This window comes from Callorhinus ursinus, unplaced genomic scaffold (genome assembly GCF_003265705.2).
Source record: "Callorhinus ursinus isolate GAN/ISIS: 27379988/994484 unplaced genomic scaffold, GSC_fseal_2.0 scaffold7, whole genome shotgun sequence".
Lineage (NCBI taxonomy): Eukaryota > Metazoa > Chordata > Mammalia > Carnivora > Otariidae > Callorhinus > Callorhinus ursinus.
Window position 1 is genome coordinate 61,139,369 of NW_027397069.1, and position 113,399 is coordinate 61,252,767.

Below are 113,399 nucleotides of genomic sequence, written 5' to 3' on the forward strand. Positions count from 1 at the left end.
AGAATATTATCATCACATTAGTCTTCAACATATTGTACTTACCAGGAGTTTTATTTTACACCGAGTCATTCTATTGAGCTTAACATGAGCTGGGAGCAAAGGTAATATCACCAGTGATAACCTAAATCAGTTCATTTTATGTGGACAGAATTTCTCTGCCTTTACATTTATAAATATTAAAATTAGAATAGAATTGAAGCTGAATTCTGTCCCATTCTAGAAATAAATGATAATCATCTAGAAATATATGAATTGGAAAAAAGTCCCTGTCACCTCTTCAAGATATATTTCCAATAAATATGTACTTCTTGTTCAATAAATATTTATCCAAACATAAAATACATATAAATACAAATAATTATAATAATCACTCTACCCAGGAGTTATTTTTCAAACTGCTTTAAATATAATACATATACCATGAAGTTCACTCATTTTAAATGTACAATTCAATGAATTTTATGTTTACAGAATTATAAAACCATCATCACAATCTAATATTAGAACATTTCTATCACCCTAAAAAAAACAAACCCATGCCCATTTACAGTCAATTCCAATTACCAACCACAGCCACAGGCAACTACCACTCCACTTTCTATTTGCCATTAAAAAAATTTACAAAAATAGAATCATATAATATATGTTCATGTCTGGATTCTTTCACTGAGGTTTATCCATGTTGCAGTATTTTGGGGACCAAATAATACCAACTATATGGATTTATCACATTTTAAGAAATCCATTCATCAGTTGATTGATCCTTGTTGTTTGGGTTATTTTTACTTCTTGGCCTTTTAAAATGCTATGAACATTTCTGTCAAGTATACCTGGACACTTTGTATATGTGTACCAGTATTTGTACTGTTTGTATTATATGTATTATAGGTGTTCTATTTCCAGAATAAGGCAGGATTCAGCACCAATTCTATCTCAATTTTAACATTTATCGATGAGAAAGCTGAGAAACTCTATTCATCTAAACTAAATAAAGAGAAGTGGAAGGAATTTTCTAACAGCAGCATCACTTGATTTTTTTGAACCAAGAGATGAAAACATGTACACAACTTCACCTCTGATGGGAATGGCAGGTCATAAAGTAAGTCTACATATAACTTTTTAAGGAACAAATTGATTACCAAAATATGGCTGCATCATTTTACATTGTACCAGTAATACATGAGGGTTTGAATTTCTCCACATCCTTGTCAACACTTGTTAGTATCTATCTTTTTTTATTACAGATATTCTAGTGGGCAAATTATGACATATTGTGTTTATTTCCATTTTTCTAAAGACTAATTACATTGGACATATTTTCATATGCTTTCTGGCCATTTGTATATCTTTGGAGAAATGTCTATTCAAATCCTTTGCCCATTTTTAAATTATACTACATACCTTTTTAGTTACTAAGTTATAATAGTTCTTTATATATTCTAAATACAAGTCAGATATATTAATTTGCAAATTATTTCTCATAGTCTGTGGGTTTTATTTTCAATTTCTTTTTTTAAAAGATTTTATTTATTTATTTGACAGAGAGAGAGAGAGAATGAGAGCAGGAATACAAGCAGGGGGAGTGGGAGAGGGAGAAGCAGGCTTCCTGTGGAGCATGGAGCCCGATGTGGGGCTCGATCCCAGGACCCTGGGATCATGACCTGAGCCGAAGGCAGATGCTTAACGACTGAGCCACCCAGGTGCCCTTTATTTTCAATTTCTTGATGGTGTCTTTTGAAGAGCAAAAGGTTTTAATTTTGATGATGTACAATTTACCAATTTTTCTTTTATTGCCTATATTTTGGGGGTGGTAACTAAGAAATCATTGCTTCACCCAAGTTTATGAAGATTTACTCATGTTTTCTTCTAAGGGTTTTATAGTTTTAGTTCTTACAGTTAAGTCTTTGATCCATTTTGTGTTCATTTTTTAGTATGGTATGAGATAAGGGTCCAAATTCACCTTTTTTGAATGAATTTCCAATTGTTCCATTTGTTGAAAAGAATATTTCTTTCCCATCAGATTTTCTTGGCACTTTTGTTGAAAACTAGTTCACTGTAAATGGGCTTATTTATGGGTTCTTAATTCTGTTCCATTGTTCAATTCTATCCTACGCATGTTTGTCCTTATGCTAGTACCAAACTGAACTGATTACTGAAGCTCTGTAGTAAATTTTGATATCATAAAGTGTGGGGGGAGCTAAGATGGTGGTGGGAAGACCCTAGGCTTACCTCGTCCCTCAAACACAGCTAGATAACTATCAAATCATTCTGAATACCCAAGAAATTGACCTGCAGATTGACAAACTGCACAACTAGAGGGAAAGAAGAGGCTACATTGAGGAAGGTAGGAAGTGTGGAGATGGGCTTTAGGGGAGAAAAGGATCATGGGTGCTGCAGAGGGGAGGGAGCCCTGGTTGCGGAAACAGGCAAGACAGAGTGGAGCACACAGGGATATACACAAGGGGAACACTTCCTCAAAGCCATTGGCTGGGTAAACAAGAGGGATTGATTTTCTTGAGTTTTTGCAACCAGTGGGGCTCAAAAACTGGAGTTTTAGAGGTCCACAGGCTTGGCTGGGATAGAGTCCTGACGGCACTCCCCTACTCCAGGAGAGAAGGCATGCAAGCAATCCTGGGGTGGATGGCACAATCTGAGCATCACCAAAGGCTCATGGGGAGAGACTGTTCACTCTTCTTAGAGTGCACCTGTGAGAAGAGACATTTGCAGAGTTGCCCCTCAGGTGACAAAAGATCCAGTGGACACCATTTCCCTCCCCCACCCCTCAGGATAGGCACAGAGATACCTGCTGAGGGTGGCTAACCCAAATACTGGAGCTTTAGCCTGCTTTGCTCCAAATTCCACACCCCTGTGTTCTAGTGTGATTGCCCTTCTCAGTCAGACTTGCATCAGTCCCAGCATGGTGAGATCTTCCCCTGGAAGACCAGTGCAGGTTCCCACCTCACCAGGTCCTTAAAGTTTGGAGTTTTTAAAAGTCAGCAGATTTGGCTGGGATAGAGCCCAAAGTGCAATGCACTGCTCCAGGCAGGCAAGCACCCTGGAGACAGACAGCATGAAAACAACAATCTGAAAAATGCCTGGGATGCACTAGGAGAAATTATTCGCTCTTCTGGGAGTGCTCTCTAAGAGCAGCAAGCATTGAGTCCTCTCTCTGGGGACAAAGAAACTGGCTGGTGTCATTTCCCTTCCCCACCCCTCAGCAGAAACCAACTTCACTAAACAGCACAGTGCCAACGCTGGCTGCCTAACCTGCTTACACCAAGTTCCACCTCCTTGCTCTCCGCTGGTACTGCTTTTCTTGGGCAGGTATGCCTAAGGACCAGCACAGCAGGCCCTTTTCCCAGAAGACCAGCACAAGATCCTGAATGCACCATGTCTACCAACCACAAAGTTCTACAGGCTTCAGTTCTAGAAGTAGCATCAGGTTTCATTTAACAAGCAGACCAGAGCACACCTGGTTAAAACTCACCTCACTCTGGCCAAGGTCCAAAGACTGCCCACTGCAGGCAAGGAGAACCTTTGCAGATGACTGACCTGAGGGAAAGAGAGACCAAAACATAGCAGCAGAGTATAAACAGCACATACCAGAGACACTCCTTGGAGCACCAGGCCTTGGACACTATATGGCCTCCCCTTTTTAAGGCCATTACTCTCAGGAACAGGAGACATAACAGGCTTTTCTAATGCACAGAGGAAGACAGAGACCTAGACAAAATGCCAAGACAGAGGAATTCATTCCAAAAGAAAGAACAAGGTCACAGCCAGAGATCTAATGGAAACAGATATAAGTAATATGCCTAATGGAGAATTTAAAGCAACAATCATAAGGATATTCACTGGACCTGAGAAAAGCTGGAAAGACCCTTACCACAAAGATAAAGGAGCTAAAAAACAATTAGACACAAATTAAAAATGCAATAACTGAAATTTGAAACCAACTGGCTAAAATGACCTAAAGGATGGAAGCAGCAGAGGAACAAATAAGTGATATAGAAGACAGAGTTATGGAAAATAATGAAGCTGAACAAAAGAGAGAAAGAAAAACTATGGATCACAAAAGCAGACTTAGAGAACTCAGTGACCATATCAAATGTAGTAACATTTGTATCATAGAAGTCCCAGAAGAATAGGAGAGACAAAAGTGAGCTGAAGGTTTATTTGAGGAAGTAATAGCTGAAAACTTACCTAATCAGGAGAAAGAAATAGAGATCCAAATCCACAAGGCACAGAGAACTCCCATCAATATCAACAAAAGCAGGCCAACATTAAGACACTGTAGTTAAATTTGCAAAATATAGTGATAAAGAAAAAAAATCCTAAAAGCAGCAAGACATTTCCCTAACTTGCAAGGGAAAACCCATAATCTACTGGCAGATCTCTCAACAGAAACCTGGCAAGCCAGAAGAGAGTGACATGATATATTTAACCTGCTGAATGGGAAAAATCTGCAGCCAAGAATACCCTATCCAGCAAGTCTATCATTCAGAACAGAAGAAGAAATAAAGAGTTTCCCAGACAAACAAAAACTAAAGCAGTTTGTGACCACTAAACCAGCCCTGCAAAAAAAATATTAAAAGGGACACTTTGAGTGGGAAGGAAAGACCAAAAGTGACAAAGATAGAAAGGAACAGAGAAAATCTCCAGAAAACAATGACAAAACAAGTAATAAAATGGCACTAAATATATATCAATCAATAATTACTCTAAATGTAAATGGCTAACTGCTCCAATCAAAAGACATAGGGTGTCAGAATGGATAAAAAACAAGACCCACCTATATGCTGCCTGTAAGACTCATTTTAGACCTAAAGACATATGCAGATTGAAAGTGAGGGGATGGAGAAACATTTTTCATAAAAACGGACATCAAAAGAGAGCCAGAGTAGTAATACTTATATCAGACAAACTAGATTTTAAACCAAAGACTATAACAAGAGATGAAGAAGGGCACTGTGTCATAATAAAGGGGACTATCCAACATAGTCCCCTTTACATATCCAACATAGATATGTAAATATCTATGGGGAGCACCCAAATATATATATGAAACAATTAATAACAAACATAAAGGAATTCATTGATAAAAACACAATAATAGTAGGGGACTTTAACACCCCATTTCCAACAAGGGACAGATCATCTAAGCAGAAAATCAACAAGGAAATAATGGCTTTGAATGACAAACTGGACCATATGGACTTAACGTATATATTCAGAACATTCCATCCTAAAGCAGCAGAATACACATTCTTTTCAAGTGCACATGGGACATTCTCCAGAATAGATCACATACTAGGTCACAAATCAGTGCTCAACAAGTACAAAAAGATTGAAATCATACCATGCATATTTTCTGACCAAAATGCTATAAAACTTGAAGTCAACCACAAGAAAAAATTTGGAAAGATGACAAATACCTGGAGGTTAAACAACATGCTACTAAAGAATGAATGGGTCAATCAGGAAACTAAAGAAGAAATTTAAAAAATACATGGAAACAAATGAAAATGATAACACAATGGTTCAAAACCTTTGGGATGCATCAAAAGCAGTCATAAGAGGAAGTATATTGTAATATAGGCCTACCTCAAGAAGCAAGAAAAATCTCAAATAACCTAACCTTAAACCTAAAGGAGCTAGAAAAAGAATAACAAACAAAGCCTAAAGCCAGCAGAAGAAGGGAAATAATACAGATTAGAGCAGAAATAAATTATATACAAGCTTAAAAAAAAAAAAACAGAACAGATTAATGAAACTAGGAGCTGGTTCTTTGGAAAAATTAATAAAATTGATAAACCCCTAGCCAGACTTACCAAAAAGAAAAGAGAAAGGACCCAAATAAATAAAATCACAAGTGAGAGGGGAGAAATAACAACACCACAGAAGTACAAAGAGAGTATTATGAAAAATTATATGCCAACAAATTGGACAATCTGAAAGAAATGGATAAATTCCTAGAAATACATAAATTACCAAAACTGAAACAAGAATAGAAAAATTGAACAGACCAATAGCCAGCAAAGAAATGGAATCAGTAATCAAAAATCTCCCAACAAATAAAAGTCCAGTCCAGATGATTTCACAGGGGAATTCTACCAAACAGTTAAAGAAGAGTTAATACCTATTCCTCTCAAACTGTTCCAAAAAAAACAGAAATGGAAAGAAAACTTCTAAACTCGTTCTGCGAGGCCAGCATTACCCTGATGCCAAAACCAGACAAAAACTCCATTAAAAAAAGAGAACTACAGGTCAATATCCCTGATGAACATAGATGCAAACATAGATGCAAAAATTCTCAACAAAATACTAGCATATCAAATCCAACAGTACATTAAAAGAATCATTCACCACCATCAAGTGGGATTTATTCCTGGGCTGCAAGTGTGGTTTAATATTTGCAAATCAATCAACGTAATATACCACATTAATAAAAGAACAGATAAGAGCCATATGATCCTCTCAATAGATGCAGAAAAAGCATTTGACAAAGTACAACATTCATTCATGATAAAAACCCTCAACAAAGTAGGGATAAAGGGAACATACCTCAACATCCTGAAGGCCATATATGAAAAACCCACAGCTAATATCATCTTCAATGGGGAAACACTGAGAGCTTTTCCTCTACAGTCAGGAACAAGACATGGATGTCTACTCTCACCACTGTTATTTAACATAGTACTGGAAGTCCTAGCCTCAGCAATCAGACAACAACAACAACAAAAATAAAAGGCATCCAAACTGGCAAGGAAAAAGTCAAACTTTCACTATTTGCAGGTGACATGATACTTTATCTAGAAAACCTAAAGACTCCACCAAACAATTGCTAGAACTGATACGTGAATTCAGTAAGGTCACAGGATACAAAATCAATGTACAGAAATCCATGGCATTTCTATACAACAATAATGAAGTAGCAAAAAGAGAAATTAAGGAATCAATCCCATTTACAATTGCACCAAAAACCATAAGATACTTAGGAATAAACCTAACCAAAAAGGTAAAAGATGTATACTCTGAAAACTATAGGATGCTGATGAAAGAAACTGAAGATGACACAAAGAAATGGAAAAACATTCCATGCTCATAGATTGGAAAAACAATATTGTAAAAATGTCTATACTGCCCAAGACAATCTACACCTTTAATGTAATCCCTATCAAAATACTACCAGCATTTTTCACAGAGCTAGACCAAACAATCCTAAAATTTGTACGGAACCACAAAAGACCCTGAACAGCCAAAAACGATCTTGAAAAAGAAAAGCAAAGCTGGAAGCATCACAATTCTGGAGTTCAAGTTATATAACAAAGCTGTAGTGATTAAAACAGTATGGTACTGGCACAAAAAGAGACACATAGATCAATGAAACAGAATACAAAACCCAGAAATGGACCCACAATTATATGGTCAAGTAATCTTCAACAAAGCAGGAAAGAATATCCAATGGGAAAGAGTGTCTTCCAAACCATAAGAGACTCTTAATCTCAGGAAACAAACTGAGGGTTGCTGGAGTGGAGGGGGGTGGGAGGGATGGGGTGGCTGGGTGATGGACATTGGGGAGGGTATGTGCTATGGTGAGTGCTGTGAATTGTGTAAGACTGATGAATCACAAACCTGTATCCCTGAAACAAGTAATACATTATATGTTAATTAAAAAAGTTTTCAACAAATGGTGTTGGGAAAAATGGACAGCAATATGCAAAAGAATGAAACTGGACCACTTTCTTACACACCATACACAAAAATAAATTCAAAATGGATGAAAGACCTAAATGTGAGATAGGAAACCATCAAAATCCTAGAGGAGAACACAGGGAATAACCTAACCTGGCCATAGCAAATTCTTACAAGATATGTCTCCCGAGGCAAAGGAAACAAAAGCAAAAATAAACTATTGGGATTTCATCAAAATAAAAAGTTTCTGCACAGCAAAGGAAGCAATCAACAAAACTAAAAGGTAATCTATGGAATGGGAGAAGATATTTGCAAGTGACATATCTGGTAAAGGGTTAGTATCCAAAATATATAAAGAACTTATAAAACTGAGCACCCAAAAAACAAATAATCCAGTTAAAAAATGGGCAGATGACATAGACATTTTTCCAAAGACGACATATAGATAGCTAACAGACACATGAAAAAATGCTCAACATCACTCATCATCAGGGAAATACAAATCAAAACCACAATGAGATACTACCTCACACCAGTCAGAATGGCTAAAATTAACAACTCAGGAAACAATGGACATTGGCCAGGATGCAGAAAAAGGGGAACCCTCTTGGACTGTTGGTGGGAATGCAAATGGGTGCAGCCGCTCTGGAAAACAGTATGGAGGTTTCCCAAAAAGTTAAAAATGGAACTACCCTACAATCCAGCAATTGCACTACTAGGTATTTACCCAAAAGACTTTAAAAAAATACTGATTCAAAGGGATAGATGCACCCTGATATTTATAGCAGCATTATCAACAATAGCCAAATTATAGAAAGAGCCCATATGTACATCAGCTGATGGATAAAGAATAGATAGATGATAGATAGATAGATAGATAGATAGATAGATAGATAGATTGATTTATATAATGGAATATTACATAGCCACCAGAAAGAATGAAATTTTGCCATTTGCAACGCTGTGGAGAGAGCCAGAGAGCATTATGCTAAGCAAAATAGGTCAGGCAGAGAAAGACAAATACTATATGACTTCATATGTGGAATTTAAGAAACAAAACAGATGAACCTATGGGAAAAAAAAGAGAGAGAGAGGCAAACCAGGAAACAGACTCAACTATAAGGAACAAACCGAGGGTTCCTGGAGCAGAAGTGGGCAGGGGGATGGGTAAAATGGGTGATGGTTATGGAGGGCACTTGTAGTGATGAGCCCTGGGTGTTGTATGAAAGTGATGAATCACTGTATGTTAACCAATGGAAATTCAAATAAAAACTCAAAAAATAAAAGAAATAAAACAAAACAAAAAAATGTCCTTCACCTTTGTTCTTTTTCAAGATTGTTTTGGCTATTCTGGCTCCTTTGCATTTCCATGTGAGTTTAGGATTAGCTTGCCAATTCCTGCAAAATAGTTGTCTGGGATTTTCTTAGGGATTATGTTCCATCTGTAGATCAATTTGGGGAATATTGCCATTATAACAATATTAAATCTGTCTGCAAATATGGAATGTCTTTCCATTCATTTAGGTCTTCTATAAACACTCTCAGCAATGTTTTGTAGTTTTTGGTGTACAAGTCTTGCACTTATTTGGTTAAATTTATTCCCAAGTATTTTGTCCTTGATAGTATTCTCATGACATTCTTAATTTCATTTTTGGAGCGTTCATTGCTAGTGTTTAGCAATACTATTGACTTTTGTACGTTGATCCTTTAACCTGCAACTTTGATGCACTTAGTAGCTTTGTAGTAAATTTTACGGTTTTCTATATATAATGACCTTGTATTTAGAAATTTCAAGTTTTTAAACACTTTTTTATGGCTATTGCAAAATTTTAAAATTAGATTTAAATTTATGTACCTATGATGCAAAGAAGTTTGATAGGTGATCAAGAAAAGACTTTCCAGAATAAAGAAATATTATATTGGGATAAATTTTCATGAAGAACTATGGAAATACAGGTTCAGGAAGAAGAGGAATGATGCAAAATTTTGTATTAAGGAAAAGCTTGTTCATGTAGTTATAAAAATTGATGAAGAATATCAAATTGCCTGGTATTAAGGTTCCACTGGCTACATTTAGAAGGGTTATGTAGCAGTTTTATTTTTAAAATGGCAATTTACTATAGAACAATTTGCATCTTTTGCAACTATTTAAATCAGATCAAAATTTTTATGTATGGTCTATCTAAAAATGAGGGAAAAGGTACAGTCACATTTTTCCAGAATTCTTTTAGGGAGTACAAGAGCAAAATCATTTAAACCCTTGTATTAACGCATACCTTCCTAACAGGTTTTTCTCTTTGGGATGACTGCTACCTTTCTTCGATTTGGGGAAATTCCCAAATGGCCCCTAACTTAAAAGCCTCATCCAGGCATCACACAACAGTCCTCATCATTAATTAATTTTGATTGAGGTAAATAATTCATCTAGAATTAAGTCACTGCCATCCCTCAACAAGTCACTTAGCTAGGCGTAAATGCTCAGGGCACTACATGTATAATTTTTTAAAGGCAAGTCTATTGAAGAATATAAAATGTCATCTATAGCATTTTAGTAATTTTAAAGTAGTTTTGGAGAAAGGTAAGGTATGTTCACTTTGATTTTCCCTTTTTAGCCTCACAATCATAAATGGTAATTAGCACAGTTGCTCTTCATCCTGAGGAGTCAGGAATTTAACATTGACCATACTGCTACACACACACACACACACACACACACACACCCCTCGAGACTTTTACCATTGGAGGTAACCGTCTTAGAATACATTAGTAACAAAGATTAGGTTCCAGAAGAGTTGGGACAATCAGCCTTTGTTCTCCCACGTACACTGTGTCCAGGGCTGCTCCCTCTAGCCGCGACCGCTCTCACTGCCCACCACTCTTTCCTAGCCCCTCCACCGGCCTTGGTTCGGCTGGGGAGAAAGATATCGCGCAAGCGCGGGGGCTGACGACGTGCCGGCGAAGACCAGGGTTGGAGGTCCGGGTTGAGCGCCTGGTTCACGTGATTCTCTGGGAGCCTTCCGCCCTCGTCCTTTTCTGCTCACAGAGTTTCACCTTGACTCCACGATTCCAAGCTGGCTGACGTCTCCTCACACACCATTTAGAAGGTCACCGTGGGAAGGACTTAGGCTGGGCCGGCGGAGGGTAAGCCACCCGAGTGGGCGTCACGCGAAAGCCGATCTGCGGGTTTCTGCCGCGAGAGCAAGGGTTGACGGGCGGGGCGGCGCGGCCGCGCGACGTGGCGCGCTCTGGAGCGCGCGACTTGGAACGCTTTGTGAGTCCCAGCGTCAGGTCGCGCGTGCGTGCGAGTCGCTAAGAACCTCGGGACCGGTCTCGGCCCCGCGCTTCGTAGCGGTGCGGTGTCTGAGGGAGCAGGTCGCTGGACTGCGGCAGCCGGTAGCCAGGCGGGGAACTCTTCGAGTGGCGCCGAAGCGCCCGAGGTCTGGAAGGCACAGGTGGGGCGGCGGCCGGCGGGGAAGGATTTGTCCTTGGCGCGGGCTGCCCACCCGCCCCCAGCCCGGGGCGGGCGGGTCGCGTGAGCGCCTGGCGGGGCGGGGGGAGGGGCAGGGCGGAGAAGGCCCGGAGCCCTCATCCAAGTATCAGACGTGAAACTTTCTCGTTGATGGAAGCAATTTCGAGAGAATAGTTTGACAAGTTGTTCTCTTAGCCCCCATTTATATTTATGGAACCTAACCTTCGAGCTCCGCGCTCCCTACGCCCTTCACTCCCATTTACTGGCTGACGCTGCCTCGCACTCCCACCCCTTTGATCGTGCAGTTGGAACATTCCTGTCGACCATTCTTGCTGCCTCATACGCGCTGTTTACTTGGCTTCGAAAAATGGCTGTGGTTTTGCGCCCTTACAGCTTCGTGAAAGTTCTGTAGTCTTTACAAAATGTCAGTAACCAATAGCAATTGTATTGGGAATGGATAGCGCACGGATTTTGCTCTTTCGAATACATTTGTTCATGTTCATTAGGGATCGAGCATCGCAGAGGCTCTCTCCGACCTAATTTCTGTGTCTGGAAAAAGTTTCTCTTGGAATGTGCACTGTTTCGTGACACGGCATTATTGCGTTACGGTAGGGTTGGCCCATTTTCCCACTAACTAATGAATTGTTTTACTCTTTCACTTAAGGATCCTCGAAATTTACTTTATTGCATTGTAATTTAATGGATTTGCGTTCAAGATTGTTGCTGCTTCTGAAATACTGGTTTAAATATTTAAGAATTCAACAAGTTTTCTTTGAAATTTCCAAAGGCAAAACCAAGAAAAAAGGAACGTAAGACTGTCCCCAGTTACGAACGGAGCTATTTTTTTATTGCTTTTCTGTGCAATAACAGACCCCATTTGGTGACTTTCTAGGAAACCGGTTTGAAACAGGAAGGTTTTATGTTGGTTCTTTCTCACCCGTGGGCTTTCTGAAACGTCGTTTGCGTAGTTCCCCTGACAAGAATGGGTGGGATGCTATTGCAGGGAGTTGCATACAGGTATTTGAAAAAGTTCCGTCTTCTTTTTTTGTAAAGGGCCAGGTAGGCAGGCATTAGAGCACCTTTTGTATTAGAGACTACTTGTGATGTTGACCTTAGCTTGATGTTACTGCTTTTAGTGTTTATGGGATTGAACTAAATTGTCAGGTGTTTGATTCAGAATTTTACCTTTTCTCCTGAGATCTTTTTTAAGCTTACACGTTGCACATCCGCTCATAGTTATGTCTGAAACAAACACGTTTTACTTCTTTTATTAGAACGTGTGAAAAAATAAATACGCTATTTGTGTCTGGAACCAGGATTTGGGTTGGGATTTAAGAGGATTATACTGGTGTGGGTACTGTTTTATTTAATACTATAGATTGACATTCCAAAACTTGCTGTTCTCAACTTTAAAAATGAAAGTATGTGAGGGGCGCCTGAGTGGCACAGTTGGTTAAGCTGCCGACTCTTGGTTTCTGCTCAGGTGGTGAGATAGAGCCCGGCCTCCCGCTCCATGCCCAGCTGGAGTCTGCTTAAGACTCTGTCTCCATCTCCCTGTGCCCCTCCCCACTTTAAATAAATAAAATCAGTCTTTATTTTTTTCTTTTTTAAAGACTTTGAGAGAAAGAGAGAGAGAGGGTAGAAGTTGGGAGAGAGGGGAGAGGGAGAAGCAAGCTCCCCGCTGAGCAGAGAGCCTGATGCTGCTCCATCCCAGGATCCCAGGATCATGACCTGAGCTGAAGGCAAACGCTTAACTGAGCGACTCAGGTGCCTCTTGATCTTTAAAAGAAATTTTAAAAATAAAAATTAAAGTATGTGGAATCAGGTAATAATGGTTTTTGTCTTTTCAAGCCACTTGATAAGGTCTTAACTGTGATTAGGGATATGACAGGTATTATTTATATTTTTGTTTTGTTTTTTAAAGTACTATTTTGCAGTTCTTACCCCTGTGAAATGCATTTTCTCAGTGACTGCTGAGAATATATCAAATCCTGGAATAAATCCCAAATTAAAAATACAGTATTTTAGTACAGACTTTTACTTTCTGTGCAGAAATTCCCAACTACATTTCACCTGATTTCCTGGTTTTTTCTCCTGCTAAACTTTTTCTCTCTCCCAAGATGGAGATGCCAGCAAGAAATGCTATTCAGCAGCTGACCCATGGAATTACACCACGATCACCACTTCCCCCCACTGCCCCACACACACTTTTCTTTTCAGTAGGCAGCCCATTTCCCCCAGTGACACATTATTTCAGGAAATCTTTCAGCACACATATAACATAAGCTTTGAAATGTAGGTATATACAAGATCAGGTGTTGAACACCTTTTCACGTGCCATTTAAAGATCCTCTTTTGTGAAGTACCTGTTCATGTTTTTTTCTCATTAACAGGAATAAGAGGTTATGCCTTTTTAATCTTGCTAGAGTTATTTTAATGGAGTTTTGGGAGGGAACAGGGCTAACTGTATGTGAGTAACCTGCCACCTTTAAGTGGAATTGGGTAACTTTAAAGCTTCATCCAGATAATTTTTTCTCATTTCTGTCCTCTCCAATGATTCAACCTCTTTTTTTTTTTTTTTAAAGATTTGTTTATTTATTTGAGAGAAAGTTGTGGGCATGAGCAGGAGGGCCAGAGGGAGAGGAAGAGAGAATCCAAAGCAGATTCCTTGCTCAGCACAGAGCCTGACTCAGGGCTCAATCTCACGACCCTGAGATCATGACCTGAGCTGAAATCAAGAGTCGGATGGTTAAGTGAGAGAGCCACCCAGGCACCCTTCAACCTCATTTATAATTAGCTGGATATAATCTGGATTTATATTATAATGAATTTTAGAATGAGGCTCTTTGGTTCCAACATTGGCTACATGGTGGGAAACATTTATTTATTATAAGAAACTGTAACAAGAAAATTATTCAATAGATATATTCTGACTTGTTCTCTTCTGTTTTTAATTAAAATGATATTTAGGAACAAGAGCATTATTTATCTATTCAGCAAATACAAATTGAGTGCATTCTCTATGTCAGATCTAATAATAGGGTTAGAAAATACAATAGTGAACAGGACAGACCAGCAAGGCTCCTGTCTTGTTGAAATATATTTAGGTAGGGGAAATTGATAATAATTCAGTAAACAAATAGTTAAATTAGATAATTAAAGATAATATTTTCTGTTTGGCAGAAATGGAGCAAGAACCACAAGATGGAGAGCCTGCTGAAATTAAGATCATCAAGGAAGCATACAAGAAGGCCTTTTTATTTGTTAATAAGGGACTGAATACAGATGAATTAGGTCAGAAGGAAGAAGCAAAGAACTACTATAAGCAAGGAATAGGACACTTGCTCAGAGGAATCAGCATATCATCGACAGAGCCTGAACACATAGGTGCTGGGTGGGAATCTGCTAGGCAGATGCAACAGAAAATGAAAGAAACACTACAGAATGTACGTACCAGGTTGGAAATTCTGGAGAAGGGTCTTGCCACTTCTCTACGGAATGATCTTCAGGAAGTACCCAAGTTATATCCAGAATTTCCACCTAAAGACGTGCCTGAAAAGTCACCAGAGCCTCAGTCCTTTAGTTCACCTCCTCAGCACACTGAAGTAAATGGAAACACTTCAACGACAAGTACAGGGTTGGTTCCTGCACCTAGTTCTTTATCCTTACCATCTCAGAGTCATCCAGCAGAAGCACCTCCTGCTTATACTCCTCAGGCTGCTGAGGGTCATTACACTGTATCCTATGGAACAGAATCTGGGGAATTTTCATCAGTTGGAGAAGACTTTTACAGGAATCATTCTCAGCCACCTCCTCTTGAGACCTTAGGGCTAGATGCAGATGAGTTGATTTTGATACCAAACGGAGTACAGATTTTTTTTGTAAATCCTGCAGGGGAGGTTAGTGCACCTTCATATCCAGGGTACCTTCGAATTGTGAGGTTCTTGGATAATTCTCTTGATACTGTTCTAAACCGTCCTCCTGGGTTTCTTCAGGTAAGCCAAAGAAAAATGTAAACATAATTTGAAATATATATTGAGTACATCATTTTTGTTCGTCAGTATTTATTATGTGTCTAGGACAATAAGTGCAAAAAGATTATTCTAGTTCCTTATTAATATATTCTGTGAAATTTATGAGCCTTAAATATCTATGTGTTTAATAGATTCTTTTTTTAAAGATACAAAATATTTTTATTTTTTTCAAAATTGTGTTTTAGTATTAAAATTGTGATGACAAGATCTGAGGGGCATCGGAGAATTCATCCTTAAAATTTTAATTCTTTATTGAAGAAGAAACCTAATAACTTCAATTTCAAAAGGGATTTATGTAACTCATGTGGATGTGTTAACTGTAGATTTCCACAAATGTTGTCAAGCCCCATCTGAGGGGTTGATCTGGGCTAGACCCAGCCCAGTATATCGAACAGTGGTTCTCAACCAGGGATGATTCCCCCTCCCACTCTTCAACCCAAGGACATTTTGACAATGTCTGGAGACATTTTGGTTGTCACAACCGGGGGGGTGGGTTGTGCTACTGCTACTGGCATATAGTAGGTAGAGGCCAGGTGGGACTGCTAAACTTCTAAATAGGATCAGTTCATCAATCAATATTATCTAACCCAAAATGTTAATCATGCAGAGGTTAAGAAACTTTGGTATAGAAGTAGAAGTTGTGATGATAATTTAAGATGCATTTCTAACATTCCAAGCAGATAAATTTATCGGAAATGCCCTTGGTCCAAGAGTAAAGACTGGTGCTAAATAACAACTGGTGGTGTTAGGGAACTGCTGTGGAATTAATGAAATATTCTAAAGGCAATATTTTGAAGGTGATGTTGTAATAACAATCTGTTTTTAAATGATTGGACGTCAGTATAAGGAGTTGGGTTCTAGAAATGAGGACTCCATTTACACTGGGTATAACAGAAGTTTGCATGCATGTCAGGAAGATGACTATTTGAACAAAGCAGGTCTTTTTGTCCAGAGTCCAGATGATGCTGTTGGTTTAGTTATAGCACTAGTTACCTAGATTGATTTTGTTTTTTGGTATATTCCACTTTTAATTCTTATGCAGCTTTTACATGGAATCAACTTGAAAGATGTTTAAAGGTAGTTGGAGACTTACTAAGTGTGTATGAAGGAGTTATTTGGGGGCATTGCTGAAAAAAAAGACTTCATTATTGGATAGGAAGAATATTTTGTATCCCGTAGGTTATTTTAGGAAAGAATCCTTGAGGAAGAAAGAGTAGGCATGTTGATTGGGATTGTGAAGAGGCTGATAAAAGCTGTAATATTTTCTGCTGAACTGGTAATAGAGCTGTGTTGTAACAGTGGAATTTAAAACCTTTGGGGAAAGGGCAGTGCCTGGATGGCTCAGTTAAGTGTCAGACTCTTGATTTCAGCGCAGGTCACCATCTCAGGGTTGTGATATCAAGCAAGGCTCCATGTTGGGCATGGAGCCTGCTTAAGATTCTCTCTCTCCTTCCCCTTCTGTCCCCCCCCTAAAAAAAACCATAAATAAATAAATACATACATACAATAAAATACAATAAAAAATAAACCTTTGGGGCCCAGGCTACTTGAGATATGGGAAATGAATATCAGAAACACTCTACTTGGTTACATGAGCTCAACCAATAAAATGACTTGTTCTGTAGTAAAAATTTATCCTGTTTGAGTGCTTTAAATAAAGTGTTTTTAATCTTTTAGTATCTCCTATTTTTGGTTGTAAATAATAAGTAAAATTTCACCCAAAGTTTAATTTGAGTCTCTTGAAGGGGCTCTCATTTGCATGTATTCAGATATTTGTAACAGTGACCTAAAAGGCAGTTAACTTGTGTTTACTGAATGTCTCTGTTCTGAAAAACAAACACTGAATCAGCTGAGTATTAGAAGTTAAATACACTTTTTTTAAAATATAACTTTTTATATTGCAAACATCTATTCATGAAATTAGAAATTTATTTGGTCTTAAGTAGGCAGGCATAGAATTCTAGGGTTTCTAAAAACTATTTTTCTCTAGGTTTTAGTTTAATAACCTTTTTAAACCTATTAAATTTGTAGTCAGTTCATTAGAACTTAGATATAAGGTTTCTCTCTGAAAGTGAATCTAGGAGAAATCAGCCTGTGGTGGATAAGCCTTCCAATCTGTAATGATCTACCCTGAGAAAGGTCTATAAAGTTTCATTTCAGAAGATTTGGAGATACTCCAGTTCAATCAGGGTGTCCAGAATGTAGTTAGTCTTAGAGAAATCATGACAATAAAAGAAAACTTTCCCAAATTTTATTTAAGTACAACCTTTGCAACTTTTTTTTTTGTCAGTTTCATACTTCTGCTATTATTACTTTCTTAATATTTCAATTTAAATGTCTCATTTGTTGGGTTCCTGGATGGCTCAGTTGGCTAAGTGTCCCAATTTTGATTTCAGCCCAGGTCATGATCTCAGGGTCAAGATTCTCCCTCTCCCTCTGGCCTCTCTTAAATAAATAGGTAGGTAGATAGGTAGGTAGATAAATAAATGTCACATTTGTTAATTTTATCATCCCAACCAGTAACAACTGCGAAATTGAGGAACAGATGTATTTTTTCCTAATACATTGAGATACATTACTATTCAAATTTAAATAATCTGGTATATTACTTAAGGTCATTTCATATACCACTCATGGTAATATATCATACTTTGGAAGACACAATCAGTTTTGTTATGACTTCTCTAAAGTTTGACTTATAACAGATGGAGAGTGGCATTTGAGATGACTCAAAAAGAGAATCTATAAAAGAAGAATTTGAAAAGGTTTGTAAGGATTTTCCAAGAAAGAATCAGACTTAGATACTCTGATCCTTTAGGTTTATATTCTGTTGGTCAGAGATGATGGCAGTGTACCAGATTTTTCCATTTTTTATATGGAATTCTTTCATGCTCTTTGACTCATTTGCAGAATATTTTGATAATAGATTGTTCTCCCAAGTTTCTTAATAATTAGGAAAACTGTGTGTCCTGGATGAGCAGCACAATTAGAATATTCTTCTTGGGCGCCTGGGTGGCTCATTCGTTATGCGTCTGCCTTCGGCTCAGGTCATGATCCCAGGGTCCTGGGATCGAGCCCCGCATCGGGGCTCCCTGCTTTGCGGGAAGCCTGCTTCTCCCTCTCCCACTCCCCTTGCTTGTGTTCCCTCTCTTGCTGTGTCTTTCTCTGTCAAATAAATAAATCTTTAAAAAAAAAAGTATTCTTCTTGCTCAAAGAATGTAATCTCAATGGAAATGAATATATTTGGATATTATGATTTAAACTTGGTCTCTTCTGAATTTATAGCTCCAGAAAGTGAGCTTAAGTCTTAGTGTATGGACAATCTGATGATATTGCAGGGCAGCTTTGTGTTGTTTTGATTGAAGTTAATAGTAGATGGTAAATCTATAAACATAATGATCTGTTCTAGCTATGTCATGTCAGGTTTTCAGACTTAGTAAAAAAAAATGAAGCAGCATTGTGAATGCTGGGTTTATTATTTTTTTTATAAGATTTTATTATTAAGAGAGCATACTGTGGGGAGAGGGGCAGAGGGAGAGGAGAGAGAGAACCTCAAAGCGGACTCCGTTTTATCTCACAACCCTGAGATCATGACCTGAGCCAAAATCAAGTCAGATGTTTAGCCAACTCAGCCACCCAAATGCCCCTGTGAATGCTGTGTTTCTAGTTAAAGGAATTGTTTGGCTTCTCTGGTGCCAGATTGCTTGTGTCTAAATCCTAGCTCCCCTTTTTTCACAGACTCTGAGCAACTTAATTAACCTCTCTGTGCCTCTTTCTTGTATGTAAAATGACAATATCTAACTTCATGGAATTGTGAGGATTAAATCAGTAAATACATGTACTTGAAAACGGTTTATTTCCACAAAAGCATGTCTAATTTGAATTATAAAGAAAGTCTTAATTTACTTTGTTATTTATTTAAAACTAACTCGTTATTGGTTATTTGTGGGCTATTTAAGGCCACTAATTTGAAGACTGTATAGTTAGTGGAGCAATAACATTTTCAGGACAGTTCTTGTGGGTGATATATATACAAAGATCAGACTAACAAATGGCTTATTTTAAGTGGGGATTTGTTGATGCCAGTGATTTTGTAAAGCCACGTAAAATGCATTTAGAATTTTGAAATGTTTATTTTCTGGTATAACAATTCTAAAACCAGTGAAAACCTAGTTCTATTCATTGATTTTTTTTTTTTTCTAACTAATTCTTTCAGGTTTGTGACTGGTTGTATCCTCTAGTTCCTGATAGATCTCCAGTTCTTAAATGTACTGTGGGAGCCTACATGTTTCCTGATACCATGTTACAAGCATCAGGATGCTTTGTGGGGGTTGTCTTGTCTTCTGAATTACCAGAAGATGATAGAGAACTCTTTGAGGATTTATTAAGACAGATGTCTGACCTTCGGCTTCAGGTAACTTGTGTGATCATCTTTAGGATGAAATCTACTTTAATGTAAGCACTTAACACTTTTAAAGAAATTGTAGTAGGGTCTAATATGATCAAAGTTAGAAAACAGAATATATAGTTTGCTTGTGTGTTCACAAATAATAGCTGGAAATTGGCCGTAAATAGTCATTAGGATTGTGGGCTCTGGGATCAAATTACTTGGATTTGAATTTGAACTCTTGCACTTAATAGCTGTTTTACTCAAGTTATTGATCTTCTTTTTAGTTTCTTTATCATAAAATGGGAATAATATCTACTTCATTGGGCTGTGGTGAAATTAAAGGTTAATACATTAACTGTCTTATATCAGTGCTGGCAAGTAGTAATGTTCTTTGAATTGTTATCACCACAGCCTTCCTGCTCAGTTGGAAAATAGCCCAGTGGGACTAAATGGTGAAGTGAAGGCAATTTTGGCATTAGTGAATGGGTTATGTTGGACAATTTAGGGGCATGATTGTTAGCATTTTGAGGAAGAAACATGTTTTAGTTGAGGGAATTGTCTTTTTTTCTCATGATAAATAAAACTAAATAAAGAGAAAAAATAAAGTGCAACTTAAAATATGGTCTGTCATCCTGTGAACTTGCCTTACTAAGCCTGTTTTTTTTCTGCCCACGTGTTGATCTGTCATAAGGAGTTAAAATATAGAGTATTAAAGAGTGGTGTTCTTCAGGTGTTCTTGCCCATCCTGATGTAGGACAAGGGGGGAAATATTTTTGATTGTGAATATTGACAGTTTTCTGAAGTTGAAGGAGATTGACAGCATGATAGTTTACTCTCTTATTCTCTACTTCAGTGTATATTTAGAATCCGTTATTTAACTAAGTGTGTTAAATGATGTGTGGGAAGACAGAACAAGAGACTAACCATAAAGATACTATTTAACAGCTCCTATTCTCAGGCACAGGATGATGATAAGTGATGAAATAAAAGTATACACACAGTTCAGGAAGGTTATCAGGGAATATTTTACAAAATAGTTTCCTTTTAGTTCAGTCTTAAAAGCTCTGTTCCTGTTTTCTCAGGAAGTAGAATACCCTTTCATTCCATACCTATATCGAAAAGATCACAGGTGACAGGAGCAGACTAGCTAAGCAAAAGGTCAGAGTCCTCTATAGCATTAGGTTGTATGAACCATATATGAGAATGACCTGGTGATCAACATATACTTTAGCATGGCCAATGCTAAACGTTTAAGCTATGGTAACAAAACGTGGTACCCTTACAGAAGCGTGTGTAGCCTCAGTGTGCTCATGGAGAGTAGTTGACAAAGGCAGAAACATGGTCAAATGGATAAGAGTTCAAGTCTTAGCTTTGCTGTTAACTAGCTGAATGAAGTGACATTCTTAATTATTTCAGACCTATCATGGAGCAGTTTCTCCCTTCACTCCTACATTCATTGGACCTATATTACTGGGCTTTAGGAGAGAAAGTAAACCAACTTTTATATGTTTACTTTTTGGTTGTGCATCGTTTTTAGTTTGCTCTGTTGTCCCAGAACTCCCAACTGTAAACAAAAGTTAGTTACTAGCTATAATTTTGACTTGTCTTTACTCTTAAGTATTCATTCAGCAAAGTATATGTGAGCAGAATACCTTCAGTATTAAGTGCAAAAACAAAACAAAATCAGTCTTCCAACAACGCAGAGTGGTTAAGCTGGACATGAGTTTTGTTCATTGCCTTTAAACTCATTTAGTTTTACACATGTTTCCTAAAACTTACCATTTGTTATTTAATTAAATTGAAATGTAGCTATATCTGACTTAATGATAACTTACACTAACAACTTCTGTAAGTTTATCTTTTATGCTTTGTCTTTAGAAATTTGGTTTAGTATGCTGTGAACTAAAGAACTCAAGAGGTTGAGGTTTGGTGATGAGATAAAAGTATAGAGGAAAGACAAGCAAAAGTGGTTGTATTTATAGACTCTCAAACACATCAGTGTTTGAACAAGCACATTAGTAGAGCATAGCTTAGAGAAAATTCAAATTTGATATAAGGTTTGGTCTACCCCCTAGGCCAACTGGAACCGGGCAGAAGGAGAAAATGAATTCCAAATCCCTGGAAGAGCTAGATGCTCCTCTGACCAACTGAAGGAAGCCAGTGGCACTGATGTGAGACAGTTGGGTCCTTCATTGGACCAAGACAATAAGGACGTGCGTCATAAAGGAAAAAGGGGGAAAAAAGTAAGTAAAATAAGTAAAAAAGCAATAAGGTATATGTATGTGTCCTATTCTAATGGTACTTTTAACCAGTTTCAATTATTTATAAGATCTTATCCCTGTTTACTAAAGCAGAGCAACTTTCAGAGTCACAAATTGATCACTGGCAAAAATAATTAGAATCAGCTTTAATATTTTCCTTTCCAGTGTTTGTTACTTAAACTGTTTTAAAACATACTCTATGTTTTGGGGGATAGCTTTTTTTGAAGTATTGGAAAGATTTTTGTACTTGCATTAATGCGTATCTTTTTGTTTTGTGTTGTGTTGTTCTCTACCTTCCTTTATACACCAGAATCTTGGGGCTAGGTATGCTTTTCTTTACACTACCATTTTTATTCAGTCCCTTATTTCTTTATGGATGGTCATCAGGAAAGAGAGTTTTTTAAAAATATGTTTAGTAGTGGGGTGCCTTGGTGGCACAGTCAGTTGAACATCTGACTTTTGGTTTCAGCTCAGGTCTAGATCTTGGGGTCCTAGGATTGAGCTCCACGTCCAGCTTCGCGCTCAGCATAGAGTCTGCTTGGGACTCTCTCTCCCTCTCCAACAACCCTTCCTCCCTGCACTTGAGCACTCACTCTCTAATAAATAAATCTTTAAAAAAAATAGATGTTTAGGGTGCCTGGGTGGCTCAGATGGTTAAGCGTCTGCCTTCAGCTCAGGTCATGATCCCAGAGTCCTGGGATCGAGTCCTGCATCGGGCTCCCTGCTCCTTGAGAGCCTGCTTCTCCCTCTGCTTCTCTCCGCCCCCCACCGTCTCTCATGAATAAATAAAAAAAAAAATGGATGTTTAGTAGTTTTTTATTTCTTAGATCCTGAGTATATGATATGCTCCAAGTGATAGTAAGTTCAGTAAGTATTTAGTGCAAGAATGCTGAGCATAGTGGAAAAGTTAAATTTCTTATCTCAAGAAACTTATTGTCTAGTGGGGAGGACAGATTAGCAAAGAGCATTTCTAGCCAGTGTGATCATTAGATAAAGGTACATAGGTTATATAGTAAGCTAGATTGCACCATCTAATGTACAACCTAGCCTCATCAGTATGGGCCTGTGGTGGTGTGGGAAGCAGTAAGGAAGGCTTCTGAGAGGGCATTATGGCTAAAATGAGTCCTGAAGGTGAAACAAAAATTGGCCATACATATAGCAGATTGAAGGGGATTCTAGGCAGAAGTAGTAATATAAGCAAATATATGAAGAAAGAAAATAGCATTGTGTTAGTATTGAATTACAGTATTGTTTGTTGTTGTATACTATATTGTAAGTGCTCAATAATTATCTTAGAATAGATTCATACACTTGAATATTCTACATTTAAAATTTTTTTTAAAGATTCTATTCATTTGAGAGAGAGAGAGAGAGAGCACACAAGCAGGGTGGGGGCAGAGGGAGGAGGAGAAGCAGATTCCTGCCAAGCAGGGAGCCCGACATGCGGCTAGACCCCAGAACCCTGGGATCATGACCTGAGCTGAAGGCAGACACTTACCCAGCTAAGCCACCCAAGTACCCCTTGAATATTCTACATTTATTTGTGGATTATGTTGAACGTCTTAGACCAGCTTTATGGAGGACATTAGGAGTCCAAGATGGTTCCAAGAAATATATTTATTAAAAAATTTTTAAGTTAATATACAAAAAGCAAATCTAAAACAAAAGATACTTAGTGAGAAGTAGGTCTACCTCCCATTCCTATCCCTCAGCCACCTAGCTCCCTGCTGCAGATAGATTATTGCTAGCTTCTTATCCTTGCAGATATATTTAAACATATACGTACACATTTATTTTGTGTGTGAATATACACATATATGCACACATTCACATAATAATACAAATGGAACCATGGGAGACATACTGTTTTGCTCCTTTCTTTTTTACTTAATATATTTGGAAATTTTTCACATCATTTAAAACTTCCATTTTTAAAAAATTTAATTTGTTAACTGTAAAAATCAAATTATATAAGCAGGTAGATACATTGATAAACTTTATTCCCACCTTTGTCCATACCATTTTCCCTGCCACAGTAGGTAATCACTTTTTATCAAGATCTTACGTTTCTTCCCTAGGTTCCTTGAGGCAGGTAAAAGCAAATAAAAACAGATTTCTCTCCCTTTCTTATACAAAAGTTAACATCATAGAGTGTCCTGTATTTTTTTTATTTGATAATAAATTCCAGGGATCTTTCAATGTTAATAAATGGAGAACCCTCTCAATTCTTTTTATAGCTACCTCGTATTTCATTGTATTCTAGGCTTTTGCTATTAGAAACCAGTGCTTCGGTGAGTAGCTTTGTAGCTCCATTTGGATGGATTTGTAGATCCATTGATTCATACATTTGCAGGTAATTCATCAGATAAACTCTTAGAAGTGGGGTTACTGAATCAGTAAATAAATGCTTTTTTGTAATTTTGATAGATTTTGTTAAGTTGCCCTCCCTAAGGACTATACTCTTTAACATTCCCACCAGCAGTGTAGACCTATTTTTTCATAGCTTAGTCTACAAAGTGGGTGAACAGCCTTTCTGTATTTTGGCAGTCTGATAGATGAGAAATGATGTATTGGAATATCTTAATTTGCATTGATTTTATTATGAGTGCTGTTGTGTATCTGCTTAAGGGTTCCTTGAATTTTGTTTCCTGTGTGATGTCTATTCTTGTCCTTTGTCCATTTTTTATTACCGGGTCGCTAGTCTTTTTCTTCTAAATTTCCAGGGGCTCCTTATATATTAGGACATTGGCTCATTATTAAAGATAGAAGTTCCTAATATTATGTTCAGTTTGTCTTTGGGTTTTATTTATGAATGGCTTCCCCTCCCCCCATAGAAGTTTTTATGTTGTTTTTAATGTTTTTTATTTTAAGTGAAGTTCTCTTCGTGTTTCTATTGGGAAGTTTGATTTTCAAGTAACTTTATAGTATTATGAGTTCTGAGTTAGCCTGCTAAGTTCTTAGAATGAATAAATTTAGCTTTGACATTTTAAGTGTTGGCCCTAGTTCTTATAACAGCTGTTTAATTAGCGAAATACAGGTATATCTGTGTCCTCATTTCCATTTGGATGGAATAGCAGATTCTTCCGTGCTCATATATTTTTACTTGCTTTTACTTGATTTCTATCAAAGGCAGTTTATTTGGATACATCCCTCCTTAATGATTGAGTCATTTAACAAATCTTTTAAATCTTACTGAGTATCCTGCACATACTGTCATCAAGGGGTTGATAGGTTTATGAAAGAACTCATAGTCTCATCGTTTAAATATGATTTGATAAATGCTGTATTGGAGGTATGTTGGTATTTAAACCTTACTTACCAGGGGGACCTTATATAAGACCAGTACAGTTGTAAACTTTATGGCAGTTGTAGTATTTTGCTTTATATTATAAAATGTACTGGTAACTATGTTGGCTGCAGATATTTTTATTAATTATATCTAGTATTTGTTGACTTAATATTTTATTACATAATGCTTATAATTTTTCCCCATCTAAGTTTTTTATTGTTTTACATTTTGAAACATTTTTACTAGGTTAAAGACACTTCAAGTGAAGAAGTTAATCTGAGTCACATTGTACCCTATGAGCCAGTTTCAGAAGAAAAAGCAAAGGAATTACCTGAATGGAGTGAGAAAGTGGCTCAAAATATTTTGTCAGGTATTACAGTAATGTTAATCTTTTCCCTATAATGTGAAACCTTTGGAATCCATAAGAGAATACGTAGTATTTTGTATTTTGGTTTTAAGCGACCATTTTATAAATACTTAAAAACAGAAGGAACTAGTCTTTTAGAACATTACATATTATCGTATAGGTATAAGTTCTTCATGCCTATTTTCTGTTTCACTCTTGGGAAAATTGATAGTGAAAAGCTTTGGGAATCCCAAAACTTTCAGGATAGTTCTCTGAACATAAAATTATTTTCCTTTCCCCTTTGTAATTCCCCTTTAATCCTTTTTTCTCCCCTTCTCCCCCTTCTTCTTCCTCTAAAAAAATGGCAAGATACTCATCCCATCTTTGGAAGCAAAGTAGCACTCCCTAACCTCACTGCAATGGAGGTATGAAGAGACCTGAGGATTATAGCTAAGCTGTTTGGGATGTAGGGCGTACTATTTAATTCTGTTTAGAAAGGGCATCAGATCAGTTATTTTAAAACCAGAATGATCATTACTGACACATGTCTTTCCACTTTTCATTGGTTAACATTTTAGCTTTTCAACTGTTACAGTTCTCAGATTTAGACCTTCTATTTTGTTTTTAGAAAACATTGCCAGTCACTCTTTACTAAGCCAATTCATGACCCTGTAAAGGGATCTTGACCAGTCAGTTAAAAGACAGTACAGATTTCCATCACTGTACTAAAAACCCATTAAAATAATAAAGATGTCTAAAGCAGAGGAAACCTTCAACATGAAAAACCAGCAAGCTAAAATAAGTGGAAATTAATTAACTAGGAACTAACATATTTTGCCCATGTCAGAAAGTTGCTAGAGATAAGAAAAGACAAAGCCAAATTTTTCAGTTATAATTTTAACAGTTAAAATTGAGCCTTGAAAAAGATTTCCAAAGATGTTCTAAAGAAAAATCTTCACTCTTACTACCCTGCCCCATAACTTCACAAATTGCTAGGCCATTACATCAGCACTCAGAAAAATTGCCTATATTCACAAATATGTAGATAACTAATTTCGAAGGTTATTTTCTTAAGTTTTTTTTAATTCATACTGCTCAAGATTGTTCTATTTACTATTGCTGTGTAACAAACCATCCCAAACTTACTGGTATAAAACAACACATTTGTTTATACTTAGGAGTACCATGGGCCAGGTATTCCAGAAGGTTACAACAGGGATGGCTTGTATCTGCTTCATGATGGCAGGACCTCAGCTAGGAAGACTCAAAGGCTGACTAGTGTGACTCAGTAGCTGGGGGCTGGAATCATCTGAAGTCTCCTTCATTCACAAATCTGGCGTCTGGGTTGGAAGAGCTCAAAATCCAGGACTGCCAAATAGAGTGCCTAGACATGGTCTCCATGTGTTTGACAGCTTAGCAACCTTAAGCTAGTCGGTCTTCTACATGGTGACTCAGGGTTCCAAGCATGAATAATAGAGCAAACAGGCAGAAGCTCCATACCCTTTCTAACATATTCTTGGAAATTTCTAGTATCACTCATTACAAGAAAGTAACAAACCTCAGACTTAAGGGGATGTGACAGACCTACCCACATCTCAGTGGGAGGAATGTCAAGGTCATATTGAAAGAACATGTGGAACAGGTGATACTGTTTGGCTACCTTTGGAAAGTATTGTATGCCACTAAATCTTAGGCCTCCTAGGTACCACACAGATTCCACATACTGGTTCTATTCAGAGAGGTAGAGCATCCTTAGAATCAGCTAATCCTGGGGACAGATCTCTTTAGAGGTTTCAGAAAAACTCTCAGCAATGCATCATTTGAAAATGAGCAAAAACTACACTATGATAACACTTAGGGTCCTGCTTTACTACTTGACTTTAGTAACTCTTTTCTTCTCATCTTATCTCCTCAGTTCTAGCAATAGCCCTAATAGTTGGTTATGTTAAAATTATTTAACTGCCAATCAGAGTACATATCTCTTTACATGCTTTTTATTTTTTTTTACTTTTTTAAAAGATTTTACTTTTTTATTTGACAGAGAAAGACACAGCGGGAGAGGGAATGTAGGCAGCGAGAGTGGGAGAGGGAGAAGCAGGCCTCCCGCTGAGCAGGGAGTCTGACGTGGGGTTCGATCCCAGGACCCTGGGATCATGACCTGAGCCGAAGGCAGACGCTCAACGACTGAGCCACCCAGGCGCCCCCTTTACGTGCTTTTTAATAGGTAGAATGAAAACCAACTAGCTCACCAAATACTTAAGGTACAAGTAACAAAGAAAATGGCAGAAAATATCCAAGATTTACTCCAGGGAAAATGATCTGATCTGTCAAGAGACTGTTTGTACCTGACTCATGCAGGCTCTATACAAAGATCAGTAATCAGGGATCTAAATTGAGCTTATTCACTTTAACCTGTGATTGGTTCCTGTCCAGTGTCTGAAGATCAGTAAAGATCAGTAAAAGCTACGGTATTGTGCTTCATGGATATAAAAGGTGAAAAAACGTGATGTAACTGCTTAAAATTTGCCAGGGATGAATATTGGCTTGGCATATTGGCTTGGAAGGCTAGAATTACACTTTTAAGAAGGCAGCTGCCAAACATTTTAGATGGAGAGTTTAGTAAGCTAATTTGGGAAGAGAGAGAGGATCTGTGACAATAGACTGATTAGAGCGCCCCCCATTGGGTTAGATTTGAGTGAGATCATTTTAAGTCATCTGGCAACTTCTCATTTATTCAGGAAATATTCATTGTCTGCTCTATTTCAGCATTAAATGGATGCATATAATACGAATATGGATAGAATAAATCTGTATCTGGCACTAAACATGCCATTTAAAAGATCTTAATAGCTACCAATAAAATATTACATTTCCTGATCTTCTCTTGTAATATCTTAGGTTTTAATGTGTTATCTCTATTATACAGTCTTTCATGGTGATAGCTTCTTTATAATTTGCAGCTAGTATTTCTCTTTATCAGTCCTATGACTTTTCATTTATCTAATTTCCATTTATTCTAAGTCATCAATGGACTCTCTCCCTCTTGTTTGTTTCATTGCAGGAGTATAGTCTGTTTAAGCTTTCCTTTGTTTCATTGTCTTTTATGATTTCTCAGTCTTCCTTCAAGTTCAGCCTGTTTACTTCTTAAATCTTTTCAACCTGTAAGTTAACTCTAAACCCCATATATATATTTTTAATAGAGGTCTTCAATCCCTTTATTGTTATGGGAACTTCTGGCTGGAAGATATTTGTCTGGGTTTGATACCTGGTGCTCCCCCAGGGGTCAGACAGTGAGGGTAGTGTTTGAGCTAGAGGTGGACATGTTGACTAAAAACAGGAAGAGAAACACAACAGTTTTCCTTTTTTTTTTTTTCCACAACAGTTTTTCTAATCAGTTACCACTTGGCACTTTGTTTTTCATTGTTAGCGTTTTTATTTATTTATTTATTTTTAAAGATTTTATTTATGGGGCGCCTGGGTGGCTCAGTTGGTTAGGCGACTACCTTCGGCTCAGGTCATGATCCTGGAGTCCCGGGATCGAGTCCCTCATCGGGCTCCCCGCTCAGCAGGGAGTCTGCTTCTCCCTCTGACCCTCTTCCCTCTCGTGCTGTCTCTCATTCTCTCTCTCTCAAATAAATAAATAAAATCTTTAAAAAAAAAAGATTTTGTTTATTTATTTGACAAAGAGAGGCAGCAGGAGAGGGAACACAAGCAGGGAGAATAGGAGAGGGAGAAGCAGGCTTCTCGCTGAGCAGGGAGCCCGATTTGGGGCTCAATCCCAGGACCCTGGATCATGACCTGAGCCGAAGGCAGACGCCTAACAACTGAGCCACCCAGGCACCCCAATTGTTAGCATTTTTAAATAAACAGGATTTTCACATGATCACTGGATGCCTAGTCACTCATAGACCAAGGTAATTACGTAAAAACCATGCCACAGACCTTTGGAGAATATACTAAGGTATTTTATATGTCTAGCTTTAAAAGCTTGTTTTTTCAGGGTGTAGCCAAAAAGGAAATATTTATTTATTTATTTATTTAAAGATTTTATTTATTTATTTGACAGAGACATAGCGAGAGCAGGAACACAAGCAGGGGGAGTGGGAGAGGGAGAAGCAGGCTTCCCATGGAGCAGGGAGCTCGATGCGGGACTCAATCCCAGGACCCTGGGATCATGACCTGAGCCAAAGGCAGACACGTAACGACTGAGCCACCCAGGTGCCGCAAAAAGGAAATACTTAAAATTATAAGCTCTCCAAAGCAGGGTAACACTTTCTTCTTCCTCTTAGGGGAAACTATTCTCCTTGGTATTTTTTCTTTTCCCATCTCCTTCCCACTTCTCCTTTCCTCACGTGGGCACAGGGCCTTTTCACTAGAGAAGTCTATGCCATCCTGCTTCCTCTCTTGACAGTTTCATTTTTCATGCATGCTGTAAGAAGCATTGAGCAAAGCAAAGGGCTTGGAACTACTCTCATGAGAAATGGCTAAACCATCTAGGCTTCCCAGTTTTCTTTTTAGATCTTTTCTTCTCATGTATTTTTTGAGTATTCTCCTGTCTTTGTCATTCAGGTTTATGTTATAAACTAAAAGATGCTGAGATCATGGGATTTGGGTTTGGGATTGAGGGAGGAATAGGACCCCCTGCCTTACATCTTTTGTTTAAAGCAAGCAAGCAAGAGTTCTGCCTTGGTGTTTGAGATCTAGACTTACTGGATTCCAATTTGCATTATTTGTGTCTAAACCTCTCAGTACTTTATAGAGTAAAAGTGGTACCTGGACTAAGGTGAGAACAAGGATACCTGAGTCCTTAAGCCAAATACTGTGTTATTGGAACCAAAACCCAAAATTAGTCCCTAACAATAGTGATATGTGGTAAGTAACATGTAGAAGATACCTACAAGTTGTAGTAGCAGCATAGGGTAATACAGAACTATGTTACTGAGTGATCTGTGACCTAAGTACTGAAAGATGAATTTACTTAGAAAAAGTGTATTCTAGGCAGAATATTGTAATTGTAAAGTTGGCTTGAAAGTTTATGGTATGTTTGGGATCTGAACATTAAATTCCTTGTTTTTTTTCCTTTTGATTTATTAAAGGGTTTATAGGTATAATCAGCTCTAATATTGTGCACTTTTAAATTTTCCTCTAAAAAGGTGCTTCCTGGGTGAGCTGGGGTTTGGTCAAAGGTGCTGAATTTACCGGCAAAGCAATCCAGAAAGGTGCTTCTAAACTCCGTGAACGGATTCAACCAGAAGAAAAACCAGTGGAAGTTAGTCCAGCTGTGACCAGGGGACTTTATATAGCGAAGCAGGCTACAGGAGGAGCAGCGAAAGTCAGTCAATTCCTGGGTAAAGTAACTTTGGAGGACTTTACTTCTTTCAGTTAAATTAAAAATGATCTCTCAATTCAGGTTAATCTAAACGTCCATTTAGATGGTTTAACCTTAAGAGTAAAGGATTAGGACAAAGCAGGGTCACCTTGCTACTCATAGTGGGATCTATAGCAACATCAGCCTATCTGAGAGCCTTAGAAATATATCAGGTACTTGGTACACATTACTGATTCAGAAACAAGATTCCTAGGTGATTGTTATTTGCATATTAGTTTGAGAAACATTGGTTAAAAGGTTATTTTGATGTGTCGGGAGTGTCTGTGCCTTTGAAAAGGAATGGCTCTGAATGTATTTGCTATCCTTGAATATGACACATTCTTCTAAGGACAGCTCACTGCTTAGTAGTTGGGATCAAGTGGGAGGGATGTATTGTTTGGATTAAGCTGATTCAGTGATTCTGGTGTCAGCCTTCCCAAGTAATATGCTTCTAATTCCTTCTCTTTTGAGAATCATAGATCTAAAGTTTGGTATTTTAAGATGGCCAGATCACTCCTTAATGAATTATCATTAGATTTAGTAAGATTATCTTTTGGTATTCATTATTCTTTGAATCAGATTTTGGTTTGTTTACTTTTATATGGACTTAAATACTTTATTACTCTGTCAGTGAAATATTTGTCAGTATGGAGAAAACGTAGAAATACACATAGCTGGAAAACATGAAAGATGGACCTACAAGTCTTGCATTGCAGCAGTCTTGGTTTTCTTTTAAGCAAATTGCCAAAAAGAACATTATATTTAAGAGGCAAGATTTTAATCATTAGGTTCTGCAAACATATCTTTAAACCAAATAGTAGCCTTTGTTTAAAAACTAGCCAGCCGTCGTTCTCATCCTTATGTAGAAATGCTAAATTATGCAATAAAACAACTTTAGATGCTCATGTAAGAATTTTGCTAAGTGTAAGAGTAGTAAAATCAAGGGAAGAATACATTTTTTCTAAGTGTTTCCCTTTTTTATGGTTATATTAGTTGACGGAGTTTGCACTGTAGCAAATTGTGTTGGAAAGGAACTAGCTCCACATGTCAAAAAGCATGGAAGCAAACTTGTTCCAGAATCTCTTAAAAAAGACAGAAATGGGAAGTCTCCCTTGGATGGTGCTATGGTCGTAGCAGCAAGTAGTGTTCAAGGTAACATACCCATAAATTTAACTAGGAAGGTCCATTTGTTTAGCTGTAGTTTTACTTACTTTTAAATATATTTGCAGGATTTTCAACTGTCTGGCAGGGATTGGAATGTGCAGCCAAATGTATTGTTAACAATGTTTCAGCAGAAACTGTACAAACTGTCAAATACAAGTAAGTTGAGTTTTATCATTTTAATGACTAAATCTCTTACAGCATTTGCAAAAATTCAGGATGGTTAAAATGATTGTGTCATTTTTGAGTATCTGATGAAACAATTTTTTTTTACTCTGTTTTTCTTAATAATATTTTAAGCAAATTAATAGAATTACTGTGACTTTGCCTTATATTACTAATGGATATATTTGTTCATCATTAATACAAAGAATAAGTTTAATGAAAAAAAAGCCTGTAGTTTCTGAATACCTTATTAACTGCATGTTCTTGATGGGTGATGTTTGCTGGTAGTTTTGATGGGAAAAACTTGTATTATAATTAATCTATTTTACTTTGTTAACATTAGCCCCTTCTGTATACAAAGAATGTTAAATATTGTCACATCTTATTTGACCCTGCCATTGTTCATTCTTATGGAATGGACAGATGGTATGTCATCTATTTCATATATTAAGAAGTGGGCAAGGGGCGCCTGGGTGGCTCAGTTGGTTAAGCAACTGCCTTCGGCTCAGGTCATGATCCTGGAGTCCCGGGATCGAGTCCCGCATCGGGCTCCCTGCTCGGCGGGGGGTCTGCTTCTCCCTCTGACCCTCTTCACTCTCGTGCTCTCTGTCTCTCATTCTCTCTCTCTCTCTCTCTCTCTCTCTCAAATAAAAAAAAATAATTAAAAACAAAAAAAAAAAAAGAAGTGGGCAAACATAGAAATGAGTGATCTGCCCAAGCTAATCTGATAACTATTAAAGGTGAGACTTAGGATCATCTGATTTTAGCTCTTTATTCTTTATAAGTCCTAGAGGAATCTAGATCTAAAAATTAAATCTAGTATGAAGGACCCGAGTTTGAATTAGTTTAAAGCCTAATATTAAATTTTTATTTAGAAACCAAAAAGTAATAGTAATGGTATTCTCAACTCTCAGTTATTTGTATTAATTATCTACTCACAACATTTGAGTTCATACTTATGTATCAGACATTGTGTTCAGTGCTTTTCAATATATGTATTTAATCTTTAATACTATTTCTTTTTTTGAAGTGAAGGGGAGAGAGAGAGAGAGAGAGAATCTTCAGCAGGCTTCATGCCCAGCACAGAGCCCAATGTGGGGCTCCATCTCACAACCCTGAGATCATGACCCCAGCCAAAATCAAGAGTCAGATGCTTAACTGACTGAGCCACCCACTTTGGTGGATCAGTCGTAATTAGAAAAATAGTTTTTTCTTTTGTTGCAGGAGCCCAAGAAAGTCAGAAGTGCCTTTTAGGCCAAAAGTGAATTATTTTTAGATTATCAGTATCATTTGTTAGCAGAAATCTTTAACACTATTATCTCCATTTTACAAATGAAGCCCAAACATAGAGCTGTTAAATACCTTGTTAAAGATTATAGCCCTGTTAAGTGGTGGAGCTGGGATGTAAGCCAGGTCTTTTTGTGTCATGCAGTGTGAAAGCACAATTACTGAACCAACCCTGTCCTTGATGAGACATCTGTGCAAGTTTAGTATCTAGAGTTAGAAACCACTATCTATCATGCATTTACATTCCCTGCCACTATAGTAAATTACCTGTGGCTTGGGAAAAACTAACTTAATTTCCAGTCTGAGTTGATGATCTCCATCTGGGGCATGCATACCTTTTGAGTCAAAGCAACATAACATCTTGGAGTGTCAATTTGACCAAAAGATTTGGCAAAGAAGATACAGAATAGATCTGAAATTCTTTTGGTGGAAATATAAAAACCAAGTCTTCCAGCTTACTACCTCTTGGTACCTAAAGCCTTGATCTGTAATACTCTTTGTGTTGTGGCTGTGAGGTTACTTTGGTGGATTAGGCGTAATTAGAAAAATAGTTTTTTCTTTTGTTGCAGGAGCCCAAAAAAGTCAGAAGTGCCTTTTAGGCCAAAAGTGAATTATTTTTAGATTATCAGTATCATTTGTTAGCAGAAATAAGTAGGCAGTCATGTTAGAAAGTAATAAATGCTTCCAGTGGCTTTGCCCATTTCCTACTTTGGTGAAAAAAAATGCGTATCTAAGTACAATTAAGTAGAGCTTTATTAAAGGTTTGGGATTCACATAACTAGCAAGGTTTTGGTGTAGATTTTATATTTTTGGTCCTTAGTGAGGAGATCTTAATATGGTAAAAAGGACATTTTAACAGTGGTTCTGAGCTAATTTATTTTAATTATGGTATGTATTGCTGTTCTCTTTATCCTTTACTCCAAAGATTCATGGAGTGAAAAAACAGGTGAGAATTTAGTTAAGTAGGTTTGTATTTCTAACTATAAAGCTACTTTGGTCTTAGCAGTAATTTAATTAGAACCTTGGAAAGATGTGAGGGCAGTGGGGATGTTAAAGGGTTTTGTAATATTGTTTCCTCACTTATGAATAATCTGGCCCAGAAGTAGAAATTGTCTTTTAAAAGAAGAAACTGTAAGTATTAAAACCAGTAATAACTTAATGATATTGTCACTGAAGAAATGGAAGAGCTAGTTATTTCATTTTAGTTCTTGTTTATTTACATAAATTTACAATTATGAATGTAAATGTAATAAATTTATATTTTTATATTTGTGAATTTACATTTGTTTACACTTTGAAAAAGTATTTGATAGCGTAAGCATTTGTGTTTTTCTCCTCAAATCCAACTGATGATAGTATAATAAAATTTGTATTCTTATTGCCTATGATATTTTCCCAAGTTGTTTTGAATCTGCCTAATTATATGCATTATGCCTAGGAGAAAAACAAATGTATTATATATACTTCCTTACCTGATTTCTGGTGTTACAAGCCAATGCAGAAGATTATCTTTTCACGTAGGCATATTTAAATGCAGATTGTGTTAGAGAAGTATATTGTTTATACCTTTCATGGTTTTGATTATGATTCCAGATATGTTCCTTGATTATTAATGGTTTATCTAAGGATCTATATAATTCTTAAAATATTTAGGTAAATGTGTAGGAACTATTCATTAAGACTGTTTTTGTCAGTTACATTAATGCTTTTGTCTTATTCTAAGTTTAGGAACATGAGACCTACAGGAACAATAAAAATCAATAATAACTTCTAATCTGCTATATGGTATCTACTAAATAATTCATCATTATCTACATAGCTTCAATTTCACCTTTAAGCTCCTCTTTTTTTTCCCATTTGAAATTGTTTAGAGGATGGGATGCCTGGCTGGCTCAGTCAGAAGAGGGTATGACTCTTGATCTTGTGGTCCTATATTTGAGTCCCACACTGGGTATAGAGATTACTAAAAAAAATAAATAAATTGCTTAGAGGAAAATCATATAAATTTAGTAAGTTAGATCCTTTTTTGTTGTCCCCTCATTAAAATTTTATCTTGTTCTAAGATACAATGTGTTCTACATTTTTCTGAAGAATAAACTTAGTACAATTGTTTTTCTATAAGGAATTTACCTTTTTAAGGTACAGTATTTTATTGGTTTGTTTAGTGAATTTTAATTAAAATTCGCCCTTAAATTTGCACCAGGTGAAGGGGCAAATTCAAATTCACTGAAGGTCATTCTTTTGGCAGATGTCATATTACCCAAAACCAGTTCTATATAGCATCTATTCAGGAGCTATATAAGATCAGTTTTCTCTTTTCCATATGGTAACTATACAAGTATTTAAACATTATCATCATGTCCTTCACTTACTTTTTCTTATCTTCTAAATACTCCCAGTTCCTTTAACAATTCCATCTATAGTGTGGCTTCCAGATCCTTCACACAGACCTGGAAAAGAAAAGCCCTAAGAGAAACCTGCTCAGCCAAGACTTATGCTCACTCTTCCAGTGCTGAAACTGCTACCACCTCTTTCTTCTCATTTAACCTTAGCCATTGCCACCTGATGATAGTATTTGTGGGGGCTTGATTGACAGAAGCTTCCATGTCTTCTGCAAAATCAGCAAATGCTATGGAATGCTGAGGGGTTGCAAAGCAACAGGGACTGGCAGACAGCAGTTAAGGAAGATTTGATGTTTGGTAACTGGTGAGAAAGCCCCAATCAAGAGTGGTATAGGGGTGGCTGGGTGGCTCAGTTGGTTAAGCGTCTGACCCTTGATTTTGGCTCAGGTCATGATCTTAGGGTCCTGGAATTGAGCCCTGTGTCTGGCTCTGCACTCAGTGAGGAGTCTGCTTCAGGATTCTCTCTCTCCCTTTCTGTCTGCCCCTTCCCCAAATCACACATGCTTTCTCTCTCTCAAATAAATAATCTTTTTTTAAAGAGTGGTATAGATGTACGGTTTGACAAATTGTAGGTTCTGTCATCGTCTGGTTCTAATTATTAACATTAGGCACAGAACAGAATGGAATCCTCATTCAGGAACATAAGATTCACACTTCTAGCACTGAGATTGGAAAAACAAAAAAAAAGCATGAATAAGCTAGTTAGGATCACAGTCCACTGTTCCTGGCCAGACTAATGGTGATAGAGGACTTGTGAATTCAAAGAACAGATCCAGTATTAGTATAAAATGTCCAGATACAGGTCACAAAGCACCTAGGAAATTTCAGTGTGGCCTGGAGAAATTGTAAAATGTTGCCTTTTTGTTGTTTGTTGTTTAAGTTTATGCTTGCTAAGCAAGAAAAAACCTGGTGCTTTTAAAAGGGTGGTAAAGAGAAAAAGCAGTGAAATAATTTTTAGTATCTTTGTATAGGCCTTTAACTTGTATTTTCTTATAGAAATGGTATTAAACACAGATATTGGTAATTGTCAATAACTACTTTTGTATAGTGCTTTTATAATTTCCCACTTTGCTATACATTTGATGCTATAGAAACTGGTGGATTAGGGCAGGAATTAATCATTTTATTCATTGAACAAATATTAAATGTTAGGCAGTGTTCTCAGTGCATAGGATACGTTAATGAACATGGCAGAGTCCTTTTTCTAATAGGGTTTATATTCTAGCAAGACAATAAGCAAAGCAAAAACAATGGGAGTTAATAAGTTCTATAGTATGTAGCAGGTGATAAGTTATAGAATAAGAGCAGCAAGGCAGTTGAAATAGGTGAAATAGTAAGAAGATAATAATTAGCTGATTTGAAGAAGGTGAGGCAGTGAGACATGTGAATACCTGGGGTGAGAATAGTTTAGGTGGATACCATCCAGTACAAATGTCTTAAGGTGGCACATGTGTGTTTGATGGGTTCAAAGAACATAAGAAGGCCAGTGAGTCTGCGGCAGAGTGGAGTGAGGGAGAAAGTGTTGTAGAATCTTTCTTAAAGACAACCCCAGATTCTGATACTTTAAAAGGCCTAGCCTAGGTGGCTTAGTTGGCTAAGCATCTGACTCTTGATTTCGGGTCAGATCATGATCTCAGAGTCGTGAGATCAAGCCCCCTGTTGGGCTCTGCCCTGGGCATGGAGCCTGCTTAAGATTCTCTCTCTCCCTCTCCTTCTGCTCCTCACCTTTTTTATCCCACCCCTGTTCCCTCTTTAAAAAATAAAGACCTAACCAAAGTCTAGTTAAGGTAGAACTCAAAACCATTTATAGTTACTATAGATTCTTTGTGTCCTATGGTTGCTTCATTGAAAATTCTCTATTTCCAGAAGGGGCGGGTTAAAAAAAGGAAATAATGACTGATGAACAATCTTTATTATAATTTACATTTTATTCTTCAACATAAACAGTCTTTATTACATTAATCTCAGCTAGCCTGAGTTTATTTTCACAGTTTTTGCTAAAGGAGAGATACAGCCTTGGCACAGTTTGATTTTATTCTTTACTGTGTTTTAAGTTATTAATTAAATTGAAACATAACCTTTTATATTGCTTTCAGGAATAACATACTAAACATGGGACTTATTTAATACTACATCAGAAGATCTTAATTTGTATTTATAATTTCATTACACTTTTTTCTAATCTTTTAAAGGTATGGGCATACTGCAGGAGAAGCTACACATGATGCAGTAGATTCTGCCATCAATGTTGGTGTAACTGCCTATAATATCGACAACATTGGTATCAAAGCAATGGTGAAGAAAACTGCAAAAGAAACGGGACAAACACTCCTTGAAGACTATAAAATAATTGATAATTCTAAGGGGAGAAATAAAGAAGGAAGAGCGAATGTAAACATGAAAAGGGAGAAGGGTGAGCAGACAAAGGAACTAGAGAAGAGTGAGGCAAAGAAGAAAGAGAAATGATGGAAGTGCTGTGAATCACCTATACCAAAGCCTTACAAGGTGGATGTATTTTTGTTAAATAGGCAAATGTGGAATTCCCCACAGATTAACCAGTGTTTTAAAAATGTATTCATTCCTATGAAGTGACTGTTTCATAAGCTTTATGGCATGTATTCTACTTACAAGGAAAAGAATCAGTATTCTTGCGTCTGGCCTTTCGAAATATAGGGTTATATTCTCATTAAGTTTATTTTTTCTAAATGTGGCTAAAATATTTTTGCAGTTAAAATAAGACTAATAATACATGTGCTATAAACCTCATTAAACCTAATGTTAAACTATTTTTGTATTTGCTGTCTTTCAAAAAGCAAGGTAGGAAATTAAAATTTGGCATTTAGTAACCTTAGCTCTAGTACTTGGAAGAATGACTTAAAATATTGTCTGCTGGCTTTGCACTAATTGTGGATTGTTTTTTCTAGGTGCTTGTCAGAATTTCAGTGTGTAAGCTAAAAACAACTGTACTCCTAAACTAAAAGAATTCTCAGATAACATTTAAAAGACTTTTTCAATACAGGAAATAAGCTAATCATGAAAAATAAGATGAGGTTCTATAAAATTACTTGGTAGCTTATCTCTTTGTTAGGAAGGGGGATGGTCTTTCTGATTTAGAATGAATACAAAGAGATTTTTAAGTCTTCTGGATTTAGACTGGTATTGATCTACTAGGAGCCTAGGAAATTTTGGTGTATGATTGATATTGTGTTAAAATTTGAAGTGATTATCATCACCTTAATTGACAGAAAAGTACTTTAAGAAATCATTTTACCATATCTACTTCTTTAAGTTATTCCGGGAGGCTAAATTTTTGTAAAAAAAAAACAGAATTTTTTGGATGGTAAATATATTTTTATTTTGGGATTTAGTCATTGGAATTGTATATGTTAAAGCCAATGAATTATTAGAAAGAAAAGCTTCTATTTATAATCACGGTAAAGAATGTGAAGGCTTTAGGCTTAATCCATGGTGGGTGAGGTATAATAGTTTCCACTCTGGCAGAAGATAGGACATTCACAGACCTATAAGGTACAAATACATAAGTAAATAATGGCATTTTATTTTTGTTTACTGATTATAAATGATATTCTGAACCTTTAATAGCTAGTTTATTAGACTTTATTTGAAACTGTCTTAAAAATACCCTTTATGAATAAACTATTTCTGAATTACTTGGCCTCAAATGTATACACAGGATTGTATTTTGGGAACACCTAGAATTAATGGGTCCTTTCCCTAAGGCTAAGGATAATGTGAAGATAAAATTGAATTGGTAAATAGCTTCCAGTTAATCTCTGCCTTAAGTTTGAGAAGTGGAATCACAAGTAGTGGACCCTAAAGTTTACAAAGTTAACTTAGAGCAGAGTCCACAAAATTGGATTTGTCAAAATTGGATTTGTATTTAGTTGTCCATTTCACTTCCTTCTGCTCTGCTCACTTGGTTATGGGTTGCTTTTTTAGATTAATAGACACAATCTTTATAAGTATAGCTTCTATATTAGAGTGTTCCAGAGAAACAGAACCATTAGGGGAGATAAATATACCTGTGTGCACATATGTGTGTATAAAGAGATTTAGTACAAGGAATTGACTCACGAAATTATGGAGGCTGAGAATTCCCAAGATAACCATTCAGTGAGCTGGAGACCCAGGAGAGCTGATGTGTTATTGTTTTAGTCCAGTCTGAAGGTCTGAGAACCAGGTGAGCAGATGGTGTTAAGTTCCAGTCTGAAAACCTGCAAGCTCCAGACCCAAGAAGAGCCCATTTCAGTCTGAGTATAAAGGCTAGAAAAGACCAATATACCATCTAAAACAGATAGGAGGAGTTCCATCTTACAGTTTTTGTGTACACAGATCTTCAGTTGATTGGATGAAGTCCACTGCCTTTGGGAGGGCAATCAGCTTTACTAGGTGTACTGATTAAAATGTTAATATCATCTAGAAACACCTCACGGACACATCCAAAATAATAGTTGGCCAAGGGTGTTTATACCTTGTAGCCCAGTCAAACTAAAAAAATTAACTGTCACAGCTGCTTGGTCCAGTTTTCATTGTATAGAGGCCTTTTACCAAGCTCTGCTTGGCTCTTTGATACTCAATAGATTCAGTGTATAAAACAGTTCAATATTTACTGCTACCAGGGTTTTGCCTCATTTTGCCTGTACAGACTGTTCCTCCCTCATGCTGTATGGGATAGTTTCCTGGGAGTACTTCCAGGTACCAGCTGTCTAGAAATAATGATAGCTAATGTTTGTGTAGTGCTCTCTGTGAAGCATTAGTGTTCTGAGTGCTCTTATGTAGATTAATTCATTTTAACCTCATAACATTCTATGAGTTACATACTATTATAACCTTCATTTTACAGAATAGGAAACAGTTACAGAGAGGTTAAAGAGAGGTTATTGTTCCCTTGGATCTTTCCTAACATCAAAGAGGACAGTGTGAAAGAAGTCATATACTAGCCTCAAAAAAGGAGGGACCTACACAGTAGAGTGATTGTTAGGCCAGACATTTTTCTTAAACAGAGGTAAAGAAGGACAAATGGCGTTTATAAATATCCTCTGCTTCCAGCTGCTTAACGCTAGTTTTGTTTTATTACCATTCCACTGGCTTGATAGTTGGTAGAAAATTGCCCAAGATGTGGCAAATAGGTCATCAGTCCTAGATTTTGGTGATAGTGTGAGCTTTTGTCTTTTTCTCCAATAACTGTGAAAGGTATTTGAGCACAAGCAAAGAAAAGCGAAGCTTAGGGCTTGTTAGCCAGAAATCATTTTATATTTCACTTTTTAGGTAAGCCTCAATAAAGCTCTGCTCAAACAGAAACTAGTTCTCTGATCTATTCTGGCCAAACTCAAGTTTAAGCAAACTTCCTAAAGGATTTTGCCATTTTGTATTTAGTTTAGCAACAGAAGTACTTAAAACATTGTGTTGTTTCTGAATAGCTTTTCTTCAGATTTTTTCTATTCATCCTTAAAGATATAGAAGATGAATTTTAAAAAAAATTTTAAGAACATAGATTAGGTGGGGGGAGAAAAGGCCCCAAATAATATCTTCAGATGTATTGTATGCAAAAAGTTGTCACATGTGAAGAAATAGTTTGATCACCCTGGAAGCTATTCACTGGAGGAAACCATGACTAATGCCAAGTGTCCTCTACATAGGTACACACACACACACACCCAATCCATTTTGTCCAAATTTGGAAGCCAGCTGAGGAGCAAATTGCTAGAGTGTTCTATCAAGGAAGCAAGATCTCTGTGATACGGGATAGGGTCCAAGGGGAGGAGGAGCAAGATGGAGGAGGAGTATGAGACCTAAATTTCATCTGGTCCCAGGAATTCAGCTAGATAGTTAAACCATTCTGAACACCTACAAACTTAACAGGAGGTTGAAGAAAATACCAATTCTATGAACAGAAAAGCAACCACTTTCTGGAAGATAGGACGTGCAGAGAAATGAATCCGAGGCGATATTTGGAACGATAGACGACGGAGGGAAGGAACCTCTTGTCAGCTGGCTACTAGAAAGGTGATAGAGCAGCAGAGCACAAAATTGGAACCTTTAGAAATCTCCGCTGAGGGATGTCACTCCAGTGGCTAAGCAGGAGGTAGAACACTTGCTGGGACAGTGTGGTCTCAGGATCCTCGGGGTCACAGAAAGACTGGGAGTGCCTGAGTGTAGCAGAGCTCCCAGGTATTGGAGCGGGGAAGCCGGCTGCAAAGACAGAGCCAAGGAGTGGGTTCTCAGCTCGGGGTTGCCATAAATGGTGATCCGCGGCACAGGCCACTACTCTTTGAGCAGGGACCCAACAAGTGGCAAATCTGGGCAGACTGCCTTTTCTCCCCCAGGAGGAGTGGCACGGGAGCACACCACAGGAATCTGCTGGGTTTGGAGACCAAATGGGATCATATGCCAGAGAGAGAAACGCTCAGTCAGAGGCCACGTGAGCACGGAGTGCGGCTGGAGACCGGAGCGATAGGAGTAATTGCTTTTCTCTGAAGGTTCACCAAGGAGTGGGGCTGCGAGCTCTTGGCTCCTCTGGGGTGGAGATTGGGAGGCCACCATTTTCACTCTAGTCCTCCCAAGCTGTACGGAAAGCTTTCAGGGAACAAAAGCTACCCAGAGCAAACCTGAGCCTATTACCTAGCCTGGCCCCTGGCAAGGGCAGGGCAATTCTCCCTCAGGCAAAGACATTTGAGAACCACTGAAACAGGCCCCTCCCCCAGAAGACCAGCAAGAACAGCCAAGACCAAGTTTACCAATCAATGCGAACTGCAGAACTCCAGCACTAGGGGAATACAACAATAGAATTCATGGCTTTTCCCCCATGATTCGTTAGTCTTTCAAAGCTAATTTTATAAATTTTATTTTTTTCTTTTTCTATTTTTTATTTTTTTTAAAGATTTATTTATTTATTTTGAGAGTGTGAGAATGAGAGAGAGAGAGTACATTAGAGGGGGGAGGGTCAGAGGGAGAAGCAGGCTTCCCGCTGAGCAGGGAGGCCGATGTGGGACTTGATCCCGGGACTCCAGGATCATGACCTGAGCCGAAGGCAGCCGCTCAACCGACTGAGCCACCCAGGTGCCCTCTTTTTCTATTATTTAGTTGACTTTCTCTTTCCTTTTTCAACCAACATCTTAATTCCTTTTTTAAAATCTTTTTAAATTTTTCATTTTTATAATATTCTATCTCTTCAATGTATTTATCTTTATTTTAATAAGTTTATCTTTAAAATTTTGGGATATAATTTCTTCTAACAGGCCAAAATATACCCTAAATCTAGTGTATGATGTTGTCCTAGTCTTCCACCTGATCACATTCTTTTTTTAAATATTTTTACATTTTTTTAACCAACTTATCAATTCCTTTTTTAAAATCTTTTTTAATTTTCATCTTTACAGTTATATTCCATCCCTTCATTGTATTTGCCCTTATATATGTTTTTCTATCTTTAAAATTTTGGGAGGCAATTTCTTCTAACCAAAATACACCCAAAATATGGTGTGTGTCTCTGTTAGTTTCACCAGCCTCATCATTTTATTTTCCCCCTGGTTTCAGCTCTCTTCTGATTTGTTTACTGTATATTTTTCTGGGATCAATGTTACCCTTTTAGCATTTTTTTTAGCATTTTGTCCTCTCATTCATCTATTCTCTGGACAAAATGACAAGACAGAAAAACTCACTTCCAAAAAAAGAGCAAGAGGCAGTAGAGGGACCTAATCAATACAGACATTAGTAAGATGTTGGAACTAGAGTTCAGAATGACAATTATAAAGATAATAGCTGGGCTTGAAAAAAGCATAGAAGATACTAGAGAATCCGTTTCTGGAGAAATAAAAGAAAAATCTAACCAAGTCAAAAAAGGCTATTAATGAGGTACAATAAAATATGGAGGCTCTAACTGCTAGGATAATTGAGGCAGATGAGAGAATTAGTGATAAAGAAGACCAAATGATGGAGAATAAAGAGAGGGGGCAGAAGGTATATCGGAGCAAATTATAGCAGAGAACGTCCCTAATTTGGAAATTAAGGGAACAGGCATTAAAATCCAGGAGACACAGAGAACCAACTTCAAAATAATAAAAATAGGTCAACACCCTGACAACTAATAGTAAAACTCAACAAGTCTCAAGAGACAAAGAGAAAATCCAGAAAGCAGCTCGGGACAAGAGGTCTGTAACCTACAATGGTAGAAACAGTAGATTGGCAACAGACCTATCCACAGAGACCTGGCAGGCCAGAAAGGACTAGCATAACATATTCAGAGCACTAAATGAGAAAAATATACAGCCAAGAATACCATATGCAACTAGACAGTCATTGAAAATAGAGATCAAAAGCTTCCAGGACAAACAAAAACTAAAAGAACTTGCAAACACCAAACTAGCCCTACAAGAAATATTGAAAGGGGTCCTCTAGGCAAAGAAAGGGCTTAATAGTAACATAGACCAGAAAGGAACAGAAACAATATACAGTAACCTTATAGGCAATAAAATGGTACTAAATTCATATCTTCCAATAGTTACCCTGAATGTAAATGGGCTAGTGTCCCAATTAAAAGACACAGGGTATCAGATTGGATAAAATAAAAAACAAGACCCATAGATATGCTGTCTGCAAGAGACTCATTTTATACCCAAAGACACTCCCAGGCTTAAAGTGAGGGGGTACAAAACCATTTACCATGCTAATGGACATCAAAAGAAAGCTGGGGTGGCAATCCTTATATCAGACAAATTAGATTTTATACCAAAGACTATAATAAAGAGGAAGGACACTACATCATACTTAAAGGGTCTATCCAACAAAAAGATGTAGCAATTTTAAATATCTATGCCCATAACATGGGAGCAGCCACTTACATAAGCCAATCAAAAACAAAATCAAAGAAACACATTGACAATAATAGTAGGGGACTTTAGCACCCCCCTCATTGAAATGAACAGATCATCTAAGCAAAAGATCAACGGAAATAAAGGCTTTAAATGACACATTGGAACAAATGGACTTCACAGATATATTCAGAATATTCCATCCCAAAGCAATGGAATACACATTCTTCTCTAGTGCCCATGGAACATTCTCCAGAATAGATCACATCCTAGGTCACAAATCAGGTCTCAACTGGTACCAAAAGATTGGGATTATTCCTTACATATTTTTGGACCACAATGTTTTGAAACTAGAACTCAATCACAAGAGGAAAGTTGGAAAGAACTCAAATACATGGAGGCTAAAGAGCATCCTACTAAAGAATGAATGGGTCAACCAGGAAATTAAAGAATTTAAAAAATTTGTGGACACAAAGGGAAATGAAAATGCAACTGTTCAAAATCTTTGGGATGCACCAAAGGTGATCCTAAGAGCAAAGTATATAGCAATACAAGCCTTTTTGAAGAAACAAAAAAGACCTCAAATACACAACCTAACCCTACACCTAAAGGAGCTGGAGAAAGAAGAGCAAAAAAAGCCTAAACCCAGCAGAAGAGAAATAATAAAGATCAGAGCAGAAATCAATGAAATAGAAACCAAAAGCACAGTAGAACAGATCAACGAAAATAGCTGGTTCTTTGAAAGAAAAAGATTGATAAACCGCTGGCCAGACTTATCAAATAGAAAAGAGAAAGGAACCAAATAAATAAAATTATGAATGAAAGAGGAGAGATCACAGCCAACACCAAAGACATACAAACCGTTATGAGAACAGGTAATGAGCAACTATATACCAGCAAATTAGATAATCTGGAAGAAATGGATGCATTCCTAGAGACATATCAACTACCAAAACTGAACCAGGAAGAAATAGAAAACCTGAACAGACCCATAACCAGTAAGGAAATTAAAGCAGTAACTAAAAATCTCCCAACAAACAAGAGCCCAGGGCCAGATGGCTTCCCAGCAGAATTCTACTAAACATTTAAAGAAGAATTAATACCTATTCTTCTGAAGCTGTTTCAAAGAATAAAAATGGAAGGAAAATTTCCAAACTCATTTTACGAGGCCAGCATTACCCTGATTCCAAAACCAAAGACCCCATCAAAAAGGAGAACTACAGACCAATATCCCTGATGAACATGGATGCAAAAATTCTCACCAAAGTACTAGCCAATAGGATCCAACAGTACATTAAAAGAATTATTCACCATGACCAAGTGGGATTTATTCCTAGGCTGCAAGGTTGGTTCAACATCCACAAAACACGTGGGATTTATTCCTAAGCTGCAAGGTTGGTTCAACATCCACAAATCAATGTGATACAATACATTAAAAAAGAAAGAACAAGAACCATATGATCCTTTCGATAGATGCAGATAAAGCATTTGACAAAATACAGCATCCTTTCTTGATTAAAGTCTTCAAAGTGTAGGGATAGAGGCCAGATACCTCAATATCATAAAAGCAATCTATGAAAAACCCACAGCGAATATCATTCTCAATGGGGAAAAACTGAGAGCGTTTCCCCTAAGGTCAGGAACATAGCAGGGATGTCCACTATCACCTCTGCTGTTCAACATAGTACTAGAAGTCCTAGCCTCACCAATCAGACAACAAAAAGGAAATAAAAGGCATCCGAATTGGCAAAGAGGAAGTCAAACTCTCACTTTTTGCAGTATGTGGAAAACCCAAAAGACTCCACCCCAAAACTGCTAGAACTCATACAGGAATTCAGTAAAGTGTCAGGATATAAAGTCAATGCACAGAAATCAGTTTCATTCCCATACACCAAAAACAAAACAGAAGAAAGAGAAATTAAGGAGTTGATCACATTTACAATTGCACCCAAAACCATAGGATACCTAGGTATAAATCTAAACAAAGAGGCAAAAGATCTGTACTCAGAAGACTATAGAATACTCATGAAAGAAATTGAGGAAGACACAAAGAAATGGAAAAACGTTCCATGCTCATGGATTGGATGAACAAATATTGTGAAAATGTCTATGCTACCTAGAGCAATCTACACATTTAATTCAATCCCTATCAAAATACCATCCACTTTTTTCAAAGAAATGAAACAAATAATCCTAAATTTCTATGGAACCAGAAAAGACCCTGAATAGCTAGAGGAATGTTGAAAAGCAAAGCTGGTAGCATCACAATTCCGGACTTCCAGCTCTATTACAAAGCTGTCATCATCAAGACAGTATGGTATTGGCATGAAAAGAGACACATAGATCAATGGAACAGAATAGAGAGCCCAGAAATGGACCCTCAACTCTATGGTCAACTATTCTTTGACAAAGCAGAAAAGAATGTCTAATGGAAAAAAAAACACTCTCTTCAACAAATGGTGTTGGGAAAATTGGGCTGCCACATGCTGAAGAATGAAACTGGATCATTTCTTTACACCACACACAAAAATAGACTCAAAATGGATGAAAGACTTAAATGTGAGACAGGAATCCATCAAAATCCTTGAGAACACAGGTAGCAACCTCTTCGACCTCAGCCGCAGCAACTTCTTCCTAGAAACATTGCCGAAGGCAAGGGAAGCAAGGGCAAAAATGAACTACTGGGACTTCATCAAGATAAAAAGCTTTTGCACAGCAAAGGAAACAGTCAACAAAACCAAAAGACAGCTGATAGAATGGGAGAAGATAATTGCAAATGACATATCAGATAAAGGGCTAGTATCCAAAATCTATAAAGAACTTATCAAACTCAACACCCAAAGAACAAATAATCCAATCAAGAAATGGGGAGAAGACATGAACAGACATTTTTCCAAAGAAGACATCCAAATGGCCAATAGCCACATGAACAAGTGCTCAACATCACTCGGCATCAGGGAAATCCATCAAAACCGCAATGAGATACCACCCCACACCAGTCAGAATGGCTAAAATTAAAAAGTCAGGAAATGACAGATGTTGGTGAGGATGTGGAGAAAGGGGAACCCTCCTACACTGTTGGTGGGAATGCAAGCTGGTACAGCCACTCTGGAAAATAGTATGGAGGTTCCTCAAAAAGTTGAAAATAGAGCTACCCTACGATCCAGCAATTGCACTACTGGGTATTTACCCCAAAGATACAAATGTAGTGATCTGAAGGGGCACATGCATCCCGATGTTTATAGCAGCAATGTCCACAATAGCCGAACTATGAAAAGAGCTAAGATGTCCATCAACAGATGAATGGATAAAGAAGATGTGGTATATATATATATACACAATGGAATATTATGCAGCCATCAAAAAACGAAATCTTGCCATTTGCAATGATGTGGTTGGAACTGGAGGGTATTATGCTAAGTGAAATGAGTCAGTCAGAGAAAGACAAGTATCATATGATCTCACTGATAGGAGGAATTTGAGAAACAAGACAGGATCATAGGGGAAGGGACGGGAAAATGAAACAAGATCAAACCAGAGAGGGAGACACATCATAAGAGACTCTTAATCTTAGGAAACAAACTGAGGGTTGCTGGAATGAAGGGTGGGGGAGGGATGGGGTGGTTGGGTGATGGACACTGGGGAGGGTATGTGCTCTGGTGAGCGCCATGAATTGTGTAAGACTGTTGAATCACAGAGCTGTACCCCTGAAACAATACATTTTATGTTAATTTAAAAATATAAAGACCTATTTCCAAATTAAAAACAAAAAAGGGGGGGATAGGTTACGAGCATTTGCAGGTGCAGGTTTAAGAAGCTCCACAGAAAACATTGCTTAATAGTTAATAAAACATTGCTATTTAGGGAGTAACTGAATTGGGAGCTGAAAGAATGATGTTTTGGTATAGGGCAGTTTTTGAACTTAAGTTTTCTGAGCTAAAGCCACTCTGGTGACAGGACTCAGGGTATTTATAGCTGTGGAAGTGGAAAGGAGATTAAAGCGATGAGAGTTGCAAGTTGAAGGGCATGGTTATGGGCACGACTTTCAGTGGAAAGAGCACTTTTAATGTCAAAGTCCGTAGACAAGGAATGACTGAGCTCTCTAGGTAGAAACAAGTAGAGTTGTTACATCAGGAATGCATGCCATTTATAATTGCACCAAAAATAAAATACCTGGGAATATACTTCACAAAGGAGGTGAAAGATCTGTACTCTGAAAACTGTAACATTGAAAGAAACTGAAGATGACACAAACAAATGGAAAGATATTCCATGCTCATGGATTGGAAGAACAAATAAATGTCCATACTACCCATAGAAATCTACAGATCTGATGCAATCCCTATCAAAATACCAACAGCATTTTTCACAGAACTAGAACAAATAATCGTAAAATTTGTATGGAACCACAAAATACCCTAAATAGCCAAGCAACTTTGAAAAAGAAGAAAACTGGTATCACAGTCTCAGATTTCAAGATATACTACAAAGCTATAATAATCAAAATAGTGTAGTACTGGCACAAAAACAGACACATAACTCAATGGGATAGAATTGAGAGCCCAGAAATAAACTCATGATTACATGGGCAATTAATATTTGACGAACGAAGCAAGAATATGCAATGGGGAAAAGAACAATCTCTTCAACAAATGGTGCTGGGAAAATTGGACAGCTACAATACAAAAGAACGTAACTGAACCACTTATACACAAAAAATAAACTTGAAATTGTTCAATCTAAAATGGATCTAACCTGTGAGAACTGAAACCGTAAAAACTCTGTTACGTCAAAATAAAAAGCTTCTGCACTGCAAAGGAAACAACAAAACTAAAAGACAACTGACTGAATGGGAGAAGATATTTGTAAATGATATCCAATAAAGGATTAGTATCCAAAATATATAAAGAACTTCTATAACAACACCAAAGAGCCAAATGATCCAATTAAAAATGGGCAGAAGACATGAACAGTTTTTCAAAGAAGACAGATGGCCAAGATGAGATACCACCTCACACCTGTCAAATTGACTAAGCTCAAAAACACAAGAAACAAGTGTTGGCACGGATGTGGAGAAAAGGGAACACTTGGGCCTTGCTGGTGGGAATACAAACTGGTATGGCCATTGTGGAAAAACGCATGGAGGTTCGTAAAAAAAAAAATAGAACTACCATATGATCCAGTAATTCTACTGCTGGGTATTTACCCAAAAAATACAAAAACACTAACTCAAAAAGATATATGTACCCCCATGTCTACTGCAGCATTATTTACAATAGCCAAATTATGGAAGCAGCCCAAGTGTCCATCGATAGATGAGTGGATAAAGAAAACATTATATAATATACATATATTATATAATATATATAATGGAAAGTTACTCAAAAAGGAATGAAACCTTGCCATTTGCAACTGCATGGATGGATGTAGAGGATATGATGCTAAGGGAAGTGAGTCAGAGAAAGAACAAATACCAAATGATTTCACTCCTATGTGGAATTTAAGAAACAAATGAACAAAAAAGACAAAATAAAACAAACCCACCAGCTTTTTTTTAATTTTATTTTTATTTTTTATTGTTATGTTAATCACCATACATTACATCATTAGTTCTTGATGTAGTGTTCCATGACTCACTGGGTGCATAACACCCAGTGCTCCACGCAGAACGTGCCCTCTTTAATACCCATCACCAGGCTAACCCATTCCCCCACGCCCATCCCCTCTAGAACCCTCAGTTTGTTTTTCAGAGTCCATCGTCTCTCATGGTTCGTCTCCCCCTCCGACTTACTCCCCTTCATTCTTCCCCTCCTGCTATCTTCTTCTTCTTCTTTTTTTCTTAACATATACTGCGTTATTTGTTTCAGAGGTACAGATCTGTGATTCAACAGTTTTGTTCAATTCACGGCGCTCACCATAGCACATACTTTCCCCAATGTCTATCGCCCAGCCACCCCATCCCTCCCACCCTCCCACCACTCCAGCAACCCTCAGTTTGTTTCCTGAGATTAAGAATTCCTCATCTCAGTGAGGTCATATGATACATGTCTTTCTCTGATTGACTTATCTCACTCAGTATAACACCCTCCAGTTCCATCCATGTCATTGCAAATGGCAAGATCTCATTCCTTTTGATGCCTGCATAATATTCCATTGTGTATATATACCACCTCTTCTTTATCCATTCATCTGTCAATGGACATGTTGGCTCTTTCCACAGTTTGGCTATTGTGGACATTGCTGCTATAAACATTGGGGTGCACATCCCCCTTCGGATCCGTACATTTGTATCTTTGTGGTAATACCCAGTAGTGCAATTGCTAGATCATGTGGCAGCTCTATTTTCAACTGTTTGAGGAACCTCAATACTGTTTTACAGAGTGGTTGCACCAGCTTGCATTCCCACCAACAGTGTGGGAGGGTTCCCCTTTCTCCGCATCCCCGCCAACATCGGTTGTTTCCTGACTTGTTAATTTTAGCCATTCTGACGGGTGTGAGGTGGTATCTCATGGAGGTTTTGATTTGGATTTCCCTGATGCCGAGCGATGTTGAGCACTTTTTCATGTGTCTGTTGGCCATTTGGATGTCTTCTTTGGAAAAATGTCTGTTCATGTCTTCTGCCCATTTCTTGATTGGATTATTTGTTCTTTGGGTGTTGAGTTTGATAAGTTCTTTATAGATTTTGGATACTAGCCCTTTATCTGATATGTCATTTGCAAATATTTTTATAGGAATATTCTGACAACCCATTCTGTCGGTTGTCTTTTGGTTTTGTGGACTGTTTCTTTTGCTGTGCAAAAGCTTTTTATCTTGATGAAATCCCAATAGTTCATTTTTGCCCTTGCTTCCCTTGCCTTTGGCAATGTTTCTAGGAAGAAGTTGCTGCGGCTGAGGTTGAAGAGGTTGCTGCCTGTGTTCTCCTTTTAGGATTTTGATGGACTCCTGTCTCACGTTTAGGGCTTTCAACCATTTGGAGTCTATTTTTGTGTGTGGTGTAAGGAAATGGTCCAGTTCCATTCTTCTGCGTATGGTCCAGTTCCATTCTTCTGCGTATAGCTGTCCAATTTTCCCAACACCATTTGTTGAAGAGACTGTCTTTTTTCCATTAGACATTCTTTCCTGCTTTGTCAAAGATTAGTTGACCATAGAGTTGAGGGTCCATTTCTGGGCTCTCCATTCTGTTCCATTGATCTATGTGTCTGTTTTTGTGCCAGTACCATACTGTCTTGATGATGACAGCTTTGTAATAGAGCTGGAAGTCCGGAATTGTGATGCCGCCAGCTTTGCTTTTCTTTTTCAACATTCCTTTGGCTATTCAGGGTCTCTTCTGGTTCCATAGAAATTTTAGGATTATTTGTTCTATTTCTTTGAAAAAAGTGGATGGTATTTTGATGGAGATTGCATTGAATGTGTAGATTGCTCTAGGTAGCATTGACATATTCACAATGTTTGTTCTTTCAATCCATGAGCATGGAACGTTTTTCCATTTCTTTGTGTCTTCTTCAGTTTCTTTCATGAGTATTTTATAATTTTCTGAGTACAGACCCTTTGCCTCTTTGGTTAAATTTATTCCTAGGTATCTTATGGTTTTGGGTGCAATTGTAAATGTGATCAACTCCTTAATTTCTCTGTCTTCTGTCTTGTTGTTGGTGTATAGGAATGCCACTGATTTCTGTGCATTGATTTTATATCCTGCCACTTAACTGAATTCCTGTATGAGTTCTAGCAGTTTTGGGGTGGAGTCTTTTGGGTTTTCCACATAAAGTATCATATCATCTGCAAAGAGTGAGAGTTTGACTTCCTCTTTGCCGATTTGGATGCCTTTGATTTCTTTTTGTTGTCTGATTGCTGTGCCTAGGACTTCTAATACTATGTTGAATAGCAGTGGTGATAGTGGACGTCCCTGCCACGTTCCTGACCTTAGGGGTAAAGCTCTCAGCTTTTCCCCATTGAGAATGATATTCGCTATAGGTTTTTCATAGATGGCTTTTATGATATTGAGGTATGTACCCTCTATCCCTATACTCTGAAGAGTTTTGATTAAGAAAGGATGTTGTACTTTGTCAAATGCTTTTTCTGCATCTATTGCGAGGATCATATGATTCTTGTTCTTTCTTTTGTTACTGTATTGTATCACGTTAATTGATTTGCGGATGTTGAACCAACCTTGCAGCCCAGGGATAAATTCCACTTGGTCGTGGTGAATAATCCTTTTACTGTACTGTTGGATCCTATTGGCTAGTATTTTGGTGAGAATTTTTGCATCCATATTCATCAAGGATATTGGTCTGTAGTTCTCCTTTTTGATGGGGTCTTTGGTTTTGGGATCAAGGTAAATGGCCCAATAAAATGAGTTTGGAAGTTTTCCTTCCATTTCTATTTTTTGGAACAGTTTCAGGAGAATAGGTATTAATTCTTCTTTAAATGTTTGGTAGAATTCCTCTGGGAAGCCATCTGGCCCTGGGCTTTTGTTTGTTGGGAGATTTTTGATGACTGCTTCAATTTCTTAGTGGATATAGATCTGTTCAGGTTTTCTATTTCTCCCTGGTTCAGTTTTGGTAGTTGATACATCTCTAGGAATGCATCCATTTCTTCCAGGTTCTCTAATTTGCTGGCATATAGTTGCTCATAATATGTTCTTATACTTGTTTGTATTTCTTTGGTGTTGGTTGTGATCTCTCCTCTTTCATTCATGATTTTGTTGATTTGGGTCATTTCTCTTTTCTTTTGAAATGTCTGGCCAGGGGTTTATCAATCTTGTTAATTCTTTCAAAGAACCAGCTCCTAGTTTCGTTGATCTGTTCTACTGTTCTTTTGGTTTCTAGTTCATTGATTTCTGCTCTGATCTTTATTATTTGTCTTCTCCTGCTGGGTTTAGGCTTTATTTGCTGTTTTTTCTCTAGCTCCTTTAGGTGTAGTGTAGGGTTAGGTTGTGTATTTGAGGCCTTTCTTGTTTCTTGAGAAAGGCTTGTATTGCTATATACTTTCCTCTTAGGACTGCCTTTGCTGTATCCCAAAGATTTTGAACAGTTGTCTTTTCGTTTTCATTGGTTTCCATGAATTTTTTTTTAATTCTTTAGTTTCCTGGTTGACCCATTCATTCTTTAGTAGGATGCTCTTTAGCCTCCATGTATTTGAGTTCTTTTCGACTTTCCTCTTGTGATTGAGTTCTAGTTTCAAAGCATTGTGATCTGAAAATAGGCAGGTAATAATCCCAATCTTTTGGTAATGGTTGAGACCTGATTTGTGACCTAGTATGTGATCTATTCTGGAGAATGTTCCATGGACACTAGAGAAGAATGTGTATTCCGTTGCTTTGGGATGGAATGTTCTGAATATGTCTGTGAAGTCCTTTTGGTCCAGTGTGTCATTTAAAGTCTTTATTTCCATTGATCTTTTGCTTAGATGATCTGTCCATTTCAGTCGGGGGGGTGTTAATGTCCCCCATTATTATTGTATTGTTGTCAACGTGTTTCTTTGTTTTTGTTATCAATTGCCTTATATAATTGGCTGCTCCCATGTTAGGGGCATGGATATTTACAACTGTTAGATCTTCTTGTTGGATAGACCCTTTAAGTAGGATATAGTGTCCTTCTTCATCTCTTACTACAGTCTTTGCTTTAAAATCTAATTTGTCTGCTATAAGGATTGCCACCCCAGCTTTCTTTTGATGTCCATTAGCATGGTAAATGGTTTCCCACCCCCTCACTTTCAATCTGGGGGTGTCTTTGGGTCTAAAATGCGTCTCTTGCAGATAGCATATTGATGGGTCTTGTTTTTTAATCCAATCTGATAGCCTGTGTCTTTTGACTGGGGCATTTAGGCCATTTACATTCAGGATAACTATTGAAAGATAGGAATTTAGTGCCATTGTATTGCCTGTAAGGTGACTGTTACTGTATATTGTTTGTGTTCCTTTCTGGTCTATGCTGCTCTTAGGCTCTCTCTTTGGTTAGAGGACCCCTTTCAATATTTCTTGTAGGGCTGGTTTTGTGTTTGCAAATTCCTTTAGTTTTTGTTTGTCCTGGAAGCTTTTTATCTCTCCTTCTATTTTCAATGACAGCCTAGCTGGATATAGTATTCTTGGCTGCATATTTTTCTCGTTTAGTGCTCTGAAGATATCATGCCAGTCCTTTCTGGCCTTCCAGGTCTCTGTGGATAGGTCTGTTGCCAATCTAATGTTTCTAGCATTATACATTACATATCTCTTCTCCCAAGCTGCTTTCAAGATTTTCTTTGTCTCTGAGACTCATAAGTTTTAGTATTAGATAGGTCTTTTGCCAGTCTAATGTTTCTAGCATTATACATTACATATCTCTTCTCCCAAGCTGCTTTCAAGATTTTCTTTGTCTCTGAGACTCGTAAGTTTTAGTGTTAGATGTCGGGGTTTTGACCTATTTTTATTGCTTTTTAGAGGGGTTCTCTGTGCCTCCTGGATTTTGATGTCTGTTTCCTTCCCCACATTAGGGAAGTTCTCTGCTATAATTTGCTCCAATATACCTTCTGCCTCTCTCTCTCTTTCTTCTTCTTCTGGGATCCCAATTTTTCTGATGTTGTTTTGTCTTATCATATTGCTTATCTCTGAAATTCTGCCTTCGTGATCTAGTAGTTGTTTATCTCTCTTTTTCTCAACTTCTTTATTTTCCATCATTTGGTCTTCTATATTACTAATTCTCTCTTCTGCCTCATTTATCCTAGCAGTTAGTGCCCCCATTTTTTATTGCACCTCATTAATAGCCTTTTTGATTTCAATTTGGTTAGATTTTAGTTCTTTTATTTCTCCAGGAAGGGTGTCTCTAATAACTTCCATGCTTTTTTCAAGCCCAGCTAGTATCTTTAAAGTCATGAGTCTGAACTCTAGGTCCGACATTGTAGTAATGTCCGTATGGAGTAGGTCCCTGGCAGATGGTACTACCTCTTGTTCTTTTTACTGAGGTGATTTTTTTCGTCTTGTCATTTTGTCCAGAGGATAATAGATGAATGAGAGAACAAAATGCTAACAGGTTAACATCGTCCCCAGCAAATATACTCTAAACAAATCAGAAAAGACCTGAAACCAGGGGAAAGAAAGGGAAAGAAAGAAAAAAGAAGAGAAAAAGAAAAAAGAAAAAGATAAAGATAAAAACAAACAAAAACAGAACAAAACAAAACAAAAAACAATATGATCAAATATGATCAGGCTAGCACATAGATCAGTGCCACACACTAGATTTTGGGTGTATTTTGATCTGTTAGAAGAAAGTGCCTCCTAAAATTTTAAAGAAAGACTTATATATGTACAAAATAAGGGTTGATACAATGAAGGGATGGAAGATGACTGTAAAGATGAAAATTATAAAAGATTTTATAAAAGGAATTGATAAGATAAGAAGTTGTTTGAAAAAAAGATTTTTAAAAAGAAAAAAAGGGAGAGAATGTGATCAGGCAGGAGACTAGAACAAAGCCATACACTAGTGACTTAGGGTATATTTTGATCTGTGAGAAGAAACTGTATCTCAAAATTTTAAAGAGAGAACAACTTATATATATATGCCAAAAATAAGGGTAACTACTATGAAGAGATAGAATATGACTCTAAAAATGAAAAATAAAAATGTTTTTTTTTTTAAAAGGGATTGATAAGATGTTGGTTGAAAAAGGGAAAAAGAAAAATTAAAAAAGTTAAAAAAATTAACTTTGAAAAACTAATGAATCATGGTAAAAAAAAGCCATGAATTCTATGTGCAGTATTCCCCTAGAGCTGGAGTTCTCCCGTTCTCCTTGATTGGTAAACTTGGTCTTGGCTGGCTGTTCGTGCTGATGTTCTGGGGGATGGGCCTGTTGCCATGGTTCCTAAATGTCTTTGCCGGAGGCAGAATTGCCTCACCCTTGTGGGTCTGGGCTAAGCAATCTGCTTGGGTTTGCTCTCGGGAGCTTTTGTTCCCTGCAAGCTCTTGGTACAGCTTTGGAGGACGAGAGTGAAAATGGTGGCCTCCCAATCTCCGCCCGGAGGAGCTGAGAACTCGGGGCCCTGCTCCTCAGTGCACCCCCAGAGAAAAGCAGTCAGTCACTCCCGTCTCCCCAGTCTCCAGCCGCACTCCGTGCTCACCTGGCCTGTGACCGAGCGTTTCTATCTCTGGCACCCGACCCCATGTGGAGTCTCCAAACCCAGCAGATCCCTGCGGTGCGCTCCCACGCCGCTCCTCCCGGAGGAGGAAGGGGAGTCTCCCTGGCTCTGTCACTTGTTGGGTCCCTACTGGAGGAGCAGTGGCCCAATTGGGCCACAGATCACAGTTTATGGCAACCCTGAGTTGAGAGCCCGCGCCTCGGCTCCGTCTCTGCAGCCGGCTTCCCCACTCTGATACCTGGGAGCTCTGCCGCACTCAGGCACCCCCGGTCTTTCTGTGACCCTGAGGGTCCTGAGACCACAGTGTCCCGCGAGGCTTCCACCCCCCACTTAGCCACTGGAGCGACGTCCCCCAGCGGAGCCGACTTCTAAAAGTTCCAATTTTGTGCTCCGTGGCTCTATCACTTGCCAGAAGAGGCCGACGGAGGCCCCCTCCCCCACCGTCTATCCTCCCAAATATCGCCTCGGATTCACTTCTCCGCAAGTCCTACCTTCCAGAAAGTGGTCGCTTTTCTGTTCAGAGAGTTGTTGCTATTCTTTTCTTTGATCTCCTGTTGAGTTCGTAGGTGTTCAGAATGGTTTGATCCCTATTCAGCTGAATTCCTGAGACCAGCGAAATCCAGGTCTCCTACTCCTCCGCCATTTTGCTCCGCCCCCCAAACCCACCATCTTCTTAAATATAAAGAACAAACTGATGGTTGCAAGAGGGAAGGTGGGTGGGGGGATGGGTGAAATAGGTGAAGGGGATTAAGAGTACACTTATCCTGATGAGCAATGAGTAATGTATAGAATTGTTGAATCACTATATCCCTGAAACTAATATAACACTATGTTAACTATTCTGGAATTAAAAAATTTTTTTTAATTAAAAAGGTATGCATATCAGAGGAGTGGGTTTTTACATGAGGATGGAAGGGTAGTGATCTGGAAGTAGCATTAGAGGTGGAGAGAATTCTTGACCCTCCTGACCCAAAGAAGCAGGGGGTTCTACAAAGAAATCAGAGAACAAAAACATCAATTCTTGGCTTTTGATATTTCAAAAGCTATTGTTTAGGTGTAAATCATAAAGATTTGAAAGAATACATAACCATCCTTTACCATCCCCAGCTCGCGCGTACCCCCACCCCTTCAGTCTATGTGAGACAAAAACTAAGAATTCTGTCTGGGGAAGAATGAAGGAAGCCACCAAGGCAGGGAATAGACGCTGGTGAGCGTTTGAGAGGAGACCTGCAACTTGCTCCCCACGACCTGTCTCAGGCTGAGCACAAAAGTGGGAGTAAAGGATTTGCCATACCGCATGACTTAAGTGATGAAATTCTTTCATATTAAACTTTTTAAATTAACCATAGGTTTTTTAAAAAGCACTGAACATATTTAGCATCTCTTACAAATCACTTTGTACATACTAAACCCTAAATTGCTATTAATTGAACAAATTCCTCAAAACGCTTCAAATTCTCTTTTTGCCTACAAATCTGCATTGTTCTTTTGGACACTAAACAGGTATCAATCAAATGTGCTACTTACTACACTTATGTTCAATTCAAACAATTAAATTCCAAACTGTCCCCATGTTTAAACATCTCCTAACACAGAGAGTCTCCAAATTTCCAGAATCTCCCTTCTCTCTCTCTCTCTCTTTTTAAATTTATTTGACAGAGAGAGACAGTGAGAGAGGGAACACAAGAAGGGGGAGTGGGAGAGGGAGAAGCAGGCTTCCCACTGAGCAGGGAGCCCAAAGCAAGGCTTGATCCCAGGACCCTGGGATCATGACCTGAGCCTAAGGCAGACGCTTAATGACTGAGCCACCCAGGCGCCCTCCCTTCTCTCCTTTAAAACCCACTTTCTAACTGAAGACTTGTCTTAGTTCTATCATATATCCAGTGAACTATGCTACCATTTTGTTAAAACTTAAGTGTAGCAACCATAGGTCCAAAATTTTTTCTATTTTTCCCATAAATTATCAACTTTCCAAAAATAATGTTGGTAAGCAGCAACCGAATGAAACAAGCCTTTACCAAGTATGCTTTTTATTCTTAAAAAAAAAAAAAAAAAATCTTTGAAAGAGTATCCTATGGGCATAATATGTATTTACTGACCACTACCAAGGGTCACTCTTCTCAACACTAAAGATGAAGCAATAAGCAGAATAAAATTCTTTACCAGAGTACTTGTGCTGATTTGTGTCAGAAAACATGGTCCCATGCTCACACTTCTCAAACTGATTCAGGATATGGAAAATGTACCAGAGAAGTCAGAGGTAAAGGCAGCCCATCTTTCTACTCAAAGATGGATGGGAGCCTGGGATAATACTAAAGCACAAACATACCAGGAGCAGAATGCAAAATTTGTGATTACAAATATAAGCGTGAAACTTCAAGCTGTTGACAGCAGCTTTGAGCTACGTCCATGGACAGTCCCCAGATTTGGCAAAACAGAATAATGTGTACTGGAACTCAGAGTCAGAGTTCAGGCCCTGCCTTCTCAAGGTCTGCTCCTCAGACGCTCCTAACTAGAGCCTGTAGTATCCAGTAAACTGAAGCAAAGAAAGGCACAGCCATTCTTGGATTCAGCATTTTCCAAACAAGGGCTAGGGGTAAAGTGAACATCAGGCCTGGGTCAGCGTTTAAAAAAAGCAGCAGGGCCAACAGTTCTCTACTACCCCACAGTCAGCCGCGTAGCTAGCTGGTACACATCCCTCTTCCACCACTTTGGTAAAAGGAATGGGGCCTCAGCTTTTGGGCCTTGAGAGGCGCTTTTCTGACAACGTGTTTCCCGGACAGTGAAGACGTCTAACGTAGCTACAACACTCGGCGGCGGCGCAGCCTGTGTTCTGCTCCCGCACTGACTCCGCCCTCGGGCGAAGCCCTGTGACGTCACCGCGAGGCGCCGGGCAGCGGGCGACTGTGAGCCTGTACACCATGACGACAGCTCCTGACAGTGCTCGCCTTCCCAGCTTCTGGGTGTCCCTTCAGGTGTTGTGGTCTTAGCTGTGAGAGGGGAAAGGCGTGAGGGGTTTCTGATCCGACCGTATGGAGGAAGGAAGAGGCGACAGCTTCGACGGTGTGAGCACCGACCGCCTGAAAATGGAGTTACTGGAGGAAATCCATTTGAAGTGAGTTGGAGGGCGTCGCGCGGACTGCCGCGCGGGTGGCGGGTTCAGGTACAAGCCGCCTGAGGAGATGCACCTGTGTGTGCCCTGCTGTTGAAAGCTGAAGCCACTGAGGTCGATGTGACGCCAGCAGTCTGATTAATACCCCGGGCAGATCTGGCGACATCTAAAAACTTTTATAGGAAAGATTCATTTGCCTCTTTGATTAAGCGTTTGATATTAAAAATAGGCAGATTTTGAGGTAGGATTTTTCAGTCTTTAGGATCAAATCAAATGGGGTGTATTGTGTGCGTGTGCCGTAATGCTAAAATATGTGTTTGATTTTCATGTTCCACTAAATTAAGCTTTTCTGTTTGGGAGAAAGGTTTTCTTTAGTTATGCTTGTCTTTCATCCCTTTAGAAGAAATTAAGAAATGGCGACATTTTGTAAAAATAATGCCCCTCTTATATACTTTTACAAATAATATCATACTTCGTATTAAATCTTTAAGACATTTTAAGTATTTTTTTTAATACCCCCAGTCCCACCAGCAGGTCCCATGAGATTTAGACTCACCTCTGTGTCCCTAAAGCTTTCTGTGCTTTCCTCTGTAGTAGCTCTAACAACACTTTTTTAATTGCTTGGGTATTTCTTGGTCTGATATTAAAGTGTAAGCATTCTGAGAACCGGTTGTGTTCCCTGAGTCAGAGTATAAAAGCAAGCACTTTAGAGGAATCCTGCATAAATTCAAATCACAGCTCTTATCACTCAGTAACTGCATGATCTTGGGCAAGTTAATGAACCACTAAGCTTGAGTTTTCTCAGCTCTAATATTGGTGTACAAACCATTATACCTCGTGTGGGTGTTGCCAGGATTGAGTGAAAAGTATGTAAAGCACTTAACATTGGCTTATAGTAAGCACTCGATGGAAGTTGGCCGCTGCTATTGTCATTGTTCAGTTCATTTATTCACTGTAGTATTTTCAGTATTTAGCAGGATGCCTTACATAATAGGCAATCAAAAATATATTGCATAAATGATTCTGGCATATTTTGATAATTAATGTGCTAATTTACTGATGTCCTAAATAGATAATCCCTGGAATGCTATTTGTCTGTGTGTGTGTGTGTGTGTGTGTGTGTATTTTTTTAATTAGTGTTTCTTTTTTCCTCTTTGTTTCAGGTTTTCAGTTACCTGTTGCCCTAGCTATTCCTTTCTCTCATCCCAATTAGTTTGCTGGGCTTTGAGAAACCAGATAACAACTTCTTGGGATCATATTTAAGTAAGAGTAAAGGGTTTCTAATGGTCACCGGGAGCTTTAATGCATATAATGGACCTTGGTAATCAGAAGCCTCCATTTGCCTGATTTCTGATTCTCAACCATGCCTTCAGTTAAGTGATGTTTCATAATAAATTGTTCCTAAAGTAGTGGTGTGTTATTATGTATTATTATTTTCATATTATAATTGGATCATAATTAACAAGATATTTTTAATAATAGGGATATAGTGCAACTATCAATGCTTGAAATAAGACACAAGATAGAGGAACTAGAAGCCAAACTCAATTCTGATGATGAAGGTATATAATTAAATATTTTTATATGTAACTCTTGTATAATTATTGTTTATTTTGCCAAGATACCTATAGTGCATTAAATTATACATTGGAAATAATAGTACCAAGGTCTCAGTACTGCTTTTTGGCAGCATTAATAATAATTTATTATAGAGGCTGTTAAAACTAATATTTCAGTGTCAAATATGTTACTGCCTAAATATCTGCTTACAAGTTCAAAATGTTCATCAATTAGCAAAACCTTTATTACATGACATCAATACATTATTGTTTTTGGTAAATAATAAAGTGCCACAAGTTTTCTATTTAACTCAAGTAATACCCCTTATATCTTAACTTCTGGATTTGGCTATAACTTTAAAATCTTTATTTAGGTTTTGGCTATTTGTGTTGGAAGAATGGTAGGGCGGGGTGGGGGGGGACGGTACGCGGTGAGTGTTGTGCGCATACACACACACACACACACACACACTTGTAGGCCCACATACCCATATATCCTTAAAATTTGTAATGTATAGAAGATATTAATTCATTCCACAAATATTGAGACCCTGTCATATGTCAACACTTTGAATGGAAGACCTTTCCCTGCTCTGAAGAGGTTCACTGACTATTGGGAGAAAATATCAAACAAAAATGTGAATATTACAAGAGATGTAAGGAGAAATGGAAACTTTGTTAAGGGAACCTAATATAACTTGGATGAAGACATAAAGATGGCCTTTCCAGAGGAGGCAGTGCTTGAACTGAATGCTGAAGAACAATAGGAGTTTCTTAGGGTTAAGGGGGTAGACCTTGGTTCTTTTTTTTTTTTTTTTTAAAGATTTTATTTATTTGAGAGAGAGAGAAAGAGAGAGCTCTCTTTGCTAAGAGAGCACGAATGGGGAGGAGAGGGAGAAGCAGCCTCCCCACTGAGCAGGGAGTCGGATGTGAGGCTCCATCCCAGGGCCCCGGGATCACGACCTGAACTAAAGGCAGAGGCTTAACTGACTGAGCCACCCAGGTACCCCTGGACTTTGGTTCTTAAACCCATTTATAATTTTCTCTTCTTCTATTGTGGAAGCCATGAACAAACAGAATTAATAACCATATGATAAATAAAATGCTACTTTTCTAAAGTACCCAAGGCTCTTTTAAAGCTTGATTGGAGAATACTACTTTGTCCTAAGGCTGAAGTAGCTTCCTATGTCTCCACATCTATATCTGGGATATATATAACTGGCTTTGTCGGGGGAGACTTGTGATTGCACTTACCAAGTAGTTGAACTGGCAAGGCTAGCTGGAATTTTCTCATCTATCCAGTTACAGACAAAACAGATCACATGCACAGATATGTAGGTCACACTCACAGATACGCATGCAATTCAATAACCATACCCATTAGTAAAATGTAAGCCCAACAAATCGTATTATCACTAAATCTCATGGGGAGGCACTGGTATGTGCGTACAAAAAGAAAAGGTAAAATGATGGACAAGAAAGTTATTTCCTCCATGGGCCAAAGCTAAACCCTAAGGTGAAGGGGTCAGAAACATATACCCCTTCTTTAATAAAGCCAGGAACTATATCAGGTGAGGTGCTTATAATTATCCCCATTTATGGAAAAATGGAATTTAGGAATCTAAATAACTTGCTAACATTATATAGCATATCATTTCTTCCTAGATCATCTATCCACCGGTACCACTATTGCTATGACAACTGCTATCTACCACATCAGCACTGAACAATTCTGGTTATTTATTGCTCCATAGCAAACCACCTAATAACTTAGGGGCTTGAATTAGCAAGTTATCTCACAATTTTGTGGATCGACTGGGTTCACCTGGGAAGTTAGTAATTGGGGTCTCATGTGATTACAGTCAGATGTGTGGAGCTCAGTTATCTGAAGGTTCGTCTGGGCTGGACATTCCCAGATGACTCACTCACATGGCCAGCGTCTGATACTGGCTGTTAGCTGGGAGTCCAGCGGGGTACTGCCTCTCAGAAATACCTACTCACAGCTCTTGTAGCTTTTGCTTCTCACAGCATGGTGCCTGGGTTCCAAGAAGATGTATCCCAACAGCAAGCATTCCAAAAGGCACCAGTGACAGAAACTGCCAGGCCAGTTAAGGGCTACTCCCAGAACTGGTACAATGTCAATTCCACTACATTCTATTGGTCAAAACAGTCACAGTTTCAAGGGGATGTAGAAGGAAACTCTACTTATCAAGTTCACAGTACAGAAGAATGTAGGGGATGGGATATATATATTTCAGTCATCTTTGGAAAATACAGTCTGTCACAGGGAGCATTAAACATAATGCCATTTGAGGAGAACTCTTTTGTAATTGATAAAGATGGAATATAGATTGTCCTGAGAATATGACAGGAGATGAGATTAAGGTTTATGAAGAAGACAAATGAAGAATAGTCTTTGATATGATGCTAATTAGTTTGTATTGATCCTGAAGCCAATAGGGCAATATTAAAGGTGTTCTAAAATAAATTTATTACTTTTTTAAAGATTTTATTTATTTATTTGAGAGAGAGAGCACAAGCAGGGGGAGCAGCAGGCAGAGGGAGAGGGAGAAGCAGACTTCCCGCGGAGCAGGGAGCCCGATGTGGGACTTGACCCCAGGGCCCTGGGATCACGACCTGAGCTAAAGGCAGATGCTTAACCGACTAAGCCACCCCGGCACCCAATTTATTACTTTTTCATATTATAAAAGACACATGTGCACAAGTGGCAACTCTGGGTACATTTGTTTAGATGATTCTTTCATACTTACCACTGTCCCCAAATCTCCATCACCCTTCTCCCCATCTCATTAACAGCTAATGAGCTTACTTTCAAAGAGAAGCAATCAGAAGATTTCCACGTTTCTACCGAGAAAGCTACCCACCTGCCTGCATCTTTGCACATCCTCTCCCTTCCCTCCTGTTCTTCTGCATGTTCTTATCTAAGGTGACTCCTCCACTTATATAATAGGTCCTAACTACTCTGTCTACCAAGGACATCACTCCAGCATTTGTCCTCTCTTTTGCACTGTTTCCCTTGTCCACTGGATCATTCGCAACAGCATACAAATGGGCTGAATTTATTTTGTTGAAAAAACAAATGACAAAGCCCCTTTGGCCCCACATTTCCTCTTCTACTGTCATCTTTCACTGCTCTATGTACGGCAGAACTCTTCAAGAGTGGTTTCTATTTCTACTCTTTTTTTTTAAAGATTTTATTTATTTATTCGACAGAGAGACTATTTATTCATCAGAGAGTGACAGAGAGAGACTTGTTTAGTCTATCTGGCTTGTAACTCTGTTAATTTTTAGGCTAAATGGCAAATACAACTTCAGAGGACTTCACATTCCCCCAGTGGCCTCTTGAAGCTCTTTAGGGTTCATAGGAAACTATATGCAGAAAAAGTGTTTTATATTTTAGTGTATGTGCTGCTGAAGTGAACACAAAAGTGGTTTATGTTTTGATTAAATTTGAAGTTCTTAAAGCTCAGTGACAAGACAAAGAATAGGAAAGGATGTTCAGGTCACTTTTTTAAAAAATGAGAAGAATCAGTATTTGTGTAGAGCTTTAAGTGTATTTTAAAAACTGAAACTACCCTTTGAAAAAGATATTATTACCCCAATTTATAGATGAAACGCTGAGACTTAAATATCTCTCTCAAGGCTACAGAAGGTGGTGAGTGACCTGCATTTGAATCTAGGCATCCTGGCATCAAAGCTCACACTCTTAGCCTCTATTTGTTCTACCTCTTATGCTTGTTTGCTTCTCAATATTTTTTCATCTAGAGAAGAGAAACTTGATTTACTGAGGCTCTGGGACATTTGCTCATCTAGGGTTAGAAATGGGCTGGATTTGCCCAGCACAGGCATGAGTTCTCTCTTGAACTCATGCACCCACTACTTAGGTGATCTCCTCTGATCATAGGCTACTAAATCCCAGCTGTATACTGACAACACAAAAATTTACATCTCCATCCGGGACCTCTCCTTTGCGCTCTTTTGAATCTTTTCATTTATAGGCTGGTTACTATCCACAAGCCCCTTGGCTATTGACTAATATATTAACAGATCAAATGGTTTTCTAACTCATCTCAGTAAATGCTAAAAAATGTTTTGATAAAATTCAATTTATGTTCCCTTTTTTTAAAAATTTTTTAAAAGATTTTATCTATTTATTCATGAGAGACAGAGAGAGAGAGAGAGAAGCAGAGGGAGAAGCAGGCTCCCAGCCCGATGCGGGACTCGATCCCAGGGCCCTGGGATCATGACCTGAGCCGAAGGCAGACGCTTAACCGTCTGAGCCACTCAGGCGCCCTCCCTTTTTTTTTTTTTTTTTAAACAGAAGAACACTTCTATTCATCTTAAACTGGCCTAATACTTAGTGATGAAACATTAGAGGCATTCCTATTCCTGGGGGGAGAAAAACAAAGAACAACAACAACAACAACAAAACCAGAGATTACAGCTGCCACCATTAAAATTTAATATTTTTGAAAGTTTCAGTCAAGCAATAAAATTTGAAACAGACATAAGAGTTGTAGGTTTTAGATAGGAAGAGATAAAATTATTATAATTTTTAGCTTTTATAATTTGATATGCAGAATTTTCCAGAGATCAACTGAAAAATTATATTAATAAAGAATTAGGAAATGGTTGGATGTAGTAATGGAATAAATGCCTATTTAAGGAAAAAAAACAAAACAAAACACCAGCAAAAACCAGTTCAAAAATAGGGTTTTTAAATGACTATGCTCCCAGTTTCAGCCCAGACCATAAAACATCTGACAATATCCTTGATAAGAAATATTCAGAACCTATATGAAGGATAGCAGAAGACTATGACTATAAGGCAATAACAGTTTAACCAGAATTCTCACCTTTTTCAACATAAGAGATTTTACACTAGAAAGAAACCCTGGAATAAAATGAAATTGGGAAAGTTTGCAGCCTTAGCACATGCCTTGCTGAGTCCAAGATCAAGATGTTGGCAAGGTTAGTTTCTTCCGAGTCCTCTCTCCTTGGTTTGTAGATGGCCATCCTCCTGTGTCTTCACATGGTCTTCCCTCTGTACCTGTTTGTATCCTAATGTCTTCTTATAAGACCAGTCATATTGGATTATGGCTACCCATATGATCTCATTTTACCTTAATTACCTCTTTTATTTATTTTTTATTATTAGTATTTTTTTTTCCTTAATTACCTCTTTTAAAAGTCCTGTCTCTAAACAGAGTCACATCTGAGTCCTGGGGGTTAGGACTTCAGCATATGAATTTGGGAGGAGGAAGGGAGGGGACACAACTCAGCCCATAGCAGATAGAATAGAAACAGATTCTGGTTTATTAAAACCATATAATAATGCTGTGAAATTCAGGGTCAGGTTATTGTTAATTTTTAAAAACTCCATCTTTTCAGTTATCTTCCAATTACCTATGAAAAACAGGAGAAAACTATTTTCATTTATGAGACTTGTGGGAAATAGATTATTACAAACAAAACCTGAACCTTACATTGAAATAGGAAAGTATCAAATGATCCTTGTTTTAGTCTGCTCTGGCTGCTGTAACAATATACCATAAACTGGGTGGCTTAAACAATAGAAATTTATTTTCTCAAAGTTCTAGAGGCTGGGAAATCTAAGATCAAGGTCCTGGCCAATTTGGATACTAGTGAGGGCCCACTTCCTACCTTGCAGATGGCCACCTTCTCATTGTTTTCTTACAGGGCAGAGACAGCAAACTCTGGTATCTCTTCCTCTTATAAGGGGTGCCAGCCCTATCAGGTTAGGGCCCCACCCATTGTGACCTCCTCTAACATTTAGCACTTCCTCACAGGCCCTGTGTCCAAATAAAGTCACATGGGGGTTAGGGCTTCAGCACAGGAATTTTAGGGGGACACAAACATTCAGTCCACCAACAACTTTCTAATTACTATCTGGACCTTTTCCCACCACCAAGAAATAAGAACTTTGGCCTGCCTGTCCAAGTTTGAGAAGAGGCTTCTGGGCAGAGAATTGGAACCAAAGAGCCAATTACCAATAATGTTTTATTGGAATTTGTGTCATCACATAGACCTTTAAAGGAGCTGAAAGAAAAGGGATGAATTATTCAGTAAGTTCTGTTTGGAAAATTGGTATAACATTTAGAAAAAAATCCCTTTAGATCTTTATACTTAATTGTAAAACCTTCAGATGCATTATAGGGTTTAACCTTTTTTTTAATTATAAGAAAACATTGATGAATATGTATCTTTTTAAGGGTAAAAAAGGCCTTTTTTAGTTTAAGAATAATAAATCACTGAGGAAAAATATGTTTAGGTTTGACAAATACCTTCCCTTTAACTAAAAAAAAAAAAAAAACACTATGAGAAGTCAAACAGCAATATGGGAAATGTATTAGTAGCCAACATGATGGACAAAAGGTCCATATTTTCACTACATCTATATCCTCTGCAATTCAATTAGAAAAAACAAAGTTCCCATTAGATACATATGAGTAGAACAGAGACAGTTTATGAGGATGGAAAATATCCAGTTTGTTCTTTCTTCAAAGAAACTTGAATTGAAACATACAATTTGTTGCTATTGAAGAAATAAAGATTTTTTTAAGTGATATTGTAACTTTATACATTACTTCTAACAATATAGAGCTACCCTTTTAGAGAACAATTTTGCAGTAATTTTATAGCATTTTGTGTATGCCCTGCAATTTTACATATTTTAATGAATCCTCCCAATATCCTATAATATAGGAACTTCAATTTTCCTTATTTTAGAGATGAGAAATTGAGGCACAGGAAAGGTAACTTCCTCCAGATCACATAAATAAGCTAGTAAGTGGTAGAGACATGACTCAAACTCATTAGTCCTACTTTGGGGATGTTTTTCCTCATGAAATCTGAAAATTTAGTTGGGGGCACCTTTACCACAGGAGATACTCTTTGCACCATTGTAGCCTCCCCTTTGTTGACATGTTGGTATTTGTGTTCATGCTGTTCTTGCTGCTTCAATATCCTTTCTCACCTCCTCTGGCTTGGAACAAATGTCATTTCCCCCAAGAGCATTTCCTGAGCCTCTTCAATCTTGACCTCCCTATCTCTCAGTGTCTTCTGCCACCTTCCAGATTGGATGTCCTTTTGTGTGTTCCATAGCATCTACTTAACCAAGTTTTCTTAAATGTTCTGGCCATATGTCTCCCCCCACCACTACATGTCCTACTGCTAGTTGACTGCAGGGACTGTGTCTATCTTATTTTTGTATCCCTAGTGCCCAGTACAGTGCCACATATTAGGCTTTTTCCTTTCCTTGTTAACATTTTCTTATTTTACAAAGTCTATGCAAATTAATGTAACTTCATCACTTTTATCTTTATAAATACAGTGACCAGCACAATTAAACATGACTGAATTATTAAAGTCTGTGTAGAGTCAAGTTTCAACCAATTCAACTGTGTTCTTTTTAACACTTAAAAATGTATTATTTGGCATTGTTGCTTAGTGGGGCTTTGTTTGTTTTTGTTAACACTGCTATCTCTCTTAGACCAAAAAAAAAAAAAAAGAAAGAAAGAAAGAAAAAATCCATACCTAAAAGATAGGTCTCTACCTAATTTAATTTTTTTAAAGATTTTATTTAATTATTAGAGAGCAAGCACATGAGTGGGGGGAGGGGCAGCGGGAGAGGGGAGAAGCAGACTCCTGTGTTGAGCGGGGAGCCCGACAATGCGGGGCTTCATCCCAGGACCCTGGGATCATGACCTGAGCTGAAGGCAGATCCTTAACCGACTGAGCCACCCATGCACCCCATAATTTAATTTTCTGTTATTTTATGAACTTCCTCTTCCATGGTCAATTCATAAAATTGGCCATGAATCAAATTTCTACATTGTTTCAAATTTTGGTTTGATTTTGCTTTTTGTTGCACTGATCCCAGCCAAGATCCCTCTTTGATAATGCAAAGCAATTTGATTTTTCTTTAAAAATTGGTGCTTGTTTCAGGTGTATGGGTGGCTCAGTCAGTTAAACTTCATACTCTTGATTTTGGCTCAGGTCATTACCTCACGGTTGAGAGATCCAGCTGACATGGGGCTCCGTGCTCAGTGGGGAGTCTGCTCTGAGATTCTCTCTCTCTCCCTCTGCCCCTCCCCTCACCCAACCTCCAAGTGTGCATGCACTCTCTCTCTCTCTCAAAATAAATACATCTTTTAAAAAAATTGGTGCTTGGTTCTTGTTTGTTTTTAGAATTACTGAAGGAGCAATGGTTCATGGAAGTATTGCTCAGGGTATTTTTTCCACCAAGACACACAAATGTTTCTGTTAGATTTTTATCCTCATAATCTGTATTTTAAATAATGGTTTATTGTAAGTTTATTGTTGGCCTTTATAGGTTGGCTGCTATTGTGCTAAAGGTCAGGGACCATCCTTTTTGGTGTCAAGTATATTGTGGCTGTCTCAAAGATAGCACCACATCTTATTTGGGTGTTTCAGATGTCTCTTACCTTCCCTTAGTAACAAGCCTATTAAAAAAAACTTCCTACTTTTAACTGCTATTCTTATTCCCAATTGAAAATATAATTTAAACATTATTGTATTTTAAAGATGGATAAAGAATTATGCAAAAATGATAAACCTTAATATTTTGGGTATTTTGGGTTATCACAGAACAAGATGTGGTAGAGAAAGAAATAATCGGTGTGGTCCTTTCTTAGAAAAAGGAAATACTTGATAAGTAGGAAGTTGATGTGATTTGTGTGATGCTTTTAGAGGCCAATGAGATATTTTATTTTAAAATCAGAAGAAAAAATGAATATTATCCAGTCTGGACTATCCTTGTCTTTATACCAACCTAGTAGTAAAGTAGAATTTTTAATATTTTTTACAGAGGAAGAGGCCCATAAAGGCAAAAGTGCCACAAGGGCCCATGAAAGTCACAATGTGACCCCACAGCAGAAGTCTATTTTTTCCTATTTTTTATAGACACTGCTATTTTAAAATTTTCTCCTATAATTCAGCAGTCCATATGCTTTCTCTTTGTCTTTTGTCCCCTATAATGTGGAGCCATCTGTGTATACGTACTGAAGGAGTTACACATTTAAGTGTGTACATTTGAGATCAGTTCATCACATTGGGGAATGCGAATATTGACATCACCACCAGGGACTTGCACTTATTAACATTAATAAATGATAGTATAATACTAGGCTTACTTTATTTGAGGATCTCTAGATCAATAATATTTTAAAGTGGAGGCAAACATTTCTAGACTATAGTCGGATGTACTAAAAATAAATTACATTCTTAATTTTTTGGTAACTTCTCATTTTGCTCTGAAGCCTCCATTCCCATGGTGGGGAAAGGGGTCTAGTTACAAAGAGACTAGCTAGCCAGTTATACAGATAATTCCATCTATTTGGACTCAGTAGTATCTTTTGGATAAATGTTCAGTCTCTCAGGCTTCTCTTTCCTTCTTGTTCCTAAAGCGTTTGGATTAATGACTTTCAACTTCAGTTTGGGAGGGTGTTCCTGCTCCTGTTTTTGGAACACTGTATTTACTAGAGATGACGAGCCTAAGGGAAACATGTGGCTGGGTTGAGGAGGTTGAGGCCAGTGATATGTGCTAATACTCTTCCTACTTAGATTCCTCCATCAACTATGATGGAGCAGAAATTGTCTCATATATGTAAGGAGCATTTAAAGTTTAGAAGCAAGCCATCTTTTATCTCTCTATAAAGTGTGACTTTCAAGATTAAAAAAAATTAGCTTTGGGCCTTGAAGCTGACCAAAGATGTTTTAATTCTAGGCTGTATTCTCCTCTCCTCCTATAGCAATAAGACAGATGTTTTGGCCTTAATAACCAAAGGGGCTTGGTGAAAGAAACCTGCTTAAGGATAAGAGAAGATGCCTGAATAGGCAGCTGCATGTATTAACATAACGGTTAAGAGGATACACTTTGAAGTCAGATAAAACCGGGTTCAAACCCCAGTTGCTCCATTTATTGGCTTTTTCATTTTGAGAATGTTATTTGACATATCTGAGCCATGGTTTCCTCATCTGTAAAATAGGTGACAAAGTTTTTAAAATGAGGATTAATTAGTTAATATATGTGAAACATTTTGTACTTTATACATAGCAAAGATGTAAGTGGTAATTGTTAAACGTACTTAAGAATTTGTTTGCAAAGGAAAAAAAATGGACATGACGCTGGATGGAAGCTAGAACTATGTAGGCTGTTAGATATGGACAAGTTCCAAGGAAAGAAACATGTTCCGATAGTCCCGCTAATAGAATTCCTTATAAGGGTATGTGAGGAACTAAAGGACAAAGGAGACAAGGAGACCAGGAATCACAATAATTCTAGTGAGGTCTGGCTGTGTGGTAATCTGACTGTGAATCTACTGTCTGCAATCTGAAAGATCCTATCTAACAGAAAAATGCATACTTAAAAATTACTTCACTCTTGTTCATCTACATTGCTAACAAAGTCAAGTACAGTAAGATTGAGCTGATTAATGTTGTTTTAAAGGAGATCTAAATGAGCTGATTAATGTAAATAAATGAGAGGTGACAAGATGATCTTGATTTTCCCCACTTTTCCAATCAGGTGGTGAATGGAAAGTTCATTATGAGACACAACTTGAACTGAATGATCAACTAGAAAAACAAATTGTTTCTCTAGAAGAGAAAATGGAAAAAATCTGTGGAAATCCTTCAGGTACAAAAGCAACTATATATATATATATATATATGTATATATATATATGTTTTATAAGTTGAGTTAAAAATGATAAAATATTAATTGTTAATATTTTCATATTTGTTTTGTGTAGATTGTCTTCTATCTGTGTCTATGAACAAATGCCAGTGGTGAGTAAAAGCTGGTTAAACAAAAAGAATAATTGAAGGAAAGAAATTATGTACTTCTTTTTTAGACAGGTTCCAAAAAAAGTTTGAAGATTGGGGTAAGTTCCAAAATATTTCATTCAGTGGAACTGTTTCTAGGAAGTAAGGAATTCTATAGCAGATCCTTCAACTTAATTTCTACCTTATAAAGCTGGGCAGGGTTGCAGGTACAAACAAAATGGAAGAAAAGAATCTCAGTAGTCAGTCCAGGTAGAACCTGAGTGTATCTACTTCCTGTGACCTAAAAGAGCCTATTAAACACAAATATATTTCATACCTATCTAAAAACATTTCCTTTCTAGTTCCTCTGGAATATACATATACACATATAGATATATATATACATACATTCACATTCACACACACAATGTATAAAATCTAACAGAGAACCCATAAAATTACCCTAAAACATGAAAGAAACCTTATTACACTGATTGACCTACTTTTTCTTTGGGCTGCCCTAGTGACAGCCTTTCCTCCTGATAAATTACTTGAATTTATATGTTTTATACTTTACAAAGCACATTTGTTTCTCATTCGTTTAAATGTTTATTTTTTAAAATGTAGAGAAGACCTAAAGCGTGACTTATGCTGGGTCTCGAGCATACGTGGAAATAGCCTTTTCTTTAGAATTCATGCTGAATTTTTATTTCAAGAATATTCAGAAAAACATGGAAATCTTATAAAAAATCAAGGGTACTTTATATGAAAATGAAAATACAATACACTACTAAATTGGCAGGACCACACAACCCAATGAGGTAAAATTTAATATTATTTCCTTTAATACATGTGACACTAAGCTTAAAACAATTAAGTGATTTGCTCAGAATCACACAGTCTGGAAATGTGGAGGTCGATTCTCTTTCTCTAAAAAAATCTATGCCCGTTTGACTAGACTGTGCTATGCCAACAGCCATTCTATACTGCTTATCAGAAATAACATGTTTCTTAATAGCTTTATGTAGAGCACTTAACTGACTGCTATATTCACAGAGGTCCTGAGGACCAGAGCATTATAGAGATTGCTCTTCGAATAACTGCAGATCTTTAGTGAAAAATGCAGAAAAATATCATATTTTTTAAAATAATAAATCAGGGGAGAAATAAACTAATTTTTACACCTCTGTTATTTTCAGCCCAGAAATACCTTTATTTTTGTGTCTTAGAAAGCTTAGAAAATCATGGAATCATATCCCCATCTTGTGGTATTTAGAAATTGCCGCAAGGGCTATTTTAAGCCTTGTCTTTATTAATTGTGGATAGGATTTTAATTCTACCTATAGAATATAAAATATAGAATGCTAGCTACAGAACATAAAATATTCTGACTCCCAGTTTCCTGATAACTCATCCTCAGTGCTAGCTCAAGAAATTGGGTATCACCAGCCTTATGGAGAATAGCAGCAAGTGCTGGTGGGACCTGCTATGATGATTTACAGCATATGTAAGAAGCAGTTGATTGGTTTTCTACTTGCTACCTCAGACTCTGTATGTTGACAAAAAATTTTTTTCCTTTGATGAGTTTGTGTTATTCTTGAAAAAAAAATGTGGTTCTCTAAGAGGTTTAGATCTGGAGGCGGAGAATTATATTTCTCTTCAGTAAAGGACTAAAGAAATGTTAGAAAAACCAAGAGTGGGGCCATGTACGAAGCAGAAAAGAAAGATAATGAAAGTTCAGGTGTTTAAGGAACTGGTTCTCTCTATTCTGTGGGCAGAGGCATGCATGAGTATTTGGGTTTTCTTATACAGTGGAATCCAGGAGGAGTTTGTATGAACAGCAGGTGTTAGGAAACTAGCCAAGTAGCTGGTGGTGGAAGTAGCCAATTACTGAGCAAAAAGCACTGGAATCCAAGAATCCTATATCTAATGATGAAGTCTTTTATTCAAGGAAAAAGATAGTATACTAAGTCTTATTCTTTATATAAAAACAATATTTATGAAATTCAGACACATACTCTTAATGAAATGCAGACATTTTCTATTAGGTTGATATTTAGAGAAAAGGGTTTAAATTGTTTTAGGGGGATAGAATATGAATTCAAACACTATTTGTAAATTTACTTATTTTTTATCCTTGTTGTAGATTTTGGTCTTTAAGAGTAACCTATACAGACATATTTAAGAAATTGATGTCAGTTTGAATACTAATTTTGAGTAACTTCAAATTTCAAGTTTGCTTATGGGCAAAAACAGGGATGAATACCAATTTTTGACCAATATATATGTAATTTAAAAAAAAGGTTACCATTTGAAAAAGAAATAAATATTAAAAAAGTAATTTACAAACTGGGTCATTAAAGTGGACTTGATTTTAATATTTTAGAACAAGGATTCACTTAAGTGAGTAAATTTCTGATAGAGACTGGCTTCAAGCCTTCAACCTTTTTGAAGATTATTTTTCTCATCCTCAGGTACTATAGATGAGATAATCTTTAAAGTGCCTTTCAGCAGTATAATTTATTAATATTTAATTTTAGCAAGATGTTTCAGTAAAAGGTTACATTTGGCTGCATGTAAGAAAAAGGCTTAAATGAGTAAGGTGTTTCATTTTGTTTTCTCACGTAACAGGAAGTGTTAGAGGGATGCAGTCCGGATTGGCGAAGTAGCTCCTCCAGGCTCCCGACTTGCCTTCCACTCTGCCATCCTTTAATGAATGACTTTTGTTCGCCATGCTCACAAAATGGCTGCTTCACTTTCTCACCTGCTTCATCTTCTCTTTCAATAGAAAGAAGTAGGTGAAGGGAAAAGGGCAAAGTGGAGGCCAGTCAAGTTTGTTTTCTTTCAAAACATTTTCCAGCTTGCTGCACACAGTCTCCCCTTACATCTCATTGGTTAAAACTGCATCATATGGCCTCCTGTATCACAAGAAAGGCTGGGAAATTTAGTGTTTTACTGAGTACAGTAGTAGGAAGAAGGGTAGAAAATGAGTATCTGTTATGCAATTAGCTCTATTTGCCACACAAGGTCACTTTCAATGAGTACCATTTCATTTTTTTTTTTAAAGATTTTATTTATTTGAGAGAGCTCGCACAAGGTGGGGGATTGGGGGTGAGAGAGGCAGAGGGAGAGGGAGAAACAGACTCCCCACTGAGCAGGTAGCCTGACTGTCAACTGGGGGCTCCATTGCAGGACCCTGAGATCATGACCTGAGCCAAAGTCAGATGCTTAGATGACTGAGCCACCCAGGCACCCTAAGTACCATTTCATTTTAAAGTAATATGTATTCATTTAATACTATATGGAAAATAAAAGACAAAGATAAATATTAAGTCAAATATATCTACTATTGACCTCTTTTTTTAAAGTTCTACATGCATGTATATTGATTAAAAATTACAACCCAATAAATAAATGAACCCCAAAAAGGAACAAATAAGGATAACACTTTTAAAATATATATATAATATTAACCCTATTCCATGGACAATTTTGTGTCCTGTACTAATCATGGACAATTAAACCAATAATTTCTTATGTTACATTTTCTTCATGTATATTTTTAAGAGCTACATTATATTTCATTGCATTGGATTATTAATGTTCAATTCCTTTTCCCTATAGTTGAATATTTTAGGTTATTTGTGGTTTTAATTTTGAATAAAATAAACCCCACAGAGGATAATATGGCAAACAGTATATTCTAGTATTAGCAAATCTTTAATTTTTGTCACTTTTTGATTTCAAATGTTTTAATGAAAACAATCTATAGAGTTGAGGACACTTTTATTCCCCTTGTGTCTCTTTCCCTTTATAGGCAAGTATGATCATGGATTTGGCATATACCATTCTAATTTATTTTTAAATACCTTTTTCCAGATATTGTGTCTAAAAATGCATGTAAAAATATATTGTACACATCATCCATTTTTATTCTGTCCATGTTAATGCATAAAGATCTGGTAAATTTTATTTGCTACATAGTATTCTACTATACATATATAGTATAATAATACATATCTTAATTTATTTATTCCCCTATTTATGTACATTGAGGATTTTTCAAAATCTCACTGTGACAAACATTGCCTCAGGGAACATACTTATACATGTCTCCTGATATAAAGTGTTCCTCCAGAATTGGCTAATTTTTCTGTAGAGGGCTAAATAGTTAATACTTTGCAGGCCATTTGATCTCTGCTACAACTATTTGATGCTGCCATTGTGGTGTGAAAGAAGCCATAGACAATACCTAAATGAATAGGTACGGTTTTATTCTAACAAATCTTGGCTTACAAAAACAGCCTGTGGCTGGATTTGGTCTATAGGCTATAGTTTGCTGGCCCTAGCTTTAACGCAGTGGTCCTTAAACTTTGGTAAGTAACAGAATCACGTAGGGAACTTCATAAAAATACAAAAGCCAGCCCTGTCCTTCAACCAGCTTGCCACTTCTGAGTTCTTTATTAACTTTCCAGATAATTCAGATATACACCAGAGTTTGAGAACCACTGCTGTAGTGCACAGAGTGAAATATTTATATCATGGGATTTGCACATTTTCAAATAATGATAAAATCCCTCTGGATCAATCAAAAGACACCTCAGGTCTCCAGTTAGTTCTGCAGGTCTGTAATAAATAAAAGAGGTGATGGGAGATAAGACTGGAAATATAAGCAGAGCCTCAATAACAAAGGATTTTGTATGCGCGTGAACCTTTTTATATGTGGCGGGAAGCTTTTGAAATATTTAATATACAGTTTAAAAGCCTTCCCTCCCCTCCATGGAGAAAGGCTTCCCCAGGGTGGGTGAGATTTGAGGCAGGGAAACCAGATAGGACACGTTTGTAACAGTCCAGGTAAGGGAAGGTGAGTTGTTCAGCTTGGGCAGTAGTATATGGGGATGGACGCACTATGACCGATTGAAGAGATATTTAGGAATGTGGATTTTATGAGTACATGGATGCTCAGGTGAGACTGGGAGAGGATTGGAGGAAGATTAAGGACTCTCCCTTGAACAATGATTACAGTGAATAGCACTGTAGGAATCAGAAGCAGGCGGAGTGTTAGGAAATGAGTTTAGTTTTGTGTGTATTATACAGATGATAGTGATCAGCAAGCACCTGGACATGGTTTTAGACTATGGAAAGTTGTCTCTCTGAATAGAGAGATCATGGAGTCATCCTTGTCACCTGCCTTCATGAAAGTATGAGATTACTCAGAAAGAAATACAAAGTCTGAAAAGAAGGATTAAGGATGGAACCCTAGGGAATACGAACACTTAGCTGAGGAGGCGATTCAGTGAAGATAACTGGGAACAAAATTATTGAGAAAGGGAGAGGGAAGAACTGGAAAAGAGTAATATCACAGAAGCCAAGGGAGGAGAAGTGTTTAATGAAGGTTCAGCAGAAGAATGTTCTTCAAGAAATTTCAGGTGCATGGTAGGATAAAGTACATGGTCGGAAGTTCCAGCACATTATTGATTCAAAGGGGAAGAAGGTAAGCAGATTAGAAGCAAATTAGAAGGTAGGCTATTGAAAGAAAATGTGGTGTAGTGGAAAAAGAAGGAGTGAGACAATGGGGTGGGTGTAACCCACTTTACCCAGAAACTTGGCTTTTTAGAATTAGACTGTCCTGGTTCAAATTCAAACTATGGGGCACTAAGGAAATTATTTCATCTCTCTGAGGCTTAATTTCCTCATATGTAAAATGAAATTAATTAAGCTCTCTTGCAAGTTTGTCATGAAGATTATTGGAGATATGTAAAGCAAATAGCATAGTGCCTAACACAGTAAGCACTTCCCTTGATAAAGTGTTAGTTCCCTTCTTCCCTTTCCTTGATAATGGGAACTTTAGAGGGAGCTCTAACTTTCATTAAAACAAGCCTGTTGTGAAATTAACCTTAGCCCATTTCAAGGAAATAAGGACAAGGGTAAGTTGTGCAATATGTTTTCAGTTATTCAGCTGTGCTGTTATATAAGCTGTGAATCTTCTGGTACCTCTTAAAAGTATAGTAGAATTCTGTGGCTTTTTAGTACCTTTCCAGAAAGCAGGGGCTTCTTCAGGGATATAATAAAAAGCACTGAACTTTTACTTTTCTTGGGATTGCTGGGTGGACATTTTCGAACCCCTTCTATTTACATCCACCAGAAGAACCTAGTGCCTACTTCCAAGAATTTCCTGTGTATTGAGCAAAGATCTATTGCCATTCACTGGAAGACTAGAATCTGTTTTAAGCATTCCAGATGACTAAAAGTTAAGGATAATGAGGTTGTGTTGTCTCTGATGAGCAGTAGCTATTTTTCAGGTTCTGACATGGGACTCTAGGCTTCTTTAATCTCCAGTTAGAATACGAAGCTGAGGATTCAGCTAAACTCTTTATCAGAACTTTATGGCTCCTGGTACACAGCCCCATAGGTGGTTCCCAGCAATGTTTTGAGTAATCTTTTGTGCTTTACTGGCACTATTAGCATACTGGTAGTTGATGTCTTCTCTCTTTGATTAATTTATTTAGGCCCACTCAAGCTTAGTACCTATGACACTGTGCTGCAAACGGGCACAATGATTGGCCTCTCTACTTCCCTATTTTCCTTTACTGTCCAGCACTGCCATGTCCCTAGTTGCTGGTCAATATGTAGAATTGTGGTCCTTTAATTTTCAAACTGTGTAAGAATCATGTGAATAATTTATTAAAAATGCACATTCTTGGGCTTACCCCCAGAGATCCTTATTTGGTAGGTCTGGGATAAGGCCTGGGCATTTGTATTTTTTAGCGACATCTCAATAGGTTCTATTGCAAAGCACTATTATATATAAAATAGCAACAGCAATAACAGATTTAGGGGATTTAGATCCCTCAGAGAAAGATAGCCTCTCTTGTGAAAAGTTACTATAAAACCTTTATCAAAAAGTTCTACCATATCCCTGTGGTCAACTCTATTTCATGGTTGAAGTCCTGTTCCTTGATTCATTAGGAGTCATAAAACTGATGACCCCTTACCTTAAAGTCTGTTTTGGCTGCTATAAAAAAATACCACAGACTAGGTGGCTTACAAACAACAGAAATATACTTCTCACAGTTATGGAGTCTGGAAGTCCAGGATCACGGTACCAGCAGATACGGTGTTTGGTAACACAGCTTGATTTTTGGTTCAGAGATGGCTCCTTCTTGTTGTGTCCTCACATGGTGGGAGGGGCTAAGGACCTCTGTAGAGTCTTTTTTACAAGAGCATTAATCCTATTCATGAGGCCTCTACCCTCATGACCTGAGCATCTCCCAAATACCATCACTTGAGGCATCAGGATTTCAACGTATGAATTTGGGGAGGACACAGACGTTCAGACCATAGCACTTCTATTTCTCTCTGCTTCTTTTTCCAATCAGTGCATTCCCTTGTTTCTCATTACACCCAGACATCTTGGTCCCTTCAGGGAAACCTCTCCAGAACACACACTCTATCAGTCAGATGGAGATAGCACAGAAGATCCTGCTCCCAAAGCCAATAAGGCTATCTGGTGAAGGAAGACATGAAGGAGAAAGTATGGAAACAGAGAAACATTATTTAGGAAAATGTTGAGTTTCACATTAAATGTTTTCTGGAAAACTCTTGATCAATTTGTAGAAAATCAAGTTACAGGAAATTAATTTGCTGAAGTCTAAATCTTTGAATACATTCTTATGTTTATAACCCTAGCATTTAAAGAATGTTCAATTTGTTAAAAACTAAAATTTATGAAAATGGCTTAGCATTTAGTATCATCATTGAAAAATATATTCAGAAAAAGAATGTTTCAGTTATAAGTTCACATGCATGGAAGACTCTCCTAAAAGCAAGTTTTTGATAAATTGGTAAATTTAGAATCCTAGGTGAATTGTCCTCTTTGCAAGTTAATCCTTTGGTCAATTTACTTCTTGAAATATTAACTTTTGGATATTTACCTAGTTTCCCTTCTGAAGTATGTTTCAACTTTCCTTAGGACAGACCATAAAATCTCTCTCCTTGCCCTGCTTAGCAGGAAAAGCATGAAGGAAGAGATGGTTTTAAATCTTACAAATTCTTTCAAACAGCCAGACTAGTGTCTTCATCATGTACTTGAGCCTTTAAAGAAACAAGACTCTCCCCTCATACCATTCTCTATTTTGGTCCATTTATGTTCTACATGCTGACTTCCGATGTCCTTAATCATTGCCCTACTCTTTTGTTCATCCTGATGCCCCATACCATTTTCCCAAATGTGATTCCCTATATTGTGAGTCAGATTCTTCTTTTAGTTATGCTGCTTCATGGGGTCCTGGACAAACATTCAGCCCAGTTTGGACCTTCCAGGGAACTATTACTTCACTGCAGCATTCAGTCATGCTCCCACTGCGTTCATTCTGGTTATTTCCACCTTCAGAACATTCTTAGAAATTTTGTTTTAAAAGTCATAAATATATATTTTAGAATGTAATAACCAGGGTTAATAGTAGTGAGCCTAAAGCACTATTGACATCCCTAAATATATTTGTGTTTAAAGTGATATATCAGCCACATAGTGAAAGGGCTACTGAAGGGATCTTGGATTCTCAAGAATGTGGTATAAACAAAGCAAGAAGAGGAATTCCCACTAGCCATCTGGCTAGTGGTAGATATGTAGAATCCATCTGAGACTGCTTCCTGATGTCTGTCCCAGATATCACCAGATTTGTGTTCTCCCTGAAGATCATGTGTCAGTTTGGAGACAGGTGTGTAGCCTCAAATCACAAAACAAATAACAGATTTTATATATAAATCTAATAACAATGTTGTCCACAAGGGGGCACTTGGTATTTAAGCATGCAGAAGGCTGTATTCATTCATTGCAATTGCGTTCATTGAAAAGTATGGCATATCTTGGAGCTGTGATTAATTGTATTCTCGTATTTTTCTCTTATAAGCATTCAGTAGAGTGATTTTTTTTTTACTTGTAGTTTTTATATGTTCTTTAGTATAGTATAGCAATTACCATTGCTTAAAAAGTTGGCTAATAGAGCTTTGTTTTTACTTAGGATAGAAGAAAGGGCCTTAAGAAAAGAAAAAAAAACCAACTAAGTATATTTGCTTTCAGGTATGTAACAGTGTCCTGAAATTTCTTATTCTTACCCTGTTGTTTCAATGTACCGTTGGAAGTGACCCTTTCCAAGCAAATTAAGGCATGAGCATAGGTGAAATATTAAGTACTGATTAGTATCAGAAACAAAACAGCTCCTCTATGATAAGAGAGGAATTAATTTTTCTGTTTGTAATTTCTTTTTGGTTAATTTCCAGTGGAATCTTCAATTTAGCCATGGCTTTAGCATATCTTTTCAGGCTATAGTTTTCTAGTATTTGACCATTAATTATATAATCAGCTAAAACAAGCTCCTTAGAAAGATGAAGAACATTAAGTTTGGGTCTTCTAATGAATTATAAGTAATGCGATGAGAGAATATGTGCCTTTGATAAAACCATTTTGTTAAGAACCTAAAACTGCTTTTAAAAAAGGTATTAATTAATTAATTAATTTAAAAAATTGTCCTGGGGAGAAAACGAGAATACATTCTGGATTTTGTAAAAACTGTATTAGTCATTAAATATCCTGGATCATTAAAAGCAAGGTATTTGTAGTTATCCATTAAAAAATTATTATAAACATCAGAAATCCTTTAAAATTATAAAATTATACTACAGTAACTTCAGTGCTTCTTAATACCTTTTTTTTAGAGCAGTTTTAGATTCTTAACAAAATTGGAAGGAAGGTGCAGAGATTTCTCACATACTGCCTACCCCTACACATGCATAGCCTCTCCATTATCAACATTACTGGAATGAACCTACATTGACTCATCATAATCACCCAAAATCCATAGTTTACCTTAGGGTTTACTCTTGGTGTTATACATTCTCTGGGTTTGGAAAATGTATAATGACATATATCCATCCTTGTAGTATAATATGGAGTATTTTCACTGCCTAAAAATCCTCTGTGCTCCACCTGTTCCTTCCCACTATCCACCCCCAACCTCTGGCAACCATGATCTTTTTATTGTCTGCATAGTTTTGCCTTTTCCAGAATGTCATATAGATGCAGTCATACAGTATATAACCTTTTCAGATTGACTTCTTTCACTTAGTAATATGCATTTAAGATTCCTCCATGTTTTTTTCATGCCTTTATAGTTCATTTGTTTTTAGTGCTGAATATTTCATTGTCTGGATGTAATCATAGTTCATTTATCCATCCACCTACTGAAGGACATCTTGGTTACCTCCAAGTTTTAGCAGCTATGAATAAATATGCAGGTTTTTGTAGGGATCTAAGTTTCAACTCCTTTGAGCAAATACCAAGGAATGCAATCACTAGATCGTATGGTAAGAGTATGTTTAGTTTTGTAAGAAACTGCCAGACTTCTTTTTTTTTTTTGGAAGATTTTATTCATTTATTTGAGAGAGAGAACACTAGCAGGGGGAGAAACAGAGGGAGAAGGACAAGCAGACTCCGTGCTGAGCACAGAGCCTGACGTGGCTCGATCCCATAACCCTGAGATCATGACCTGAGCAGAAATCAAGAGTCCTGGCGCCTGGGTGGCTCAGTTGGTTAAACAACTGCCTTCGGCTCAGGTCATGATCCTGGAATCCCGGGATCGAGTCCCGCATCGGGCTTCCTGCTCGGCGGGGAGTCTGCTTCTCCCTCTGACCCTCTTCCCTCCCATGCTTTCTATCTCTCATTCTCTCTCTCTCTCAAATAAATAAATAAAATCTTTAAAAAAAAAAGAAATCAAGAGTCCTACACTTAACTGACTGAGCCACCCAGGAACTCCTGCCAGACTGTCTTCTAAAGAAGCTGTACCATTTTGCATTCCCACCTGCATTATATGAGAGTTTCTATTGCTCCACATCATCATTGGCATTTGGTATTTTCAGTGTTGTGGATTTTGGCCATTCTCATAGATGAGTAGTGGTATCTCCTTGTGTTTTAATTTGCATTTCCCTGATGACATACGGTGTGGAGCATTTTCTCATGTGCTTATTTTTCATCCGTATATTTTCTTTGATGAGGTATTTGATAAGATCTTTGGTCCATTTTTAAAGCAGGTTGTTGTTGACTTTTAAGAGTTCTTTGTGTATTTTAGGTAACAGTCCATTATCAGATGTGTGTTTTGCAAATATTTTCTCCCAGTGTGTGGCTTGTCTTCTAATTCTCTTGTCATTGTCTTTCATAGAGCAGAAGTTTTTTTAATTTTAATGAAGACCAGCTTATTTATTATTTCTTTCATGGATAGTACCTTTGGTGTTGTATCTAAAAAAGTACCACCATACCCAAGGTCATCTAAGTTTTCTCTTATGTCATCTTCCAGGAGTTATATATTTTTGCATTTTATTTTAATTTTTTAAAGATTTTATTTATTTATTTATTTGAGAGGGCAAGAGAGCGTGAGCAGGGGCAGGGGCAGAGGGAGTGGGAGAAGCAGGCTCCCCACTGAGCAGGGAACCTAATGCTGGGCTCGATCCTAGGACCCTGGGATCATGACCTGAGCCGAAGGCCAATGCTTAACTGACGGAGCCACATCAATCAATAACACAAAACATCCTTTTCTCATAGAAGTTGCCACTTAATTAGTATTCCTAACCCCCTGCTCTCATCATGCCACTTGTTTAATAATTTCTGATAGCTCCCAGCATTTAGCTTCCTGACCCTGGCAGTCTAAGTCTTCTATAACCAGGTCCTTCCTTATTTATCTTACCTTATCTCTTATTTATTGCTCAGATATCTTGCTTTAGCTCTATCATTACCACTAAATAATCATTTGACTCAAGTCTTTGATCAATATATAGCTCCCCTTCTCCCTCTTTTTTTGCCCATTCAAATCCTTCCCCTTTGGGGGATCCTGAATGCTCTAGCCCATGTTGATCAGCCTCTTTCAAAAACTTGTGAGGCATTTATTGTCTGTGTTTCACATTTTGGCATTTAGTCATGTATTGCCTTGAATTTTACCTATTTCATATGTACGTTTCTTGTGTGAATTTCTAGTTTTGGGTCATATCTCATTCAGGTCATCTTTAATATAAAAATAATTTGTATTACAGTAGTTTATTGATAAGCTAATTTCTTTTAGAACTTAGAGTGCATTTTCCCATTGAAACAATATTAAAAAGAGTTAGATTCTCTTTTACATTTATAAAAATGTATTTAACAAGTGATGTAACTAAACCATGTTACTATGGTAGACTAAGCTTGGAATTCTCCTAACAAGGGTCTATACAGCAAAATTTTGAACCACTTCCATCACTCCTTGATTATTTCTTCAAAAACTCTTTATCTTGAGCAGTGGTTTATTTCATAAGGGTTTAATTTTCTATAAGATAACTCAGTTTAACCTCTTAAATTTGTGGGGCTTTCATGGACTTCTTCTGGAGCAAGTTTGTATTTGGGGGAGGGGGACTGCAGGCCATATATGACACCAGTGCATGGTTTTCCAAGACAAATAAGGCCTGCCTGAGAAATATCACCCAGTTATGTTTTAATGGTAACCAAATATGCATAGTGGAGAATTGTCATAACCAAGAGATTTGTATTATCACTGGTGTTATTTTTAGAGACAAGAACTTGCCTTGTTTCAGCTGACCTAATTATTCTATTGATACAGTTTTTTATATTCTAATAAGTATTAACAAGTATCTAGGAGAGAAAATAAGTTTGTAGAGAATTAACTGTTTTTCAGGAGGAGGGTATGAGCTCTAAAATATCTTGCAGTTTTGCTTTGTGAAGATTTAAATCAGCTGCTTCTCTTTTTCTTTAAATGTTTCTTTTAATAACTTAAGTGACCTAAATCATGACCAACAAGGGTTATGTAGAATTCATTTTGGAGATTTTTTTAATGTTAATGTGGTAATGTGTAAGAATATGAGAAATAATTGGAGTTACTGCAAATAATTAGCTATTGGTTTAAGGATTAAATTTAAAAAAATTATTGTTATGTTAATCACCATACATTACATCATTAGTTTTTGAGGTAGTGTTCCATGATTCATTGTTTGTGCATAACACCCAGTGCTCCACGCAGAACGTGCCCTCTTTAATACCCATCACCAGGCTAACCCATCCCCCCAACCCCTTCCCCTCTAGAACCCTCAGTTTGTTTTTCTTAAGGATTAAATTTTTAAACCAAATTGCTGTAATGCAGTACTGCTCTGGCATTTGGCTAAACCTCCACTCAGCTCCAGCTATTTGTGATGAATGGTATTTGGCTTGAGGTCTTAGTTTCCAGAACTGTCCTACTCTGCAATATTTTCTCAGTTCTCCTGGTCATCAACTTTATTGTCTGTTCTTCTACTGTACTGTTGTTACACTGGAATCAGTCATATGAAAAATATATAATAATATTGTTTAGCATGTGTGACCTTTGGAGTCAGATTACCTGGGTTCTTTTTTTTTTTTTTTTTTAGATTTTATTTTTAAGTAATCTCTACATCCAACATGGAGCTCGAGATCAAGTGTCTCATGCTCCACTGACTGAGCCAGCCAGGCACCCCAAACTACCTGGCTTCTAATTCCAGCTCTACCATTTATTATCTGTGTGTCTTTGGACCAGTTACTTAACATCTATCAGATGCAATTTTCTCAACAGTAAAATGGAAATAAATATATTAGCCATCTTCCTGGCTTTTATAAGGATTAAATGAAATAATTTGTGGAAAGCACTTAGCACAAGTACAGACTTGGAATATTGTTAGGGTTAAATAAATATTGTAATTATTATTATTGCTATTACTTAAAAGGTACATATTATAGAATTTGAAGTCACAGAATGTTATGAGGCAGAGGCATTTTCCAGTGAAGAAATTTCTTACTGTTATTTACAACATGAGTACATGTAAAAATTTACTATTTATACTTTCAGAAATACTTAAACACATTACTTAAATGGCTAGAAAAAGAGAAAAGAAGCCTTGAAAATCAAGTGAAAGACTGTGCACTGAGACTGGAACAAGAATCAAAGGTTTGTTTTTATTCTGTACTAGACATTTCTTTGTAACTGCCATTATTTTTAGTATGTTATCTACAAACCTACTATATTATTATCACTAAATACTTAAAAAACTATTTCCTACACTATTTTAAAAAACAGCATAGAGACATAAACTTGACTTAGTAATAGTCTTGCTAATAATGCAAATCCTCTCTGATGTTGGATTCTTTAATTATGTATTTTTCCTCTAGGCTTACCACAAGACCAACAATGAGCGCCGTAGATACCTAGCTGAAATGTCTCGGGTAACTTTTGTTGTCTTCCAAATTTTAAGAGTTTCCTCTTACTGTAAATTACATTTTTCACTTTTTCTAGGCTTTTGATTGGTTTGGTTTGATAAACAAACATATGTTGGAATTATGGGAGAAAATATACCAAGTTTCTAAATATGGAAGGTGAAAAGGAAAATTTATAGGTTTTATAAAAAGGTAAAAAGGAGATAAAAGTTTCCCAGATTAAGGGAATATTTTGCATATTTGCTTCCTTAGTTATCCTTTTAGTTTGATTTATAATTTCTAGAATTCAAGCAAATAAGCAGTTATCCCTCAGTTATCATGAAATTCATGGCATATTATGTCATAATTATTCACAGTGAGGCCTAAGATACTGCACTATTACTAGAAAGGGTGTACTTACAATACAAGATAGGAAAGTGTGTACATACAAATGACAGGACAGGAAAGTGATCAGTAAATTATGAATGATGTTGCACATATTTTCCATAGTTTTTCATTTGCCTTTCAGTTTTATTTATGATGATGTTAGTATTACTGAGTTTTTGTTTTGATGGTGTCAGAGCCAATTTTTATTTATGGCTTCTGATGTCATAGTTTAAAAGTCTTCATCTCAATGTTTCATAACATTTATCACATTTTTTTTAGTACTTGGCTAAATGTTTTACATTTAAATATTTAATCCTTGTTAACTTTATTTTGATATATATTTTAAAATCAGGATATGAGTTTAGTTTTCAATGCACATTATCTAAATGGAAGTGTCCAAAGAGCAGTTGGATATATGAATCTCAGGGTAGAAAAGATAAAAATTGGAGATATAGACATGGAAATTATTAGCATATAGATAGTAAAGGAAGCCATATGAATGAATGAAATGCATCAGGGAGAGTATACAGGGTGAAAAGAAAAGATGGTTTAGAATATAGCTCTGAAGAGTATCAAAGGGATGGTCAGGGGAGGAAGAGCCAAGAAGAAGGTTGGAGTCTTGAGGACATTAACTAGGTGAGGCAAGGAAGTAGAGGACCTTGAGGGCTAAGTTTGCCATAGTCTGCTAATCACTGATCTGGTATTTCCAGAGGATCAGTGAAAGGATGGAGAGGAAGGGAGTTAGGATTGGGGCTTAGAGCTGATAAGGGAATGTATAGAACAATTTGGGAATGAAAGTCAGGGCAGTGGTGGATAAAGGGAGGCTTGGACTTCTTTTCTTTTTCTCTAGTAGTGACTAAGATTAAGTTAGGAAATTGAGACAAAATAGAATCACTCCTGGGGCACCTGGGTAGCTCAGTCATTAAGCATCTGCCCTTGGCTCAGGTCATGATCCCAGGGTCCTGGGATCAAGCCCTGCATTGGGCTCCCTGCTCGGCAGGAAGCCTGCTTCTCCCTCTCCCACTCTCCCTGCTTGTGTTCCCTCTCTCTCTGTGTGTCTCTCTGTCAAATAAATAAATAAAATCTTAAAAAAAAAGTAGAGTCACTCCTGTAGTCTCTTACCCATAAAACAGTCAGTTCACACTTGATGGTCCTGGATACTCAGTTGGCATCACTGCCAACTGAGGCAGACACCCTCATGCCTTTCCTCAGACCATGACTCCACCTGGAATATGCTGCTTTTCATATGTGCCAATTCTGCTTCCTTCAAGTTCTAGCATAAATGCTAACTGCTTTATAAGACCATGATTTGAGGAAAGACCACAGGTTTTGGAGTCATTTAAATTTGGATTAAATCCCAGCTTGGTACCTAATTGTAGTGTGAACTTTTGGGGCCTAATTTCTTTCCTTCTTGGTAGAACAGGAAATCATAGTACTGTCTTGCAGGGGATTTGTAAGTGTTTAGAGATGAAAGGTATATAAAGTGCTGAGTAAAATGCCTGGCCCATAATATGTTCTAAATTCTAGTAAGTGGTGAACATTATTTTCCTATTTTCTTTTCTGATCTCCCTAGCCTCTCTCTCTGTGACGGAGGCATTAGAATTTCTACTTGCCTCAGCCTTCCTCCTTTAGCTTTATTTGTTTATCTGAAAAATTCACTAAGGTGGAATAGGTTCTACTCTGATTATACAGGATCACCGAACATACAATCAAAGCCTATTTTAACAGCTTCCCAGGAAGATGTTAATCCTGTTCCCCAGTATAAATGTTAATAAGGATTTTCACTCTAGAATGAATTGTTAGTCTTTATAGTCAAAATGGTTCTGACCATGTGGATATTAGGGTGATGGGAAAGGTCAACGGATGATCTGCAGTTCCTTCCGTGGTGAATACATAAATAATTGATTCTTAGGTAGATAACTAGAGCTATTTGCTGAGGCTGCTGTTTATACTTCTGCTGTCTTCAGTGTTTTGAATGAAACTGTGAGTTTCCATATCTCAGGATTTTTCTAATTTATGCAATATGTATACAGTATGGACATTGAGTTGTAAGCATATATAGGTTTGTTGCATTACTTAAAAGTCAGGCAGAGGAGAAAGCCACTTTTGGGTTGAGCTGCCAGTCGTCCACGAGCTTCTCTGAGTTTGCTCCCAAGCGCATCTGCAATTTAAAATGTCTCACCCATCCCCCCAAACTAAGCTCTCCAACCCCAGTAACCCCAGAGTCTTATTTGATGTGGACATCGGAGGGGATTGAGTTTGTCGAATTGTCTTAGAATTGTTTGCAGATAGTGTACCCAAAACTGCAGAAAATTTTCATGCAGAGTGTTTACAGGAGAAAAAGGCATTGGACCCACAACTGGGAAACCTCTCCATTTCAAAAGATGCCCTTTCCATCAAATTATTAAGGAATTTGTGATTCTGGGTGGAGACTTCTCAAATCAAAATGGGACAGGTGGAGAAAGTATTTATGGTGAAAAATTTGACAGTGAAAATTGCTATTATAAGCATGATCAGGAAGGTTTATTGAGCATGGCAAATGCAGGCTGCAATACAAATGGTTCTCAATTCTTTATCACAACAGTCCCGACTCCTCACTTGGATGGGAAACATGTGGTATTTGGCCAAGTAATTAAAGGAATGGGTATGGCAAGGATACTGGAAAATGTACAAGTGAAAGGTGAAAAACCTGCCAAATTGTGTGTTATTGCAGAATGCAGAGAATTGAAGGAAGGGGATAATTGGGGCATATTCCCAAAAGATGGCTCTGGTGACAGTCATCCAGACTTCCCTGAGGATGCAGATATAGATTTAAAAGATGTAAATAAAATTTTACTAATAACAGAAGTTGTAAAAAATATTGGAAATATTTTTTTCAAATCTCAGAACTGGGAGATGGCCATTAAAAAATATACAAAAGTTTTAAGATATGTGGAAGGTTCAAAGGCCATTATTGAGCAAGCAGATAGATCGAAGCTGCAACCTACAGTTTTAAGCTGCGTGCTGAATATTGGTGCTTGTAAACTGAAGATGTCAAATTGGCAGGGAGCAATCGACAGTTGTTTGGAGGCTCTTGGAATAGACCCATCCAATACCAAAGCATTGTACCGTAGAGCTCAAGGACGGCAAGGATTAAAAGAATACGATCAAGCATTGGCTGATCTTAAGAAAGCTCAGGAGATAGCACCTGAAGATAAAGCTATCCAGGCAGAATTGCTGAAAGTCGCACAAAAGATAAAAGCACAAAAAGATAAAGAGAAGGCAGCGTATGCAAAAATATTTGCCTAGTAAGAAGTTCGCTTTTACTTAAATATGCATTGATTGTTATATAAAGGGAATAAGAAAATTTAAAGGTTTTTTTTTATTTTTTTTATTTTTTATTGTTATGTTAATCACCATATATTACATCATTAGTTTTTGATGCAGTGTTCCATGATTCATTGTTGGTTCATAACACCCAGTGCTCCATGCAGAATGTGCCCTCCTCAATACCCATCACCAGGCTAACCCATCCCCCCACCCCCCTACCCTCTAGAACCCTCAGTTTGTTTTTCAGAGTCCATCATCTCTCATGGTTCGTCTCCCCCTCTGACATACTCCCCTTTTCTTCCTCTCCTGTTATCTTCTTCTTTTCCTTTTTTCTTAAAATATGTTGTGTTATTTGTTTCAGAAGTACAGATCTGTGATTCAACAGTCAAAGATTTTTGTCCGTTATATATAATCCCTGATGTGTTTCCTTTGATACTTCAGTTTCCCATTGTTTACAGTTTAGGAATACTGAAAAGAGTTCACTCTTAATAAAACAGTGTTACAAAAAAAAAAAAGGCAGAAAGGCTGACTAGAACTTGTAACACATAATAAACTTCTGTTTCCATAAATGTGGAATTTTAGCAGTAGATCTGAGACACTATTGAATATAATGCTTTGGTTTACAGATAATGAACCTGAGGCTGTTCTGTTTCATTGTCGGGCAATTCTAATTATTAGAATTGTTAAAGCATCATGTAATTCTCCTTATTCTCCTTCCTTAAAACGTATTGGTTTTAGTTTCTTCCACTGAAGAACACAGGACAATTCTATATGTCTCCTCTGTGGCAGGTTCTCAAAGATATGAAAACAACCCTTAAGTGTTTCCATAGTTTTTTTTCCCTAAGCTAAAATATTAAATTACCACAAAAGTTACACTAGCAATTCCTTATGTCATAGGTTCCAGACTATCCAGCTCTTTCTGTTGTCTTTTTGGACAACTCTATTTTATTATTATTCATTTGAAAATAGAGCTCCCCAGATTTATTTTTATTTTCTTTTTAAAAGATTTTATTTATTTATTTGAGAGAGAGTGACAGAGAGAGAGAGAGAGAGAGAGAGCATGAGCAGGGGGAGGGGCAGAAGGAGAAGCAGACTCCCTAACAAGCCCGGCTTCGGATGGGGGCGCTCAGGTCTGGGATTCTAGTATCATGATCTGAGCCTAAGGCAGACGCTTAACTGACTGAGCCACCCAGGAACCCTAGAGCTCCCTAGATTTAAATCTAGACTTGAAATATAATCTCAACAGCATAGCTATTAAAATATTGCCACCACCATACTCAATTTTTTCTCCTCTGCTGCCTGAGCAATCATTCTGAAATACAGATATGGTGTTGTTCCCTACTTTTTTTAAAAAGATTTGTTTAGGGGCACTTGGGTGGCTCAGTCACTTAAGCGTCTGCCTTTGGCTCAGGTCATGATCCCAGGGTCCTGGGATTGAGTCCCGCATCAGGCTCCTTGCTCAGCGGGGAGTCTGCTTCTCCCTCTCCCTCTGCTGCTCCCCCTGCTTGTGCTTGCTCTCTCTCTCTCTGACAAATAAATAAATTAAATTAAATTAAAAAAAAAAGACGTATTTATTTGGCAGGGGAGGGGCAGAGAGAGAGGGAGCAAATCCCCAAGCAAACTCCCCACCGAGCATGGAGCCAGACTTGGGCCTGGATCCTAGGACCCTGAGATCAGTACCTGAGCTGAAATCAAAAGTTGGACGCTTAACTGACTGAGCCACCTGGGCGCTCTGGTGATGTTCCCTATTTAAAGCCTTCAGTGATTTTTATTGTCCAAAGGATTTCAGCAAAGCTCAGTGTAGTCTACAAGATCCTTTCCAACACCTGCCTTTCCAGCTGTGTCCCTACTCACACCATGTACTGCAGCCAGACCAACGATATATATGGTCCCTGCATATGTCATGCTGTCTTATACTTGTAGGCCCTTCCTGCTTCTTCTGCCTGGAATGTCCTTTCCTTAGCTCTTAATTGGCTACTCTTCCAGGCCCCCTATGGCTTGAACTAGCATCTGCCTTATGCTTACAAAGCACCTGTGCAAACCTCTGCCAAGGCAGTGAATTGTATAATCTATGTATTATGCTCCAATAGATTGTAAGAACTGTGACTTATCTTTGTGCCCCAGTGCTAAACTGGAGGTGGCACATAGTGGATGCTCAATAGCATTTGCTGAGTGAATAAATGAGTGAATTCCATCTGGTCCAATGTGCCCAAAATTGTCCCACTTAGCAAAGATGATCTAACATCTTCACAAAGATGCTCATCTCTTCCACCAAAATAAAACAGAAACCAACTTTTATTTTACCCCATCTTTTTTTTTTTTTAAAGATTTTATTTATTTATTTGACAGAGAGATAGAGAGCACAAGTAGGCAGAGTGGCAGGCAGAGGGGGAGGGAGAAGGAGGCTCTCTGCTGAGCAGGGAGCCGGACGTGGGCCTTGATCCCAGGACCCCAGGATCATGACCTGAGCCGAAGGCAGCCGCTTAACCAACTGAGCCACCCAGGTGCCCCTATTTTACCCCGTCTTAATAAAACTACTACCTTAGCTTTTCTTTTCTCAAACTTCGTGCAAGGGTGGATATACTCACTGCTTTGCTTTTAGTCTTCGACCTCTTTCAATTCCTTTCTGACCCCCAGCACTGGGCTCTGGCACAGTTTACTTTTTAATAGCCAAACTTAATGACTTCTTTTCAAACCTCCTGGTAGTGTAGACATCTCTGAGGCATTTCATATTGCTAACTATGCTCACTTTTTGAATATCACCCACCTCTTGACTTCCATGCCAGTATTTTTTCAGGGATGGCCTTTAGTAATTCTCCTACCCCTTAAAAGTTGCTTTCTCAAGTTTTTATCATCAACTCTCTTACTTCTCTCTGTGTTCTTACTGAATGATCTCATTTACTCATGTCTTCAATGCCATCTCTAAGGTCACCAGCCTCAACTGTTCCTGTAATGGAAATTTTACTTATACCACCTACAGAAAGTCTCCACTTTTGTATCACAGAAGTGTCTCAAAACAAACAAAAATGAAAATATGATCTTGTTTTTCCATTTCCACTCTATTGTCATATCTTTCTTAATGGCAGAGTATATAATTTATTTTGAGTGTCTGTTATGAAAACTTTTAATGATCTTTATACCACAAAGATGATATGATTTTCACAATTTCCTCTATATTTATTTTAAAAATCACATGGAATGTAGGATTGAGATAAAGGAGTTTCCATAATCTTTAGAAGCCTTTTAATACTGGAGAAGGCCAGAATTTCCCATTATGCTCTAGCTTCCTTTATGCATACCACTTAAGGGCCTGGTTATAAAAGAGTTAATTGAGAATGGACTGTTCCTCTTATCTCCAAAATCAGTCATGAAATAAGAGGACAAATGCTCAAATGTTTGTATTTCAGGTCTCTGACTCATACCAAGTTTCTAAAAGGCAACAGATGGATCAACTGCCTAGAATGAAAGAGAATCTAGTGAAAATGTAAGTCTAACTATATCTTTCCTTTCTAATTAATTATATTTGCATGTGAATGATACTGACAAAACAGGTGTGCATTATATTTTGGAAGTTGAACTTCTAGATTTTTTAGCAACGATATAAGATAACAAACAGATGGTAAAAGAACTTAAAGAAATTTATGCTCTCTATTCACTATTTATATACATTTTTGTAGATCCCAAGAATATGTTTTGTCTTCCAACAAGATAAGTTCTTACTTTCTAAGCTAAAACAATATGCTACCCAAAAGGAGCCTAAATCTACACCATTAACAATATAAATACAATTAAATTACCAGCCTTAACTTTTTTACAGATGAAATATAGACACTGAAATTAGTGTAGAAGACAATGCAGCATCATTGGAAAACTGTGTTTTCCAATGCAAACAAAAATAATTTAGGATGAATAAAGAACAGAGGAATGTTTTATGGGTTTAGGAGGTTATATCTACACATAATTTTTCCTGTTCTGTGCTATGTACAGAATAATTAACCAGGCAATCCTTGTCTTATATAACCTTTTCTATGTAGGTGAATATATTCATATATAACTTAACAATATCAAAAGAGTAAACCAGGATATAAATTAGCTGTAAGTCAGAATTCTTTTCAAATACAGGCATAAAAGGTATATGCAATATAACAAGTGTTTTTTGGTGGAGATTCATGGGATAGCAACATTTTGTCCAATATATGGCTAGATGGATAAAAGTGTGTTCTTCCTTGAGTAGTCATAAATATTTTAAATTATAACTTATCCTGTACATTTAATATCAATAGAAATACAGTAAAAACATTAAATTCTGGAAAATGACTTCCCTCTGAAAACTATTATACCTGGGGGGCCCCAAGACCAGTCCCATGTTCAGTGATTTGCTAGAACAACACACAAGACTCAGCATATATTTGTGCATACAGCTGGGATGTATTACAGCCAAAGGATACAAAGAAAACTCAACAAAGGAAAAAGGTGTATGGGGTGAAGTTTGGAGGAAACTAGGCACAAGCTTTTAAAAGTCCTCTAGTGTGGTCACATAGGACACACTTTGCTCCTCCAGCAGTAGGTCGTGGAACAATGTGTGACAACACATGAAATTTGATCTTCCAGGGAAATTCAACAGATACTTAGTGCCCATGTTTTTTACTGGGGGCCAGTCGTGTAGGTACCCTCTGCTTAGCACATACCAAATTCCAGACTTCCAGAAGGAAAACATGTTCACAGAAACCATATTATTTGTACAGGTTAAGTACAGTAAGCCATTCTTTTTCATTTAAGGAAAATTTTATATCAGTGTAGGGAACTTTTTACCACTAAGTTCCCAGACACCAGCCAGGGGCCAGCCTTGAAAGAAGGCCTTTCTAGTTTCAGGCCTGCTATAGTAACTCTTTCTGCACAGTCACCTTACATATTTCTTTTTTATTTTTACCATTTATCTGCCAATTAATATTTCTTTTTTATTTTTATATTTATCTTCCAATTATATTTTAGAAAGATAATACCTCTTTTATTCAAATATTCTTAAATAATAGAGAAATATTTTGAAAATACGAATAAAACTCATTCTACTCATGTATTAACACACATACACATCTATATCACTATACTATAGGTCTATTAGGGCAGTTTAGTTTTCCACTGATGCTGTTGTAGGTTGGATCTCTCAGGGAGCAGACTCTGAAACGGAAATCAGCATGTAGGAAGTTTACTCTTAAGCATTCTTAGAATGAGTACGTCGAGGAGAAGGGAAGGAAATAGATTTGGGCAGAGAGAATAGGGCTACAGTGCAGCTGCAGTCTCATGTATCAAGCTGATTCATCAGTGAATGAAGTATGGACTTTCTCTTCCTCTGATGGGGTGACCTACCCTGAGAATCAGAACCCAGTTTGTCATATCCTTTCTTTTTTCTTTTTTTTTAAGATTTTATTTATTTATTTGACAGAGAGAGAGCACAAGTAGGCAAAGCAGCAGGCAGAGGGAGAGGGAGAAGCAGACTCCCCGCTGAGCAGGGAGCCCGATGCGGGGCTCAATCCCGGGACCCTGGGACCATGACCTGAGCTGAAGGCAGCCGCTTAACCAGCTGAGCCACCCAGGCCCCCCTGTCATATCCTTTCTAGGCCATGTATAAATGGTTCTCATCCACATAACTGTCAAATTGGTCAAGGTGGTACTAAAAGACACTCAAGTAGATGACCTGGATGCCAAACCCATTCCTCTTTGCCCCCTGCTATATCATCCTGATGATCAGTTTCTCTTTGGGGCCCTCCATGCCGTAGGTCTGAACTGAGCTGGAGGTGCTGGTGCATCACAAGATTACTGAGCAGGTATCCCAGACCACATCATCCACCTGCTCAGTAGGCTTGTCTGTGCCCTCTGGCACTGCACATGCTTGATCTTGGATATGTCACTTCCATCTTTGGTAGAGCCTAATGTTGAATACAGTAACTGTCACTTCCATCTTTGGTAGAGCCTAATGTTGAATACAGTAACTGTCACTTCCATCTTTGGTAGAGCCTAACGTTGAATACAGTGCCTGGCATAAATAGGTGTTTACTAATTTTTTAATGAATGCATGAGTGAATAAAGGGTCATACAAATGGGAAAAAACCTCTCCACTTTCTGGAAATATTAATAGACCAAATAACTCAAATAATAGAAACATTTCTATATACATATAACCTTCCAAATTAGGTATATATAATTGGTACTACTTTAAAGTATTGTTCTGAGTTATTGCCTCAATTCTGGAACTTGGTACACTTTTTGATTCAAGTTTTAGTCTTTAAACCAAGTTTTAGTGTTAAGTACCTCACAGAGGAGGATATCCAAATGGCCAATGGACTCAACACCATTACTTATTCAGTGGAATGCAAGTTAAAATTATGAGAGGCCACCACAAATTTTAAAATTGATGATTCCAAGTGTTGTCAAAGATATGAAGTGTAAATTTATGCAACCACTTTGGAATAGTGTTTAGTATTACTTTCTACATTTAGCTGATCATACACCTACTCTATAACCCAACAGTTACACTCTTAGTTATGTACCTAACAGAATGGTGCATATATTTATACCAAAAAAAACCTGTGCAAGAATGTTCATAACAGCTTTATTCATAACAACCATAAACTGAATTCAAATATCTATCAGTAGTAGATCAGATAAAATTTTTTGAGAGACATATATTCATACATATATGTTATTCTTATATAAAAACAAATATTCATATATTTATTAATAGTAACATGAATATATTATAAATATATATGAATAATACAACAATAAAAACAAACTACAGTTCACACAACATCATGGATAATTATAACGGTTTTGTGGAAAAGAGGCCAGAAATAAAAGAATACATATAATATGATTCTATTTATGTGATGTTCAAAGACAGGCACAACTAAACTGTGTTGTCAGAAGACAGGATAGTGGTTACCAAGGGGAAGGAGAAGGGGAATGATAATTGGGAGGAGCACAAGGTCTTCCAATGTGATGGCAATGTTCTGTTTGTTGACCTGGGTGTGTTACATGAGTATTTGCTTTATTATAAAGCAAATCTTACATCTCTATTTTGTGTACTTTTCTATATATGTTATACTTAAGGCAGTGTTTTAGAAATTAAGTTTTAGTGGCATTTAATGTTTGCTTTAGTTGATATTCTTACATATGCTAATGTTAAATATTGACTTATGGAGTTTTCCTATGTTCAGAATAAATGAGAGCATTAGAAAATACCCACATGGGGTACCTGGGTGGCTCAGTTGGTTGAGTGTCCGACTCTTGATTTCAGCTCAGGTCATGATCTCACCGTCATGAGATCAAGCCCTGCATCGGGCTATGCACTGGGCATGGAGCCTGCTTAAAATTCTCTCTCTCCGCTCCCTCCGCCCCTCCCCACACCCAGCTCACATGCACACTCTTTCTCCTTCTCTTAGAAAGAAAAGAAAGAAAGGAAGAAAAAAGAAAGAAAATACCCATTTGATTGTGATATGCTATTAAAAAAATCTTTCAAAGAGGGATATTGAATATTAGCTATTGCATATATTCCTACTTTGTGAAACCATAGTCATAAAATGAACAAGATATCTATACTGCTATTAAAAGATGTATTCTAGAGATCCTTACATATACTTATTTGAAAAAAGGATATGGGGCACCTGGCTGGATCAGTCAGTGGAGCTTGCGACTCTTGATCTCAGGGTTGTAAGTTCAAACCCCACATTGGGTGTACAGATGACTTAAAAATAAAATCTTAAAAGGATAAATAAGAGATAATCATCTTTAAGATAAATAGGAGAAATCATCTCCTTAGGATGAGGTTTGGAAGTTGCTAAGTTAATAGGTAACCTTATGACTATGATTATGGCATGTATTAACTATAAAAAATCATATTCCTGCAAGCAAAGACTTCAAAAGCTGATACCACAAGCAGTGGTTCATAAACGTAGAAAACCATAATTTTTTTTCCTTTAGTGTGAACATCCTCATTTTTTTTCTCCTTAGAAGTGTTTCAGAGTGATTAAAAGCTCTAAAGAAGAAAATAAGGCAATCCTTAGTGCCCTAGAATTACAGGACCTGAGGGAAATTGATTCTGGGACTCATTAAGAGACAGATTGTTTAGGGAACCCCCTTTTGAAAAGAGAAGCAGCTAGAGTAGAGAAAATACAACCAAAATATCCAACATTAAGGGAATAATTCAATTAACTATGATGATGTATATAAAGTTACAAAAAAATCACATTCTAGGAAAATATATAATTGACACAGGAAAATTTTTACCTATAGTAGCAATTAAAAATTATAATTCAAAATAGTATAGTGGGGTAATAAGTTATGGATAACTTGTATTTATATTTTCTGGTATTTTCTGTAAGAATATGTGTACTTTTAACACAACTTATAAAGCACCCAGCTCATAAAGGGCATTCAAGATATGGCACTGTTTTTATAAGGTTCCATTGGTTCTACTAAGGGAAGAACAACGAAGATTTTAAATAAACATAGAAAAAACCTAAACCTTGATAACTTCATTTGGGACTAGATGTATAAAGGAAGTCAAGGTAATTATTTATGGGATACTTGTGTCTAATTGCTTTAGTGTTTCCATTTGTTTTCTCATCTCACATTTAGGTCTTTCGTCCATTTTGAATTTATTTTTGTGTATGGTGTAAGAAAGTGGTCCAGTTTCATTCTTCCACATGTTGTTATCAAAAATTTACCCTTTTAAAGCGAAACTCATTGCTTTTTGGTATATTCACAAAGTTGCACAACCATCACCGCTATGTGCTTAAAGAACATTTTCATCTCCCTCCAAAACCCCTTTATCCATTAGCATTCACTCTCCATTCCTCCCTCCCCCTTGCCCCTGGCAATTGCTAATCTACTTTCTGTCTCTATATATTTATTTATTCTTATTATTTCATATAAATGGAAACAAATAATATGTGGCCTTATGTGCCTGACTTTGTCACTTAGCATAATTTTTCAAGGTTCTTCATGTAGGAGCATATATCAGTACCTTATTACTTTCTGTGGCTGAATAATATTCCAGTTCTTGGATCTGTCACATTTTGTTTGTCCATTAATCAGTTGGTGGACATTTAGGTTGTTTACACCTTTTGACCATTATGAATAATGCTGCTATGAACATTCTTACACAAGTTTTTGTGCATATATGTTTTTAATTCTGTTGGATATATGCCTTGGAATAGAATTGCTGAGTCAATTGATAACTGTTTTATCTTTTTAAGGAACTGCCAAACTATTTTCCAGAGCGACTGCACCATTTTATTTTCCCTTTAGCAATGTATGAGGGTTCCAATTTCTCCAAATCTTTATCAACATTTGTTATTGTCCTTTTTAAAAAAATTTTTATTGTTATGTTAACCACCATACATTACATCATTAGTTTTGGATGTAGTGTTCCATGATTCATTGTTTGTGCATAACACCCAGTGCTCCACGCAGAACGTGCCGTCTTTAATACCCATCACCAGGCTAACCCATCCCCCACCCCCAGAACCCTCAGTTTGTTTTTCAGAGTCCATCATCTCTCATGGTTCGTCTCCCCCTCCTGCTATCTTCTTCTTCTTTTTTTTTTCTTAACATATATTGCATTATTTGTTTCAGAGGTACAGATCTGTGCTTCAACAGTCTTGCACAATTCACAGCGCTCGCCATAGCACATACCCTCCCCAGTGTCTATCACCCAGCCACCCCATCCCTCCCACCCCCCCCACCACTCTAGCAACCCTCAGTTTGTTTCCTGAGATTAAGAATTCCTCATATCAGTGAGGTCATGATACATGTCTTTCTCTGATTGACTTACTTCGCTCAGCATAACACCCTCCAGTTCCATCCATGTCGTTGCAAATGGCCAGATCTCATTCCTTTTGATGGCTGCATAATATTCCATTGTGTACAAATACCACATCTTCTTTATCCATTCATCTGTTGATGGACATCTTGGCTCTTTCCACAGTTTGGCTATTGTGGACATTGCTGCTATGTCCTTTTTTTAAATTTTTTTTTAGCCATCCCAGTACTTGTGAAGTGGTATCTCATTGTAGTTTTGATTTGTACTTCCCCAAAGATTAATGATGTTAAGCATCTTTTTGTGTACTTGCTTGCCATTTGTATATCTTCTTTGGAGAAATGTCTGTTCAAGTCTTTTGCCCATTTTTTAAAGATTTTATTTATGTATTTGAGAAAGAGAAAGAGAGAGAGCAAGCACAAGCAGGGGGAGCAGCAGAGGGAGAGGGAGAAGCAGGCTCCCCACTGAGCAGGGAGCCCAAAGCAGGGCTCCATCCCAGGACCCTAGGATCATGACCTGAGCTGAAGAGAGATGCTTAACCTACTGAGCCACCTATGCGCCCCCTTTTGCCCATTTTTAAATTGGATTGTTGTCTTGTTTTGTTATAAGGGTACTTATATATTCTGGTTACTAGACCTTATCAGATACATGTTTTGCAAATATTTTCCTAAATTCTTTGTTGTTATTTTTTCTTTCTTGATGATGTCCTTTGAGGCACAAAAGTTTTGATTTGGATGAAGGCCAGTTGACCTTGGCTTCCTAGGATTTTTTGCCTAATCCAAGAGCACAAAGATTTATACATATGTTTTCTTCTAAGAGTTTTATAGTTTTAGGTCCTTTTTGATTCATTTTTTTATGATTGCTTTTATTTATTTTTTTAAATTTTATTTTATTATGTTATATTAGTCACCATTGATTCATTTTTGAGTCAATTTTTGTATAGTGTGAGACTGGGATCCAGTTTCAGTCTTTTGCACGTGTCTATCCCATTGTCCTAGCACCATTTGTTCTAGAGACTATTCTTCCCCATTTGATTGTCCTTGCACCCTTTTAAAAAATCATCCATAAACATACGAGTTTATTTCTAGACTCTCAGTTCTACTCCATTGATTTATAAGTCTGTCCTTATGCCAGTGCCATGCTGTCTTGATGACTAGGTTTTCACTAAGTTTTGAAGTAAGTGTGATTACTCCAACTTAATTATTCCTTTTCTTCTTCTTCTCCTTTTTTTTTTTTTTAAAGATTTTATTTATTTGAGATAGAGAATAAGAGCATGAGCTAGGAGACAGAGGGAGAGGGAGAAGCAGGCTCCCCACTGAGCAGGGAACCCTATGCTGGGCTCAATCCCAGGACCCTGGGATCATGACCTGAGCTGAAGGCAGCTGCTCAACTGAGTGAATTAGGTGCCCCTAATTCTTCTTTTTCAAGATTGTGTCGGTTATTCAGAGTCCCTTTAATTCCCATATGAATTTTAGGGTCAGTTTTTCAATTTCTTCATAGGAATACCACAAAGCTGGGGAAAGAGGGCTAGGGCAAGTTAAAATGCTACAAAGGTCAGTGTTTTTGCTGAGTTTCAGCTCTGTGTGTGTTGGGGTGTGGGTGTGGTGTGTAATGTGTTTAATAAATTCTCCAGGATTGCTCCAAGTCCTTGGTTAATTTCCAGAGCTCTGAAAAAGTTGCTTCTGACCATTTTTGCCAATTTTTCCATTGCTTTTATAGAGGAAAGAATTTTCTAAAAATCATTCTGTCATTTTTCCTGACATCATTCCCTGAGTAAAATATTTTTGAAAAACCCCTTGCAGGGAATTGAAGCTGACTCTACTCTTAAGTAAGAGTGTGGGGAAGTTGGCTTTACAAAGATATATAAATCAATAAAGGAAAGATGGTCCCATGGAAATCCAAGAACAGGAATTCCAATATAACTAAGCCCACAGATATTAAAACTAGAGTTCAAGGAAGCTTTAAAGTCTGAGCAGAACTTCATAGTTCTTCACTTTAGTGGTCTGCCATACAGAAAAGTAGTTAAAGGCATAGACTTTGAACTCAGCCTTTCTGGATTCAAATTCTAGATCCACTTACTAAGTGTATAACCTTGTTTTTCCTCATCTATTTAACAGGGCTAATAATAGTACATACATCATAGGGATTTTGTGAGGTTGATATGAATCAGTTAATAAATAGGATTTAGAACAGTTCCTGATATAAATTATGTGCTTTAAAAATGTTGCTGTTTTTACTTCAACTAGTTCAGTCTCTACTTCACTTTTCTTCTCATTACCAACTGCCATCATCACTCTTTATATCTTTTTAATATCACAGACCTTGGTATGTCTTAGTTTCAATTTTATTATAATTTTAGGTAACATACTTTGGCTTACTCATGGATCCTTATTTCTTTATTCTTTCTGCCCTACTTTGTGGCTTCTCTCTATTTTCTTAGCTTTAATTCACATTTCCAGAGGCAGTATCAGAATGGTCTATCTCATCCCTCTTTGGTCAGAGCTTTTTACATTAGGCCACTTCATGGACTCCTTCCTGGCCTTTGGATTATTTGCCCTTGAGTTGGTTTCCTCTCTATCTGTAATGAGATAATATGGTATAATATATGGCTGTTTAGGATGGTACAATAAGCATATGATGTTTTTGTTGTACACAATGATGACTAAAAAATAATGATTAAAACTTCTTTTATTTCAGGGGAAGATATAATCCAGTTAATCAGAAGACAATGAATGCCAAGAGAGGACCAGTAAAAAAGATTACGAGATCAACCCATCTTCCAAAACTCAATCTATAATTCTAGAACTGGGTGGATTTCTATTTCTTCCCTCTTTTCATCTATAATATTCAACTTGTGAAGTTAATGTGGAACACATTTTCAGGGAATGAAGTAGACAAGAAAGAGCTATCGAACTTCTCTTTAGCTCCTCTTCCAGAAGTTTGTCCCTTTGTCTGTATGAAAGTAATTTTTTAAGTGATCCTACAATATCTAATAGCATTGCTTATGATTTTAAAAATATCCTAGAAAGTCTGAAGGTTGGCATTATTACACTTACTTTTAATAATATATCCATAATCTGTGCTGATAGTAATAGTGCTATTATATTTGGTTTCTGTCAGCTGTTGACTGTCAGCTAAAAATGTGAATTTGTCAAAACATTTTGCTCTTATAGGCCATATTATGTTCAGGTCTTTTAAACTTATGGTTTAAACAAAGCTACAAATCAGATGGGTTTTGATTTGAACTATCATGGTGTTATGGAAATAGCCTTCAATCAGTAATCAGCTTGGTTATAATTTCCACCCTGCCCTGAACTTAGGAGGTCTTGGGCAGGTTCCTTCATCTCATCTTTATTTCCCACATCTGTAAAATGATGGAGGCAAATGATATAACTTCTAAGGTTTGTACTTTGCTAGAAAACCAATATTTATTCGACTACAAGGTCCTACTACTTAGCATATAGTGATTTAAATCATTTTATGATGTTTCTTAATTCATAGTGATGGCCTAATTCTTTAGACCAAACATTGCAGTGTTCACAATACTTAAGTCTCAGTGTGGAGATAGAGTGAGGAGAGAAGGGTTTGATATAATTTACCGAATTTTTCTATTTATGTTTAGGTTGTTTTGTAACTATTATCTAGGTTTGGAACATACCTATGATTTATTTGCCCAACTTAATAAGTAAAATTATTGGACTTTATATTTCCAGAAATAACTCATAGCTAACTTAGTTTCCAGCTAATGGTGTTCTCACCTTATATCTGGAACTAAAACTTAACTTCTATTCAGTATCAACAGTAATGAATACTAAATGCATTTCTATAATAACTTTTATAGATATTCACTTTCTTTTTCTAAGGAAGAATTCATAAATTTCATATAGACAAATAATTCTTGTATGTGGCTTTATAAAGTATACAGAAAAACATAAAATAACTTTCTACAAATTATTCCAAATGGGAACTATTTGGAAATATCTCCCCTGTTCTTTTTTTTTTTTAAGATTTTATTTAATTTATTTGAGAGAGAGAGTGAGAGAGGGGTAAGGGACAGAGGGAGAAGCAGATCCCTTGCTGAGCAGGGAACCCAATGCGGGGCTTGATCCTGGGACTCTAGGATCATGACTTGAGCCAAAGGTAGACACTTAACCAACTGAGCCACACAAGCGCCCCATCTCCCCTGTTCTTAAGCTAACTACGGAGATCAGACACGGTGACCCATATTATTAAACAAATATTAGATTTTTAAATCTTATACAATCTTTCTTAGCATTAGCAGCAAACTGATGACTTAAATTTTCATAATATTTATAATCACAGAGTCATCACTGAAAAATAAATTTATTTCTATCATACAGAGCAAGCCATTGTAAGGATTGGATTTGGAATATTTAAATTTATCTCCATCACTAGGATGGGATATTAGTTGAATATCTTACTATGGGGACTCTGTCATGTTTAAGTAACAGCTCTGCAGGAGCTACTCTGGGATACTTTACAATGACAGAAAAGGCCTGTCTTAAACAGAGGGAGAGGGTAGCATAAAGAACTGATATGGGGGACTCTCTAAGTTCTACTACCAGCGTTGCCACTTCTAAGCTTCTGACATTGAGTAAGTCACTTTTCATTGCCTCACTTTCATCATTTATAGAATTGGGAATAAATTTCTGTGCAGATCAAGGATACTGTGTATTTATTTGTTTACTTTTTTAAGCCCTATTTCTAAAAAAGATTGTGTTAGCTTTTACTAAATGTAGAGGTATAAAAACAGTGGTCATAAGATAACAGATAAAAGTTAATGTTTTGTAAGAATTCCCAACTAAGAAAAGCTCTAGCTTTTAAGCTTTCTAGCAATCATCACAAAGAAGGAATGAATTATACAGCTCTCATTTGTTTTGTAGAAGGAAGATACAAGTAGAGAAAAAGTTTTACCTAATTCTGAGCTTTAAAGATAATGTATCATGTGAAGTTTTATAAGAAAATGTAATTATTTATTGAAATAACTAGTGCAAAAATGATAGCTTGGGGTTTTAACTTTAACACTGAAATATGTATAAATATCAGTGTTTTTTGAAAAGAGTTTAGAATTCATAAAGCAAAATATCAGTAAACAATACTTAATATATTTCAAAAAATTTTTTTTTCTTAAAGATTTTATTTATTTATTTGAGAAAGAGAGAATGAGAGACAGAGAGCACGAGAGGGAAGAGGGTCAGAGGGAGAAGCAGACTCCCTGCCAAGCAGGGAGCCCAATGCGGGACTCAATCCCAGGACTCCAGGATCATGACCTGAGCCGAAGGCAGTCGCTTAACCAACTGAGCCACCCAGGCGCCCCTATATTTCAAAATTTTAATGTTCTAAATATATTACAAAATATCAGTATCATTTATAAAAACAAATGTTGCTATAAAAAAAGGCAGATGATGGTGAGTAAAAACAAGGATATGGAGAAATTGGAGCCCTCATATACTGCTGGTGGGAATGTAAAATGGCATAGCCACTTTGAAACAAAGTTACCATATGACCCAGCAATTCCACTTCCTAGGTATATATCCTAGATGAAACCTATGTCTACATAATAGGTCTATGTAATGAAAACCTATGTCTATATAAAAATGTGTATACAGGGGGCGCCTGGGTGGCTCAGTTGGTTAAGCGTCTGCCTTTGGCTCAGATGCTTAATATGGGATCGAGCCCCATGTCAGGCTCCCTGCTCAGCAGGGAGTCTGCTTCTCCCTCTCCCTCTGGTTGTGCTCTGTCTCTCTCTTTTTCAAATAAATAAATAAAATCTTAAACACACACACACACACACAAATGTGTATACAGATGTTTATAGCACCATTATTTATAATAGCTAAAAAATTGAAACAACCCAAATGTCCATCAACTGATGAATGGACAAACAGAATGTGGTATATCCAAACAATGGGATATTACTCAGCAATTAGAAAGAATGAAGTACTGACATATGCTACAACTTGGATGGACCTTGAAAATATTCTAAATGAAAGAAGCCAGTCACAAGAGATCATATATTATATAATTCCATTTATATGAAAAGTCCAGAAGAGGCAAATCCGTACAGACAAAAAGTAGGTTAGTAGTACTTGCCAGAGGCTGGTGGGGCTGGGGGAAGGGTGCGTGATGGGAAATGACTTAATGTGTACAAGGTTTCTTTTTGGGGTGTAATGAAAATGTTCTAAAATTAATTGTGGTGATGGTTGCACAACTCTGTGGTGAGCACTTTAAATGAGTTAGTGCATGTTATATGATTTGTACCTCAATAAAGTTGTTACTAAAAAAAAATGTTAAACATGCTAATATTTTATTAGCAGATAAATTTTAATGAAATGTTATTCAGAAGATGTGATCTTAAAAATTAAGATGCATCATCATTTGGTGCTATTGTTGGGTGAAGAGCATAATTTTGAGCATAATTTTCCAACTAAAAAACTTTCAGATACTACACTAGTCAGAAAAATAATGAGGATTAAGGTCTGCTTCCCAATATTTCCTTGACTTCTTTTGAATAATTTCATCTCTTGCTTGATAACCTTGTGGAGATATTTATAAAACACCTTTTGATTTTTGATTAAGATTAGATTTTTTAAATTTATAAAGTGCTATGTAAATTTTGTTTCAAAGCAATTATTTCTGGTTTCATCATCTTCATTAGTTTTATCATGTGTGGCTAGACATTCCAAAGCAGAGTTATCGATTTCAATTTTAGTACCATGATACTTGTATTCTACTGGACAAGAAATTCTTTATTTTGGACTAAAAACTATCCATGTAACAGAATCTTATCAATAACACTGTGGTTTCTTTTTTGTTATGTGCACAATAAGTAAGGACTTATAGACCTTTTTTTCATAAATTAAGTAGATGAATTATAGATATTTATTTCAAGATATAAATACTTTAGATTTTTAAAAAATACCAGAATAACGGAATTTTGACAATGATCCTAGGGTTTTGGTTTAAAAAGCACATAATGGGGCACCTGGGTGGCTCAGTCAGTTGAGCAGCGGACTCTTGATTTCAGCTCAGATCATGATCTCAGGGTCCTGAGATCTAGCCCGGTCTTGGGCTCCGCCCTCAGCACAAAGCCTGCTTGTCCCTCTCCCTCCCTGTCTGCCCCTCCATGCTCTCTCTCTCTAATAAATAAACAAATAAAATATTTTTTAAATAAATGAATAACAAAAAGTGCAGAGTATACCAGAATACTAAAACTCTTGTTAAAATCACTAAACATGACTGAAGTATGAAAAAGTATCTTTAAAATAAGAAAGTACTACTTAAATGGAAGATCATGTCATGATAGTCGGGCACTATTTTAAAAAAAACAAGTAGTAGATTAATCTGATCTATGAATTAGAAAAATTTTGAATTTACAGAACATCCTTTTAATTTTATCAAAGCAATTTCTTAGATATTATCTCAGTTACAGGGAAAGTCTTATTATCTGAAGAACCACCCAACAGCGAGTTTATCATTATTGGGAGTGTTCAAGACTAGGAGAGCCTTTGTCAGGGGTATCATAGAAAGGATTCCTACAGTAGGTGGAAGTTGGATTCATTTGACTGCCAATATCCCATCTGTGATTCCCTGCTCACTTATCAGATAAGGAAACGAGACAAAAAAATCACTTCCTAAAATATGATTGTTTCATATAGGCTATAAATTTGGACTTTCAAAAACATTGTTTTCCCAGTAGCCACAACTAACAAAATCAGCTATAATATTATTAATGGCCATTTGTTAAAAGTAATCCAAAAACAGTTACAATTTTTCATCTATAATAAGCAGTGGTTTTCAACAAGATAATTTTCAATGCTAATACATCTGAAGTTAAAAAGTTCTAGTATATTGCTGGTGAGGTTATAAATCAATATAATTCTTTTGGAAAACAATTTGATTATATTCTCTAATAGCCTTAATGTTCATACATTGACTCAATAATTGTATTTCTAATAATCTGTTCTAATGAAAAATCGTACATATAGAAAACACAGGAGGACAATCGTTTTACCAGCATTTATAATCCCAAAAAATGGAACTTCCTCAATGTACGATTATATGCATAAGTGGATTGTGATTCATCCACATGGTTGATTATTATGCAGCAATCAGCACTTTCTATCTTATATTGAAATTATTTCACCTCATATATTACCTGCATTTGAAGCACTTCAGTGTCATTTATCTCCAGCACTTAAATGAACAATCTTATTCATCATTTGTCACCAGCTAGCTTAGTGCCTAGTATATGACAGGTACTTAATACATTTTGTTTAACTTAAATGAGTGTTTGCAAAACAGCGTTTATAATATCAGGGGACGACTTAATATTGGGACGTTAACACAATGTCACTAAGTCATACAAAATCATTGATTTTAACTATTTAAATGTATCTGTAGGAGAGGGTTACAAAAAGAGGACTTTAGTCTACTGATGCCAAAATATGTGTTTCTATTCTACAAATTTACTGTCCAACTCTACAGAGGAATGTGAGTTAGGCTCCAAATGGTGATCTAGCAAAAGAGGGGAGGGAGAGGGGGAAACCTGCAGAGTAGAAAGGGAACATAGTTAACACACTAACTTCGGAAAGCTTGCTTAACTTCCTGTCACGGTTTTACTTTATAGAATGAAGATAGAAAAAATTGATTTCAAAGTGGCACGGAAGGGGGATATAAGCCTTTTTATTGCAACAATTCTGATATGTTAATGTAATAAAAACAAGCAATAGAAATTACAGAACATCATAAGGTGCCTCGAAAATGTATATTGACTTGCCAGTGTGTAAATAGTTAAGAAAGTCTTTGAAAGTAGCTGACAGCACTAGAGTAATTTGTCTATATAGTGTTAAAGGAACTGAGGCAAAGAATAAGTAAATAGTGGGAAGAAGTCAATGAAATAACCACTCTAGGATTTAGAAGGTTTCAAAGAGAGTATTTTCCTTTATCTCTATCCTTTCCTTTTCCTTCTCATTGCTACAACTTAGTTAAGCTTTATTATAGCCAGTTAGCTTGACGAAGGATAAAAAGGTGGTAAAAATTTCATACGAGAGTGTGGAGAGTCAGTTAATAACACTGCTGACAGACATGGAGAATCCTTTAATCTTCCTAACTAGAATTGACCTCTTTAGTAACTGAACTCCTATGATTAACTCCCTTGCTTATACCACTTTTGTGGCTCTAACCACCTTCTATCCTAAATAATAGGTTTATTTTGTTGTATGCTTTGCACGTCTTTTCTGTTACAAGAGAGTTAGCTTCTAGCGCAAGTTTTGAGTCGGGGAAGGGCAGGGTGTGGGTCTTACTCATCTTTGTATCTCCATCAGAACTTAGCCCAGGGACATGCATATTTTTGACACTCAGTAAATATTTGGAATGAAAAGGTGGATCTAAACATAAGGTAAATGTTCTATAAGTACTCTTAAGCACATAAGGAATTAAAAAGACTTGTAGTTTATGAAATATAAGAATGATATGGCAAAATATAAACTAACAACCCAAGGATCAAGTCCTTGAGAATAGAAACCCTAGTTTGAGAGTAACACTTATAATGATAACCTGCCAAGAGCTAGAGTTAAATGAGAAATATGGGGGCATTGCACTAAAAGGATTTTTAAAAAAGATGTTATTTATTTGACATAGCACAAGCAGGGGCAGCAGGAGAGGGAGAATCAGGCTCCCTGCTAAGCTGGGAGCCCACCACAGGGATTCGATCCCAGGACCCTGGGATCATGACCTGTGCCAAAGGCAGATGCTTAGCTGACTGAGCCACCCAGGCGCCCTAGTCTATAACATTTTTTTATGTCACCTAAATAAATTTTTCTCTCCTTAATCACTAAAACTTACACCGGATAAAATGACTAGCCAGGGCTTTGTCTTGTCTTTCTTGATGGGGAGGTAAGTGTGTTCTGGGAAGAAGGGAACAAAAGGGTATTTGGTGATCAAATTGGTAGACTGTGGTGAAGATTGCTTTGTGCTTACCAGACTTACCTTTTTTTCTAATGGGACAGAACGAGGCCACATCTTCCATGTGTGAAACACACTGTCTACCAGTGCCTGGTGCATACACTACTTTTTTTAGTGATCTATTTGTGAAAACACACTGTCTACCAGTGCCTGGTGCATACACTACTTTTTTTAGTGATCTATTTGTGAAAAACACTATTTAGTAGTGAGTAAAATGTATGCTGCCGTGTTTAGAAATAGTTGGGAAGCATTGTGTACAGCTAGATGTGACCTTGTGACTGACTTTAGGCCAATATAATCTAGGCATACACAATACATGTTGTTTCTGTGACTGGCCCATAAAAACCTACCAGGTGATCATTCTTCGTTGTGCTCTTTGAAAATTTTTTTTCATGAGTGGACATCTAAGGTCGAGAAGCAAATGCCAAGGCTCCAGGGGATGGTAGAGCCACAGATGGAAGAAACTTGTGAATTATTGCATGTAGCAGATCCACTCATCTCACCTTGCTGACCCTCATTTGATTGTGGTGTATGTGGAAAGTAAATTGTTTTGTGAATATGTGCATGTGCGTGTGCATGTCTTGTCACTGAGATTTGGGTTTTATTTGTTGAAACAGTTAGCTGATGCTCACTAATATAGTACCAAACAATATTTTTTGTAAGGCTTACAGGTATTTGGATTTTTTTCTTTTCAGTAGATAATGATACCGTTCTTTGAAACTACAAAGAGAGAAATTCAGCCATTCATTGATAGTGATGGACCCTGGCCTGCCTGCATCATTGAGTCAAATTCTAAAATATCAATTGGTATTTTTTTTGAAGAGGGGGAGGGGAGGAAGGAGAGGGAGAGAGAGAATCTCAAGCAGATTCCATGCTGAGTATGGAGCCCTACGTGGGGCTGGATCTCACAACCTTGAGATCATGACCTGAGCCAAAATCAAGAGTTGGATGCTTAACCGACTGAGCCACCCAGGTGCCCCCCAATTTATATATATATTTTTAAAGATTTTATTTATTTGAGAGAGAGAGAATGAGAGATAGAGAGCACGAGAGGGAAGAGGGTCAGAGGGAGAAGCAGACTCCCTGCTCAGCAGGGAGCCCGATGTGGGACTTGATCCCGGGACTCCAGGATCATGACCTGAGCCGAAGGCAGTCGCTTAACCAACTGAGCCACTTGATATTTTAAAATTGGTTCTAACTCAGTGTATTTCCAGCTTGTTGAACATAATTAGAATTTGATTTTTTTTTTTTTTTTTTTACTAAACAGAATCTCTTGCTTTTCCATCAGTGACTCTCTAGGAGATTGTTCTTTTAAGCCTAGTACAAATACTGTACAGACTGATAGCCAAATACAGACTGCCCAAACATTAATGGAATGCACCAACCAATGCCTGAGAGGGGAAGGCTACCCATACTTACTTTTACTCAGAAAAGAAAGAATGCACAGCATCACTGGTCCATAGCATTTATGAAATCCTGTTGGGCAGATATGGTGAAAGCCCTCTTCCCTAGGAATGGAGGTAGGTTCCTTGATCAGACTCTGGTTTCTTTTTATTTCTCCTTGCAAACTGGCTAGTCATATCCTAAGCTCATCTTTTCTTTTGCCCTGTCAAAGGCAGTCAGTAACATGCATCACAAATCGTTAATAGTAGGTTTTTGTGAACATCTTTCCTTGACCTACAGGTTTGGCAAGCACTTGGTCTGCTTTGTGTAACAGGGATGTCCAAGCCTCCTCTTTCACACGTTGTCTGGCCTCCCACTGCAGATCTGCTAAGTTAATGCCATTCCACTTGCTTTATTTTAGTATTTTGTTAATGTAGCACCTAAATCCAAGTTATTCTGTATTATGACTATAAGAAACAATTCCAGACTTTAGAGACTTAACACAAAGGTTTATTTCTCTCTCAGAGCATAATCCATTTAGGTTTTAGTAGCTAAAAAAAAAAAAAAAGTCAGTGAGTAAGTAATCTTTATATCTTGGGAGAGAGAAAAGAGAAGGGGGATGGAAGAAGCACATAAAAGATTTCAAAATTATTGGTAGTATGTTAGGTGGGGTCACATATATACATATCATATATACAGATTTATATACTTTATATACACATTTATATACATTATATTGTACATCTGTAATATATGTACTCTTGGATATGTACAAAATTTTCCATAATAAAAAATAGACTCCTGACTTTTAAATCATTAGTATACACCTAAGTATTCACAAGGAAAATGTGAACTACATTTTTTTCTCCTTCACCTTATCCCCCACCTTCACATACAAGAAACTTCTCTCCTTTAAGACTGCCTGACCTGTTTGTATTATAGAAATTCCTCATGACTTAAAGTTGGTGGTCACTGTGACCAAAGAAAAACTAGTTATTTTGTAACTACGTGATCTGCCCTAATCAATAATCCCAGTGGGGACTGCTTCTAATGGCTCTGCTGTGTTGGTACCCCAGGAGATGTCCTCCCACTTAATGTGGCCAGCCTCTCTCTGAACCTTGTGTGACAGAGCCCCCATCCAGAGGTACAGTGTCACTATGGTATAGCTCCACATTTCCTAGCAAAGACTTGCAGTTAAAAGGAGGCCTTTGCCTCATTTTAATTCAATAACACCAACTCCTGTTTTTGAAAACAAATTGGTGTATTGGATGACGTGAAAACTGTCACCTCTTATTGCAGTCAATTGCAGGACATCACTGCAAGTTGCCATTTTCTGACCTTCATTACTGCCTGCTGGCAATGGTTCCTAACTCGTCGGGGAAAACATGTATTTGTTGATCATCCTCTATATACTAGATACTAGGATATGAAGTCTAGTGAAACAACCTCTGCCTTTACATTCTACTGAAACACAGTTCTAATTGTTGAGCAGACATGTAAGATGGAATTAGGAATTCTCTGAGAATTTTCTTTCTTTTTTTTTTTTTAAGATTTTATTTATTTATTTGACAGACACAACGAGAGAGGGAACACAAGCAGGGGGAGTGGGAGAGGGAGAAGCAGGCTTCCCACTGAGCAGGGAGCCCAATGTAGGGCTCGATCCCAGGACCCTGGGACTGTGACCTGAGCTGAAGGCAGATGCTTAATGACTGAGCCACCCAGGTGCCCCGATAATTTTCTTGTTGTCTTTCCAGATTACCCATAAAAGGAGAAAAAGAGAGGGTAGTGTGGGAGAGACCCCCGAACCAAGGCAAAGGAGAATGCTCAGGGTAGGCGGTTGTCAGAACTGAACCTGCAGGTTGGGAGAACTGAGCCAGAGGCAGGAAGGAGGCAGGCAAACAGGAGAGGCCCGAGCCTCTTGGACACAGGGATCACAAGACAGGTAAGGTTTTTTTTTTTTTTTTTTTTT

General features: G+C 37.3%; 2 protein-coding genes and 1 pseudogene across 11 annotated transcripts; all 3 read left to right on the forward strand.

Moving 5' to 3' along the window:
* Positions 1–10,679: 10,679 nt before the first annotated feature.
* Positions 10,680–39,538, forward strand: SPART (spartin). 7 transcript variants are annotated; one of them, XM_025875028.2, is made up of 10 exons: positions 10,991–11,132; positions 11,671–11,772; positions 14,348–15,159; positions 19,415–19,612; positions 21,664–21,831; positions 25,385–25,508; positions 30,638–30,832; positions 31,846–32,004; positions 32,082–32,172; positions 38,060–39,538. In XM_025875028.2, the coding sequence occupies exons 3-10, from the start codon at positions 14,350–14,352 to the stop codon at positions 38,331–38,333; spliced, it is 2,019 nt and encodes a 672-aa protein (XP_025730813.1). In that variant the 5' UTR covers positions 10,991–11,132; positions 11,671–11,772; positions 14,348–14,349; the 3' UTR covers positions 38,334–39,538. The 7 variants fall into 7 exon arrangements, with proteins under 7 accessions (XP_025730815.1, XP_025730814.1, XP_025730812.1 ...); XM_073894673.1 differs by lacking the exon at positions 11,671–11,772 and adding an exon at positions 12,778–12,931; XM_025875030.2 differs by lacking the exons at positions 10,991–11,132; positions 11,671–11,772 and adding an exon at positions 10,680–10,799.
* Positions 39,539–59,689: 20,151 nt separating this feature from the next.
* Positions 59,690–104,743, forward strand: CCDC169 (coiled-coil domain containing 169). 4 transcript variants are annotated; one of them, XM_073894679.1, is made up of 9 exons: positions 59,690–59,919; positions 61,080–61,179; positions 61,399–61,478; positions 72,067–72,177; positions 72,293–72,329; positions 86,201–86,299; positions 86,521–86,574; positions 93,648–93,724; positions 102,758–104,743. In XM_073894679.1, exons 5-9 carry the CDS (start codon positions 72,321–72,323, stop codon positions 102,855–102,857), a joined length of 339 nt encoding a protein of 112 aa, XP_073750780.1. In that variant the 5' UTR covers positions 59,690–59,919; positions 61,080–61,179; positions 61,399–61,478; positions 72,067–72,177; positions 72,293–72,320; the 3' UTR covers positions 102,858–104,743. The 4 variants fall into 4 exon arrangements, with proteins under 4 accessions (XP_073750780.1, XP_025730820.1, XP_025730818.1 ...); XM_025875035.2 differs by lacking the exon at positions 61,080–61,179 and having other exon boundaries at positions 72,289–72,329; XM_025875033.2 differs by lacking the exons at positions 61,080–61,179; positions 61,399–61,478.
* LOC112826759 (peptidyl-prolyl cis-trans isomerase D pseudogene) lies at positions 88,025–90,755 on the forward strand (annotated as a pseudogene).
* Positions 104,744–113,399: the final 8,656 nt, after the last annotated feature.

Bases quoted from the DNA above. Each gene is read 5' to 3' on its own strand.
- SPART (XM_025875030.2), top strand. From the start codon at position 14,350: ATGGAGCAAGAACCACAAGATGGAGAGCCTGCTGAAATTAAGATCATC. The intron at 19,613-21,663 runs GTAACTTGTGTG...TCTACCCCCTAG, and splicing joins TGTCTGACCTTCGGCTTCAG to GCCAACTGGAACCGGGCAGA. The intron at 32,173-38,059 runs GTAAGTTGAGTT...AATCTTTTAAAG, and splicing joins GTACAAACTGTCAAATACAA to GTATGGGCATACTGCAGGAG.
- CCDC169 (XM_025875035.2), top strand. From the start codon at position 59,837: ATGGAGGAAGGAAGAGGCGACAGCTTCGACGGTGTGAGCACCGACCGC. The intron at 86,300-86,520 runs GTTTGTTTTTAT...TTTTTCCTCTAG, and splicing joins GACTGGAACAAGAATCAAAG to GCTTACCACAAGACCAACAA. The intron at 93,725-102,757 runs GTAAGTCTAACT...CTTTTATTTCAG, and splicing joins AAAGAGAATCTAGTGAAAAT to GGGAAGATATAATCCAGTTA.